Source organism: Musca domestica, unplaced genomic scaffold (assembly GCF_030504385.1).
Source record: "Musca domestica strain aabys unplaced genomic scaffold, Musca_domestica.polishedcontigs.V.1.1 8, whole genome shotgun sequence".
Classification (NCBI taxonomy): domain Eukaryota; kingdom Metazoa; phylum Arthropoda; class Insecta; order Diptera; family Muscidae; genus Musca; species Musca domestica.
In genome coordinates, this window is record NW_026712409.1 from 22,302,670 (window position 1) to 22,423,948 (window position 121,279).

Genomic DNA, 121,279 nt, shown 5'->3' on the forward strand with positions numbered 1-121,279 from the left:
TTAACACCAGACATATTCAAATTCAACATTAGCAACCCAAAGAATTCATCAACCAAAGTATAAGCGTGTCATTTTGCTGACACTGCAGTTCCCACCGAAACACTGACAACAACATCCAACAGGCAGACAGCAACATTCCATCGCCAACACGAGCAGGTGTCCAGTATCATCTGGGTGCATGAATCCAAAGTATAAGTTAGGGTAGTTTTATTTCATTATTTACTTTGTAGTCCGGAACCTTAACCAATAAAGACGTGATTGCTTGCAGTAAGCAGCAATCACAAATTTTTAAAAAAATAAATAAATTAACATTGAATTAATTGGCGCCCGAGAGCAGGGACCTGTTTTTAAACAGGTACTCGAAACCCGAAGAAAGGATTTCCGACAAAAGTCAAGCTTTCAGGTGGCGCCCCAGTAACTTAATTGTGAAAAGGACGTAACGTTATGTTACAGCCCCTAAAGCCCGCGACGCGGATCACTAGATTACGGTAGTTTACAAATAACAATTTTAAAAAAGTGAAAGTAAAATAAAAACATTGATACAAGAATTGTGAAAAATGAAAAACTATTAAAGAAAATAAAAAAAAAAAACTCCTGAAAAATTAAAAAACAAAGTAAATTAAATTAAATAAAAAGTGAGATTTAAAAAAAAAAAAAAAATAAAATAAAAAAAAAGTATCAAAATAAAGGAAATTTTAAAAAAGTGAAAGTAAAATAAAAACATTGATACAAGAATTGTGAAAAATGAAAAACTATTAAAGAAAATAAAAAAAACTCCTGAAAATAAAAACAAAGTAAATTAAATTAAATAAAAAGTGAGAATGTAAAAAAAAATAAAAAAAAGTATCAAATAAAGGAAATTAAAATGATAATTACAAAATGAAACTTAAAAAAAAAAAAAACTTGTGAAAACTTAAATGCAAAGTAAATTAAATGAAGTGAGAAATAAAAGAGAAACAATTGTGAGAAATTAAAAAAAAAAAAGAGATAAAAAATAAAGCAATTTAAATAAGTTTGAATGAATATAAATAAAAATAAAGTTAAGACAGAAATAAAAATTAAAATAAAAAAAAATTGTTTGAACAATATTAAATATTTTAACAATTTATAAATAAAAGTGAAAAAAATCGGACACAACAAAACTTTGAAAACTTTGAAAGGACTAAGAAAAACGATCATCTCATCTCATCTCATCTGTACTAGAAGGATGCTACTCCAGACTCTAATGATGCTGCTATTGTAAGAATAACTTTAAGAATTCAAATTAAGAACAAATTTAGTTCCTAACATTTTATAGTTATAGTTATTTGTTACCTATGAAATTTTTTTTTTTTTTTGTTCCCAATACTGATAAATAACGTAACTTCGATAGCTCCACCTTTCCTTTTGATAAAGAGAAAAAATGTTAGAATCAGTGGATGATATTGCCGCAAAATTAAATAGAATTACGATAAATCCATCTTCAAATAACATGGAGACTCAAACAAGGGCAAACACCCTTACATCAGGTAGTTCAGCACTCACGGACAGACAAAGAAATGAAATCACACGAATGATTACAAACCTTTTGGCCGGACGAGACGAAACGTTTGACGATGGTAGTGACATACCGGTAGGAACAGTCTCCTCGAGACTGGAAGAACTGGACAAAGTTCCAGATATAGTGAAATCCTTGAGGGAATTTTCGGGAAAACCCGGAGAATTCAGCTCTTGGAGGAAATCAGTCGAAAGGGTGATTGATTTATACTCATCACTTCGTGGTACCGGGAAATACTACGCAATTTTGCATACAATTCGTACGAAAATTATAGGTGAGGCCGATACTGCTTTAGAATCCTATAGGACTCCATTGGATTGGGCCAAAATACGCAAATGTCTGATGGTGCACTACGCGGATAAACGAGATATAGGTACACTAGAGTACCAAATGAATGTTTTGTGTCAGGGGCACAGAGGTGTCACAGAGTTCTATCAGGACGTCTATCAAACACTATCTCTAATTTTGGATAAGGTTTCCTGCCTGGAATTGGACGACGGTAGTCTCAGAGCCATGACGAATACATATCGAGAGAAGGCACTTGATACCTTCATAAGAGGCCTGAACGGCGACCTTCCTAGGCTGCTCAGTGTCAAGGGTCCTACATCTCTACCAGAGGCTCTACATCTTTGTTTGAAGCTAGACAATATGGCATTTCGGAGAGATTATGCCCAGAAGGGAGGCCATAGACAGGAACCATTGAGGATGTCAACTGGTTCGAAATTTTACCCAGAATTGGCAAATATTCCGACTCATAGGCCTAGAGTATCCCCAGCTTTTCCATTTCCGAACAATTTGAATATGCAGAATCAGCGTCCTCAGTTTGGGGGACAACCATTTGCTCATCGTCCTCAGCAATTCTTTCAACGAAATCAGATGGGAGGACACCAAATCACTCGTCCTTATACGGGAACCCAGAATTTTCCTCAGAACCAATTTAGGCAATTTCCCTCACAATTTTACAATAACCAGAGTAAGCCAGAACCCATGGATATTGACAGGTCAATACAAGTAAGACCCCAACAGAACCAGAATTTTAAAAGACCTGCCCAGTTTTCGGTACAGACTCCTATGAATAAGATTCAGCGTAATTTTCATGTAAACGTGGATAATCAATACCCAGATATTGAGAACCAATCCCCAAATATCGACGATTACCGAGACAACAGTGACTATCAGCCAGTAGACGAAAATGACACAGGGAATTACGGACAACAGGATATAATACCGGACGATTACCAGGAACGTAACCCCGATGACATTCCAGCCAACTTCATAGATATGAATTTTTTAGATTAAACTGTTCCTCGTTGCCATACTTTCAAGTCAAAACGAGGGACGGGAAGACATTAGACTTTTTATTGGATACAGGAAGCAGTAAAAATTATATAAGACCAACTTTGGTCCTGAGACCCAAGTTGAATGACAATAGGTTTAGCGTAAAATCTGTAGGCGGCGATGTGGAAGTTTCACACCACACTCTTCTTAACATGTTCGGCGTCAATGACGTCCCACTAAAATTCTTCCTTCTACCTGGTTTGGTATCTTTCGACGGGATTTTGGGGAATGACAGCTTGAAGGAATTATCGGCAGTAATTCATACTTCCGAAGATTATTTCCAAGTAAGAGGTGGCAAGAAAATTGCCATTAGACAGAGAATATCCCAGAATGTTAATAGTCTGGAGCTGGAGGCTGATCATCTATCATTAAGTCAGAGGAGTTCTCTCAATAATATTGCAAGGCAGCACCGGAACCTGTTCTCAGATCCGGATGAGAGATTAACATACACCTCTGTTGTGGTTGGAGAAATCCGAACTGAAAACGAATCTCCAATCTATACGCGAAGTTATCCTTACCCAATGGCATTAAAAGATGTCGTGGAGGAAGAGATTCGTCGTCTCCTTCGGGATGGCATCATAAGACCATCCAGATCCCCGTACAACTCCCCTATTTGGGTAGTGCCCAAAAAGGAGGACAGTTCTGGTCGAAAAAAATATCGTTTGGTCGTTGACTTTAGAAAGCTCAACGCCGTCACCATACCGGATAAATATCCGATTCCCGAGGTGACGGAAGTCCTATCTAACCTAGGGGGGAATCAATATTTTACGGTCATTGATCTTAAAGCGGTTTCCATCAAATACCCCTACGGGAGGAGGATAGACAGAAAACCGCATTCTCAATCAACAATGGCAAGTACGAGTTCACGAGACTGCCATTTGGCCTGAGGAACGCGCCAGCAATATTTCAGCGAACGCTGGACGATATACTCAGAGAATTGATTGGAAAAATCTGTTTTGTTTACATCGATGATATTATCATCTTTGGCAAGGACGAGAAGTCACACGCCGAGAACATAAAGAAAGTTTTCCAAACACTAGAGTCCGCTAATATGAAGATCCAGTTGGACAAGTGTTCATTCTTTAAACAAGAAGTGGCATTTTTGGGATTTATTGTGTCGAGGGATGGTATAAAAACCAACCCAAAGAAAGTGGAAGCCATTCTTAATTTCCCGATTCCTAAGACACTTAAGGAACTTCGTTCTTTCCTTGGCCTCTCGGGCTACTATCGAAGGTTCGTAAGGGGATATGCCGATGTAGCAAAGCCGCTGACATCGCTCCTCAGAGGGGAGGAAGGCAGAATTCCAAAGACAGCTTCCAGTCAAATTCCGGTGACATTAGATGTTTCCGCCGTAGAAGCTTTCAACGAGCTAAGAAATGCATTGGTTTCAAACGATGTGATACTTGCGTATCCAGATTTCAGAGAAGATTTTGACCTAACGACGGATGCCTCCAGTGTCGCTCTTGGAGCAGTGTTGAGTCAAAAGGGAAGACCAATTGCATTCATTTCAAGAACTCTGGATGAAACAGAGGAGCATTACGCCACAAATGAGAGGGAAATGTTGGCCATCATATGGGCCCTCACTACCTTGAGGAATTATCTATACGGATCGAAGAAAGTTATAATTTATACCGACCACCAACCCCTCACTTACGCCATTAGTAACAAAAATAGCAATATGAAGATGAAACGCTGGAAATGTACTCTGGAGGAATATAATTACGAATTGCGGTACAAACCCGGAAGACAGAATGTCGTAGCAGATGCTCTGTCTAGAACGGTACAGAAGGACAATAATGCTATTACTCCGATTAATTCACTGACTCCCACACAGCATAGTGCGGAGAGCTCACCAGAGACCCTTATACCCAGTGTTGAGTCACCCATTAATGTTTTCAAGAACCAGCTTCTCATAAGTGTGGATGACACATCAACGTACCAGTTCAATGTTGTTTTCCCAAGCATCCACCGACACACAATTACTGAACCACATTATGACGAACGAAAACTTCAAACAATCTTGAAGAGGTATTTGAACCCGTCTGTAATTAACGGAATCAAGGCACCCGAACAAATAATGGGAAAAATTCAGAACATTTATCCACTCCATTTTAGCCAGTACAAATGCAGGTTTACTCAGAAGGTAGTAGAAGATATATTATCAGAAAATGACCAGGAAAGAATAATTATTGATACCCACAATAGAGCCCATAGGAACGACAGAGAGAACAAAACACAGATTTTGGAAAATTATTATTTTCCGGGGATGTCGGGAAAAATAAAGCGAATTATAAAACTGTGCACGACGTGTAAGAAAAACAAATACGAGAGACATCCCAATGAACCTTACCTTTGTGAGACGCCTATTCCAAATTACCCAGGTCATACTATTCATATTGATATATTCTCTACAGATAGGAAATTAGTTCTGACCTCCATTGACAAATTCTCAAAGTACGTTAAAGTGAAAATACTAGACGGAAGATCTACTGAGGCTATTAGAAGACCACTGAGGGAATTATTATTCTCTTACGGAGTTCCGAAGAATGTGGTAATGGACAACGAACCGTCTTTAAATTCCAGTTCGATATTATTCATGATGAAGGACGAATTAGGAATAAATATTTTTACGACCCCATCCTACAGGAGCGAGGCTAACGGACAGATAGAACGCTTTCATTCTACCCTCGCTGAGATAATGAGATGTTTGAAAGGTGATGGAACATCCAGGAATTTTGAGGAATTACTGGAGAGGGCTGTTAATGAATACAATCACTCGATTCACTCCACGGTGAATAGAAGACCTGTTGATTTGTATTTTGGACGCACAATTGACTTTTCTCCACAAGACATAGAGACTACCAGACGGAATATTGTTGACAAACTCAGACAGAAACAGGCCAACGACTTGACGTATCATAACAAAAAGAAACGACCAGTTAAGGATTATATTCCCGGACAATTAATTTATGTAAGCAACAACAAAAGGTTAGGAACGAAACTAAGCGACCGTTACAAAGAGGAAATAGTTAAGGAAACCCGGAATACCACCGTTTTGACCGAAAGCGGAAGGGTTATTCACAAAAGCCATATTAGAAATTAATAAAATCCTAAATTCTACAGATTGTTTCCTGGAAACGCCCTGGCTGACTTCAGCATCCTCGACTACTCGAACGCAAGACTCATTTCAATTCATAATGGAATAGCAAGGAAACAGAACGGGACATTTAAAGTAATTCATTCAATAGATCTTGAACAGTATGAAAACCTCACTCGTGAAACCGAACACATTCTGGACAAATTCGTGAACCTAGACCATCCTCTCCGTCCATTTATGAAGCAACAATTAATTGACATCAATGGACTATTAGACCGTCTGATGCCGCACAGAGAGAAAAGATCGATAGACTTCATAGGAAGTGCTTGGAAGTGGATTGCAGGCAGTCCAGATAGTCATGATTTTCAGATCCTAGAACAGAAAATTGGCAATATTTTGGAAAATAACAATAGACAGCTGATAATAAACCAATTAATTTCGGAAAGAATAACCGAAATAACTAATAAGACGAATGAAATGATAAAAAGGGAAGGGTGGAACGATGAAGTAGTATTCAAAATCGAAAGAAAACTTAATTTTATTGAAAAAGAGTTACAAAACGTAGAGTTTGCAATACAGTGGGCTAAAGCTAATATCGTCAATTCATTTCTGCTTTCTAAAATCGAAATCGATCAAATAAACACTGTTTTTGAAAAATATAATATTCCTACTTATTCGATAGATGAACTATTAACTTTTGGATCCGTAAAAATTGTTACAAATAAACGAGAAATTTTGTACATCCTTAGTATCCCTGTAACTCAAGAAGAAGTTTGTAAAGTATATTTCATAAAACCTATAAAAACTGGAGATGTAATTGATAAAATTGAATACGAAAAAATTTTGGAATGTAATAAAGAATTATTTGGAATAAAAACAGAATGTAAAAGTAATTACGACATAACAATTTGTAATAGAGATAAGCTTATTTCATTAAGAAATGATAATTGTATAACTAATTTGTTCAAAAGTAGAGTAGGGAAATGCACCCAAATAAACAACGAACACATACCAACAATTGAAGAGATCGGATCGGACTTGCTCTTGCTGAACCAATATCAAGGCGCTATCAGTGAAGACAACGAGCAGATTTTTTTAAACGGGACTTATCTCATCAAACATTTCATCGTCACTATAAGAATCGATGGCCACAGTTACAGTTCAAGAGGAATAAGTGCCAATAAACCTCTTCCCGCCTTTTTGCAACCAAAAGGTCCAAAAGACAAATTAGAAGAAGTAATATCATTGGAGCTACTTAAACAGTTGAACGTAAAGAACATCGAACGAATACGATCTATGGAAACCAAAGGTACCTTAGCAGTCGGCATCGGTTGTGTTTCTGCAATAATCCTTACAACTATAACAATAATATCACTGAGAAGAAAATATGCAAAAAACTCCGAAAATAATAATCTGAAAATCGAAGATGCCCCAGGAGATGAAATAGAGATTGCGGAAGTAAATTTACCTACAACTTCGAAAGAAACTAAAACATCCAGCATTTACAATATTCATTCATTTTGAACAATCGGGACGATTGTATTTAAGAGGGGAGGAGTTAACACCAGACATATTCAAATTCAACATTAGCAACCCAAAGAATTCATCAACCAAAGTATAAGCGTGTCATTTTGCTGACACTGCAGTTCCCACCGAAACACTGACAACAACATCCAACAGGCAGACAGCAACATTCCATCGCCAACACGAGCAGGTGTCCAGTATCATCTGGGTGCATGAATCCAAAGTATAAGTTAGGGTAGTTTTATTTCATTATTTACTTTGTAGTCCGGAACCTTAACCAATAAAGACGTGATTGCTGGCAGTAAGCAGCAATCACAAATTTTTAAAAAAATAAATAAATTAACATTGAATTAATTTATATATATATATATATATATATATATATATATATATATATATATATATATATATATATATATATATATATATATATATATGATATATATATATATATATATATATATATATATATATATATATATATTCCATTGCAGACATGATATATCTAAAATATTTCCATCAACACAAGGTCTGTTATAAAAATGGTAGAGATCGGACCAATTCTTTTGCTACCTTCTCCACATAGTGTTCAAGTTTTTGAAAAACAAATCGCTCAAAGAAAGCGAAATAAGCAACCAACTCTCTTCAAATATCACACATACAAACATTTTTGCTAACACAAGATCTGTTGTGAAGATGCTGTATATCTGCAAACCCCTTCTGGTACCTCACCCACAAAGCGACACAATTTTAAGTACTTTTATCTGTCATAAATTGTGAAACAACTCAGTGATTCTTTACAACTTGCTATATCTATATATATGTCTCTCAACCAGAATCCTGATATGAATATGGAATTTAAGATTTCCAAAAAACTTATATAAATCTTCGATTTTCTAATATATTCATAATAATATTTATTTAGGTCAGATATGAAATGGACAATATTGACCCATTCTTTTAAAACCCACTCCATAGAGGGTCAAGAAAATTCATAACAGATGTCAAAATATTTTTGAATAATCGAACATTGGCTGAGGGTATATATCTGTCGGCATAATTGACCAATACTTTTTTACGTGTTTTAACTGTATTATATGAAGTATGAAAATGGAATACTTCGGCCGACTATATCATGTATCTCACACACATTTTAACATTTTCTAATAATTACCACATATCTCATACAAGGTGAAGAAAGTAACCAATCCTGATTTTGCAGTTGTTCTACAGGTCGCAATTATAGATTAATCAAAGCAGAAATTAGCATGGGGCTAGAGCTTAGGGCTTGGCAGAAGCCTTCCAATTTTGATGGTCATCGGGTAATATTTAGTGGGTGAAATAGGCCACAATATTTGTGTTAAATAAAACTCAAATTTTCCATTAAACCGCGAATATTTTTAACAGCGACGAAATCACAAATAGACGAACAACGTTACGTAGATGCCGATAGCAAATATGTCGGTTATATATAGCGAAATATATACAATGTGTATACACAAAGGAAAGGGATGTTAGTTCGAATGCTTATATCTCAAGAATGGCTGGACCGATTTTGACAAATTTTGTCAATTCAGAATGCCCTCTTGACATAAAAGTATAAGACCTGAAAATATTTTTTTTTTTTATATTTTTTATAGCATGCAATTATTTCAATTTGACTTATAATATTTTGTAATATTTTTTCACCTTACAACACAGGTTAGGGATATTATATGAGTATTGCAAATATCGTCCGATCCTCACGAAAATTTTCACAAGGGTAGGGTTGGGCTCAGAAGGGCTGGCCTATAGTTTTCAAAGATGCCCGCAATATATTAGGGGTTGAAATGGACCAACAACTAAAAATTTTCCTGATTTTGCAGTCGTTATAAAGGTCACAAATAAAATCCAAAGGACACGAAATCTCGCATAAAGTTAGAGTTTACTTACAGGCTATATCCGAAACACACAAAAGGCGAACTTCTGGCTTTTTATGCTGATTTTGTTGACGAATATAGCCAAATATCGTAGACAAGCAAATCGTATAGATGAGTATTAATTTGGAGATACAGAGGGGCTCTTTGCTTTTGGAGATGATTGCAAAATATTAAGGGGTTCAAATTAACTAAAAACAGAAATGTTTTTCCGATCACACAATTGAAGCCAATGAAGGGAGTTAGGGACAGGGAAGAATTCTAGCATTTTGGATTTTATTTAGCTGAAAAATGGACCACAACAACTAACAGCCCGACGGAGTGCATAAACATTGGGCAAATGTCCCTACTCAAAATCCTAATTTCAATTGTTCTACAGGTCGCATTGTTCTACAGGTCGCAATTATAGATTAATCAAAGCAGAAATTAGCATGGGGCTAGAGCTTAGGGCTTGGCAGAAGCCTTCCAATTTTGATGGTCATCGGGTAATATTTAGTGGGTGAAATAGGCCACAATATTTGTGTTAAATAAAACTCAAATTTTCCATTAAACCGCGAATATTTTTAACAGCGACGAAATCACAAATAGACGAACAACGTTACGTAGATGCCGATAGCAAATATGTCGGTTATATATAGCGAAATATATACAATGTGTATACACAAAGGAAAGGGATGTTAGTTCGAATGCTTATATCTCAAGAATGGCTGGACCGATTTTGACAAATTTTGTCAATTCAGAATGCCCTCTTGACATAAAAGTATAAGACCTGAAAATATTTTTTTTTTTATATTTTTTATAGCATGCAATTATTTCAATTTGACTTATAATATTTTGTAATATTTTTTCACCTTACAACACAGGTTAGGGATATTATATGAGTATTGCAAATATCGTCCGATCCTCACGAAAATTTTCACAAGGGTAGGGTTGGGCTCAGAAGGGCTGGCCTATAGTTTTCAAAGATGCCCGCAATATATTAGGGGTTGAAATGGACCAACAACTAAAAATTTTCCTGATTTTGCAGTCGTTATAAAGGTCACAAATAGAATCCAAAGGACACGAAATCTCGCATAAAGTTAGAGTTTACTTACAGGCTATATCCGAAACACACAAAAGGCGAACTTCTGGCTTTTTATGCTGATTTTGTTGACGAATATAGCCAAATATCGTAGACAAGCAAATCGTATAGATGAGTATTAATTTGGAGATACAGAGGGGCTCTTTGCTTTTGGAGATGATTGCAAAATATTAAGGGGTTCAAATTAACTAAAAACAGAAATGTTTTTCCGATCACACAATTGAAGCCAATGAAGGGAGTTAGGGACAGGGAAGAATTCTAGCATTTTGGATTTTATTTAGCTGAAAAATGGACCACAACAACTAACAGCCCGACGGAGTGCATAAACATTGGGCAAATGTCCCTACTCAAAATCCTAATTTCAATTGTTCTACAGGTCGCATTGTTCTACAGGTCGCAATTATAGATTAATCAAAGCAGAAATTAGCATGGGGCTAGAGCTTAGGGCTTGGCAGAAGCCTTCCAATTTTGATGGTCATCGGGTAATATTTAGTGGGTGAAATAGGCCACAATATTTGTGTTAAATAAAACTCAAATTTTCCATTAAACCGCGAATATTTTTAACAGCGACGAAATCACAAATAGACGAACAACGTTACGTAGATGCCGATAGCAAATATGTCGGTTATATATAGCGAAATATATACAATGTGTATACACAAAGGAAAGGGATGTTAGTTCGAATGCTTATATCTCAAGAATGGCTGGACCGATTTTGACAAATTTTGTCAATTCAGAATGCCCTCTTGACATAAAAGTATAAGACCTGAAAATATTTTTTTTTTTTATATTTTTTATAGCATGCAATTATTTCAATTTGACTTATAATATTTTGTAATATTTTTTCACCTTACAACACAGGTTAGGGATATTATATGAGTATTGCAAATATCGTCCGATCCTCACGAAAATTTTCACAAGGGTAGGGTTGGGCTCAGAAGGGCTGGCCTATAGTTTTCAAAGATGCCCGCAATATATTAGGGGTTGAAATGGACCAACAACTAAAAATTTTCCTGATTTTGCAGTCGTTATAAAGGTCACAAATAGAATCCAAAGGACACGAAATCTCGCATAAAGTTAGAGTTTACTTACAGGCTATATCCGAAACACACAAAAGGCGAACTTCTGGCTTTTTATGCTGATTTTGTTGACGAATATAGCCAAATATCGTAGACAAGCAAATCGTATAGATGAGTATTAATTTGGAGATACAGAGGGGCTCTTTGCTTTTGGAGATGATTGCAAAATATTAAGGGGTTCAAATTAACTAAAAACAGAAATGTTTTTCCGATCACACAATTGAAGCCAATGAAGGGAGTTAGGGACAGGGAAGAATTCTAGCATTTTGGATTTTATTTAGCTGAAAAATGGACCACAACAACTAACAGCCCGACGGAGTGCATAAACATTGGGCAAATGTCCCTACTCAAAATCCTAATTTCAAAAGCGAAATTTTCCAATATGGATTCTTACATATTGTAGTGTTGTAGGGTATAACATAGTCGACCCCGCACGACTATAGCCTTTGCTTACTTGTTTATTTATAATTTAATGAAAATTTTAAAAGATTATTAATGTAGAGCTAAAAATAGAAGACACATATATCGATATTTTTATATCGACCTTTGTGGTCCCCTTTGCTGATTGGTTTGAAGCTACAAATTTGCCAACCAAAATAATCATTGTTTTTTTTTTTTTTTTTTTTGTAATGATTTTGTTGAATACATTTTATATATTAAATTCATGGATTCCATAGAATCTTAATCGGAAAATGGAAAAGTTGGAACTTACCCCCTTTAATTTGGTTATTTTGCCATGTAAAATCCCATTTTCTATCTCTTACATTAATAATTTGCTTTCCCAAATTATCCATTTATTATTTCATCTATTAGTTTTCCCAAAAATCAGTATCAGAGTCTAAAGTTTTCCTTCTCATATCACACACATCCTTCACATGCACACCATTCAAAATGTTTTAAACTTTGTTCGCCATAATAGTGTCATTCAAATTCATCAACAAATGTGGCTGGTGAATGACTAACCTAATGAGTCACATCCATCAACAACAAAGATGCAACCATTTAAAATATTTTATTAATAAAGTTTTTATTTAACAGCAGTTTTTCGACTACATTCAACTACTCGAAAAGTTGTTTACTATTTCTTTGGGAGGAAAAAAAGTTATAAAAAAAGAAAACTTAATAAGTTTGAAAGAGCGTGCACTAGGTACTTCATCACTGCATGATGTGTTTTGGGGTATTATGAAAAATGTTGCAATGCAACATTTGTTGTTGGGAAAATATTCGTATGAGTTGTGTAAAAACTGGCAGGGTTTTTGTTTATTTAAGTCATATTAGCATCAACTGTAAAAACTGTAACAAAAAGTTGGTTAACTGTGTCTGTGGAACTGATCGAAAATACATGCGAACATAATTTTGAATGACGTCTTCTTTTTTTTTTTTTTTTGCTGAAAGTTCGTCTAATATTAGAAGAGATGGAACTTACCCTCTCTACTTTGGTTGGTTACATTGTGATGTAAAATCTCAAACACAGATATACGGTTCTTCTATTTTTAACTCTTTTTTCATAATCTACTCAGTGATTTCCATAATTATTAATTATTACTTCTTTTTGGGATGCCCAACAGCAAAGGATGTTGTAAGATTTTTTGAGGATATTTTTCCAAAGGCCAAGTGCCCAAACCGAGATTTTCTGGCAAAGAATCGTGGTTATTAAACCCAAAAAATAAAAACTATGTGTTGGGGTATTATAAGTTCGATTGGGCCAAAAATTATGTAATACCTCGAAATATTGGAAATATTGGTTTCCCACATAGGAAAATATATATGGATCTTCCTATCTCGCCGAGCTGAGCCAATTATTATATTAATTTATAATCACGCTACAGATCGTGATTATTGCCCGATTCTCACGAAATTTTGCATGGAGGTGATATTTAATATATCGGATATATATAGCGAAATATATACAATGTGTATATACAAAGGAAGGGGATGTTAGCTAGAATGCGTATATCTCAAGAATGGCTGGACTGATTTTGACAAATTTTAATAATACAGAATGCCCTCTTGGCTTCAAGGAATACAATTTAAAAAAATCGCATAAAAGATGCCAATAATGATAATAATATAATATGAAATTTTTAAACCCTACACTACAAGGTGGTGAGGGTATTATGTCTTTGTGCATTTGTTTGTAACAGGCAAAAGGAAACGAGATAGACCCATGGTTCCTTTTGATAATCTGCATAGAATCACTTTCTGAGTTGATTTATGCATGTCAGTCCGCCTGTCCGTCCGTCTGTCCATGTATTCTTGTGAACAAAATGCAGGTCGCATTTATTATCCGATTGAGATGAAATATTCCAAACAACATTTGTTTGGCCCTATTGAAATTGGATCGGTAAAATTTTAGATATAGCTCCCATATATATCTTCGTCCGATGTGACTTTTATTGTGCACCAAACGTGTAATATCAGCCCGAATAGTAAGGAATTTTGCACATACAACCAAATTAGGCCTGAAAATAAGTGTGCCAAATTTGATCGAAATCGGTTCAGATATAGCTATAGCTCCCATATATATTGTTCATCCGATTTGTTATTTTTGTCCTCCGCTGCCGTAATATGCACTCTGTAACAACAATATTTGGGGAAATATATCAAATGCAGCTCAGAAATACATTTGCTAAATTTTATCGAGATCGGTCCAGATTTGGATATAGCTCCCATATATAACTTCGTCCGATGTACCTTTTATTGTTCACCAAACGTCTAATATTTGCCCAAATGGGATGAAATTTGGCACATACGACCGAATTGAGTCTAGAAGGTAGTTTGCCAAATTTAGTGAAGATCGGTTCAGATATAGCTATAGCTCCCATATATACTGTTCATCCGATTTGTTGTATTTGTTACCTACAGCCGTAATATGCATTCCGTAACAACGATATTCAGGGAAATATATCAAATACAGCTCAAAAATATCTTTGCCAAATTTTATCGAGATCGGTTCAGATTTGGATATAGCTCCCATATATATCTTTATCTGATTTCAAATTAATTTTGCACCAAATGGGCAATACAAGTCCGAATTGAAAAGATACAAATGCTTCGGCATATTTAGTCCTTTGAATTTTAAATTATCATTATAATCATAGCGTGTATGATTGAATTCTCCCATAAAAACTTTTAATTTTTATGTGGAGCTCAACTAAATTAGCAAAGTGGTGTAGGGTATCATAAAATCGGCCCCGCCCGACTTTAGGACTTCCTTTACTCATTTTAATTTGACTTATAATATTGAAGTGTACATTTTGTATTATTTGTTCACCTGACAAAAAAGGTTGGAGCTATTATGTACAGATTGCAATTATCGTCCGATTCTCAGGAAACATTTCATAAGGGTAGAGTTAGCCTCAGAAGGGCTCGCAGCTATATATCTTCTTCACAACAGCTCTTGTGTTAGCTAAAATACTTGTATGTATGAAATTCAAAGAGAGTTGGATGTTTATTTTGCTTTTTTGCAGCGGTTTGTTTTTTTCAATCTTGAACCCTATGTGGGCGAGGTACCAGAAGAAATGGTGCGATCTATATCATCCTTATAATAGATCTTGTATTGATGAAAATATTGAGATATACCCAATCTGAATGTAATCAAATCTTAATTTCACTTTTTATGGGCTTTTTGGTTACTGAAAATTTTGACCCTTTTGTGGGGGAGGTACCAGAAGGAGTGGACCGAAATATTTCATCTTCTCAGCAGATTTTCTGTTAGTAAAAATAATGGGATACGTGAAATAAAAAGAGAACTAAATGCGTATTTTCGATTTTTAATCGTTTTGGTTATTTAATACTTTAAGCCTTCGTGGGGGAGGTACCAGGAGAAAGAAACCGATCTCTACAATCTTTATAACAGATCTTCTGTTGATGAAGATATAGATATGTACCAAGTCTGAATGTAATCGGATATATATTTCGCGTTTCATGAACTTCATGGATATTCAAAACTTAGACTCTTTTTGGGGGAGGAACCAGAATCGATATATTCCATCTTCACGGCAGATCTTGTATTAGTGGAAATAATGCGATGTGTGAATTATGAAGAGAACTGAATGCTTATTTCGGATTTTATAATAGTTTTGGTTATTCAAAACTTTGACCCTTTGTGGGGGAGGAACCAGAAGGAATGATTCCATCGCAACCATGTTTATGACATATCTTGTGCATGTCTGAATGGAATAGGATGTTAATTTCTCGTTTTATGAGCTTCATGGATATTCAAAATTTTGACCCTTTGTGGGGGAGGTGCCAGAAGGAGTTGACCTATATATTCCATCCAGATGCTTATTACGGACTTTATAATCGTTTTGAATATTCAAAACTTTGACCCTTTCTGGGGGAGGTACTAAAAGAAATAGTTGGATTAGGATTTACAAAGTTAGAGCAGTGCAGTAAAAAAACATATTGCTTATCTCCGAACTCAACCAAATCGAATATTAAATTGTGCAGCAGCCAGACAGACGGACAGACACCTCTAGATCGACTCCAAATATCCTAAAACGGGTTTGGTCCAAAGAGACCTTGAGTATCAACTTATATATACCCCGTATGGCCGTATCAAATGATATATACCCTCTCTAGCCATATGGCTCAGGGTATGGTGGATATTAATTTCGTATACTTACTGAAATGTATGAATTACATTAATAAGTATACGCTTCAAATCAAATAATTTGATATGTCTATTTCTTTTTCCGGACGAACTTAATGATCAAATATATTTGCAAAAGGGTCGTGCTTTTGGAAAATAGTATTTATTTCAAAAATACCAGAACAAACCAAATTAGACTCTCTTCCTAACAAAAGTAGTGTTTTGTCAATAATTTCCGCATACAACGAATGACAATAAAATCTTCTCCAAAATTAAAGCTCACCTTTAATTAAAGTTAAATACAATTTTTCTGGCACACAAATCAAATTTCACTTGACCTAACTACATTATTGCTAAATGCCCCACAGCCTCATAATAAACTATTTATGACCGGCTGCGAAACAAAACAACAAATCCGACCGTTCACGTACAAAAATAAAAACAAAAACACATTAAACAAAGATTCCAACTCATAAATGACTGACCTAAAAGCTAAACGACTCTGTGATTCCATAGCCATATTAAATGATTTATGCTTTTGTTTATTGCAATTCCCATCAGCCAGGGCTCAGCTAAGTCTGTAATGAAATAAAATGAAATAGAATGAAACTCGAAATGTTTGCTAATAAAAATGGACACCAAATGCCCACAGGTGTTTAAAGGCAGCCATTCGACGTGTTCATAAATAACAAAAATGAGGAGCAGCAGAACCCCCAGCAACAACTGCGGCGACTTTAACAACAAATATTAATATTTGCCATTGACCAAGAGAACGTTAATATAATATTTATCCCGCATTCTGCCAAAATAATACAATGTCACTTAAATTAATATTTAATTATTTATGAAATTTCAGACAGTTAATGACCGTTTTTTTGACTGGCAAGTTTTTCTATTCTCTCTCGAAGTAAATATTTTCATAGAATTCTGCAAAAAAAAAAACTCAAAAAATATATATTTTAGGGATTTAAGAAAAAATGTTAGATAGAAGTGTAAAAAAGATATTTAAGGATGTTAAGCAAAAGATTTTGATATAATTTATATATAATTGCTAACCCTCAGCCACATGGCTACGGAGGGTATACAGGGTGAGATAAAAACGGCAACAAAGTCAAACGCCACAATTTTTTCCTTTTTTTTTAAATTTTATCAAACTTATCAAACTTTAGAATAACTTTAGATTTGTCCGAATTGGTCACCTTTGGCACGAATTGTGGCCTTCAAACGGCCACCCGCTGCCCGACCAAGGAACCCACATACTGCACTCGAAACGCTTGCTTGAGGTGAACGACACTTTGGTATTTATTAGTGCCAACCTTGCTCTCCAAAATACTCCAGAGACAATAGTTCAACGGATTGGTATCCGGAGATTTTGGTGGCCATTGTGCGCTGGAAATGAAGCGAGGAACTTCATTTTGTAATAATTCCGGGATGGCGCGTGCTGAGTGCGATGGTGCTGAGTCCTGTTGAAATGTCCAAAGTCTGCGGCCAAAATGTTTGCGTGCTCAAAACTTTAATTCACACTCCAGAATATTTTCTTGATGATATTCGGCATTTATTCTGATGCCATGGTCGATTAATGCGAGCAGAGGGCGACCATTGGCTGTTATGGCGGCGCACACCATCACCTTGGCCGGCACTTGAGTTCTGGTGGCCAACCGAAGGTGCACATTTTCAGATCACCTCTTTGGCAATTAAACACGACCATTTTGTTTGTTTACAAATCGCTGGACAATGAATGTTCGCTCATCGGAGAAAGCCAAATTCTCAAAAGAGTATCCGATTTGGTCCAAACTTGGTGCATCGTAATATTATTATCAAACTTCGATCGAGTTCGGATATGACCAACATCGGACCACTCCTTCTGGTATCTTCCCAAAAAAGGTCCAAATTTTCAAAGAAAATAATTAACCTCAAAGAATGAGAATTGCAATTCCTAATACTTGCATCAGTGCAACATTTCGAATAATTATAAGTTTCACATAATTTGAAATTAAGAGTCCGATTGCCTTTAATTTTCTCACTTCCCGATATATATGTTCACAAAAGATCCGGTGGGAATATGCAATATATCGGTTCACTCCTTCTGCTACCACCTCCACAAGGGGCCAATATTTTGAATAACCTCAAAGAATGAAGATCATTAAATGAAAATTTACATCCGATTCCATTTCGACTTGGCCCATCTCAATATATCTATCAATACAAGATCTGTTATTAAGATATCCCTACTATCCTACCATTCCTTCTAGTACCTCCCCCATAAAGTGTCAAAGTTTTGACTAACCAAAACGATTATAAAATCTAAAATAAACATCCGGTTCTCTTCATATTTCACACATCCCATTATTTTTACTAACACAAGATCTGCTGTAAAGATGAGTTATTTTGGTTCACTTCTACTTCTACCTCCCCGACAAAGGGTCAAAATTTTGAATACCCATGAAGCTCATAAAACGAGAAATTAACATCTGATTCCATTAAGACTTACAACATCTCAATTTTTTCATCAACACAAGATCTATTATAAATGTGGTAGGGATCGGACCATTCCTTCTGGTACCTTCCCCAAAATGAGTCAAAGTTTTGACAAAGCAAGACAGTAATAAAATCCGAAATAAACATCCGGTACTCTTCATATTTCACACATCCCATTATTTTTACAAATACAAGATCTGCTGTAAAGATGGGATATATTGGTTCACTCCTTCTGGTACCTCGCCCACAAGTGGTCAAAATTTTGAATATTCATGAATCTCGAAAAACGGGAAATAAGCATTCTATTTTTTTCAAACTCGGCATATCTCAATGTTTCTATAAGGTCCGTTGCGAATAAGGTAGATATCGGCCCACACCTTCTGGTACCTTCCACACAATGGATCACTCCTTCTGGTACCTCCACCACAAGGGGTCAAAATTTTGAATATCCATGAAGCTCATAACACGAAAAATTAACGTTCAATTCCATTCTTGGTCTTAGAACATCTCAATATTACCATCAACACAAGGTCTGTAATAAAAATTATAGAGATCGGACAATTTCTTGTGGTACCTCCCCCACATAGGGTTCAAGATTCTGTAACACAAAACGCCCAAAGGAAGCGAAATAAGCACTCTCTTCAAATTTCACATATACAAACATTTTTGCTAACACACGATCTGGTGTGAAGATGATATATATCTGCGAACTCTTTCTAGTACCTCACCCACAAAGGGTCACAATTTCAATATTTTTATATGTCATGACTTGCGAAACAAAGCAGCGATTTTTTACAACTTGCTATATAGCTAAATATTTCTCTCAACCAGAAACCAAGATGAATATGGCATTTATGATTTCGCATAAAATTGGATATAAATGTTCGATTTTTCTTATAATTTTGCCCATACCTATATTTATACCCTAAAACACTATGTGTTGGGGGTATTATAAGTTTGATTGGGCCAGAATTTATGTAACAGCTCGAAATATTGGTTTCCCACATAGGAAAGTATATATGGATCTTCCTAGCTCGCCGAGCTGAGTCGATCTATCTATGTATGTCCGTCCGTGCGTCTGTCCGTCTGTCCATGTTAATTTGTATTAATTATGGTCCGATCCTCACGAAATTGAAAATGGAGGTGGGGTTAAGGTCAGAATAGAACCCTATTTCTTTTAGAGATGATCGCATAATATTTAGGGGTTGAAATGGACCAAATACTGAAAAAATTTCAATCGACGCGGAATTTCGGATGTAGCTAGAGTTTAGGGCGGGGAAGAAGCCTACCAATTTGGGTGGTCATCGGATAATATTTAGTGGGTAAAATAGACCATATATTTTGTGTTGAAAAAATTCATAAATTTTCATTAAACCACGTATATTTTTAATCCTGGCGAAATCAAGAAGCCATGACAAGGTTACCTCTGATCTTTACATTGATGTTAACATCCAACAAATCGGATATATAGCAAAATATGTCCGATATATATGTCTATCAGAGAAGATATGCTTGAAAGATCTCTTATATGTCGAGAACGGTTGAACTGATTTTGACAGTTCTCATTAATTCAGAAAGGCCTCTTGGCAGGAAAGAAACAACGTCTAAAAAATCGCATAAAAATATCTCTCTAAAGATGAAAATATTGATTTTGTAAAATTTTCTCATATTTTTTCAATTTTGTCATATTTTTGACATATTTTCATTTTGAATTAAACATTTGGTAATATTTCTACAGCTAACAAAACTAAGTAGTTAGGATTTCAGGATATCATATACAGATCGCATTTATGGCCCGATCCTTATGAAATTTCGCATGGGGATAAGATGAGGGCCAGAATTGTAGCCTACTCTTTTTGGAGATGCACGGGGTTGAAATGGACCAAAAAACTGCAAAATTGTCAGCAGGTCGTAACTATCGCCCGATCCACATCCAAAAATATTCAATGTGTGAAATAATTTGCCAACTTTTGTAGACAAAATACGAAAATGTTCATTCCAGTGACTTTTTGGAGAATTCACAAATACGAGAAAGACGCACTTCTGACTATTTCGTTAACGCTGATTTCGTTGAAGAATATAGTCAAATGTCTGTATCTCATATAGATGCGTTTCAGTCAAAAACCAATAATAAATGTTAATCTTTTGCCACTTCTGAGAGATTATAGGTCTTTGGGAAATATTGGTTCCAGATCTAGGAAGACCATTTAAGTGCAACATCTACCAATAAATTGAAAATGAGCAACTTAGTTCAAGTTGCTATTATTCGAAAATTAGAGAACGAAACCTGATGGTTTTCTTTTATTATTTGTCACAATATCTTGTGGAATTCTTTCGAGTATCTCGCCTATATAAACTGTATCGTTTATTATAGTGTTGTAGGGTATTCAATGGTCGGTCCCGCTCGACTGTTACCTTTGCTTACTTGTTTTATCTGTATTTTATAAAGTATGAAAATGGTATACCTCTGTCCACTATATATGGTACCTCACGTACATTTTAACATTTTTTAAAAATCTTCACATATATATAAATGAAGGAAGTAACCAATATTTGAACCATTTAAACGTCTGGCACGTCGGAATATTTATATCATATTTATTTAGGTCCGATACGAAATAGCCAATATTGGCACATTGCTTCGGAACCTTCTCCATAGAGGCTCAACAATATGAATAATCATAACAGATGTTCAATATATTTAAATAATCGAATATTGGCTGAGGGTATTAATCGTTCGGCAAAAGCGACTAATTCTCTTTGACTTGTTATACCTTACAACACTATGTGTTGGGGGTATTATAAGTTTGATTGGGCCACAAAATATGTAACACCTCGAAATATTGGTTTCCCACATAGGAAAGTATATATGGATCTTCCTATCTCGCCGAGCTGAGTCGATCTAGCTATGTATGTCCGTCCGTCCGTTTGTCCGTCTGTCCATGTTAATTTGTAATCACTCTACAGGTCGCAATTATGGCCCGATCCTCACGAAATTGAAAATGGAGGTGGGGTTTAGGTCAGAATAGAACCCTATTTCATTTGGAAATGATAGCATGGACCAAAAATTGAAAAATTTCCTGCTTTTGCAGTTACTCTACAGGACGCAATTATGGACCAATAGAACCGGAAGTTAGCATGGGGCTAGAGCTTCGGGCTGGGCAGAAGCCTTCCAATTTTGGTGGTCATTGGGTAATATTTAGTTCATGAAATAGACCGTAACATTTCTGTTAAATAAAAGTCAAATTTTCCATTAAACCGCGAATATTTTTAATAACGACGAAATCACAAATAGGCGGACAGGTCAATTCTGACCGATAGTAAATATATGCAATATATATATATATATATATATATATATATATATATATATATATATATATATATATATATATATACTAGCTGGCCCGGACCGCGTTGCCGGCCCGTAGTTTTAGTCTTTGATGCAAATTTTGTATATCATAATATTTCACAAATCTGGCTCATAAAGGTGAACAAATTTTAATATAAATATTGATCCGACTAATTAGCAATAAATACCTATGAAAGGAGGGTAAAATAATTTCTGAATAGTCAAAGTTAATTACGCTTTTACGCCTATTACCATAGCTCCTCAAATTACGCTTTAGAGTCTCCAAGAAGTCTATGTCCTTGTTCATAGTAAAATTCAATGACGAATCAACAATGCCCGTGTTGTTGTCCGTCAATCGGTAAAACTCACTGTAGGTCGGTGGCCCTGGGGACTATATGGGGACTGTACCAAAAAATAAGATGGTTCTCTACTCACAAATGGTTCTCTAAATACAGCAAAATCGATTGGAAAATGTGGTCAAGACCCTCGAAATAGAAAAGCCAAGATGCCAAATAAAGGCGAAATCAGTTGAAAAACGTGGCCAAGACCACGGTCATAGCTGAAATCAGGGATACATTCATATTAGGGTTATACCAAAACGTAGCCCAACCAATATTTTCTTGGGGGTTACAAATTCAATAGAATACAACATTTTCTTTTCTGGCCACACATAAGATGTGAAAGTGGACTTGGGGATACTCCAATGTGGGGACTTTACTTAAATAAATTCCGATGTGACAATTATCTGTATGATGGTTCCCTACCCCAGGATAGCATAAGTACAATTTTTAGCCAAATCATTTGATGAATGTGGTCAGGACCAAAATGAGCCCTACTCTGAAATTTTAAACAAACACAAATTTTTAGAAACAAAGAAGCCAAGTAAGGGTCAAAATATTAAAAAAGTCGCCAAGACCACAAAAATAGCTTAATTCATACGATGGTTATATAAATATGAAATCGGGCTGTACCCTTATCCGTGAGTTATGATCGATATCATGACCTGCAAAAGCGATTTAAGGTATTTTGAATGTTTGGGAAGAATTTCTGGAAGGATAGAAATCCTTTTCTTACTAAAAGTCCCATTCGCTCTACTATTTTGCACCCTTTAAATTTGGGAGTTTACTGATTTTACTTCCAAAGAATTTTGCATTTTGAGCTCTCATTGGACGGATTATTATCACATGAAAGAAGTAGGTCCACTCTTTTAAATGAGACCCATCAGGCTTTTTTGGTCATTTTTGTTTGTTTAAATGTGTTCGCATATTCCAGCAGGCCCTGGAGTTGAAAGGTAGATGTCAGTTAACATCCTATTTCGCACTTATTTCATTTTTAGCTTAAAAATTTTATATAGTGAAAAATTACTTTTATTTTGTTCACAAAAAATTCACTGATTTCAATATAATAATACAAATTGAAAAAAATTGACAAAAGAAGAAAAACAAATTGAAAAAATCTTCAACTTGCTCGCTGATTTTTTACAGCAAATGTTTAAAGATCCTTACAAAGTTTGTCAATAGAATGTACTATTATTTTAAAATTCGATTCCATTGAAAAATTTTTTCAATTTTTTCCTGATTTGAGAATTTTTGCAATGAGATCTATTTTTCGTGATTTTTTAGCGATTTTGAAAAAGTAATTACTTTTAACTTTGGTGTGACCGCGTTAAATTATTTCGATATCATCTATTCCGTTTCGCCACCACATAATTTAGTACTACACTTCCATGTAACCCGCCATCAATTTCAGTTCTCAAGAAATCAAGTCAATTAAATAAATTGGTATTAATATTCAAATTCAAAAATATAATAAACAAGTAAGCAAAGGCTACAGTCGAGCGGGACCGACCGTTGAATACCTTACAACACTATAATAAACCATACAGTTTATATAGGCGAAATACTCGAAAGAATTCCACAAGATATTGTGACAAATAATAAAAGAAAACCATCAGGTTTCCCTCTCTAATTTTCGAATAATAGCAACTTAAACTAATTTGCTCATTTCCAATTTATTGTCAGATGTTGCACTTAAATGGTCTTCCTAGATCTGGAACCAATATTTCCCAAAGACCTATAATCTCTCAGAAGTGGCAAAAGATTAACATTTATTATTGGTTTTTGACTGAAACGCATCTATATGAGATACAGCCATTAGACTATATTCTTCAACGAAATCAGCGTTAACGAAATAGTCAGAAGTGCGTCTTTCCTGTATTTGTGAATTCTCCCAAAAGTCACTGGAATGGACATTTTCGTATTTAGTCTACAAAAGTTGGCAAACTTGGTCATCCAAAACTGCTTGGCTTTTGCAATGTGCGGTAACCCCCATTCAAATGTGCGCGAGGATCGGGCGATAATTACGACCTACCGACAATTTTGCAGTTTTTTGGTCCATTTTAACCCCTAAATAAATGGCGATCATCTCCAAAAAGAGTAGGCTTCTATTCTGACCCTCATCTTATCCCCATGCAAAATTTCGTAAGGATCGGGCCATAAATGCGATCTGTATATGATATCCTGATATCCTAACTACTTAGTTTTGTTAGCTGTAGAAATATTACCAAATGTTTAATTCAAAATGAAAATATGCCAAAAATATGACAAAATTGAAAAAATATGAGAAAATGTTACAAAATCAATATTTTCATCTTTAGAGAGATATTTTTATGCGATTTTTTAGACGTTTTTTCTTTCCTGCCAAGAGGCCTTTCTGAATTAATGAGAACTGTCGAAATCAGTTCAGCCGTTCTCGACATATAAGAGATCTTTCAAGCATATCTTCTTCGATAGACATATATATCGCACATATTTTGCTATATATCCGATTTGTTGGATAATAACATCAATGTAAAGGTCAGAAGTAACCTTGTGATGGCTTTGTGATTTCGCCGGGATTTAAAATATTCACGGTTTAATGAAAAATTTTTATTTTTTTTCAACACAAAAGATATTAAATATTATCCGATGACCACCCAAATTAGTAGGCTTCTTCCCCGCCCTAAACTCTATCTACATGCGACCTGTATAGCTACTGCAAAATCCGAAATTTTTTCAGTATTTGGTCCATTTCAACCCCTAAACATTTGACGATCATCTCCAAAAGCAATAGGGTTCTATTCTGGTCCAAGCCCCACCTACATTCTGAATTTCGTGAAGATCGGGCCATAATTGCGACCTGTAGAGTGATTACAATTTAACATGGACAGACGGACAGACGGACGGACGGACATACATAGCTAGATCGACTCAGCTCGGCGAGCTAGGAAGATCCATATATACTTTCCTATGTGGGAAATCAATATTTCGAGGTGTTACATAATTTTTGGCCCAAATAAACTTATAATACCCCCAACACATAGTGTTGTAGTGTATAAAAACACTACAAATGTACATTAGAAAAAAGTAAGTCAAAATGTAAAAACATCATGCAAAATAAAACATTACTATTGTACATTTCAAAATTCAAAATGAAAATTTTAATATATCACATTTTTAACGATTTTTTTGGATATTATCCTTTTCGGAGAGGAGACAATTCCGAATTTGTATGAATCGTTAAAATCAGTCCAGCGGTTCTTAAGTTATAAGCGTAGTAACTAACACAACTTTCATTTATATATATAAGATATATAAATTCATGATTACACAATTGAAGCCAATCGACACGTCTGAGGAAAGAGTTAAGGACAGGGAAGAATACTAGCATTTTGGATGACCATTGGATTATATTTAGCTGTAGACCACACAACTAAAATCACGACGGTGTGCGTAAATATTGAGCAAATGTCCCTGGTGACATAATTTTAAAAGCAACATCTTTCAAAATGGATTTGGACATAAGGGGGCTTCTAACATATTGTAGTGTTGTAAGGTATCACATGGTCGGTCCCGCACGACTATAGACTTTGCTTACTTGTTTCTATTATTTTTGTGCACAATTTTCATACTCGTCGTTTACAAAAAAAAAATCATACTCGTCGTTTCTAGAAACCCCATGCCTACCAATCGTGACCCTTATGTAAAATTTCCAAATTCCCTGCTTAAGCCCTTGAAACCGGCACGTTAATTACTCCGATTTCATTCACTGCTGCCGTGGTCGTCATCATCATCACTCACCACTTTAACAGATGCAGATTACATGTATTAAATATTCATTTACAATAAAAAGTTGTAAATTTTTATTTATTTGATTTTTGAATCAAAAACAAAAACATATATATCCAATGGCAGCATTGGAAATTGGATTTTCAATTACATTTAAACGATTGCCCACTGGTGCCATTTTTTTTTTTTTCAACATATAAATCATTTATATGGGAATTTTTGTATTAATACAGGCGATTTTTTTCTCTCTTCTCTATTTATGAAAATCTGTAAATATCCATTCGCGGTGTTTGCCAATTTGATGAAATAAAGTGAAATTCATATTTCAGTAAATACATAAATGTTTTATGACAGAACAACAATTTTTGTTGTAGTTTAAATTGAGTGATTTATTGATGGGATTTTTCTTTTGAGTAATTTCGGAGTTTAATGCGGGAGGACCAATTGGATTTTTAACAAATAAATTGTTTTTTTTTTTTTTTTTTTCAAAATTTCTGTTATATATATTCACAATAAAAACGAATCAAATATTTACACAAAATATAATATTATCTGTAGATTAAAAAATGACAAGTTATGCAAATTTCTAATAACCTTTCTTTTTTTTTCTACCCTACACCACATAGTGGTAAGGGTATTATGTCCTTGTGCAATTGTTTGTTACATGGAGAAGGAAGCGAGCTAGACCATAATTACTTTTAAGGATATTCATCGAATCACATTCTAAATGCAGATCGCATTTATTATCCGATTAAGATGAAATTTTCCGAACACTGTTTGTTTGGTCCGATTCCGGGGGGGTTGAAAGTCCCTCACACGCGTAAAATGCACTCCACAAAAACGGTATTTGGTACCAGATAAATTATGGAGCTTAAAAATACCTCTGTCAGATTTTATCGAGATCGGATCAGATTAGGATATTGCTTACATATACAGGGTGAGATAAAAAAAAATGCAACAAAGCCAAACGCCATAATTTTCACATTTGTTTTTTAAATTTAATTGAATGAAAACACAAAATGTGGGAAATAGCATCAAATCAGTAGTGAAGTGATAGATTTGTCACCTTCGACACGAATTATGGACCTTCAAACGGCCAATGAAACCGACACACGCTGGCCGAATGTTGCTCTGCGGTATTTTGGTACATTCACGACGAAGCACTTACTTGAGTTGATCGACACTTTGGCATTTTTTGTGTCAACCTCCAGACACAATAGTCCAACGGATTGGCATACGGAGATTTTGGTGGCCATTGTGCGCTGGATATGAAGCGAGGAACCTCATTTTGTTTAATACACCCTCTAGAATATTTTCGCGATAATATTCGGCATTTGTTCTGCGGAGAGCGGAGGGGAGAGTGAACATCGGCTGTTTTGGTGGCCCACACCATCACCATGTCGGCGCTTGAGTTCTGGTGGCCAGCTGAAGGTGCACACCAGAACATAGCTGACCTCTTTGGCTAGTAAACACGATCATTTTGTTTGTTTACAAACTGCTGGACAACGAATGTTTCCTCATCGGAGAAAAGCAAATTCGGCAGTTCCCCACTTCCCCACAACTCTTTTAAGTCTATTTATACCCTACACCACAAGGTGGTCAGGGTATTATGTCTTTGTGCATTTATTTGTAACATGGAGAAGGAAGCGAGATAGACCCATAGTTACTTTTGCGGATCTCAATAGAAAAATTTAGATAAAGCTTCCATATATATCTTCGTTCGATTTGCCTTTTATTGTGCACCAAAGGTCTAATATTTGCCCAAATGGGATGGAGTTTGGCACATACGACCGAATTGAGTCTAGATGGTAGTATGCCAAATTTGGTGAAGATCGGTTCAGATATAGCTATAGCTCCCATATATATTGTGCTTCCGATTTGATATTTTTGTCCTTCGCAGCCGTAATATGCACTCTGTAACAATAATATTTGGGGAAATATATATTAAATACAGCTCAGCTCAGCTCGAGATCGGTTAAGATTAGGATATAGCTCCCATATATATGTTTATCTGATTTCAAATTAATTTTGCACCAAATGAGCAATACAAGTCCGAATTTAACAGATTCAAATGCCATTTTCGCACCTGACCTAGCACTGATGCAAATATTAGGATTTGTAAAGTTGGAGCAAAATCGGATTATCCTTTCTCTTTCTGTGCAGTAAATTATTTTCTTTGAAAATTTTAACATTTATAGGACGAGGTACCAGAAGGTGTGGAACGATACTGCGTTATAAAAAATCAATTTCGAAGTGACCCAAGAAAACCAAATGCATATTCGTCATCTATGGGCACCCATAAACCAAAATTAGGATAAAACCAGTAAAGAAAGTCTTAAGTCGGGCGGGGCCGACTTTGTGATACCCTACACCACTTTGCTAATTTAGTTAAGCTCCACATAACAATTTAAAGTTTTTTTTTGTGGGAGAATTCAATCATACACACTATGATTATAATGATAATTTAAAATTCAAAGGACTAAATATGCCGAAGCATTTGTATCTTTTAAATTCGGATGAATTGCCCATTTGGTGCAAAATTAATTTGAAATAAGATAAAGATATATATGGGATCTATATCCAAGTCTGAACCGATCTCGATAAAATTTGGCAAAGATATTTCTGAGCTGTATTTGATATATTTCCCTGAATATCGTTGTTACGGAGTGCATATTACGGCTGTGGGTAACAAATATAACAAATCGGATGAACAGTATATATGGGAGCTTAACTATATCTGAACCGATCTTCACCAAATTTGGCATACTACCTTCTAGACTCAATTCGGTCGTATGTGCCACCCCATTTGGGCAAATATTAGACGTTTGGTGCACAATAAAATGTAAATCGGATGAAGTTATATATGGGAGCTATATCCAAATCTGGACCGATCTCGATAAAATTTAGCAAATGTATTTCTGAGCTGCATTTGATATATTTCCCCAAATATTGTTGTTACAGAGTGCATATTACGGCAGCGGAGGACAAAAATAACAAATCGGATGAACAATATATATGGGAGCTATAGCTATATCTGAACCGTTTTCGATCAAATTTGGCACACTTATTTTCAGGCCTAATTTGGTTGTATGTGCAAAAAACCCTTACTATTCGTGCTGATATTACACGTTTGGTGCACAATAAAAGTCACATCGGGCGAAGATAGATATGGGAGCTATATCTAAAATTGTACCGATTATCTCCAATTTCAATAGGGTTCGTCCTTGGGCCAAGCAAATGATCGGGCAATGAATGCGACCTGTACTTTGTTTACAAAAATACATGGACAGACGGACGGACGGACGGACGTACGGACGGACATGCATAAATCGGCTCAGAATGTGATTCCATGCAGATCATCAAAAGGAACTATGGGTCTATCTCGTTTCCTTTTGCCTGTTACAAAGAAATACACAAAGACATAACACCCTGACCACCTTGTGGTGTAGGGTATAAAAATTGGGTTTTTTTGAAGAATTGTGTTACAGTATAATTTACCACTTCTTTGAAAAATCTGTTCTGGTTCCACTGTATTTGAATTTGCTTAGATTAAGCACAAAATCTAACGAATAACAATGACTTTTAAAAATTATCTCCGTTCCACAAGCAAATCCACAACTGGCCACAATCAATTGAAATATTTTGCATTGTTTTTACTTCCCACTTGCCATAGATTAGATATAAGCCTATGGGGAGGTATATTTAAGAGTTTGCAAATATTCGCCGCAGTAGTGAAGTGATCGTCATAGGGTAGTAGGCCCCCACGGACATATTATAAATATAAATACAAAATGGATTTTCTACAAGTCAACTACGATAAGTACAATAAAATATGGACGGGCCAGAAAATGTCATCACTCTACAATATGGAAGATAATTCGCTGGGTAGAATTTTGTTCACTCAAATGAAAATGCATCCGAGTAAGGTGATACAGGTAAGTTAGAAAGAAAATAAACGTTGAAAATTATAAAAATCTTTTGTGGATTTATATATAGACAATTTTCTGTCACAGACTGTAGTTCGCATTACGAACTCCAAATACATAATCGCTAAAATCGTCAAAATACCGAATATAGGGAGGTTCCTTTATATGGGGGCTATATGAAGACGTGGACCTGCACAGACAATTTTGTGATATAGGCTGTAGTATCCATTACTAACTACAAATACCAAATTTGAAACAATTCCGTTGAATAATGTCGCTAAAATCGTCAAAATGCGGAATATAGGGAGGTACCGTTATACAGGGGCTGGACCTGCACAGACAATTTTCTGATATAGGCTGTAGCATCAATTACGAACTTCAAATACCAAATTTAGCACAATTCCGGTGAATAATGTCGCTAAAATCGTCAAAATACCGAATATGGGGGGGGGGGGTGTACTGATATATGGAGGCTATACGAAGACATGGACCTGCATAGACAATTTTCTGTCACAGGCTGTAGCATCAATTACGAACTTCAAATACCAACCTTGAAACCATTCCGGTGAATAATGACCCTAAAATCATCAAAATACAGAATATTGGGAGGTGCCGTTATATGGGGGCTATATGAAAACGTGGACCTGCGCAGACAATTTTCTCTCCTAGGCTGTAGTATCCATGTCGAACTTCAAATACGTAAGTTGAAATAATTCCGGTGAATAATGTCGCCAAAATCATCAAAATATCGAATATCGGGAGGTACCGTTATATATGGGCTATATGTAAACGTGGACCTATATGACCCATTTACGAACTTTACCTGCCTACTGGCAAAATAAACATGTGTGCAAGATTTTAGCATTCTATCTCAATTCGTTCCAAATATAGCGTGATTAAAACACAGACAGGAGGACATCGCGACAGACAGGAGGACATCGCTATATCGACTTAGAATTTTATGCTGATCAAGAATATATATACTTTGCGCGGTCTAAAATATATATTTCGTGGAGTTACAAGCGGAATGTCGGAGTTAATGTACCCTCCATAGTATGGTGGAGGGTATAAAAATGAATGTTCTAGAGTGCCTAAAACACACAAACATTAGCTACTTTCGTTAAAAAAAGAAGAGCAATCGATAAACAATTAAAAAAATGTTTATAACTATGACACTCAAGAAATCACAAACTCAGATAAGAGACTCCGTAGTGTTATTAGTGACGTTGTTTTCAAGATTATTATCAAAATCAAAGAAAATGTGAATAATACTAGCTATCATCTATAATAAAGGTGTTCAAAATAATAACACAACAAGTTTAAAAGCAGTAAGTTCGGCCGGGCCGAACTTTGAATACCCACCAAATCACACACATCACAATATTTTTATTAACCTAAGGTCTGGAGAGAAGATGGAATATATCGGTTCACTCCTTCTGGAGTGAAACCCACGTCGCAGTGGCCTAAAAATAGCTCGTGAGCTGAAGATATCGCAATATTCCATTCGGCAAATATTGAACAATGAGCTCGGGGAAAAGCCATTGAAATTCCAAAAAGTGCAAGAACTTACACCTCAACGGAAAGAAAATAGACTCGAAAGAGCTAAAGAGTTGCCGAAAGTGGTGAACTGCCCAATTTGGTTTTCTCCGATGAGAAAACATTCGTTGTCCAGCCAAAGAGATTAGCTGAAAATGTTCACCTTCGTAAACCTTCGTAAACTGTGACATAGCATTATGTTATAATTTAACATAGCTGACACTTTTTAAGGGTTGTTGTTGATTTTTATCGTTACAAGGAAATGCTGTGGAATAGATTGTTGAGAGCATATCTATCATAGCTGATATTTTTTACGCGTATTTCCGATATTTTTTGTCGATATAGGAATAACATATTTTTCTAAAATTTTGTAATGCATTTCTGTTATGTCGCCTGCCATCTATTACCTGATTCAAAAATTAAAGCCCATATGCATTTTGTCCAGTCCTTATAGTTTTATGTATTTGATGCAAGTTGCATATATTATTGATTTTTCTTCAATTTCAGATCGATGACATTGATGGCAAGGTCTCCACCAATCAGGAAATGTTGTCATTGGCCATACGCTTTGCACTTTATTTAAAAGGCCGCCGAATGGCAAGTGAAGATATCATTGGCATTGCTGCACGTAACACCACCTATTTGACTCCGGTGGTATTGGGTTGTCTCTTCAACGGGACACCATTTCATGCCGTCAATCCCAACTTTCAGGAAGGTAAGTAAATGAAAATCTACAGGGTGAGATGAAAAAATTGCAACCAACTTCTGACTGCTGTCATTTATAAGACATTCGTCCGACAGCTGTTAAAATTATTCCAGTGACAGCTCATTATATTGCTAACAAGCGTACAAAAGCATTTTGGTGAGAGTTTTCCAAAAAAAAAAAAAAGTTATTCGTGATGGAATTCAGGCATGATAGTGTGATTTCTTTATATTTGGCTGGGAAACCACAAGTGCCCATCGTTAGAGCACTGCAGCGTTTAAATGTGAATAAATCTAAATTGTGTCCCGTACCATCGCCCGTTACGGTGATACTAATAGCGTAGCCCGATGTCAAGGAAGTGGACGGAAGAAAACAGCAACATCAGCAGAAATGGTTCGAAAAGTAAAGAAGTGACTTGATCGAAATCCACATCGCATTAGCCGAAAAAATTGCTCAAGAGCTGAATATATAGCACTATTCCATTCGGCAAATATTAAAGAATGAGCTCGGGGTAAAGCCATTGAAATTCCAAAAAGGGCAAGAACTTACACCGCAACAGAAAGAAAATAGACTCAAAAGAGCTAAAGAGTTGCTTCGCTTGGCCGAAAGTGGTGAACTGCCGAAAGTTGGTCTTCTCCGATGAGAAAATATTCGTTGTCCAGCAGTTTATTTACCAAAGAGTTCAGCTGAAAATGTTCACCTTCGGTTGGCCACCAGAACTCAAGCGCCGGCCATGGGATGAGGTAGACCGTCATAACAGCCGATGGTCGCTTTGCGCTCGTATTAATCGACCTTGACATCAGAATAAATGCCGAATATTATCGCTATAATATTCTGGAGGGTGTATTATATACTTGGCACGCAAACATTTTTTCCGCAGACCTTGGGCATTCCAACTGAACTCAGCACCATCGCACGCCCCACCCAAGAATAGTTACAAAATGAGGTTCCTCGCTCCATTTCCAGCGCACAATGACTACCAAAATCTCCGGATACCAATCCGTTGGACTATTGTGTCTGGAGTATTTTGGAAAGCAAGGTTGGCACTAAAAAATACCAAAGTGTCGATCACCTCAAGCAAGCGCTTCGCCGGGAATGGGCACAAAATACCGCAGAGCAACATTCGGGCAGCGTGTGACGGTTTCGCATTGGCCGTTTAAAGGTCATAATTCGTTCCAAAGATGACCAATTCGAACAAATCTAAACTTATTCTAATATTTGATGCTACTTCCGACATTTTTTTGCATTGAATTTGTTGCAGTTTTTTTTGTATCTCACCCTGTTTCTATGGACTTGGAGTAATTTAAGTTGCAATGATGTTTTCGATTTTTCGACATTTGTCAATTTTTTTTCCTTATTTTCCCCACTTCAGCTTCCATTGCCCACTGCTTTGCCATAACTAAACCGCCAATTATCTTCTGTGATGGCAGGGATTATAAAAAGATACACACAACAACAAAATCGTTTAAACCCGAAATATATACCATAAGTGAACATGTCGAGGGTGTACCCACTGTAATGGATCTCTTCGTGCCGAACCAAATGGAATATTTTTATGCGTAAGTGAAACAATGAACAATGAACTAATAAAAGATGAGGTTTTAATTTACTTACTTTTAGACCACAAAGTCCCACAATGGGGGCTGAACAAACCGTTGCCATTTTGTGCTCCTCCGGAACAACTGGTCTACCCAAGGCCGTTACAGTGGCCGGTCCCAAACTATCACTTGAATATCCGTGAGTTCCAATAATAAAATACGGAAAACAATTTGTTCAAGTCTTCTCTTCTTTTTGACAGTTTATTAAATTCCGATGATGTCTTCTATGCCGCCAGTGGCGTGGATTGGATGAGTGGCCTATCTTGTCTGTTGTGGAATTGCTATACAGGCTGTACCCGTATTCTGACTAGTAAACCCTTCTCTGCTTGCTATTTTGTGGAGCTGGTTAAAAAATACAAAATATCTTCGATTTTCTTGGCACCCATGCATGTGGTGGCCCTAAATGAATGTCCCGATTTCAGGGCAGAAAATGTATCAACCATTCGTGCCGTCCAAGCTGGCGGTGGTTATGTTTCAGAGGAAAATTTTAGAAAATTACAAAAAATCATACCTAAAGCGGTGATTGGCTTCGGCTATGGTCTCACCGAAGTTGGTGGCATTGCTGGCAAATATGGTATCGTACACGGCAAGGCAGTGGGAAAAATAATACCCAATGTCCAGGTGCAAATCGTCGATGATGACGGCAAACGTTTGGGACCCAATGAAGTGGGCGAAGTGGTGGCCAAGGTACCCTGCCGTTGGGCCGGTTATTATGGCAATCCCATTGAAACTCAGCGTGTCATGGACTCCTTGGGTTGGATTCGAACCGGTGATCTGGGTTATGTTGACGATGAGGGCTATATGTTCATAGTGGATCGCAAAAAAGATATTTTGAAATATCGCAGTCTTCACTATTGGCCGGGTGAAATTGAGAATGCCATACGGGAATTGCCCGAGGTGGCGGATTGTTGTGTGGTTGGCATCTTCGATGATAGGGTCGGCGATGTACCCGGTGCCCTGGTGATCAGGAGGAAGGGCAGCAAATTGACCGAACAACAAATTATCGATCATGTTAAGACGCGATTGGTGGAACCCGAGAAGCAGCTGCATAATGGAGTATATTTCGTGGATGATCTGCCCCAAAACAGCAATGGAAAGGTGGTGAAACGTGAAGTCAGAGAAATATTTAAATCATTAATGGCTCAAAATTTAGATCGTTGAGCAATTAAAAAAAATTGTACTATTTTAGTTAAGTAAATTATTTAATTATTTCATAACAAAAATATAAAAAATAAAATTTAGAAAAATTAAATGATCATTGACTTTTTAATCTAGAATTTCCCACCAACATCTCATAGACTCACAGGCTTTATAATTCCATGTAGTAACTTAGACCTACATATATAGTAAATGTGTATATGTTTGAGCCTTAAATGTTAACATTTATTTAAAAATAAGAAAGTAGCAGTATATATCGTTGACATAAAAGACGATTTATTTGAAATCCTTTTACGAGAATTGTTTTAAAAGGCCATGACAACACAAGAAAAAAACGATACGAAAAAAAAAACTTTTGGAAATAAACAGGAAACAAATAATGCAATTTACTTAAGAACACCCATACATCTTTGCATTACAAAAGAATACGCAGGATACTCTCGAATGAAGACAATAATATTTTCAGGTTTTGAACATATTTTTAAAAGGGCTTTCTGACGTTTTTTAAATATTTTCAAAAAAAATGTTCAAGAGAGATATCAACGCGAATTTTTTATGAGAGCCAACAGAGCTACAAAGTTGGATATTTTCAACATATTTTTAAAGGACCAACATAGCTATAAACTTGGATTTTTGGGAACATATTTTTTAAAGGACCAACTGAACTATAAACGTGGATTTTTCAGAACATATTTTCTAAAGGACCAATTGAGCTATAAACGTGGATTTTTTAAACATATTTTCTAAAGGACCAAAAGAGCCATAAACGTGGATTTTTTAAACATATTTTCTAAAGGACCAAAAGAGCAATAAACGTGGATTTTTTAAACATATTTTCTAAAGGACCAAAAGAGCCATAAACGTGGATTTTTTAAACATATTTTCTAAAGGACCAAAAGAGCCATAAACGTGGATTTTTTAAACATATTTTCTAAAGGACCAAAAGAGCCATAAACGTGGATTTTTTAAACATATTTTCTAAAGGACCTAAAGAGCCATAAACGTGGATTTTTTAAACATATTTTCTAAAGGACCAAAAGAGCCATAAACGTGGATTTTTTAAACATATTTTCTAAAGGACCAAAAGAGCCATACACGTGGATTTTTTAAACATATTTTCTAAAGGACCAAAAGAGCCATACACGTGGATTTTTTAAACATATTTTCTAAAGGACCAAAAGAGCCATAAACGTGGATTTTTTAAACATATTTTCTAAAGGACCAAAAGAGCCATAAACGTGGATTTTTTAAACATATTTTCTAAAGGACCAAAAGAGCCATAAACGTGGATTTTTTAAACATATTTTCTAAAGGACCAAAAGAGCCATAAACGTGGATTTTTTAAACATATTTTCTAAAGGACCAAAAGAGCCATAAACGTGGATTTTTAAACATATTTTCTAAAGGACCTAAAGAGCCATAAACGTGGATTTTTTAAACATATTTTCTAAAGGACCAAAAGAGCCATAAACGTGGATTTTTTAAACATATTTTCTAAAGGACCAAAAGAGCCATAAACGTGGATTTTTTAAACATATTTTCTAAAGGACCAAAAGAGCCATAAACGTGGATTTTTTAAACATATTTTCTAAAGGACCAAAAGAGCCATAAACGTGGATTTTTTAAACATATTTTCTAAAGGACCAAAAGAGCCATAAACGTGGATTTTTTAACATATTTTCTAAAGGACCAAAAGAGCCATAAACGTGGATTTTTTAAACATATTTTCTAAAGGACCAAAAGAGCCATAAACGTGGATTTTTTAAACATATTTTCTAAAGGACCAAAAGAGCCATAAACGTGGATTTTTTAAACATATTTTCTAAAGGACCAAAAGAGCCATAAACGTGGATTTTTTAAACATATTTTCTAAAGGACCAAAAGAGCCATAAACGTGGATTTTTTAAACATATTTTCTAAAGGACCAAAAGAGCCATAAACGTGGATTTTTTAAACATATTTTCTAAAGGACCAAAAGAGCCATAAACGTGGATTTTTTAAACATATTTTCTAAAGGACCAAAAGAGCCATAAACGTGGATTTTTTAAACATATTTTCTAAAGGACCAAAAGAGCCATAAACGTGGATTTTTTAAACATATTTTCTAAAGGACCAAAAGAGCCATAAACGTGGATTTTTTAAACATATTTTCTAAAGGACCAAAAGAGCCATAAACGTGGATTTTTAAACATATTTTCTAAAGGACCAAAAGAGCCATAAACGTGGATTTTTTAAACATATTTTCTAAAGGACCAAAGAGCCATAAACGTGGATTTTTTAAACATATTTTCTAAAGGACCAAAAGAGCCATAAACGTGGATTTTTTAAACATATTTTCTAAAGGACCAAAAGAGCCATAAACGTGGATTTTTTAAACATATTTTCTAAAGGACCAAAAGAGCCATAAACGTGGATTTTTTAAACATATTTTCTAAAGGACCAAAAGAGCCATAAACGTGGATTTTTTAAACATATTTTCTAAAGGACCAAAAGAGCCATAAACGTGGATTTTTTAAACATATTTTCTAAAGGACCAAAAGAGCCATAAACGTGGATTTTTAAACATATTTTCTAAAGGACCAAAAGAGCCATAAACGTGGATTTTTTAAACATATTTTCTAAAGGACCAAAAGAGCCATAAACGTGGATTTTTTAAACATATTTTCTAAAGGACCAAAAGAGCCATAAACGTGGATTTTTTAAACATATTTTCTAAAGGACCAAAAGAGCCATAAACGTGGATTTTTTAAACATATTTTCTAAAGGACCAAAAGAGCCATAAACGTGGATTTTTTAAACATATTTTCTAAAGGACCAAAAGAGCCATAAACGTGGATTTTTTAAACATATTTTCTAAAGGACCAAAAGAGCCATAAACGTGGATTTTTTAAACATATTTTCTAAAGGACCAAAAGAGCCATAAACGTGGATTTTTTAAACATATTTTCTAAAGGACCAAAAGAGCCATAAACGTGGATTTTTTAAACATATTTTCTAAAGGACCAAAAGAGCCATAAACGTGGATTTTTTAAACATATTTTCTAAAGGACCAAAGAGCCATAAACGTGGATTTTTTAAACATATTTTCTAAAGGACCAAAAGAGCCATAAACGTGGATTTTTTAAACATATTTTCTAAAGGACCAAAAGAGCCATAAACGTGGATTTTTTAAACATATTTTCTAAAGGACCAAAAGAGCCATAAACGTGGATTTTTTAAACATATTTTCTAAAGGACCAAAAGAGCCATAAACGTGGATTTTTTAAACATATTTTCTAAAGGACCTAAAGAGCCATAAACGTGGATTTTTTTAAACATATTTTCTAAAGGACCAAAAGAGCCATAAACGTGGATTTTTTAAACATATTTTCTAAAGGACCAAAAGAGCCATAAACGTGGATTTTTTAAACATATTTTCTAAAGGACCAAAAGAGCCATAAACGTGGATTTTTTAAACATATTTTCTAAAGGACCAAAAGAGCCATAAACGTGGATTTTTTAAACATATTTTCTAAAGGACCAAAAGAGCCATAAACGTGGATTTTTTAAACATATTTTCTAAAGGACCAAAAGAACCATAAACGTGGATTTTTTAAACATATTTTCTAAAGGACCAAAAGAGCCATAAACGTGGATTTTTTAAACATATTTTCTAAAGGACCAAAAGAACCATAAACGTGGATTTTTTAAACATATTTTCTAAAGGACCAAAAGAGCCATAAACGTGGATTTTTTAAACATATTTTTTATGAAGATAATAATATTTTGCTTATTTTGCTCAGGCTTTGAACATATTTTAAAAAGGGCTTTCTGATGGTTTTTAAATATTTTCAAAAAAAATTCAAGAGAGATATCAACGCGAATTCTTGCTAAGAGCCAACAGAGCTATAAACGTGGATTTTTCAGAACATATTTTCTAAAGGACCAATTGAGCTATAAACTTGGATTTTTGGGGACATATTTTCTAAAAGACCAATTGAGCTATAAACGTGGATTTTTAAACATATTTTCTAAAGGAACAAAAGAGCCAAAAACTTGGATTTTTTAAACATATTTTCTGAAGGACCAAAAGAGCCATAAGAGCAAAATAAGCACCCAACTTTCTTCAAATTTCACACATCCAAACATTTTTGCTAACGCAAGATCTGTTGTGCACAATATTGGTCAAATGCTTCGGAACCACCCACATAAAGGATCAACCGTTTGAATAATCATAACTGAAAGCTGGGGTCTAAATCTGTCGGCAATGCCGACTTATACTAACCGAATATATTTGCTAAAGGACCAACTGAGCAATAAAATACGATTTTTTAAATATATTTTCCAAAAGGACCAACAGAGTTATAAACTTGGATATTTTAAACATATTTTCGAAAGGACCATTCTTAAAGCGTGGATTATAAAAAAATTGTAAAATCTAGTTTAAGTTTTTTTTTTCTAAAAAATATACAACAATTAAACAACAAAATGCTAAATATGTCCTATTAAATGGAATCATATTTTGTGGTTCCACTGTATACAATCGCCAACGGTAAGATAAAGACAAATCTAACAAATGACAACGGCATTCAACAAAATTATCTCAATTTAGAATTATCTCAAATTTAAAAGTGGCCACTACCAATCGATACCGTCAGCATTGTTTAGATAGATAAGACACATGCTTAGATAGATAAGACATAACCCTCAGACTTTGCAACTATTTTTGGCAGTAGTAAAGTGATCGTCAAAGAATATAGCCCCACGGAAAATTTTAAAACATCGAAAACATAAAATTATGGATTTTCTCCAAGTCAACTACGACAAGTACAATAAAATATGGACTGGCCGGAAAACGCCATCGCTGTACAATATGGAAGATAATTCGCTGGGTAAAATTTTGTTCGCTCAAATGAAAATGCATCCGAGTAAAGTGATACAGGTGAGTTTGTTGGAAAAAAAACAAGTAAAAAAGCTATAAGTTCGGCCGGGCTGAACTTTGAATACCTTCCACCATTTGGCACAAAGTTGGCAATTAAAAAAAAATAATAATAATAAAATCCGTTAAAAATTCTGTTAAAATTTTAAAAATACCGAATGTAGCCGTATATTAGGGTCTATACGACCACGTGGACCTTTATAAAACGTGGACCTGCACAGACAATTTTCTGGCATAGGTTGTAGTATCCATAACGAACTTCAAATAGAAAATGTGAAATACTTTCGGTAAATCATGTCGCTAAAATCATCAAAATACCGAATATGGGGGTTCCGTTATATGGGGCCTATACGAAGACATGAATCCGCATAGACAATTTTCTGTCATAGGCTGTAGAATCCATTACTATAAATTTAAAATAGTTCCGGTGAATAAGGTCGCTAAAATCATCAAAATACCGAATATGGGGGTTCCGTTATATGGGGCCTATACGAAGACGTGAACCCGCACAGACAATTTTCTGTCATAGGCTGTAGAATCCATTACGAACTTCAAGCTCTAAATTTAAAATAGTTCCGGTGAATAAGGTCGCTAAAATCATCAAAATACCGAATATGGGGGGTTCCGTTATATGGGGCCTATACGAAGACATGAATCCGCACAGACAATATTCTGTCATAGGCTGTAGTATCCATTACGAACTTCAAACACTAAATTTGAAATTGTTCCGGTAAGTAATGTCTTTAAAATGATCAAAATACCCAATATCGGGAGGTACGGTTTTATGGGGGCTATACGAAGACATGGGTCTACATGGCTCATTTTCTGTCTTGGGATGTAGTATCTATTACGAACTTCAAATGCCAAATTTAAAGCAATTATGGTAAAAAATGTCGCTAAAATTATCAAAATACCGAATATCGGGAGGTACTGTTATATGGGAGCTATACGAAGACGTGGACCCGCACAGACAATTTTCTGTCATAGACTGTATTATCCATTACGAACTTCAAGTGCCAAATTTGAAATAATTCCGGTAAATAATATCGCTAAAATCATAAAAATACCGAATATCGGGAGGTACCGTTATATGGAAGCTATACGAAGACGTGGACCTACATGGCCCATTTTCTGTCCTAGGCCGTAGTATATATTACGAACTTTAAATACCAGTGATTTCCACAGACGGACGAACATTGCTAAATCGACATAGAATTTTATGCTGATCAAGAATATATATACCTGGTGGGGTCTAAAATGTATATTTCGAGGTGTTACAACCGGAATGACAAACTTAATATACCCTCCATACTATGGTTGAGGGTAAAAACTGAACCAAATCTATCGAAAATTAAGGAGAATAAAGTGAGAGTGTTTTATTTAAAACATTTGGAAGGTAATACCCCTTGTGTTATGCTTCAATATTTGATAGGTTATACCCCTGTGTTATGCTTCACCAGAAGTGATATGGTATTTCTGCTTATTTTGTTCTTGCAAATTAGTTAAGCTTCCGTAAAAGTTGTCTTTATAAAAAAAAGTTTATTTCTTTGTGGAGAAAGATGGTAATATAAAGAGCCACCAATCCTCATCCGTTCCCTTGGTTTTTGTTTTGGGAATATTCTCCCCAGGAGTTATTAAACAATAACTCCTATGACAAAAACAATTTTCAACCCAATACAATTAAATTAAAACCAAAATTCTGTTGGCATTTCTTCTAAATCTAGCCACTCCATTACAACATCTAATTTCTGTAAAATTTGAAACTACGAACTTTCAATCTCAAAAATGTAAGTAACTCTTTTGTGAAACGAATGGACTTTATTTCGTAATCTTTTTAAGTAATTATATTATATTCTATATCTATAAAAGAGGAAAATGTTTGTATGTTTGTTTGTTTGTTTGTTTGTTTGTTTGTAATTTATGGACTCGAGAACTGCTGAATAGATTTTCCTGAAAATTTCCATATATACTGCAACATCGCCTGAAAGTAACATAGGCTATATACATTTTTGAATTTCCACTTGGAACTGGAGATATAGCATCCGAATCGGAGGTACCTCCCAAAAATTTAGATTTTATATGCACATATCTATTGATTGGCAGTCTCCAAATTTGGAATACGTAACGGAATTTGGAACAAAAATAAGTTTGCCAAATTATATTGTAATCGGTTCAGATTTAGATATAGCTCCCATATATATTTTCGACCGATTTCGTTCATTTGATGCCTCAAACACAATATGAATGTTCGATTCCAATGAAATTTGGAATGTGTGACGGGATTTAATCCGAAAATAAATTTGTCAAATTATATTGAAATCGGTTCAGATTTGGATATAGCTCCCATATACATTTTCGGCCGATTTCAAGCATTTGATGCACCAAACACGCTATGTATCCCCAATTTCAATGAAATTTGAAACGTGTGGTAGATTTTATCTAAAAAATTGATTTCCCAAATTATATTGAAATTGGTTCAGATTTGGATATAGCTCCCATATACATTTTCGGCCGATTTCATGTATTTGGTGGACCAAACACGACATGTATTTCCAATTGTAATGAAATTTAAAATAAGTAACGGAATTGGGAGCCAAAATGAATTTCTCAAATTAAATATATGGATATGGATGGATATAGCTCCCATATATATTTTCGACCGATTTCATGTATTTGATGCACAAAACACGCTATGTATCTCTAATTTCAATGAAATTTGGAATGTGTAGCGGAAATTAAAACAAATATACTTTTGTCAAATTATATTAAAATCGTTTCAGATTTGGATATAGCTCTCATATATATTTTCGACCGATTTCATGTATTTTATGCACCATATACGATATGTATGTTTGATTCCAAAGAAATTTGGAATATGTAACGGGATTTTGATTAGAAAATAAATTAGTCAAATTATATTAAAATCGGTTCAGATTTGGATATAGCTCCCATATATATTTTCCGCCGATTTCACATATTTGATGCACAAAACACGATAAGTATTTCCGATTCCAACGAAATTCGGCATGAGTGGCTAAAATTGGTACAAAAATAAATTTGACAAATTATATTCAAATACGCTCAGATGTGATAATAGCTCCCATTTATATACTCAGCCGATTTCACATATTTTATGCACCCAAAGCGAAAGACAAAGAGACAAAATCTGGCACCAGAAAAAATTGCCAAATTATATTGAAATCAGTTGAGGTTTGGATATAGCTAACATATATATTTCGGGCGATTTCATACATATTATGCACCAAACACGATATATATGACCGATTCCAATGAAATTCAGAATGTGTGGCGGAATTTGGTTATAATAATAAATGTGATAAATTAATTGGAAATTAGTGAAGATTTGGATATAGCTCCCATATATATATTCTCGGCCGATTTCACATATTTGACGCACCAGTTTCAATGAAATATGAAAGGTGTGGCGGAGTTTGGTGTAAAAATAATTTTTGTAAAATTGTATTTAAATCGGATCAGATTGGGATATGATTTTAATAAGATCCATTGACCCACAACGCCTTAGGCTAACACTAAAAAACAACACAACAATTTATTTGAAATACGTTTATTACGGGGAAGTATGTTGCTATCTCGAATTCACTAATTGCAATAGAAATGCCACTCTACTTAAAAAAATTGCAGTTTCCTGCACGCTTGGTATTTGCTATGAAATAAATAAATCCAAAGGACAAATCCTTCGTGTATGCATGTATTAACGCATTAAATTAGTGCAATATTTATTTTTTTAATTTTTAAATTTGTTTTTCTTTATCCAACATATGTTCGTAAATAAAATTTTGAATGCATATAAAATCAACAGGGGTAGTGAAGCGCACCGGGTTCAGCTAGTATACTATATATATACTATATATATATATATATATATATATATATATATATATATATATATATATATATATATATATATTATATTATATTATATTACACTATACTTTCTTCTTTAATATTCATTAGATAACAAAGTAAAAAACAACGATCACTGAGGACTTAGACCCCCCGAAATCAAACAGCCTAAAATAAATCTCTTACTTGTTTATGAGTACGACACTCAAGAAATCATAAAATCCGATAAGAAACGTTATAAAGCCATTAGTGAAAGACAATTTTAAAAGTTTATTATCAAATTTCTTGAATATTTCCCAAATAATAATGATTTATTGTCTTTACGGAAAAATTGACAAAGAAATTCGAAGTCGTTTGAAGAATTATTGCTAATAAAATTGAAATGTAACAAGCAAAGGCTATAGTCGTGCGGGGCCGACCACTACAAATTGTAGAAATCCCCTCATATCCAAATTCATTTTGGAAGATTTCGCTTTTGAAATTATGTGATAGAGCACTGTCCTGAAATTACCCTGAGCTTTTTGACCAGGGATATTTGGCCAATATTTACGCACTCCATCGGGCTGTTAGTTACAGCTAAATATAATCTCATGGTCATCCAAAATGCTAGACTTCTTCCCTGTTCTTATCTCTCTTCTCAGGCAAAATCGTGTCGATTGGTTTCAATTTTGGATCATGGAAATATTTCTGTTTTTGGTTTATTTGAACCCCTAAATAATTTGCGATCATCTCCAAATGCAAGAGGTCCCTCTGTATCTCCAAATGTAGACTCGTCAACGAAACGAGGGAATTCAAAATTCGACCCGAACTTACTGCCTTTTAACTTGCTACTACTTTTTATACCCTTCTGGTACCTCCCCCACAAAAGGTAGAAATTTTCAACGAAAATATTTTACTGCAGAGAGAGAAAGGATAATCCGATTTTGCTCCAACTTTACAAATCGTAATATTTGCATCAGTGCTAGGTTAGGTGCGAAAATGGATAATAGCGGTCCACTCCATCAAGTACCTCCCCCACAAAGGATCAAAATTTTGTATAATTATAATAACTCTTATAAAATATGAAGTAAGAATCCGATTGTCTTCAAATTACACACATCGCAATATTTTGTATTAACCCAAGGTGTAGTGTGAAGATGGAATATATCGGTCTACTCCTTTTAGGACCTTCCTCACAATGGGTCAAAATTTTGAATATCCGTGAAGCTCATAAAACGTGAAATTAACAGCGGGTTTCATTCAGACCTAACAAATCTCAATATTTATATCAACACAAGATCCGCTATATAGATGCTAGAGATCGGACCATTTTTTCTGGTACCTTCCCCACAAAGGGTCAAAGTTTTAAATAACTTAAACGATTATAAAATCCAAAATAAGCGCACGGATCTCTTTATATTTCACACAAACCACAATATTTTTACTAACCCAAGTTCTGATGTAAAGATGGGATATATCGGTCCACTGCTTCCGGTACCTCAACCACTAAAGGTTAAAATTTTGAATATCCATGAAGCTCATAAAACGCGAAATTAACATCCGATTCCATCCACACTTGATACATCTCAATATTTTTATCAAAAAAAAGATCAGTTATATAGAGACACTAGAGATCGGACCATTTCTTCTGGTACCCACATAGGGTTCAAGACTTTGAAAAAGAAAACGCTCAAATGAAGCGAAATAAACATCCAACTATATTCATACATAGATACATTTTTGCTAACACAAGATCTGTTGTGAAGATATATATCTACGAACTCCTTCTGGTACCTCACCATTTTCAATACTATTACCTGCCATAACTTGCGAAACAAGTCAGCGATTTCTCTTAACCAAAAAACTGATTTCGGATTAAATTTGATATAAATGTTCGAATTTTTTCCGTACCATTATTTTATCTGTAGTAGATTAAGTATGAAAATGGAATACTCTGGTCGACTACAACTGGCACCATTTCCTAACATTTTCTAAAAATTATTACATAGCTCATGTAAAGTGAAGCAAGTAACCAATATATTTATTCATGTTCGATACGGAATGGACAATATTGGCTCATACCTTCGGGACCAACTCCATAGAGGGTGAACAATTTGAATAATTGTAACAGGTGTCAAAATATATTTAATTAATCAAACATTGGCTGAGGGTATACATATGTCTGCAAAACCGACTGATTCTTTTAAATTGTTTTTCTCTAATTTCAGATCGATGACATCGATGGCAAGGTCTCCACCAATCAGGAAATGTTATCATTGGCCATACGCTTTGCTCTTTATTTGAAAGGACGACGAATGACAAGTGAAGATATTATTGGCATTGCAGCACGTAACACCACCTATTTGACTCCGGTGGTATTGGGTTGTCTCTTCAACGGGACACCATTTCATGCCGTCAATCCCAACTTTCACGAAGGTACATATATACAATAAAGAAACCAGTAAGGAAAGCTCAAAAGTCGGGCGGGGCCGACTATATGATACCCTACACCACTATGCATATTTAGTAGAGCTCTCGTAAAAAGGTTTATACAGGGCATTTCAGAGCTCTATGAAATATTTGGTACAAAATCAAAATCTATCTAATTCTATCGTGCATTTTACGAACTATAACTATCTGTGAACCGGGTTTCTCCAAATTTGACGTATTAGCTTCTAGACTGAATTCGGTCTTATGTACGAAAATTCGGGCCATTTAGGCTGATATTGGCCATTTGGTGGTCAATTAACCCGAAATCGGATGAAGATATATATGGGAGCTATATCCAAATCTAAACCGATTTCGATAAAATTTAAAACAGCTATTTCTGTGCTCCATCTAATACCTGGTACCAAATATCACGGTTGTGGAGTGCATAGTAGGAATGTGAGGGCCTTCAAGATCAAATCGGACGAAAGATATATATGGGAGCTATAGCTATATCTGAACCGATTTTCTCCAAATTTGATATACTTGCTTCTAGGCCGAACTCGGTTGGGTGTGCCAAAATTCGGGTAATTTGGACTGATAGTGGACATTTGGTGCACATTTAACCCGAAATCGGATGAAGATATATATGGGAGCTATATCTAGATTTGATCCGATTCTCACCAAATTCAATAGGGTTCGTCCTTGGGCCAAAAAAATATTGTTTGGAAAATTTCATCTCAATCGGATAATAAATGCGACCTGCATTTTGTTCACAAGAATACATGGACAGACGGACGGACAGACGGACTGACATGCATAAATCGACTCAGAAAGTGATTCTATGAAGGTTCTCAAAAGTAACTATGGGTCTATCTCGTTTCCTTCTCCATGTTACAAACAAATGCACAAAGACACAATACCCTTACCACTATGTGGTGTAGGATATAAAAATAACCAGTAAGGAAAGCTCAAAAGTCGGGCGGGGCCGACTATATGATACCCTACACCACTATGCATATTTAGTAGAGCTCTCGTAAAAAGGTTTATACAGGGCATTTCAGAGCTCTATGAGATATTTGGTACAAAATCAAAATCTATCTAATTCTATCGTGCATTTTACGAACTGTAGCTATCTCTGAACCGGGTTTCTCCAAATTTTACGTATTAGCTTCTAGACTTTTGATTTGGGCTGATATTGACCATTTAGTGCACATTTAACCCGAAATCGGATGAAGATATATATGAGAGCTATATCCAAATCTGAACCGATTTCGATAAAATTTAAAACTGCTATTCCTGTGCTCCATCTAATACCTGGTACCAAATATCACGGTTGTGGAGTGAATATTACGAATGTATGGTACTAAAACTCTAAATCAGATGAAACATATATATGGTTGCTATATCTATAGTCAGTCCATTTGGACTTATATCGGCCATTTGGTGCACAATTAACCCGAAATCGGATGAAGATATATATGGGAGCTATATCCAAATCTGAACCGATTTCGATAAAATGACAAACAGCTATTTCTGGTCTGTATCTTATATCTGGTACCAAATATCATTTATGTGGAGTGCATATTACGAATGTGAGAGGCTTAAACACCAAATCGGATGAAAGATATGTATGGGAGCTATAGCTATATCTGAACCGATTTTCTCCAAATTTGATATACTTGCTTCTAGGCCGAACTCGGTTGGGTGTGCATAAATTCAGGTAATTTGGACTGATAGTGGACATTTGGTGCACATTTAACCCGAAATCGGATGAAGATATATATGGGAGCTATAGCTGTTTCTGAACCGATTTTCTCCAAATTTGTTGTATTTGCTTTAAGGCTAATCTCGGTCACATGTGCCAAAATTCGGGCCATTTGGGCTGATATTGGCCATTTGGTGGTCAATTAACCCGAAATCGGATGAAGATATATATGGGAGCTATATCTAAATTTGATCCGATTCTCACCAATTTCAATAGGGTTCGTCCTTGGGCCAAAAAAATATTGTTTGGAAAATTTAATCTCAATCGGATAATAAATGCGACCTGCATTTTGTTCACAAGAATACATGGACAGACGGACGGACGGACGGACGGACGGACAGACGGACTGACATGCATAAATCGACTCAGAAAGTGATTCTATGAAGGTTCTCAAAAGTAACTATGGGTCTATCTCGTTTCCTTCTCCATGTTACAAACAAATGCACAAAGACATAATACCCTTACCACTATGTGGTGTAGGGTATAAAAATTCGCTTTATTTTTTTCATATTTCAAGTCCTTAGCCGCATTATTTGATGGGCTTTTGTGTATATCCTCCATGGAGTTCGAAGTTTTAAAAATTTTAAACTAATTTCCATATCTTCTCCCCTACAGCTTCCATTGCCCACTGTTTTGCCATAACAAAACCGCCGATTATCTTCTGTGATGGCAGAGATTATAAGAAGATACACACAACCACAAAATCGTTTAAGCCCGAAATTTATACCACAAGTGAGCATATCGAGGGTGTTCCCACTGTAATGGATCTCTTCGTGCCGAACCAAATGGAATATTTTTATACGTAAGTGAAGCAATGAATATATATTTGAAAAAATCAGATTTCTTTCTTTCCTTCAGACCCGAAAACCCCACATTGGGTTCCGAACAAACCATTGCCATTTTGTGCTCCTCTGGAACAACTGGTCTGCCAAAGGCCGTGACATTGCCTGGGGGAAAACTAATGCCCGACCATCAGTAGGTTGCAATATAAAACAATTTTAGAAAATGTTTTTTTTTTTAACGTGTTCTTCATTTCTGCAGTTTTTTAAATGCCGACGATGTTGTTTTTGTATCCAGTGGCATAGATTGGGTGAGTGGCCTTTCATGCCTTGTGTCCAACTGTTATGCTGGCTTTACCCGCATTATTTCCAGTAAACCTTTCTCTGCTTCCTATTTTGTGGAGCTGGTCAAAAAATACAAAATATCTATGACTTTTTTGGCACCCATGCATGTAGTGGCCCTAAATGAATGTACCGATTTTAGGGCAGAAAATGTATCAACCATTCGAGAGGTTCAAGTTGGTGGAGGTTATGTTTCGGAGGAAAATTTTAAAAAGCTACAAAAAGTCATGCCCAAAGCCATAATTGTTTTCATCTATGGTATCACGGAAGTTGGTGTGATTGCGGGAAAATTTGGCATTGTGCACGGCAAGGCGGTGGGAAAGATAATACCCAATGTCCAGGTGCAAATTATCGATGATGACGGTAAACGTTTGGGACCCAATGAAGTGGGCGAAATAGTGGCTAAGATGCCCTGCCGTTGGAGCGGTTATTATGGCAATCCCATTGAAACTCAGCGTATTATGGATTCCATGGGTTGGATACGAACCGGTGATTTTGGTTATATCGACGATGAGGGCTATATGTTCATTGTGGATCGCAAAAAAGATATTTTGAAATATCGCAGTCTTCACTACTGGCCGGGAGAAATTGAGAATGCCATACGGGAATTGCCCGAGGTGGCGGATTGTTGTGTGGTTGGTATTTTCGATGATAGGGTCGGCGATGTACCCGGTGCCCTGGTGATTAGAAGGAAGGGCAGCAAATTGACCGAACAACAAATTATCGATCATGTTAAGACGAGATTGGTCGAACCCGAGAAGCAGCTGCATAATGGTGTCTACTTCGTTGAGGATCTGCCTCAGAACAATAATGGAAAGGTGGTGAAACGTGAGGTCAGGGAATTGTTCAAAACGCTAATGGCTCAGAATTTAGACCGTTAAAAATTGTTTTGAAAAAACTATTATTTATTTAGGTTAAGTAAATGATTAAATTTCCTGATGAAGAAAATAAATATAACAAAAATAAAATTAGAAATATCCAAAAATAATCATTAGCCTAACGATAGCTATTTTCGTCCATGATTTTTCAGCCAGACCCCTATTTCAGCCTATATAATTTCATATAAAACCAAAAATATACGATTATGTAAGTGTGTGCATGTAAATGTTAACATTTATTTAAAAGCAAGACAGCAGCAGCGGTATATCGCCAACACAAAAGCCGATTTATTTGAAATCCTTTTTAGAGAGTTGTTTTAAAAGGCCACGACACAACAAAGAAAACTATTCGAAAAAAACTGTTTAAAATAAAAAAATGAAAGGAATAATGCTGTTTACTTACATACACCCATGCATCTTGCATTACAACAGGATTAGATTTGTGGGAAAGGATACTCAGGATACCCTACTATGACAAAATCAATATCATTGGTTTTATAACAAATGTAAATTTTCAAAATACTTTTTACTTGACCTGAATTTTTCAAACATATCTTCTAAAGGACCAAAAGAATTTGGATTTCTATAAGGATTCTCAGAGCCATAAATGTGGATATTTTTAACAAATATTCTACAAATCCAACAGACCTAAAAACGTGAATTTTTCAAAACATATTTTCTGGACCACACGAGCTATAAACGTGGACTTCAAAAAATACATTTTCTAAAGGACCAACTGGTCTATAAATGGGATTTTTATACCTTCCACCTTGGAAAGGAGGGTATATTAACTTTGTCATTCCGTTTGTAACATCCTTAAATATTCGTCTTAGACCCCATAAATATATATATATTCATAATCAGCATAAAATTCTTAGTCGATTTAACGATGTCCGCCTGTCTGTCTGTCTGTCTGTCTGTCCGTCTGTCTGTCTGTCCGTCTGTCTGTATGCAGCCCACATTATTTGACGTAGAGTGCCAAAATTTAGCAGAGCAATTTGCATTGTGTCTAGTTCTTGTATAGTCCCTATATAACGGTACCTCCCGATATTCGGTATTTTGATGATTTATGCCACATTTTTTCACGGATTTGTCTGAAAATGGGTATTTGTAGGTCATAACGGATCCCTGAGCGTGTGGAAAAACATTGCATTTATACGTCCACGTTGTGGTATAGCCCCCATGTAACGGTACCTCCTGATATTCGATAATTTGATGATTTTTGCCATATTTTTTCACGGATTTGTCTGAAATTTGGTATTTGTTGGTCATAATGGGTTCCAGCTCCGGTGGCGAAGGATTACATGCATGGGTCCATGATTAGATATAGCCTCCATATAACGGTACCTCCCGATATTCGGTATTTTGATGGTTTTTGCCACATTTTTTCACTGAATTTTCTAAAAATTGGTATTTGTGGGTCATAATGGGTCCTAGTTCGTATGGCGAAACATTGTAATTACAGGTCCACGTTTTGGTGTAGCCCCCATGGTTGGTATTGAAAATGAGATATATCGGGCCACGTTCTGGTATAGTCCCCATATAACGGTGCCTCCCGATATTCGGCATTTTAATGGTTTATGCCACATTTCTTCTAATGTTTCGTTTACCCTAAGGTGGAGGGTATAAAAGTTTGGCCCGGCCGAACTTAATGTTTTTTTACTTGTTTAAACATATTTTCTAATGGACCACATGAGCTGTAGGCGTAAATTTTTAAAAATATTTTCTGAAGGACCAACTGTTATAGCTCAGTTGGTCCTTTAGAAAATATAAATGGGATTTTTTAAACAAATTTTCTAAAGGATCGACAAAGCTATAAAGGTGGGTTTTATAACCATATTTTCCTAAAAGCCAACAGAGCTATAGACGTGGACCAACAGAGCTATAAACGTGGATTTTTTAAACTTTTTTTCTAAAGGACTAACGGAGCTATAAACGTGGATTTTTTAAATAGATTTTCTAAAGGACCAACAGGGATTTTTTAAAAAGATTTGCTTAAGGATCTACAAAGCGATAAACGTGGATTTTTCAAAACATATTTTCTAAAGGACCAACTGAGCTATAAGCATGGCTTTTTAAACATATTTTCTTAAGGACCTTCTTAGAAGGCTTCTTTAAATAAAATTTCTAAAGGATCAACTGAACTATAAACTTGGATTTTTATACCCTCTAACATATGACTAGAGATGGTATATATTATTTGATACGGCCAAAAATATCGGTTGTATACCCTAGGTCCTTTTTGACCAAATCCGTTTCAAGACATTTGGAGTTGATCTAGCGGTGTCCGTCCGTCTGTTTGGCTGGTGCGCACGATAACTCTCAAAGGGAGTATCCGATTTGGTTCAAACTTGGCATATTGTAATATTATTGTCAAACTTAGATCGACTTCGGATATGGACAAATTCGGTCCACTCCTTCTGATACCTCGACCTCAAAAGGTAGAAATTTCCCAAAAATAAATATTTCACTGCACAGAAAGAGAAAGGATAACCCAATTTGGCTCCAACTTTGCAAATCTTAGTATTTGCATCGATGCTACATCAGATGCAGAAATGAAGAATATCGGTCCACTCCTGGTGTGAGTATGGAATACATATATTCTGCACAGAAAGACAAAAGGTAATCCGATTTTGCTCCAACTTTGCAAATCCTAATATTTGCGTCAGCGATAGGTCAGGTGCGAAAATGGACAATATAGGTCCTCTCCATCAAGTACCTCCCCCACAAAGGGTCAAAATTTTGAATACTTACAACTCTTATAAAGTGTGATATAAGAGTCCGATTGTCTTCAAATTTCACACATCCCAATATTATCATTAACCCAAGGTCTGGTGTTAAGATGGAATACATCGGTCCACTCCCTGTGGTACCTCCCCCATAAAAGGTAGAAATTTTGAATATCCATTAAGCTCATAAAACGCGAAGTTAACATACTTGGCACATCTGAATATTTCTATCAACACTGGATCTGTTATAAACACGGTAGAGATCGGACTATTCCTTCAGGTACCTCCTCCGCAAATGTTCAAACTCTTGAATAACCAAAACATTTATAAAATTCGAAATAAACATCGGGTTCTCTTTATATTTCACACATGCCATTATTTTTACTAACACAATTTCTGCTGTGAAGATAAAAGAAGGGATATATTGGTCTACTCCTTCTGTTACCTCCCCTATAAGGGGTCAAAATTTTAAATATCCATGAAGCTCAAAGTGAAATTAATATCCGATTCCATTCTAGACTTGATACATTTCAATATTTCCATAATACAAAATCTATTATAAAGATGGTAGAGATTGGTAAATTTCTTCTGATACCTGCCCACATGATCTGTCATAACTTGCGAAATAAGTCAGCGATTCTTTATAACTTGCTGTATCTAAATATATCTCTCTTAACCAGAAACTTGAGATAAATATGGAATTTATGATTTCCCATAAATTGGATATAAATGTTCGATTTTCTTGTAATTTTGACCATTCCAATAATTTTATTTGCATTAGATGAAGTATGAAAATGGAATGCTTCGATCGAATATATCTGGTACCTCACGCACATTTTAAGATTTTTTTAAAAATTTGCATTAATTTCATATAAAGTATAGGAAGTAGTCGATAAAGTCTAAGCCTGGCTCCTTGTAATATTTATATCATATTTATTTAGGTTCGATACGAATTGGACACTATTGGCCCATTCTTTCGGAACCTACTCCATAGAGGATCAACAATTTGAATAATCATAACGAAAGTCATAATATATGTAAATAATCAAACATTGGCTGTCGGCAAAACCCTGCTGTTGAATATATTTCGTGGAGAACCAAAAGAGCTATAAATATAAATTTTTCAATTATGTTTTCTTTAAAAAAAAAGATCTAAAATAGAGCTATCTTTCCCCTTTAAAACCATTAACTTTTAGGAATATTTTCTAAAGGCTGATTTAAGCTAAAAACATAGATTTCATCTAGGGTACCTTCAAACCACCATATCCCTCCCTTACAAAATATCCCACAAACAATAACATTTTTGGTACATCTACTTTTCAAAATTGTGTTAAATCGAAATAGTACAAAAAAACAAGTAAAAAACATTAAGTTCGGCCGGGCCAAACTTTTAATACCCTCCACCTTAGGGTAAAAGAAACATTAGAAGAAATGTGGCAAAAACCAATAAATTACCGAATATCGGGAGGTACCGTTATATGGGGGCTATACCAAAACGTGGACCTATAATTACAATGTTTCGCTACACGAACTAGGACCCATTATGACCCACAAATACCAATTTTTAGACAAATCAGTGAAAAAATGTGGCAAAAACCATAAAAATACCGAATATCGGGATGTACCGTTATATGGGGGCTATATCAAATCATGGACCCATGCATGCAATGTTCCGCCACCGGAGCTGGAATCCATTATGACCAACAAATACCAATTTTCAGACAAATCCGTGAAAAAAGGTTGCAAAAATCATCAAATTACCGAATATCGGGAGGTACCGTTATATGGGGGCTATACCAAATCATGGACCCATACATGCAATGTTTCGCCAACGGAGCTGGAAACCATTATGACCCACAAATACCAATTTTTAGACAAATCCGTGAAAAAATGTGGCAAAAAAAACTAAAATACCGAATATCGGGAGGTACCTTTATATGGGGGCTATACCACAACGTGGACCTATACATGCAATGTTTTGCCACACGCTCAGGGACCCGTTATGACCTACAAATACCAATTTCCAGACAAATCCGTGAAAAAATGTGGCATAAATCATCAAAATACCGAATATCGGGAGGTACCGTTATATGGGGACTATACCAGAACGTGGAAAAAAAAAACAAAAACAAAAATAAATGCATTGCCTACTACCATTCACAAGACATTTCAAAAGTTAAATCTAAGAATAAGAAATGTAACACCAACAACAACAAACAGTCTGCAAACAAACTGAGCAACGTCTCAAGGATTAGAGAGTAGTTCTTTCCCATTCGCTGTGGCTACTGTGCAAAGGGCTTCCGGGGAATACAAATGTTTTCCATCCATTTCAGTTTGTTAAGGCTTTTGCATTTTGAGATGCCAGCCATGCCTGACATATTTACCAAGCAGCCCAGTTCTAAGCAGTCAGAAGTCAGACGGGATATTTGAAAGCAAAACAAATTCTGTTCTCCTTAGAAGTAAGAAACCAAATGCATTTATATACAAAGTACACACATGGAGCAGACAGTTATGACATAACACTTGTCGAGATGAGTGCGGGCGGTAAATGGCGTTTTTGTATGTAATACTATTTTGTAAGCTGTTGAAATGTAATCCAAGTCATTGGTGTCTTTCTTTCATATAAAGGCTTTATAATGTAGTGGGACAACCTACGGATCCAGGGGAAAACTATATGTGGTATCCCCTTTAAGATCATGTACAAATTGAAGTCTATTTTTATCTATGTAAGACCTCCTATATGTTGTCACACTATATAAGACCTCAATTTTGCTCTTGAAGTTAACTTAAATATCCACAAAATTTTTGTGGAAGGACTATAGCAAAAAAATGCCAGAGAAGGCGAAATTTCATGAAAGGCGTTTTTTTAATCTCTTGAATGACTTTTTAGAAAACATTTCTTCTACTCATCGAAGAATATCGAACATATTAAATATACAGGGTTATATGAAAAAACTGCAACCAACTTCAGACTGCTGTAATTTCTAAGCCAGTCATCTGACAGCTTTTAACATTATTCCAGTGACAGCTCATTATATTGTTTTCAAGCGTACAAAAGCATTTTGGTGAGAATTTTCCAAAAAAAAAGTTATTCGTGATGGAATTCAAGCGTGATAGTGTGATTTCTTTATATTTGGCTGGAAAATCACAAGTGGCTATCGTTAGAGCACTCCAGCATTTAAATGTGAATAAATCTTTTGTGTCTCGTACCATCGCTCGATACTGTGATACTGGAAGCGTAGCCCGACGTCAAGAAAGTGGACGGAATAAAAAAGCAACATCAACAGAAATAGTTCGAAAAGTAAAGAAGCGACTTTATCGAAACCCGCGTCGCAGTGGCCGAAAAATGGCTCGTGAGCTAAACATTTCGCAATATTCCATTCGGCAAATATTAAAAAATGAGCTCGGAGTAAAGCTATTGAGATTCCAAAAAGTGCAAGAATTTACACCGCAACAGAAAGAAAATAGACTCAAAAGAGCCAAAGAGTTGCTTCGCTTGGACGAAAGTGGGGAACTTCCGAATTTGGGTTTCTCCTTTCTCTGTAAACAAACAAAATGATCGTGTTTACTTGCCAAAGAGGTCAGCTGAAAATGTGCACCTTCGGTTGGCCACCAGAACTCAAGCGCTGGCCATGGTGATGGCCGCCATAACAGCCGTTGGTCGCTCTCCGCTCGTATTAATCGATCATGGCATCAGAATAAATGCCGAATATTATCTCGAAAATATCCTAGAGGGTGTATTAAAGCCTCGGGCACGCAAACATTTTGGCCGCAGACCTTGGACATTCCAACAGGACTCAGTACTCGCCACCCAAGAATGGTTACAAATTGAGGTTACTCGCTTCATTTGCAGCGCACAAGGACCACCACCACCACCACCGGACATTTTCTCCGAATACCAATCCGTTGGTCTATTGTGTCTGAAGTATTTTCGAAAGCAAGGTTGGCACTAAAAAATGTCGATCACCTCAAGCAAGCGCTTCGCCGATACTGAGCCAAAATACCGCGAGCAACATTCGGATAGCGTGTGACGGTTTCATTGGCCGTTTCAAGGCCATAATTCATGCGGTGGCTGTGGGTAACAAATATAACAAATCGGATGAACAGTATATATGGGAGCTATAACTATATCTGAACCGATCTTCACCAAATTTGACATACTAGCTTCTAGACTCAATTCGGTCGTAAGTGCCAAAATTCCATCCCATTTGGACAAATATTAGTTGTTTGGTGCACAATAAAACGTAAATCGGTCGAAGTTTTATATGGGAGCTATATCCAAATCTGAACCGATATCGATCAAATTTGGCATACTTACTTTCAGGCCTAATTTGGGTGTATATGCGAAATTCCATACAATTCGGACCGATATTACACGTTTGGTGCACAAAAAAAGCAAATCGGACGAAGATATATATGGGAGCTATAACTAAATTTTGACCGATTATCTCCAATTTCAATAGTTTTCGTCCTTGGGCCAAACAAATGAAATCTGGATAGGGCAATAAATGCGAACTGTACTTTGTTTACAAAAATACATGGACAGACGGACGGACGGACATGCATAAATCGACTCAGAATGTGATTCTATGCAGATCATCAAAAGGAACTATGGGTCTATCTCGTTTCCTTTTGCCTGTTACAAACAAATGCACTAAGACATAATACCCTGACCACCTTGTGGTGTAGAGTATTAAAAAATGCGAGTAGCGCCTATACGTATGCAATAAAATAGTTAAAAATTAAATTTGAAATACGTCCGTTTCCATATGACTTACATCATGCGTAAACTAGCCAGCCTTACTTCTCGTGTCCCCCTTGACCTAAATATCCGCATACATATGCATGTGCCTATATGTATGTTTATAGCGATTGAATGTAATTTTGATTTTGCCCAATTGATTTGTAGATAATTAAACACAATTCTATTCATTTTACAATTCTAATTAAGGTTGCAATCGCATACTAATTGAATTTGTTGGAAATTTATAAAATAATTTTCGAATCGTTTTGAAAATGAAACATTTAATTTAAAATATTGCTAACAGAATTAGATTATTGTGCTAACATAATTGGCAATAGCCTAAATTCTTAGGTTTGATTTTAGATCAAACTAAATTACGGGACCAAACTTTTCATATCCTCCATCATGAACTTTCGAGAAAAAAATGCACATCCGGGATATAGGACGGGACAAGGGAACTATATTAAAAGGTAGATATGTATTGATCCTTAATTATGAGAAGTGAAGTGTATCAGGAGAGTTTCCGCAGCCGTTGCCTCAGCAAGTGCTACAACTTAGGTACTTTACTCTCTTATTTTGATAGCAAAACTTTTTCACTATAGGCCTAAATTTCACTATAGACCCTTATATTGAAGATCCACACTGATTGTAGTGAATACAAGGGCTCTTGCATGTTTATAATCGACGTGGATTTGATGGGGTCTATTAGGCATAGAAACATTTTTCGTAATGCATATCAATTCTAGTACCGTTTCTAGCGAAATTGAATGTAAAACGAATGAAACAGATAATAGATAAAGCAGCAGACCGGGACGAACGTTTAATACCCTCAACCATTTTTAAGGAATTCGAAAAATTTCCAACAAAATCCGTCGAAAAAGTCGAAAAATACCGATCACAGGGAAACCACTATTTAGTGGCTTTACGATTTATTATTTTGTCAAAGGCTGTAGTACCCATTACGAACTTTAAATACTTTAAATAATTTTGTGGGCTATATAAAGACGGTGACCTACACAGATAATTTTTCGTCATAGGTTACAATGCCCATTACGACCTTCAAATAAGAAATGTGTAGATTTTCAAACAATTTCATTGAAAAATGTGGCTCAAACCATCAAAATACCATCTTCGAGTTTGATCTGTTTCACATAGAACAGTTTGAGGCTCAAACATGTTCGTATAAAACATTTTATGGCTCAAACATGTTCGTATAGAACATTTTGAGGCTCAAACATGTTCGTATAGAACATTTTGAGGCTCAAACATGTTCGTATACAACATTTTGAGGCTCAAACATGTTCGTATAGAACATTTTGAGGCTCAAACATGTTCGTATAGAACATTTTGAGGCTCAAACATGTTCGTATAGAACATTTTGAGGCTCAAACATGTTCGTATAGAACATTTTGAGGCTCAAACATGTTCGTATAGAACATTTTGAGGCTCAAACATGTTCGTATAGAACATTTTAAGGCTCAACCTTGTTCGTGTAGAACATTTTAAGGCTCAACCTTGTTCGCATATATCATTTTGAGGCTCAAACATGTTCGCGTCGATTATTTTGAAGCTCAAATTTGTTCGTATAGAACATTTTGAAGCTCAAATATGTTCGCATAGAACATTTTTATGCTCAAATATGTTCGACTAGAACATTTTGATGCTCAAATATGTTCGACTAGAACATTTTGATGATGCTCAAATATGTTCGACTAGGACATTTTGAGGTTCAAATATGTTCGACTAGAACATTTTAAGGCTCAAACATGTTTGCGTAGAACATTTTGAGGCTCAAACTTGTTCGTATTGAACATTTTGAAGCTCAAATATGTTCGCATAGAACATTATGAGGCACAAATATGTTCGACTAGAACAGTTTGAGTATCAAATATGTTCGACTAGAACAGTTAAAATGTTCAACGCGAACATGTTTGAGCCTCAAAATATTCTATGCGAACATGTTTGAGCCTCAAAATGTTCTATACGAACATGTTTGAGCCTCAAAATATTCTATGCGAACATGTTTGAGCCTCAAATTGTTCTATGCGAACATGCCTGAGCCTCAAATTGTTCTATGCGAACATGTTTGAGCCTCAAATTGTTCTATGCGAACATGTTTGAGCCTCAAATTGTTCTATGCGAACATGTTTGAGCCTCAACTTGTTCTATGCGAACATGTTTGAGCCTCAAACTGTTCTATGCGAACATGTTTGAGCCTCAAACTGTTCTATGCGAACATGTTTGAGCCTCAAACTGTTCTATGCGAACATGTTTGAGCCTCAAACTGTTCTATGCGAACATGTTTGAGCCTCAAACTGTTCTATGCGAACATGTTTGAGCCTCAAACTGTTCTATGCGAACATGTTTGAGCCTCAAACTGTTCTATGCGAACATGTTTGAGCCTCAAATTGTTCTATGCGAAGATGTTTGAGCCTCAAATTGTTCTATGCGAAGATGTTTGAGCCTCAAATTGTTCTATGCGAACATGTTTGAACCTCAAACTGTTCTATGCGAAACAGATCACACTCGAAGATTGTATTTTGATGGTTTGACCACATTTCTGAATGAAAATGTTTGAAAATTTACACAAGGAGTTTATTTTGTGTACTTTACCCCCTGGAAGAGATTTGTCTATATAGGCCCACGATATCGTATATCCCCCATGTGACGGTACCTAACGATATTCGGTATTTTCATGATTTGAGCCACATTTTTCAATGGAATTGTTTGAAAATCCACAAAAGAAGTTCGTTTTGTGTACTTTACCCCTTGGAAGAGAATTGTCTACGTTTTTTTTCCGACTTTTTCGACGGATTTTTTGGATTTTTTTTTCAAATTCTGATGCTTTTTTAAGCTCTTCTATTCAAATTTGTTTTTGTTTGAGCCTCAAACATTTTCGCATAGAACAGTTTGAGGCTCAAACATGTTCGCATAGAACAGTTTGAGGCTCAAACTTGTTCGCATAGAACAGTTTGAGGCTCAAACATGTTCGCATAGAACAGTTTAAGGCTCAAACATGTTCGCATAGAACAGTTTGAGGCTCAAACATGTTCGCATAGAACAGTTTGAGGCTCAAACATGTTCGCATAGAACAGTTTGAGGCTCAAACATGTTCGCATAGAACAGTTTGAGGCTCAAACATGTTCGCATAGAACAGTTTGACGCTCAAACATGTTCGCATAGAACAGTTTGACGCTCTAACATGTTCGCATAGAACAGTTTGACGCTCAAACATGTTCGCATAGAACAGTTTGACGCTCAAACATGTTCGCATAGAACAGTTTGACGCTCAAACACGTTCGAATAGAACAGTTTTAGGCTCAAACACGTTCGCATAGAACAGTTTGAGGCTCAAACATGTTCGCATAGAACAGTTTGAGGCTCAAACATGTTCGCATAGAAAAGTTTGAGGCTCAAACATGTTCGCATAGAACCGTTTGAGGCTCAAACATGTTCGCATAGAACAGTTTGAGGCTCAAACATGTTCGCATAGAAAAGTTTGAGGCTCAAACATGTTCGCATAGAACCGTTTGAGGCTCAAACATTTTCGCATAGAACTGTTTGAGGCTCAAACATGTTCGCATAGAACAGTTTGTTCGCATAGAACAGTTTGACGCTCAAACATGTTCGCATAGAACAGTTTGACGCTCAAACATGTTCGCATAGAACAGTTTGACGCTCAAACATTTTCGCATAGAACAGTTTGACGCTCAAACATGTTCGCATAGAACAGTTTGACGCTCAAACATGTTCACATATAACAGTTTGAGGCTCAAACACGTTCGCATAGAACAGTTTTAGGCTCAAACACGTTCGCATAGAACAGTTTGAGGCTCAAACATGTTCGCATAGAACAGTTTGAGGCTCAAACATGTTCGCATAGAACAGTTTGAGGCTCAAACATGTTCGCATAGAACAGTTTGAGGCTCAAACATTTTCGCATAGAACCGTTTGAGGCTCAAACATGTTCGCATAGAACCGTTTGAGGCTCAAACATTTTCGCATAGAACTGTTTGAGGCTCAAACATGTTCGCATAGAACAGTTTGTTCGCATAGAACAGTTTGACGCTCAAACATGTTCGCATAGAACAGTTTGACGCTCAAACATGTTCGCATAGAACAGTTTGACGCTCAAACATGTTCGCATAGAACAGTTTGACGCTCAAACATGTTCGCATAGAACAGTTTGACGCTCAAACATTTTCGCATAGAACAGTTTGACGCTCAAACATGTTCGCATAGAACAGTTTGACGCTCAAACATGTTCACATATAACAGTTTGAGGCTCAAACACGTTCGCATAGAACAGTTTTAGGCTCAAACACGTTCGCATAGAACAGTTTGAGGCTCAAACATGTTCGCATAGAACAGTTTGAGGCTCAAACATGTTCGCATAGAACAGTTTGAGGCTCAAACATGTTCGCATAGAACAGTTTGAGGCTCAAACATTTTCGCATAGAACCGTTTGAGGCTCAAACATGTTCGCATTTAACCATTTGAGGCTCAAACATGTTCGCATAGAACCGTTTGAGGCTGAAACATGTTCGCATAGAACCGTTTGAGGCTCAAACATGTTCGCATAGGACAGTTTGAGGCTCAAACATGTTCGTGTAGAACAGTTTGAGGCTCAAACATGTTCGTGTAGATCATTTTGAGGCTCAAACATGTTCGTGTAGAACAGTTTGAGGCTCAAACATGTTCGTGTAGAACAGTTTGAGGCTCAAACATGTTCGTGTAGAACTGTTGTAGGCTCAAACATGTTCGTGTAGAACAGTTGTAGGCTCAAACATGTTCGTGTAGAACAGTTAGGGGCCCAAGCATGTTCGCATAGAACAGTTTGGGGCTCAAGCATGTTCTTGTAGAACTGTTTCAGGCTCAAACATGTTCGTGTAGAACTGTTGTAGGCTCAAACATGTTCGTGTAGAACAGTTTGAGGCTCAAACATGTTTGTGTAGAACAGTTTGTGGCTCAAGCATGTTCGTGTAGAACAGTTTGGGGCTCAAGCATGTTCGTGTAGAACAGTTTGGGGCTCAAGCATGTTCGCATAGAACAAAATCTGATGTGTGCAAAATTAAAGCTTCCAATTTTAATTCGTTTCGTTTTGACTCTAGCGGATGGACGGACTGGCCTATATCGTCTTAGAATTTTACGCGAATCAAGAATATATATACTTTGTTAGGCCTAAAATTATTATTTCAATAAGTTACAAACGGGATGGCGAAGTGGAGGGAATAATAAGACTATGTTATAAAAAATAATAAATCGGGATTTACCCTTATACCAAATAATGGACCAGCAGGACTCATTTTTGAAACCAATGATTACCAAACAACGAATATTATCAAATCCACCTAGAGTTGTCCACAACCCATACTGACTATTTTTCGGTAAATAAAAACTACACCAGATTCGGAAAAAGGTAAGTTCATTGAAAATTAAACGGGTTTTTTAAAACCAAAACTGGAGATATTTTTCATGATGAATATGAAGTATATATCAATTCGTTGGCATATATACATGGTGAGATAAAAAAAAAACTGCAACAAAGTCAAACGACACAATTTTTGCATTTTTTTTTTTAATATTTTTAGTGAAAACAAAAAAGTAGAAAATAGCATCAAATTTTAGAATAAGTTTAGATTTGTTCGAATTGGTCACCTTTGGCACGAATTGTGGCCTTCAAACGGCCAATGAAACCGTCACACGCTGCCCGAATGTTGCTTTGCGGCATTTTGGCCCATTCCGGCGAAGCGCTTGCCTGAGGTAATCAACACTTTGTTATTTTTTAGTGCCAACCTTGCTTTCCAAAATACTCTAGACACAATAGTCCAACGGATTGGTATCCGGAGATTTTGGTGGACATTGTTCACTGCAAATAAAGCGAGGAACCTCATTTTGTAACCATTCTTGGGTAGCGCGTGCTAAGTGCTAAGTGCGATGGTGCTGAGTCCTGTTGGAATGTCCAAAGTCTGCGGCCAAAATGCCAAAAATTCGGCAGTTCACCACTTTCGGCCAAGCGAAGCAACTCTTTAGCTCTATTAAGTCGATTTTCTTTTTTTGCGGTGTAAGTTCTTGCACTTTTTATAATTTCAATGGTTTTACCCCAAGCCCATTTTTCAATATTTGCCGAATGGAATATTGCGATACGTTCCGCTCACGAGCCATATTTTTGACTTGTTACGATTCCTTTTAAAGATATTTGTTAGATATATTAAGAAAAAACGACTAAAAGGACCCCCTTGATGACTTCTTAGAGGGTTTCTTTTTTTTACCAAGATATTCATCGTATTGTTAAAGACACAATATCTTAATCCGAAAATTTCTCCCATCTTCCACACTTTTGGCCATTAATTACATGTTTGTTTTATGAAATTTGTTTCCCAAAGAATTGCAAAGAAAAGCAAATGGTTGACAAAAAACTTTCTGAATTAAGAGCAAATTTAATCAACAAAATAACTATCTTAATAGAAAAACTCTCCTGAAAAGGTAGGCGAATGCATGCCACCGCACAAAGACAAATTGAAATTATGACTATAAGAAAACCAATAAAGAAAAAATTCCTATCCAACCAACCAGCCAAAGTTAGTGAGGCCGAGCGAATAGTTAACATGGAAACCTGGCAAACATTGACAATAACAGAACAAATAATTTATATATTTATGTATGTGTGTGTGGTGTCCTATATTAAATGTCATCTACTTGAGAAAAATTTTTATTGAAAAAGTTCCTAGTCCAACAACAATGTTTTCTCATCCTACCACTGCACCCACATTGTAAGCAGTTGGTGTTCATTGGTGGGTTAAATTTTTGCAATGAGATAAATTGGGGAAAGATACCTACCCCGGATATTGTCTGTGTGGAAGGTGCTCTGTTTTAAATAAATAAATTAAATTAAGAATAAGGTGGAATTAAGAAGGTAGCCTCATTTCGCATTTCTATTATTAACATCGTCAAATTTGACTCCAACTCAGTTCCCATATCTAAAGACCGGGGTCAAATTCTCTTATTCGATATCGAAAATTAATTTTAATATGTTTGTTTTGTGCAGAAACGCGGAAACCATGGTAGAATTAAGAAGGTAAAGTCTTATGTTTAAAATTTTTTAATATCCTACACCACATAGGAATCCTATTGAAATTGGTCAGAATCGTTTCAAATTTAGATATAGTTACCACATATATCTTCAACAGTTTTCGAGTTAATTGTGCACAACTGGCCAATATCAGTTCAAATTACCTGGATTTTTGGGAAATCCGACCGATTTCAGTCTAGAAGCAAGTACAACAAATTTTTGTAAAAATCGGTTCATGTATTGCTATAGCTCCAATATATATGTTTCATCAAATTTCACAGCAAATACCAGTCCAAATAGACTGAATTTTGGTATTTACAACTGAATTTATCCTAGAAACAAGTACTTCAAATTTAGTGAAAATCGGTTCAGATATAGCTGAAGCTCCCCTATATGCGTTCAATTCGAAAATCTGTTCAGATATATCTATAGCTCCCATATATGCGTTTCATCCGATTTGCGGTTTTAAGTCCCTCACATACATAATATGCACTCCACAAAGATCGGTTCAGATTTCGATATAGCTCCCACACATATCATTATCCGATTTCAGGTTTATTGTGCACCAAATGGCTAATATCAGCCCAAATTGTCTGAATTTTGGCACTTCCGACGGAATTCAGCCCAGAAGCAAGTCTTTGAAATTTTGGTAAAAATCGGTTCAGATATACCAATAGCCGTCATATAAATGTTTTATCCGATTTGGTTTTAAAGTCTCTCACGTATATGCACTCCACAACAATAATATTTGATACCAGACATCAGATACAGCTCAAAAATACCTCTGCCAAATTTTATCGAGATTGTTTCATACTTTTATATACATTCGACATACATCTTCATAGATTATACGGTATTGTCCACCATAAATGAATATTAACCAAAATTGGATCGATTTTTGTATTTTCTACCGAACTTTTCCTTTTAGTTAAACTGGGTCCGGTATATCTATTGCTCCAATAAATATTATTTAATATAAATCTTATCGAAGTCATATCATGCACTGTACTTTGGTATTAGAGGTATAAAGCCTCCGTCAAATTTGTTGAAAATCGATTTAGAATTAGATATAGTTCCCTAGTTGTGATTACCCTAAAGCCATACCTCACATAAATTTCCCATATATATATATATATATATTTTTTTTTTTTTTTTTTGTTATTGGAGCTCTACTCAATACGCGTAATTGTCGGCCTCGCCCGACTTGAGACCTTCCCTTACTGGTTAGATCTAATTTCATTATTAGCTGGGTTTTTCCTGTAATTTTTGGAAAAAAAAAAATAATTTTGTAGCATAGTGTAAAATTTCCAGTAAAAATTACTCACTAACTTGTATTGAGATTCAATTTTCTCTAAATACATCGAAGCAAAACTACGTCCTGATATTCGGTATTTTGATGATTTTAGCCACATTATTTTTTTTTTTTTCAAGTTTCGCATTTGAATATTGTAATGGCTTATGACAAAAGTTTCCTATGCAGGTCCATGCCGTTGTATAGACCCTAATATAACGGCTACATTTGGTATTTTTAAGATTGCAACAGAATTTTCAAGAGATTTTATTTTTTTGAAAGTTCCCAATTCGTTCGAAACGGTGGAGGGTATTCAAAGTTCTTCTCTGATTTTTTACTTGTTTTTATTGGATTATTGTTGTTGCATTGCTTTTTAAACAAATGAACTCAAAACTTATAACATTTATTTCTACTAACCAGTCCACTAGAAGATCTTCAGAAAAATCCTAGTTATCAAAACAAAACCTGACCTATAATCCCCATCTATATTATTTGGCTTACTATCCCCTATTAAAGGATTATCCTTCTTAAAAAAAAAAAAATATTGCAATATTTTACCTCCACCTCCAAACATCAGCAAAACACACGGCCATTGCAGTTAGCAGCAGCAGCAACAGCTAAGGAAAAGTGAAATGAAAAGTTCAAGAATGGCACAAAAATAATAAAGAAAAACAACAACAGCAAAATTAAAGAAATTTCCCAGCACTTGTGGTTCGACTATAATACGTTTATTGCCACTCTAGTTAAGATGTCTTTTCATTTTGTTAAGTCCTTTTTGTGTGCAAACTTTTTCCTACCTTTTTAACCTCAAGTTTCATTGGGTTTTTGTTGCTTCTTGATATTGTGCAGCGGTAGCAGTAGTATTATTGCGGTTGTTGGGCTTGCTGGTTGATATTGCTTTTATGTTATTATTGTTGTTGTTGCTAACTCTGGTATTTGTCTCCTTTGGGATCTGGGCCGGCACGACGCGCAGTTAGCATCAGGTGTATAAAATTGTTATCTTAATAAATTGTCTTTAAAAGTGTTATACAGGTTTTAAAACGCTTAAAAAGTGTGGTGTTTTTTGTTTTATATAAAGACATCAAGATGATTACAGGCATTGGTGTCAACAAACATTGTGGAATGGTGTGCAATTCGGCTAAAATACTTAGACTTACATACATTTATTTATTTATAATCTTAAATTATTTTAATACTGCCCTTGCAAACAAACCCCATATTTCTAATTCTTCAAATACGTTATCAACGAACTCATCGATGGACATTTAGTATCGTCGGGTAATTGTATTTCATAGAAATATCGCTGGATAAATGTCCAAACATAATCATTTGAGGCTGGGAATGGTAAGTTCAATACCCGATAGATTTTCATGCAGCAATCGAGGGCGGTTAGGAAATCGGGCATTTCATATAGGGCAACGTGAAAGTGCACATAAATTTCATGTATATTTATATTATTATCGCCCACAACAACAATGAGCGGTGTAAACTCGGTGTGAATTTCACCAAACTTGATGCAAAATTCTTCACGTTTTTGATCCAATTCCTCCAAATGATTGACACGCACCGCAAATAGATCAACGGCCTCAACAATGGATACCTTACGACGATTACCGGCAGCATCTCGATAGCGTGCCATTGGTATGATAATGGAATTGAGTAGAACAATGAGTATGTAATCTTCGGTGTCTGTAACAGAGAAACGAGAATTGTTATTGTAATGATTTTTGAATTGTTTTCATGATATACCTTTTCCTGGTTTGGTTTTCCACAGAGCAAACAATCCCTTGCACATTTCATCCTTAATGTTGCTCTGATAGTAATAGCAGATTTTCTGTACAAACCGCGACCACTTGCGTTGCAATAAGTTCTCCTTGTTCCGTGAGAATTTCAGGCGAAAATCAATGTCGAACTGAAAAAAGGGAAGTACAAAATGTCTATTATTTGAAAAAAAAAAAAACTTTATTCTAAAGTCATAAGGAATGTAATTCACATCCACCGCAACCAATAGAAATTAAAATATGATACCCTTCACCACTACAGGTATTTAGTAGAGCTCCCGTAAAAAAATGCTAATATTGGGAATTTATGTGAAGTAGATCATACCAACCATGAACCTTATTTGAATGCGTATTATAACTTCAGAGTAGTCACAAGTTGGGTACTAATTCCAACTCTGAATCGATTTTCAACAATTTTGAGAAAGGCTTTTGTTCCAGTAGTACCAAATAACATTGCTGTATAGTGCATGATATGACATCGAGTTTTATATTTAAAAATTTCCATTGCTCGATATTTAGGTTGAATATGAACAAAACGGTATATATGGGAGCTATATCCAAATCTGATCAGATCTCGATAAAATTGACATAAGTATTTGTGGGCTGTATCTGATATCTGGTTATCTTATTTTATTATTTTTGTCCAAACCGGATGAAACACATATATGGGAGCTATAGCTATATCTGAATTTTCAAATTTGATGTACTTGCTTCTAGACTTAGTTAATTCATCAGGTCATTTGGACTGATCATTTGGTGCACAATTAAGCCGAAATCGGATGAAGATATGTATGGGAGCTATATCTGAATTTGAGCCGATTCTCACCAATTTTAATAGGGTTCGTCCTTGAGCCAAACAAATATTGTTTGGAAAATTTTATCTCAATCGGATAATAAATGCGATCTGCATTTTGTTCACAAAAATACATGGACAGACGGACTGACATGCATAAATCGACTCTGATTCTATGAATATCCTAAAAGAAACTAAAGGTCTCCCTTCCTTCTGCATGTTACACACACAAATGCAAAAAGACATAATACCCTTACCACTATGTGGTGTAGGGTGTAAAAAAGCAGTTAAGTTTGGCCAGGCCGAACTTTTAACACTTTCTACTATTTGGAAGGAGCTTGAAAATTTTCCAAAAAAAAAATCGACTAATACCACTTAAACGAAACTCGTTATATGGGTGCTATACCAAGACGTGGACTTGCATAAGTAATTTTAGTTATAAGCTGAGTTACCGATTCCAGACTTCAAATACGAAATTTGAAAGAATTCCGGTGAATAATGTCGCTAAAATTATCAAAATACCGAATATCGGAAGGTATCGTTACATGGGAGATGTGGACCTGCATAAGTAATTTTTATTTAATAGCCTGTAGTACCCATTACGAACTTTAAATACGGAATATGTTATAATTCCGGTCTATAATGCTCAAAATCATAAAAATACCGAATATTGGGAGGTTCCGTTAAATGGGGCTATACGAAGGCCTGGACCTGAATATGTAATTTTTTGTCATAGCCTGTAGTACGAATTCTAAATATGAAATTTTTTAAGAAACCCCTTAACAGATCATTTATTTATAGAAAACCTTGTGATGGCCCTCAACCCCTAAAGGAGTTTAACAAGGTCTCCCACATGTTGAAGATCTTCCGAAGACAGACTTCTTATGTTGATGACCTTGAGAAATTGTTGCTTTTATAGAAGGTTTTATTTATAAGGAATCTTCAGATGATTTTATATTAAAGAATACCTTTGAAAAGTCTTTCATCTAAAGGAAGCCATTAAAGGGGGCTATACGAAGGCATGGACCTGAATATGTATTTTTTTTGTCATAGACTGTAATACGAATTCTAAATAAGAAATTTGAATTTTTTTAAGAAACCCCTTAACAGATCACTTATTTATAGAAAACCTTGTGATGTTACTTTCAATCCCTAAAGAATACCTTTAAAAAGTCTTTCATCTAAAGGAAGCCTTTAAAGGGTATCCAATATGCATAGAAAATCTAAGAAGACGTTCTACCAATAGATTACAAATAAAAAGATCTTGAGCACCTATCTTAGATCATTTTGGAAGCACTATCTTTTTCGTGGACTTAGATTAACTGAAGATTTCAACTACATTGAGAAAATGCCTTTACACCCATACAAACATACCAATTCCATTCCTCTGGCATTTAAATACTTTGGCCATTGCTGGATGACATCTTTGACTGTTGAATGCTCAATGTCCTCTTGGCGTATCAGATGAGTTTGCGACCATAATGTCTTAACATTATCCCAATTTAATCCTTGACAACGAAGTACATCCTTTGCAGTACTTGATGAAGTATCATTCGATTCGAGGAGTTCTTCAAAATCATCTGCAATAAATTCTATTTGTGTGTTGGAGTTGTTGTTTGAGTTTTTGTTGTCATCCGTAGTATTAATGCTGTTTGTTTGATTAGCACTTGCAGATGTTGTTGCTTCGTTGGTCAAAACTGCTGTCGATGCTTTCTTCGTCTTGCTTGTGTCGTCCTTCAATGATCCAGTTTGCAAAAATGAACACATAGATTCATTTGTAAACTCTTGATGTATGTCACGAACTCGTATTCGTTTCAAAGTATTGTAATATTTTGTATATAGACGCCCCATGGGATTACGTTTGCCTTTGCGATTAATAAAATAATAGTCCCTGGCCTCTTCCTCAGCGGGAAATAAGTTGACAATCATATCGACAATTTTACCAAAATCCGATGAGTGTAGCTTGATTTCCTTCGTGACCACATAATCGACAATAGTGTTGATTATCTCGTCACGATGTTTTCTCTCCAGATAGCCGTGTCGGTTATAGAATACTTTGATAATGGTACCAAAAACAGATTCTTCGATAAGTTCTTCAAGATTCTAGAATTTTGAAACCAGTTTAATTTAATAATATACTCAGGTATGTAATTTGATCCGACCCTTACCAACAATGCACCCAATCTGGTCTCTCGTAGATTAACAATTGTTTCCGTTCTGGGTCTTTTGGATGCTGGTGCACCTCCGCCTGCTTCCACTTCCATTTCCAGTGGTAATTCATTCATCATTTCTTGCAGAGATGATGTATCATTGGCGCCATCAACTATTTCCTCATTTGTTTCCATAATCATTATTGGATTGGATTTATTTGATTTATTGCTTTTATTATCTGCCGATTGACTGGATCTTGGTATTTCTTCTGAGGTGACGGTTTGATAAGATTTCTCGAATTCAATTATTTGGGTATTGTTGGTGCGGTACTAAAGATAATGAAACAAAATATCAATTATTGCCTTCTAGGTTCCCTTTCGTAAACTTAAGATTACTTAGAGGACTCTTGCCATGTTAAGCTTAGCTTAGCGTGAAAAACTTACCCTTTTTCTACGCCATGCAAAGAGTTTTTCGCGGAATTCAGCCCGATGACCCACACTACGTATAACTGTGTTAATATCATCCACGGAGAGGTAGCGTAAACTACGATATGTAATGTCATAAGCTGAAAAGGTTTTAAAAAGATAACAGTTAATAAACTATACCATTTTCGTATGGCAATATCCTGCTATCGAATACAAACACTACTAATATAACGTCGATATGTATATTTTATTTGCAAAAACAAACTACTGGAGGCGCCATCTATATGTCACACGTACTCATAGTGGAGGTGAAATGGAAATTGTATTGGACTGTGTTCAAAAACAGATGGCGCTCTTTGCCATGACTTAGTACTCATACAACTTGTCATCAACCATCAGTGAGTGCCGCCTGATTCATCTCCATTTTTCCAAACAAAACCAAAACAAACATTTCCACTCACCTTTAAAAAATGGGTACAAAAAAATCATTTGGAACTTTTTCAACAACTTCCGCAACATTGCATCATCGGAGTGACAATCAAAATCGATGGGATGCAGCGGAGGAAAGTATTCCTCAAATGTAAGTTTCTCATCGGCCGTGGTGCTTGTCTCCTCCTGCTTGACCGCTTCATCCGCTTGTGTCACCAGGTTTTGATAATTTTCATATTCTTCAGTTTCCAAATATTCTTCTCTCATGTTTTGTTCTTTCTTTTCAGCAACCGGTGTTGTATTTGCTTTGAAAATATTTTTAAAAAATATTTGCAATTCGCAAGGTAAATTTACCACTTTACTTGGCTACCACGAAATTTACTTCGGAACCTATTTTCGGGTGAATAACATAATGGACTTCGTCGAATAAGGTGAACGGGGGATGATGAAAATTTGTTGTTGGTTTTGTTATTTTGCAAAACAGAGAATACGTAGAATGGAAATTTATGCGAATGAGGAAATGGAGGATTGTGAGAATTAAAAGAGGGTGATTCATTTTAAAACACAGGGTGTACCACAGCTTATATTAAAATTTGGAATACGGCTGGTAATTTTTGAAAATTTTTACAGTTACAAAGAAAAATATTTAAATATGCCTAATTGAGGATTTTTAGAAAACGAAGTACCTTTCCGTTATAAGGAACACCTGATTTTAATTGTAAGTCACACGATAACACCCAGTTTTTTTCCGAACTTCTTAACCTATTTCATTTCGGTGTTTATAGGTGCGTCGAACAATTGCATATAGACGAGGAAGGAATCTACATTATAGCCTGCTGAAGGAGAAACTTTAGCTCTGTTCCAGAACCCACAAGAATGTGAAATTATGCTAACTAAATAACCTACTTTCCTTGCAGAAAACGACTTCGAGGCTAGATTTTATATAGAGAGGAAAGATATTGTACATGGTCAGATTGTTATAGTAAGTCACACTACGATTGTATCATGAGCCACGAGCTAACACACATTTTTTCTAACTTTTTGACCTATATCATTTCTATGTTTACAAATCCATAGATGAGTGAAACATATACATATAGACGAGATAAAGGATTGAATCTATACTTTATCCTGTTGAAGAATACAATCTATTTATGGACGAGATTTGTTGAAATTTGCACAAGACCATTTTAATTTCGGGCCCTGGCCACGAAGTTTCATACATTGCCCTTATTGCCTTCCATTTTATAATACACTTTAAAAAGTTTAAATGTAGAAGCCAAAGAGACAGACTTTAAAGACTATAATGGGCTGAAAAAACCTCGACTTTATTTAAACCAACTGAAACATGGAAACCTTTTAGGCGAGCTAATGCACAGAGATTTTGTATAGATAAGCTGAAACTGGAAGTATGCAGATAAATAGATCCTTTGGGTTTAATTCAAAGGAGGAGATGATGAAAAAGTTACTTTTAGTGTAATGATATACAGACAAACGATGATTGCCTTTAGAATGGTTTTACTAGGTCTACCATGTATAGAAGGCTTTTAATTGGCATTCGACAATTTATACCTTTTTATATCTCCTAGATTTACTTTAGAAAATCTCACATACATAGAACAACTTTATTTTTAATTTTATTAGAATATCTCACATAAAAGAGCAACAAGGGATACAGGAACACCTATTAAAAATACCATCAAAGGGCCTTTTGCCTATAAAAGAAATTTAGAATGTAATCTGAGGAATTTTAAAGGTCTTGTGTTTTCTTCCTTTTTGATGGTCTTGATTCCGTTTTTTCGTCGAAGAAACTGAAAAAGCTCGGCTTTACTTAAACCACCTGAAACATGGAAACCTTTTAGACGAGCTAATGCATAGAGATTTTGTATAGATAAGCTGAAACTGGAAGTATGCAGATAAACAGATCCTTTGTGTTTAATTCAAAGGAGGAGCTGATGAAAAAGCTCCTTTTAGTGTAATGATATATAGACAAACGATGGTACAGAAAATTCTCTACGAGCGGATAAATATATTTCATATGGGGATTTCCTATCATTAAACATTATGAAATTTGTTAAAACTTTAAATTTAAGTAAAGAGATATATTAATTCATAAGTATTTTAAAATTGGTCGATTCTTCATGACTATAGTCTAAGCAGCTATCTTGCCCTGAAACATATCTGATTTAGAAATGTGTTTTTTTTATGGGGGACTATCTGATTTAGACGTGTGGATATTTTCTGATGGATTATCTGATGAGTTTTTTAAGATATTTTTGAAGACTATCTGATTAATAAAGGTGGATTTTTTAAGATATATTCTGAGGGGCTATCTGTATCAGAAAAGAGAATTTTCAAAGATATTTCTGAGAGACTATCTGATTCAGAGACGTGGATTTTTAAGAATATTTTTGAGGACTATCTGATTAATAAACGTGGATTTTTTAAGATATATTCTGAGGAAGATAGTCCCTCAGAAAAGAGGATTCTTTTAAGAAATTTCTGAGGGACTATATGATTTAGAAACGTGGATTTTTAAGAATATTTTCGGCTAGACTATCTGATTCAGAAACTTGGACTTTCAAGAATTTTTTCGGGGAGACTACCTGATTCAGAAACGTGGATTCTTAAGAATACTTTCTGAGGGACTATCTGATTCAGAGACGTGGATTTTTAAGATCTGTTAAGGCTCCTTTTTTACAGTGACCCATAAAGATATCTACTATAAGTTTTAGATCAAAATTCATTAGGGAACGTTTTTGAATTGTTGGTCTTTTGGAAGAGGTTGGTCATACTGAGATCTTGTATATAATGAAATGACCCGGAGATGCTTCGACTAAGCGTACAAATTCCATTTCATTAATATTTTATTTGTATTGCGGCAGTTCATCAGTCGCTTGGTTTCCGTTGACATGGCATCCAGTCAATTAAAAAAAAAAAATCCTGCACATTTTTCATCTGTCTGTAGGGATGGAAAATCATAAACCAATTTCATAAAACCAATAAGTTTCGGAGGTTTCTCAAATGGAAGTTCACTAAATGTTTGTGTTAAAATATTTTTATTAATTTTAATTAACTTAAAACTTTTTCTTAATATTATCTATAAATAATGATGATTAACGATCCAAAGTTTGTTTTTCTTTCATTAGTTTTTTGAAAATGTCTCTCGCTTCGCGTTTCAGAATTTTACCATTATTATTGTGAGGCAATGAATCAACAAAATACACACCATTGTGCAATTGCTTCTGTTGTTCCGGCAAACGTGTCTTCACATGGTTAACAATATGCTCTGCCGTAACATTACCGCCCTTCTTCTTGACCACCAAAGCGCCAGGGACTTCTCCAAATCGCTCATCATAGATACCCACAACGCAACAATCCAATACCTCGGTTAATTCTCGTACAACATTTTCAATTTCTCCCGGCCAAAAATGCAGTCCTTGATATTTTAAAATATCCTTTTTACGATCTTTGACATAAAGGAAACCATCTTCATCCATGTAACCCAAATCACCGGTATGGAACCAACCCAAGGAATCGTAAATTCGTTGTGTTTCAATGGGATTGCCATAATAGCCAGCCCAGTGATAAGGATAATTTACCCAAATCTCTCCCGATTCATTGGGTCCCAGATTTCTACCGCTATCATCGACAATACGTAAACGTATGTTGGGTACAAGTTTACCCACTGAATTGCCACGTTCCAAACCAAAATACCCCGAAACGCCACCAGCTTCAGTGAGACCATAACCGAAACATATCATTGATCGCGGTAGGGTATTTTGAATTTGAGCCAGTGTTTGTTTGGAAATATAACCACCACCGCAATTTAAAAGTTTTATTGTCGAGACATTCTCGGTTGTGAATAGGGGACATTCGCGTAGGGCTACAGCTTGCACTGGCGAAATGGTGACATTTGTTATCTTATATTTCTTCACCAATTCAATGAAATGTTCCGGTGTAAAGGGCTGGCGTGTTATAACGCGGGTGCAACACATGTAGATGTTGAACAGTGTGATCATCAGACCGCTCATCCAATCCAGGGCGGTGGAGGTGTAAATAATGTCTTCACTGGTCAGGACGCTACAAATAGAAGAGAGAAAAAAACATGTGTTTTTAAGAAGAATATTTTCTGGAGTGATTTTGGAAACGTGATTTTTTAAGAAAAATTATTGAGGGACTATCCGAGCTATAAAAGAATATCTTTAAGAGACTATCTGACCTTTAAAAGTCAATTTTTCGAAACTATTTTCTGATGGAAATTTTGCCATAGAAACGTTGATTTTTAACAAATATCTTTTGGGGGACTTTTTGGGGGATTTTTAAAGAATATTTTCTAAGGTTCTACATATTTTAGAATTTGTGGATTTTCAAAGAATATTTTCTGAGGGATTAACCAAACTATAACTGTGGATTTTTAAGTAATACTTTTTAATGCAATATCTGATCTCCTAACGTGGATTTTTAAATGATATTTTCTCAGAAACTATCCGAGACGGCAAAATGGCTTTTTAAAGAATATTTTCTGATGTAAAATCCCAGCGGGAACCGTTGCTTTTTAACGAATACTTTTTGAGCCGAGCTGAAAATTTCCCAGCTAGAAACGTGGCCTTCAAAAATATATTTTTTGAGGGACTATACAAAATGTGACGGTGGATTTTTAGAGACTATTTTGAAACATAGATTTTTAAATGAGAGAGTATCTGAGTTGGAAATACAACTTTTTGCAGAATACTTTCTGAGGGAATTTTAGAAACGTGATTTTTTAAGAATATTTTCTGAAGTATTATCGGAGATAAAGACGTGGATTTTTAAAGGATATTTTCGAGCGAATTTTCTTTGAGAATTTTTTCTGATAGGCTTTTTGCCATAGAAACGTCGATTTTTAAAGAATGTCTTTTAGGGACTTTTTAACGTGGATTTGAGAGAATATTTTCCAAGGGTCTATCCGACCTAGAAACGTGGATTTTAAAAATTTTTTCCAAGGGCTTACGTACCTAGAAACGTGGAGTTTAAAAGAATTTCTTTTGAGGGGCTTTTTGACGTGGATTTTAAAGAATATTCTATAAGAAGGTTCTATCTGACCTAGAAACGTGAATTTTAAAAAAATATTTTCTGATGGAATATCTGGGTTTTTAAGCGAATTTTTAAGTGATATTCTCAGAGGAACTATCCATGCTTAAAATATGGCAGTTTCAAAAATATTTTTGATGGACGGTCTGACCTTAAAAATTGAATTTTTCGTGAGAGTATTTTCTTTGGGACTTTTTAAGCTAGAATTTTGGGGGACTTATTGACATAGACACTTGGATTTTTTAAGGATTCCTTGGAGATACCTTAAGAATATCCAAGTTATGAACGTAGATTCTATAAAAATATTTCGAGCTTTAAACGTGGAATTAAAAAGGGATCATTTAACCTCCATGCGTGGAATTAAAATATGGATCATCTGGTCTCTAAACGTGTTTTTTAAGAATATTTTCTAAGAGAATATCCATACTTTAAATGTGCAATTTAAGTAGGGATCACCTGACCTTTTTTCGGGAAATTAAAATAGGGATCATTTGACCTCTTAAGGTGGATTTTTTAAGAATATTTCATAAGGGTCCATAAGAGCTTTAAACGTGGATTTAAAAGAGGAATCATTTGACCTCCATACGCGGAAATAACAAAGGGATCATCTGGCCTCTTAGCGTGGATTATTAAAAATATTTTCTCAGAGTCGATAAGTGTTTTTAAAGTATAATTAAAAGAGGGATCATCTGACCTCTGAACGTGGATGTTTTAAAAATATTTTCTACGGACCCAAAAGAGCTTTAAATGTGTAATGAAAAGATGGATCATCTGACTTCTAAACCTGCATTTTTAAGAATATTTTTTTGATGCCATTTGAACTTAAAAATAAACATTTTTTAGGGACTTTGGAAGAATGTGTGTATTTAGAGGACATTTTTAAGGAACTATCTAACAAATAAATATTGATTTTAGAAGAATTATTTCTAAGGAACGATCTGAATAGATATATACTAAAACAAGTAAAAAAGCAGTAAGCTCTAAATACCCTCCAACATTTGGATCGAACTTGGAATTTTTCAAAAAAAAAAAAAAAAAAAAAAAAAAATCCGTTAAAAATTCTTTTAAAATTCTAAAAATATCGAATACAGCCGTATGGTGGGGAGGCACTGATATATAGGGATAAAGAGCTAGGCCTATTGCTTTCAAAGATGTCCGCAATATATTTAGGGTTTGAAATGGATGAACAACTTGAAATGTTCCTGATTTTACAGACGTTATTAAGATCTCAAATACAAACCAAAGGACACGAAATCTCACATGAAGTTAGAAACAGCGGGTAGAATGGATTACTACTTTTGTGTGAAAAAATACCAACATTACTTACAGGTGATATCCAAAATACACAAACGCGAACTTTTGGCATTTTATGCTGATTTCGTTAACGAATATAGCCAAATATCGTAAACAAGCAAATCATATATTTGAGTCTAACTTTGGAGATACAAAGGGGCCTCTTGCTTTTGAAGATAATCGCAAAATATTTCGGGTTTCAAATGATCATACAATTGAAGCCAATCGACACGCCGGGGAAGAAAGTTAAGGACAGGGAAGAATTCTAGTATTTTGGATGACCATTGGATTATATTTAACTGTAAAATGGACCACAACAACTTACAGCACGACGGAGTGCGATAATATTGGTCAAATGCCTCTGGCCAAATGCTAAGAGTAATATCTGGGCAGTGCTTTATGACATAATTTGAAAAGCGAAATCTTCCAAAATGGATTTGGACATAAATGAGCTCCCAACATATTGTAGTGTTGTAGGGTATCACATGATCGGCCCCGCACGACTATAGTCTTAGGGAGGTACCTTTATGTGGGGGATATACGATATCGTGGAACTATATAGATAATAATTTTCCAGGGGGTAGAGTACTCAGAAAGATTTTTTTTCCGGATTTTCAGACAATTTCATTGAAAACAAGTACGCAAAGGCTACATTCGAGCGGGGCCGACCGTTGAATACCCTACAACACTATAATAAACGATACAGTTTATATAGGGGAATACTCGAAAGAATTCCACAAGATATTGTGACAAATAATAAAAGAAAACCATCAGGTTCCGTTCTCTAATTTTCGAATAATAGCAACTTAAACTAATTTGCTCATTTCCACTTTATTGGTAGATGTTGCACGTAAATGGTCTTCCTGGATCTGGAACCAATATTTCCCAAAGACCTATAATCTATCAGAAGTGGCAAAAGATCAACATTTATTATTGGTTTTTGACTTAAACGCATCTATGTGAGATACAGAGATTTGACTATATTCTTCAACGAAATCAGCCTTAACGAAATAGTCAGAAGTGCGTCTTTCCTGTATTTGTGAATTCTCCAAAAAGTCACTGGAGTGGACATTTTCGTATTTTGTCTACAAAAGTTGACAAACTCCTTTACACTTTGAATATTTTTGGATGGCCATCCAAAACTGCTTGGCTTTTGCAATGTCCGGTAACCCCCGTTCAAATGTGCCGAAGGATCGGACGATAATTACGAACTGCTGACAATTTTGCAGTTTTTTCGTCCATTTCAACCCCTACATATATGGCGACCATCTCTAAAAAGAGTAGGCTTCTATTCTGACCCTCATCTTATCCCCATGCAAAATTTCGTGAGGATCGGGCCATAAATGCGATCTGTATATGATATCCTGATACCCTAACTACTTAGTTTTGTTAGCTGTAGAAATATTACCAAATTTTTAATTCAAAATGAAAATATGCCAAAAATATGACAAAATTGAAAAAATATGAGAAAATTTTACCAAACCATATATTTTCATCTTTAGAGAGATAATTTTATGCTATTTTTTAGACGTTTTTTCTTTCCTGCCAAGGTGCCATTCCGAATTAATGAGAACTGTCGAAATCAGTTCAGCCGTTCTCGACATATAAGAGATTTTTCAAGCATATCTTCTTTGATAAACATATATATCGCACATATTTTGCTATAAATCCGTTTTGTTGGATGTTAACATCAATGTAAAGATCAGAAGTAACCTTGTCATGGCTTTGTGATTTCGCCGGGATTTAAAATATTCGCGGTTTAATGAAAGATTTTGAATTTTTTCAACACAAAAGATATGATCTATTTTACCCGCAAAATATTATCCGATGACCAAATTGGTAGGCTTCTTCCCCGCCCTAAACTCTAGCAACATGCGAAATTCCTCGTCGATTGGTCTATAATTGCGACCTGTATAGCTACTGCAAAATCCGATTTTTTTTTCAGTATTTGGTCCATTTCAACCACTAAACATTTGGCGATCATCTCCAAAAGAAATAGGCTTCTATTTTGACCCTAACCCCACCTTCGTGCAAAATTTCGTAAAGATCGGGCCATAATTGCGACCTGTAGAGTGATTACAAATTAACATGGACAGACGGACGGACGGACGGACGGACATACATAGCTAGATCGACTCAGCTCGGCGAGCTAGGAAGATCGATATATACTTTCCTATATGGGAAACCAATATTTCGAGGTGTTACATAAATTCTGGCTCAATCAAACTTATAATACCCCCAACACATAGTGTTGTAGGGTATAAAAATTGGCTACAATCATTAAAATACAGAATATTTGGGGGAGCGTTACATGGCTTAGAACTTGACCTGTCTGCAAACAAAGACTGATCCGTGCAAAATTTTAGCTTACTATCTTTATTCGTTTTGCATGATTAGAACAAACGAACGGTCAGATAGGATTTTACGCTGATCAAGAATTTATATACTTTGTTATGTCTAAAATTATTATTTCGATGAGTTACGAAAAGAGGTATAAAAGTATTTTCTGAGGGACTATATTAGCCTTGAAAATGGAGTTCTAAAACATATTTTCTATGTTTACTTACGGATTTTCAAACATTAATTTATGTGCTGAAATGGTAACAGCCTTGGGCAATCCCGTGGTACCCGAAGAACACATTATGCACACAGTCTGATCTGCACCCAATGTAAGTTTTTCAGGTCTATAAGAAATGTATTCAAAAAATAATTGTTTCTTTTTATTCCGAAAAACCGAAAATTATTCCGAAAATTATAACTCACTGGTAAAAATGTTCCTTGGGATTTGGTTCCAGTAACTCCAAAATTGAGGGCACACCTTCAATGTGTTCACTTATGGTATAAATATCGGCCTTAAAGGATTTTGTGGCATTTCTTATCTTCTCATAATCATGGCCATCACAAAAAATCACAGAGGGTTTGGTAATGCGAAAACAGTGACTGAGGGCATCTAAATTATTATGTAAGTTATGTAATTAATTTAGGGTAAAATCTTCAATTTATTGTGGACCAAACCTTCTTGATAGCAGGGATTGACTCCATGAAATGGTGTACAATTAAAGAAACAACCCAGGGCCACCGATGTCAGATAGGTGGTGTTACGTGCTGCTATTCCCACAATATCGTCATGACGCATTCGTCGACCTTTTAAAAAGAGAGCAATGCGAATGCCCCACGTTAAGGCTTCCTGATTGGTCACCGTTCTGTCATCATCATCGTCTATCTGCAAAGGAAGAAAACACAACGAAAGTACGTTCAATTTAAGAATTCCAGAAAATTTAGGATTTTCGATTCTGGTAAAAATACTCCTTTTATCATTATTGATATTATTGATCAATATTTAAAATAATTATGAGTATTATTTGCTATTCTCAACTCACCAATAAAATGTTCTTTGGATGTGTTCGCATTTGCCCATACAATATCCTGCCCACCGAATGATGTTCAATGTTATGCAGCGGTGCTATCTTAGGACCACTCCATATTTTATTATGTTTGTCGTAGTTCGCAGCAACAATATCCATATTTTGTATTTACTATTCAAATCCAATGTTGGCTTCTGGAATGTCTTCGCTAGACTAATTCCCCTACAATGCAAACGAATTACAAGTAGCTACTTTCTTTTTCAAATCAATTTTATATCTTATCAATATAGACTGTCTTCAATTAGTAATAGCCCCGGGCACACGTTTATTGATTTGTAGATATTGCGAATCTGACTATATTTTCGATGTCAGTGGCTGCATGTTTCATTGCCAACAGATCAGGAGTTCATAAATCGAAAATAAAAAACGTGACAATTACCCTGATTAATTGGTCAGCTTAATAAAAATGTAGACATAAAAGATAAAGAAAATGAGGAAAGCCAATAGTAAAGAAATGGGTTTTTAATTTTTAAGGTAACGAGGAACTAAAAATACTAAAAAAGCAATATAAAGGAGTTATGACCAAAATAAGAAAGTAAAATTGTCACACTAAATACGACGATTCAAAACATTCTAAAAATGCTAAAAATTCAAGAATAAAGTAGTTATAATCAAAATAATAATCAACAAGTAAGCAAAGGCTACAGTCGAGCGGGGCCGACCGTTGAATACCCTACAACACTATAATAAACGATACAGTTTATATAGGCGAGATACTCGAAAGAATTCCACAAGATATTGTGACAAATTATAAAAGAAAACCATCAGGTTTCGTTCTCTAATTTTCGAATAATAGCAACTTAAACTAATTTGCTCATTTCCAATTTATTGGTAGATGTTGCACTTAAATGGTCTTCCTAGATCTGGAACCAATATTTCCCAAAGACTTATAATTTCTTAGAAGTGGCAAAAGATTAACATTTATTATTGGTTTTTGACTGAAACGCATCTATATGAGATACAGACATTTGACTATATTCGTTAACGAAATAGTCAGAAGTGCGTCTTTCCTGTATTTGTGAATTCTCCAAAAAGTCACTGGAATGGACATTTTCGTATTTTGTCTACAAAAGTTGGCAAACTATTTCACACATTGAATAATTTTGGATGGCCATCCGAAACTTCTTGGCTTTTGCAATGTGCGGTAACCCCCTTTCAAATGTGCGTGAGGATCGGGCGATATTACGACCTGCAGACAATTTTGCAGTTTTTTGGTCCATTTCAACCCCTAAATATATGGCGATCATCTCCAAAAAGAGTAGGCTTCTATTCTGACCCTCATCTTATCCCCATGCAAAATTTCGTAAGGATCGGGCCATTAATGCGATCTGTATATGATATCCTGCTATCCTAACTATTTAGTTTTGTTAGCTGTAGAAATATTACCAAATGTTTAATTCAAAATGAAAATATGCCAAAAATATGACAAAATTGAAAAAATATGAGAAAATTTTACAAAATCAATATTTTCATCTTTAGAGAGATATTTTTATGCGATTTTTTTAGACGTTTTTTCTTTCCTGCCAAGAGGCCATTCTGAATTAATGAGAACTGTCGAAATCAGTTCAGCCGTTCTCGACATATAAGAGATCTTTCAAGCATATCTTCTTTGATAAACATATACATCGCACATATTTTGCTATATATCCGATTTGTTGGATGTTAACATCAATGTAAAGGTCAGAAGTAACCTTCTCATGGCTTTGTGATTTCGCCGGGATTTAAAATATTCGCAGTTTAATGAAAAATATATGGTCTGTTTTAGCCGCTAAATTTTATCCGATGACCACCTAAATTGGTAGGCTTCTTCCCTGTTCTAAACTCTAGATTGGTCTATAATTGCGACCTGTATAGCTACTGCAAAATCCGACATTTTTTCAGCATTTGGTCCATTTAAACCCCTAAACATTTGGCGATCATCTCAAAAAGGAATAGGGTTCTATTCTGGCCCGACCCCGACCTCCATTCCAAATTTCGTGAAGATCGGGTCATAATTGCGACCTGTAGAGTGATTACAATTTAACATGGACAGACGGCCAGACGGACGGACGGACATACATAGCTAGATCGACTCAGCTCGGCGAGCTAGGATGATCCATATATACTTTCCTATGTGGGAAACCAATATTTCGTGGTGTTACATAATTTTTGGCCCAATCAAACTTATAATACCCCCAACACATAGTGTTGTAGGGTATAAAAACGAAGTTTTAAAACACCCCAAAAATTGTGGAAATCTCAATAAAAAAGGAGTTATGGTCAAAATTAGAAAAAAAAAAAATGCGAAAATCTTAATAATAAAGGATTTATGGCCAAAATAAGAAAAACAATCCTAAAAATGCGAAAAACTCAATAATAAAAGTGTTATGTCCAAAATAAGAAAATCAAATGGTTACATTTAAGAAGCGATGATTTAAGGCACCCTAAAAATGCGAAAACCCCAATTGTAAAGGAGTTATGACCAAAAATTAGTTATTAAAATATTCACACTTAAGGAAACGACGATTTAAAACACCCTAAAAATGCGAGAAGAACTCAATAATAAAGGTGTTATGGCCAAAATAAAGAAATTGAAATAATTTTACTCAAACAACGAAGATTTAAAGCAACCTAAAAATGTGAAAAACACAAAAAATAAAGAAGTTATGGCCAAAATAAGCAAATTAAATGTTGTAGCAGATTGAGAAAAAAATATGAATGTAATCTTTGTAATTTGGGTATATATCCCCAACTCTATAAAATAAACTCTCTCCCTCTCTTTGGTCTCTCATAAGTCTAGTAATAAAGAATGAAGTAAATTAGTACACTCCGCTCAGTAGGCGGTAACAATTTAAAAGTGTTATACTAATCGTTCATGTATCACTCTTCTGCCCTAATACCTTGCGAACATTACATTCCAAACTACATTTAATGGTGACTTTGCGTTAGAGACCCAGATAGATAGTATTGTTGTTGCACAGGTCGATTTCAAAGTGACTGTTGCTAGGTTGTAAATATTAATATTGAGATCGATCTATTCTGTTCTGACCACCAAACCATCAATTTTAAAAACTTTACAATAAAAAGTGCTCACTGCAATGTGATTTTTTTCTAAAAAGTAGAAGTTTGCACATGGAATTTATCCAAACCCAAATTATATTTTTAACGTATTAACAGACAATATGCAAATAAAATATCTAAACAAAATTTAAATCAAGTTAAAAATTTTTACCACGTCATAATGGAGAAAGATGTTATAGCCTTAAGCCTGGATTTCCTATGAGGAGAAGTGGGGCATGGCCAATGCTGAGGTCCGATTTATGAATCTTTTAAAATTTTTTCTGTTTACCGCAGAAGAAGAAATTATTAAGTATATTTTTAAATATTTCCACCCATTAATAATTTACTCACATTTGGAACTTACATATTCACACAATAACAGAATAAATAAATTTAAATTTATCATTATGTTTGTCAATAAAATTTTATAATAACGTATCCATTGTTAAAATATGAAAACCAAAATTTTTATGAAGTTATTATTAAAAAGAAAAATGTACAAAAGTTAAAGTATATTACCAGAAATAATCAAAAAGCTTAATTCGTTAAACCTCAAAACTGTAAATCTTATAAAATATAAGTTTATATGTTTTTTTGTTAACCTTTAAAATTTTCTTAATATAAATTGCATGTGTGAGTTTATACGAGTAAATTCCCTACATTGCACGGTAGAACCCGGGGGCTATAAATAATGTAATGAATTTACAGACAGCCATTTTCATTGAAATATTATTCTTTTGAACATTTTACAGAAGTTCTTCGAATCCAATTGAATTGAGCTCAATCCATACGAAACATCGAAGGTAAACTCTTCTATCGAACATTTAATAATATTACATCGATCCAACTGTAAGTAAATAAACCATGCAACTTATATAAAATTACATAAAATATTCATTTGAGAAGACATTAATTTGTTAGGAACTCTAAAGAGCATTCGATTTTAACGAATGTTTATATTATTTTTAATAAATGAATTGTAAAGATTTGAAAATGTACTAGATTAATTTCATTGGAATAGTTGGTTGTGATTGTCTGAAGGATTCATGGACCTATATTCGGGAAAGCAATTCAAAGAACACAAGGGCATGGTTTGCATTTGGTTTTTTTTTAAAGGTGTCCCAGCGAACAACATCATTCGTTTACTTTGATTTTCACTCTATGACCTAATAAGTTCAAATATCGATTTTTTATTAAGTCTTGGAACGGTTTAAACTTTTTTTCTCTCTGCACAGTTTTTTTTTTGTTATGAGTTTGGTAAAGAACCCTCCCCAATCCGGCGAGCTCAGCCCTTCCTAATACCGTCCAATAACTCCTTGTGTAGAATTTCAGACAATTCCATTGACAATTTTAGATACGATCATCAAAATACCGAATATCAGGAGATACCTTTATATAGAGAATATACGATATCGTGGACTTATATAGACAATATTCTTCCAGGAGGTAAAGTACTCAGAAGAAACTCCTTTTGTAAATTTTCAGACAATTTCATTGACAAATTTGGCTACAATCATCAAAATACCGAATATCGGGGGGTACCATCTTCGAACTTGACATGCCTGAAGACAAAAGACTGATCTGTGCAAAATTTTAGCTATCTATCTTAATTTGTTGTGACTCGAGCGTCACTACAACAGACACACAGACGGACGGGTGGACAGGACTAAATCGTTTTAGAATTTTACGCTGATCAAGAATATATAAAATTTATGGGATCTAAAATTATTTCTTCGATGAGTTACAGACGGAATGATGAACTTAATATACCCTCCATACTACGTATAGTGGAGGGTATAAAAACAACACTTAAGCACGATAGACTCAATTACAATTGTCTTATCAAAATATATCTCAGAACACATTTGATTACTCTAAATACTTTTTTATATCGTATCATTGTCTGATTACCTCTCTTATTTTGATTTATATTGCTCTCTTCTTATCTATTGAACAAACGTTTACTTATCAGCTTACCGTGTCGGAGACAAGTGTTTGGCGATTGTTTGACCAAGACATGTGGATTCATTCATGAATGTGGTCAGTGTCCATTGATAACTCTCACCAACATTGTTTACAATCGTACAAAAGCATTTTGATGGGAGTTTTCCAGAATTCGTGATGGAATAGTGTGACTTCTTTATACTTGTCTAGAAAATCACAAGTGGCTATCGCTTGCATATAAATGTGAATAAATCTTTTGTATCTCGTACCATCGCTTGTTGCCGTGATACTGGTAGCATAGCCCGACGTCAAGGAAGTGGACGGAAGAAAGCCGCAACATCAGCAGAAATGGTTTGAAAAGTAAAGAAGCGACTTGATCGAAACCCGCATCGCAGTGGCCAAAAAAGGCTTGTGAGCTGAACATATCGCAATATTCCATTCGGCAAATATTAAAAACTGAGCTCGGGGTAAAGCCATTGACATTCCAAAAAGTGCAGGAACTTACACCGCAACAGAAAGAAAATAGACTCAAAAGAGCTAAAGAGTTGCTTCGCTTGGCCGAAAGTGGAAAGAATTTGGTTTTGGAAGTGGAAAGAATTTGGTGATCGTGTTTACTTACCAAAGAGGTCAGCTGAAAATGTGCACCTTCGGTTGGCCACCAGAACTCAAGCGGCGGTCGTGGTGATGGTGGGGGCCGTCATAACAACCGATGGTCGCTCTCCGCTCGTATTAATCCACCATGGCATCAGAATAAATGCCGAATATTATCGCGTAAACATTCTGGAGGGTGTATTAAAGCCTTGGGCACGCAAACATTTTGACCGCAGACCTTGGACATTCTAACAGGACCCAGCACCATCGCACTCAGCACGCGCCATCCGAGAATGGTTACAAAATGAGGTTCCTCGCTTCATTTCCAGAGCATAATGGCCACCAACATCTCCGGATAACAATCCGTTGGACTATTGTGTCTGAAGAATTTTGGAAAGCAAGGTTGGCACTAAAAAATACCAAAGTTTCGATCACCTCAAGGAAGCGCTTCGTCGGGAATGGACCAAAATATCGCAGAGCAACATTCGAGCAGCGTGTGACGGTTTCATTGGCCGTTTGAAAGCCACAATTTGTGCCGAAGGTGACCAATTCGAACAATTCTAAACTTGTTCTAAAATTCTATTTCCGACATTTTTGCTTTCATTCAATAAATTTTTAAAAAATATTGTATAAGCAAGTAAGCAAAGGCTATAGGCGTGCGGGGCCGGCTATGTGATACCCTACAACACTACAATATGTTAGAAGCCCCCTTATATCCAGATCGATTTTGGAAGGTTTCGCTTCTGAAATTATGTCTCGAGACATTGACCACAGACATTTGCCCAATATTTAAGCACTCCGTCATACTGTTAGTTGTTGTGATCCATTTTCCATTCAAAATGGTAGAATCCTGTCCTGTCCTTAACTCTCTTCTCAGGCGTGTCGATTGGCTTCAATTGTGTGATCAGGAATTTTTTTTCTGTTTTTGGTTCATTTGAACCCCTAAATATTTTGCGATCATCTCCAAAAGCAACAGGCCCCTTTGTATCTCTAAATTTAGACTCATCTTTATGATTTGCTTGTCTACGATATTTGGCTATATATGTCAACGAAATCAGCATAAAAAAAAACCAGAAGTTCGGCTTTTGTGTGTTTCGGATATCGCCTGTAAGTAGTGCTGGTATTTTTTCATACTAAATTTAGTAGTCCATTGTACCCGCTGTCCTAAAATCTAACTTTATGCGAGATTTCGTGTCCTTTGGTTTCTATTTGTGACCTTTACAAAGGCTGCAAAATCAGGATAATTTTTAGTTGTTGGTCCAGTTCAACCCCTAAATATATTGCGGACATCTTTGAAAACAATAGGCCTGGCCCTTCTGAGCCCAACCCTACCCTTGTGAACATTTTCGTGATGATCGGAAGATATTTGCAATCCATATATAATAACGCCAACCTGTGTTGTAAGGTGAAAAAATATTACAAAATATTATAAATCAAATTGAAAACATTGCATGCGATAAAAAATATGAAAAAATAAAACATGTCACAAAATACTACAATATCTATATAACAATATTATTGGTATATTTTCCAGCGATTTTTTTAGATTTTATACTTTTATGTCAAGAGGGCGTTCTGAATTGAAAAAAATTGTCAAAATCCGTCCAGCTATTCTTGAGATATAAGCATTCTAGCTAACATCCCCTTCCTTTTGCATATATACATTGTATATATTTCGCTATATATATCCAATATGCTTACTATCGGCATCTACGTAACGGTCAGAATTGACCTGTTCGTCTATTCGTGATTTCGCCGGGATTTAAAATATTCGCGGTTTAATGTAAAATTTAACTTTTATTTAACACAAATGTTACGGTCTATTTCACCCACTAAATATTACCTGATAACCATCAAAATTGGAAGGCTTCTGCCCAGTCCTAAGCTCTAGCGCCATGCTAACTTCCGCTTTGATTGGTCTATAATTGCAACCTGTAGAGCAACTGCAAAATCAGGATTTTTTTCAGTTTTTGGGCCATTTCAACCCCTAATAATTATGCGATCATCTCCAAAAGAAATATGGTTCTATTCTGACCCTAGCCCCACCTCCATTCTAAATTTCGTGAAGATCGGGCCATAATTGCGACCTGTAGAGTGATTACAAATTAACATGGACAGACGGACGGACATACATAGCTAGATCGACTCAGCTCGGTGAGATAGGAAGATCCATATATACTTTCCTATGTGGGAAACCAATATTTCGAGGTGTTACATGATTTTTGGCCCAATCAAACTTATAATACCCCCAACACATAGTGTTGTAGGGTATAATTATGGCGTTTGACTATGTTGCAATTTTTTTATCTCACTTTATTTAAAAGTTGGTCTGAGTTTTTAACGTCATACCAATAGGCCCTCCCAGATATTAATCACCTCCCTCACCTTTAACTGTCGAGGAGAAATTTTGGGACGTATCTTATGATATGTGGTGGTAAATGTTACCCCTCTTCAATTTACAAAAAGAAAGTTTATTTAAAAATATTTCTTGATAATTATTTTATTATAAGTAGTAGCTTGTATACTATAAATAAAAATAAGTAAAAAACAGCTTTTATTCATTTAAATAAAACATGTACTTTAATTCTTTCCCATCGAAGCGAGAATTTCAACAAAATGTGATGGGAGGATAAAAATTTCCAACTCCCCATTAGTTAAAGATTTACTCACGTGGGTGGGGATACAATGCATCAATCCAATAAAACTCACAGCCCATTTAGACATCATCATAAAAACAATATTTTATTTTCAGTCCATCTTCATACACCTATATATCGAACATTAATGGTCTAATGACTGCTCCATGTGGGATTTAAATACGTCTTTAGCTTCACGCTTCAGAACTTTGCCATTACAATTTTGAGGTAACTTGTCCACAAAGTATACACCATTATGTAGCTGTTTATGGGGTTCGACCAAACGACTTCTTACATACTGCACAATTTGTTGGGTGGACAATTGACTACCGCTCTTTTTCAAGACTAAGGCACCAGCAACATCACCTTAGCGTTCATTGAAAATACCCACCACACAACAATCGATCACATCGGTCAGCTCTCGTATGGCATTCTCTATCTCACCCGGCCAATATTGGAAACCATTATATTTCATAATATCCTTTTTACGATCAACAATATAGAGGAAATTCTCTCCATCCATATAACCCAAATCTCCGGTGTGATACCAACCCAAAGAATCCATGACACGTTGCGTCTCCTCGGGATTTCCATAATATCCAGCCCATGGGTATGGACAATGTACCAATATCTCACCAATTTCATTTGAATTCAAGTTACGACCCTGCTCATCGACAATACGCAGCTGCACGTTGGGCGCCATCTTTCCAACCGAGCCACTGCGTTTCAGACCAATGTCAATGGAAATCATTCCCACCTCGGTAATGGCATAGCTAATGCCAATAAAACACTGCGGCATAATGAGCTTAAGATTTTCAAAAACTTGCTGGGATATATAACCGCCACCAGTTTGAAGTATTTTAAAGCTCGTCATATTTTCTTTTGTAAAAATGGGACAATCTAAAAGTTCGACCAATTGGACGGGAGCAAAAATGGCCGATTGGATTTGATATTTTTTCACCATCTCTACAAATTCATTGGCCCTGAATGGTTTGCGATTTAGAATGCGCGTAAACCCGGTGTAGCAGTTGTGTATAAAAGTTCCAAGTCCGCTTATCCAATCTATTCCGCTGGATGTATAGATGACGGTGTCGATATTAACAAATCTAGAGAATTGGGAAAAATGAAAATAAAGAAAGTTTAATGAGTAAAATGTCTCTTGGATTTAGGGCTAAAATGGAGACATCTATAATTCCTGGCAGTTTGAACAATATTATAGCTGTTTAAGAATATTGGATTAACTCTACTTTTGTAAAAAGTCTGGGATTTTTTTTTTTTTTTTTTTTTTGAAAACTTTCCTTGACCAAAGTTTCATCCGAACTTACTAAATCGATATCATGTTAAAATACCTAGCCAACAAGTCGCCACATTATGGGGCTATTAAAAACGATTCGGAATTATTTATTTATTGTTAATATGTTGGACTCGAATTTTTCATAAAACATCCAAAGAGTCGAAAAAGAGCCCATTATAGGAGTCCATAAAAAATATACCACAAGTTATAACTTACAATCCAATCTCTCCAAAATGCTACAAGATATGCTCCTATATTTTCTGGATCCAGAGATATGGGTTTTTGGAACCCAGAACAACCCGTTTCTGTTCCGTATATCGAACTCCAGTTTTCTGAATTTGATATTGGTAGGGCTTGAGATTTTCTCCTCAGGGTATTTTCAACACCGGCTACGCGAACTAAAGTTTTTATACCCTCAGTCATATGGCTGCAGAGGATATATATAATTTTATACGTCCAAAGCTTTCCTTATCGAAGTAACGATAGGTCTAAAATCGTTACTTCGATAAGGAATGTTTTGGACGTATAAAGTTATATATTTTTTTTGACCAAATCCATTTCAGGATATTTGGAGTCGATCTACGGTTGTCGACCCGTTCGTCCGTATGTCTTTCTGCCTGGCTGGCTGGTATGCATGATAACTTTTGAAGGGAGTGTCCGATTTGATCCAAACTTTGTACACCGTAATAGTACTGTCAAACTTAGATTGAGTTCGGTGATGGACAACTTTGGACCACTCCTTCTGGTTTTCACAATTCAAATATTTTTATTGGGGCTAGGACATGTGCGAAAATAGACAATATCTCCTCACAACATCAAGTACCCCCACCACCATAAAGGGTCGAAATTTGAAATGAATATAACTCTTATCAGATGTGAAATAAGACCTTCAAATTTCACACATCCCAATATTTTTATTAACACAAGATCTGGTGTGAAGATGGGATATATCGGTCCACTCCTTCTGGTACCTCCCTCAGAACGTATCAAAATTTTGACTAGCCACCAGGCTCGTTAAACACGAAATTACCATCCAATTCCTTTCAAACTCGCCACATCTAAATATTTCTATCAACTCAAGATCTTTTGTGAAAAAGTTAGATATCGGCACACTCCATCTGGTACCTCCCCAACAAAGGGTCAAAATTTTGAATAAACATGAAGATCGTAAAACATGAAGTGGTCATCAAACTCCTTTCAAACTTAGCACTTCTCAATTTTTCTATCAATGCGAGATCTATTGTGAAGGTGGTAGATATCAGCCCACTACTTCCGGTACCTCCACCACAAAGGGTCAAAATTTTGAACAAGCAAGACGATCATAAAATGGGACTTCTCCTAAAATTTCACACATTATTATATTTCTACTAAAGCAATATCTATTGTAAAGATGGAATATATAGGACCACTATTTCTGGTAACTCCCTCACATGCGAAATCAGCATCCGATTCATTCTAAGCTTCACATATTCCAATATTGCAACTAATACAAGATCTGGTGTTAAGATGGAATATGTTGGATCACTTCTTCTGGTACCTCCCCCACAGAGCATCAACATTTTGTAGGAAGTAGTCGATATAGTTCAAATTTGACAAGTTTGTATATTTATATCAGAATTAAACCAGATCACAATGGGCGATATTGGCCCAGTCCTTAAGAATCCCCCGAGATATTGAAACAATTCCGGTCAATAATGTCCTTAAAATCATCAACATACCAAATATCGGGGGGCATATGCAATTTTTGTCATGGGCTGAAGTACCCATTACGAACTTCAAATACGATATTTAAAAGAATTCCGACGAATAAAGTCGCGAAAATCAACAAAATAACGAATATCGAGGGATACCGTTATATGGGGGCTATACGATATCGTGAACCTATATGGACAATTCTCTTCAAGGGGGTAAAGTCCTCAGAAAGAACTCCTTGTGTGGACTTTAAGACAATTTCATTGAAAAATGTAGCTAAAATAATCGCCGAATATAGGGAGGTACCATTATATGGGGGATATATGATATCGTAGACTGCCTATATAGGTCCACTTTCACTTTCAGGAAGTAAAGTACTCACAAAGAACTCCTTGTGTAGAATTTCACACGATTTCGTTAAAAAATGTGGCAAAAAATTAAAATACCGAATATTGGGGGTACCGTTATATGGGGGCCATACGATATCGTGGACCGATGTAGCAAATCTTCGAACTTGATCTGCCTGCAAGAAAAGACTGATCTGTGCAGAATTTAAGCTATACTTTGTTAGGTCTAAATTTATTATTCCGTTACAAGCGGAAGGACGAACTTATTATAACCTCCATACTATGTATGGAAGAGGGTATGAAAAAAGAAATTATAATAACTTTCAAAAGATCTCAAATTGAAATCCATATCTTCTGGTATCCCTTCCACAAATAGTCAAAACTTGCAAGTATGCTTTGCTCGATTTCGAGTGAGAGGAAAAAAAAATTGAGCAGATTCCACTAAGCTCTGATACATACATGTATAAATGGCCACAAACAGGGGAGTGGTGTATGTTTTTCGGGAAACCGACTGAAACTTTCTAACTTGTTCAAACTCAAAGATTGTTTAGAATTGAATATAACCTGCCAAGGTGAATAATGGTAATACTCTTTTAATTCCCCAAAAATCGGCTATTATATGGGAGGGTGACACCTAAACCATTCCCCAACAACTTCAACAATCAGATAAAAAGGGTTAATCAACATTTTTCTTACGGATGTTCAATAATTATCTTATGAGCCGAAATGGTTACAGCTTTGGGTAGTCCCGTCGTTCCCGAAGAACAAAGAATGGCAATGGTTTGATCTGCTCCCAGAGTAAGCTTCTCGGGCCTGTAACAAAAGACATATAATTGTCAAGAACTTAAAAAATATTTTTTAAATATGAGAATAACACTTACTGATACGATCCTTCCAACGGATTGGGTAGCAGTAAATCCAAAACCGATGGTACACCCTCAATGTGATCGATTAGGGTGTAAATTATGGGCTCAAACGATTTGGTAACCACATGAATTTTTTCATAATCGCTGCCATCACAGAAAATTACTCGTGGCCTGGTTAGGCTAAAGCAATGTGCAATAGCCCCTACATTTCCAGATAATCGAGGGTAATTGGATGTACTCTAAATTTGTATTGCACTTACCTTCATGAAAATTTGGATTAACAGCATGAAAGGGATTACAATTGAAGAGACAACCCAAAACAACCGATGATAAGTGGATGGTGTTTCTGGCCGCTATGCCAACAATATCCTCATGAGTCAATTTCAAAGATTTCAAATGTAAGGCGATGCGAGTTCCCCATGTTAGGAGCTCGCCGCTGGTTGCTGATGTTCCATCGATATCGTCAATCTGAAATCAATGAAAATCTTTAGAAGCTATATACGTCTAAAAGACGTACAGCAGGTAGCCCATCTACTGAATATCTTCTGTAAAAAAACTGCCGAATATCCATCCAGAAAAGACCTTTAGAAAGCAAGCTTTACCTGTATCACATTTCTTGGATTTATCCTCATTTGACCAAATAGTATTCTACCAATCGAATGATGTTCAATATTGTGTATGGGAAAGACTTTCGGGCCACTCCATATCTTATTTTCTCTATCAAAACTGGTATTGAGACTATCCATTCTGCCTGGGTCGCAACAGTATTTTTTCTTCGATGGTGGTCTTAAAACTGAACGAAATTTTTTATTTTTTTAACAACCGTCCATATCTAATCGTTTCAACTTATCAAGGCAATGTGAAATTTTGGGCAATAATTTCAGTTTTTCGGATTTTTATTTACACAATTAACGACACCTGTTACACTGTGCTACACAAATGGAAAACCCCTTTTTGAGTCAGTTGTATCTTGAGAGTAGAAGTCGAGTTCAGAACGTTTGCTCTCAAGAAAAATTCCACTTTTTTCTAATCGCAAATACTTTTCTGTGCATGGCTGACGATAGGTGTTAGATTTGACAAATGCTATTTCAATATATCAAAAATTTAAAGTGCGGCATACCTTTGGGCTGTTATAAAATGAGTAAAAAAGAAGTAAAATAGTATCAGTCAGTTTTGCCGACAAATTTAAGCAATGAGTTTATGGGGGAGGTTCCGAGGCAGTTGTCCAATATTGACCAATTCGTATCTGATCTAAGATTGATATAAGTATTACATCTTTACTATAGTTTATATGAGATATGTGCACATTTTTGGAAAATGTGGAAATATACGTGAGGTAACACAAATAGTCGACCAAAGTATTCCATTTTCATACTTCATCTGCCGACATATTCTATCTTCACACCAGACCTTGGGTTAATGCAAATATTGTGATGTGTGTAATTTGAAGACAATCGGGCTCTTACATCATAATTTATAAGAGTTATAACTATTCAAAATTTTGGCCGTTTGTGGAATTGAATCGATATTGTCCATTTTCGCACCTGATATAGCATTGATGCAAATATTAGGATTTGCAAAGTTTGGAGCAAAATCGAATCATCTTTTCTCTTTCTGTGCAGCAAAATAGTTTTCTTGAAAATTTCGACATTTTGTGGGGGAGGTACTTGAAGGAGTGGACCGATATTGTTAATTTTCGCACCTGTCATAACACTGATGCAAATATTAGGATTTGAAAAGTTGGAGCAAAATTAAATCATTTTTTCTCTTTCTGTGCAAATTTTGTCGATATTGTTTTTTGAAAATTTCGACGTTTTGTGGGGATGTACTAGAAGGAGTAGACCGATTTTTCCCATCTCCAAACTCGATCTAAGTTTGACAATAATATAACGATGTACCAAGAATGGACCAAATCGGATACTCCCTTCAAGAGTTATCGTGCACATCAACCAGCAAGCCTGAGAGACGTACGGTCGGGCATCGCTAGATCGATTCCAAATGTTCTGAAACGGATCTTGTCTAAAGAGAACAAGGGTCTAAAACCGTTATTTGTGATGTATACCCTATCTAGCCATATGGCTGAGGGTATGAAAAATGATCAAAAATCTATAAGAGAAATCGATTCCATACGATATTTAATCGAAATGTTGTAACGACACTAAGTCCTCCGTTTGCCAGGGCATGCCCACGGTGGACAGAGTCTGTTTCAGAAATTTGATTGTGTCAGTGGCCAGAGTAAGAAAGTGAAGGGTTTTGTAGCTGCTTCTGGCCTTATTGGATGTTTCGATATTAACTAAATTAATAATTCAGGAAAAAGGAGCTGCAAGTCCACCTCTGGGGAGTCGTCTATTTCCGAAGAAAGCATTATGAGGTGTTTTGTCCTGAAGACCTAATACGGTTATCCGATGTCCACTTTTGTTCCACTTGACCGAATGGTCAATATATTTTTCAGAATTGGAACGGTTTTCGAAGGGTGTGAAGAATTTTTCGGAACGCTACTAGACGATGACATGCCCTATGACTCTTCGGTAGATCCCTCGTCGGACGACCAAATTCTTTTCCCTGAAACCGTTTGTTAGTTTCCTAAACGGTGGATAGTTTGCAAAGCTAGTCCTCCCTGCGGTGTCGTAGACAGCTTAGGAAACTAGTTATTGTAGATCTTTTCTGCGTAGACGTAGACGCCTTACCAAAAAACTCGTCTTCGCAACACTTCGCGAAATAGTAGACGGGCTATCAAAAAACACGTCTTCACAAAAAATTGGGAGCGGAAACGCACACGGCTTACGAAAACTCATCTTCGTATCGTTTCGGATGCGAAGTCGTAGATGAATCTCGTTTTCGTATCACTTACGAAAACTCGTCTATACAGCACTTCGGCCACGGAACCGTAGGCGGCTTTCAAAAACTCGTCTCACCAAAGTTCGGACGCGGCTATTTATACCCTCCACCATAGTATGGAGGGCATATTAAGTTTATATCTATATATATAAATGTAAGTTGTGTTAGTTACTACGCTTATAACTTAAGAACCGCTGGATTAATTTTAACGATTCACACAAATTCGGAGTTGTCTACTCTCCGAAAAGGATAATATCCAAAAAAATCGCGTAAAAATGTGATATATTAACATTTTCATTTTGACTTTTGAAATGTACAATAGTAATGTTTTATTTTGCATGATTTTTTTTCCATTTTGACTTACTTTTTTCTAATGTACATTTGTAGTGTTTTTTTATATTTTATTTTTGAATTCGAATATTTATACCAATTTATTTAATTGACTTGATTTCTTGAGAACTGAAATTGATGGCGGGTTACATGGAAGTGTAGTAGCGAATTATGTGGTGGCGAAACGGAATAGATGATATCGAAATAATTTAACGCGGTCACACCAAAGTTAAAAGATAATTACTTTTTCTAAATCGCTGAAAAATCATGAAAAAGAGATCTCATTGCAAAAATCAAAAAAACATTTTCAATGGAATCGAATTTTAAAGTAATAGTACATTCTATTGACAAACTTTGTAAGGAAGGATCTTAAAACATTTGCTGTAAAAAATCAGCGAAAAAGTTGAAGACTTTTTCAATTTGTTATTCTTTTTTTTTGTCAATTTTTTTTTTTTCAATTTGTATTATCATATTGAATTCAGTGGATTTTTTGTGAACAAAATAAAGAATAATTTTTCACTAAAAAAATTAAATAAGTGCGAAATAGGATGTTAACTGACATCTACCTTTCAACTCCAGGGCCTACATCGTTGGTTAGCTGGAAGATGCGAACACATTTAAACAAACAAAAATGACCGAAAAAGCTTAATGGGGCTCATTTCAAAGCGTGGCAATGATCCGTCCAATGAGAGCTCAAAATGCAAAATTCTTTGGGAGAATAATAAGTAATATACCAATATTGAAATAAAAGGTGCAAAATAGTAGAGCGAATGGGACTTTTAGTAGGAAAAGGTTTTATATCCTTCCAGAAATTCTTCCCAAACATTCAAAATACCTAAAATCACTTTTGCAGGTCTTTATATCGATCATAACTCACAGATAAGGGAACAACCCGATTTCATATTTATATAACCATCTATGATTTAAGTTATTTTTGGGGTCTTGGCCGGCCACTTTTTTCATTTTTTGGCCCTTATTTGACATTTTTGTTTCTATGGGGGTAGATAACCTCTTCGCATAAAATTTGAAATTTTCAGAGTAGGGCACATATTGGTATTGATCACATTCATCAATTGATTTGGCTAAAAAAATTTATTTATGCCACCCTGGGGTAGGGAACCATCATACAGATAATTGCCACATAGCAATTTATTTAAGTAAAGTCCCCACATTGGAGTATCCCCAAGTCCACTTTCACATCTAATGTGTGGTCAGAAAAGAAAATTTTGTATTCTATTGAATTTTTAACCCCCAAGAGAATATTGGTTGGGAACGTAGATTTGGGATGTGCATCCATATGAAATAAATTGTGGAAACATGAACAAATTACAAATATAAGAAAGTAGCACGGGACCGAATATTTGTTTAATCATCATTGAATTATCCTATGATGAAAATATGGACTTTAAGGGGTCTCCAACTTACAATTTAAATGGCAAATAAAATTAATTCCCATCTTATCATTCTGCCCTCAATTATGAGGTGGATAAAACTATTTTTACTTATTTAAATCACGCGAAATGCTATGACATGCTATATTGTTCTGCTATATTTTTGATTTGGCCTCTATTTGTCATCTTGGATTATAAGGGGTAGAAGAAAGTTTTCAATGTAGGTCGATTTTTCGGAGTAGTGCCCATATAAAGAAGGTACCTCCTAATTTAACCACATTTCAAAGAATTTGGCTAATAATGCGTATTAGGGGAGTGAAAATCTTACACTAAAATTTCAACATATCTACAAATTTTAGAATTTTTATCCATGTTATAATACCCTCTCAAGTCCACCTTTTGGCGGACAAACAGACTGACATGGTTAGGGGGACTTATGAGCACTCTAATGCACAATCTAAGTTGCTAATGGGTTTAAAAAAGTAATTAACTTTGGCTATTCTTAAATCATTCAGCCCTCAATTATGTAGTATACAAAATACAGCAAATTCCAAATTACTGCTCATTTGACTGGAAGATTTTGCTACGATTTTTACCATATTAAAAATTAATTTGATCCCTTATATGGCGATAAGATTGATATATACTTTTTAATAGATTTGTATAGCACATCCACACAGTTGAAGCCCACGGTTTAAATATTGAAGCCCACTGGTTAAAAATGGGTACAGGTATTTTAAAACACTTTAAATCGTATATCTGTGAATAATTATGCCTTGGAATATATGCATAATAGACAAAAACTACGGGCCGGCAACGCGGACCGGGCCAGCTAGTATATATATATATATATATACTAGCTGGCCCGGTCCGCGTTGCCGGCCCGTAGTTTCAGTCTTTAATGCAAATTTTGCATAGCATAATATTTTACAAACCTAGCTCATAAAGGTGAACAAATTTTAATGGTTATATTGATTCGACTAAATAGAAATAAATAACTATGGAAGGAGGGCAAAATAATTTACACCCATTACTATAGCACCTCAAATTGCGCATTAGAGTCCCCAAAAAGTCTATGTTCTTGTTCATAGTAAAATTCAATGACGATTAAACAATACCCACGTTGTTGTCCGCCAATCGGTAAACATCACTATAGATCGGCGGGCCTGGGGACTATATGGGGACTGTACCAAAATATTTACGTATGTTGTCATTTTTCTGTAAGATGGTTCTCTACTCACAAAGTAGCCTAAATACAGCAAATAATGGCCAAATCAGTTGAAAAACGTGGCCAAGATCACGGTCACAGCTGAAATCAGGAGTACATTTATATGAGGGTTATACCAAAACGTGGCACAACCAATATTCTCTTGGGGGTTACAAATTCAATAGAAAACAAAATTTTCTTTTCTGACCACACATTAGATGTGAAAGTGGACTTGGGGATACTCCAATATGGGGACTTTACTTAAATAAATTCCTATGTGGCACTCTGTATGATGGTTCCCCACCCCAGAGTAGCATAAATACAATTTTTTAGCCAAATCAATTGATGAATGTGGTCAAGACAAATATGGGCCTTATTCTGAAAATTTCAAATTTTATGCGAAGAGGTTCTCTACCCCCTTAGAAACAAAAAGTGCCAAATAAGGACCAAACAAAGAAAAAAGTGGCCAAGACCGCAAAAATATCTTAAATCATACGGAGGTTATATAAATATGGGTTAAATAGGGTTGTACCCTTATCAGAGAATTATGATCGATATCATGACCTGCAAAAGCGATTTAAAGTATCTTGAATGTTTGGAAAGGATAGAAATCCTTTTCTTACTAAAAGTCCCATTCGCTCTACTATTTTGCACCCTTTATATTTGGTATTTTACTGATTGCACTCCCAAAGAATTTTGCATTTTGAGCTCTCATTGGACGGATTATTGTCACATGAAAGAAGTAGGTTCAGGCTTTGAAATGAGCCCCATTAGGTTTTTTCGGTCTTTTTTGTTTGTTTAAATGTGTTCGCATCTTCCAGCTGAAAAAAGGTGTAGGCCCTGGAGTTGAAAGGTAGATGTCAGTTTACATAGTATTTCGCACGTATTTCATTTTTTTGGTAAAAATTATATATATTGAAAAATTATTCTTTATTTTGTTCACAAAAAATTCCATTGAATTCAATATGATAATACAAATTGAAAAAAATCTTCAACCTGTTCGCTGATTTTTTACAGTAAATGTTTAAAGATCCTTGCAAAGTTTGTCAATAGAATGTACTATTATTTTTAAATTCGATTCCATTGATTTTTTTTAGATTTTTTCCCAATTTGAGAATTTTTGCAATGATATCTCTTTTTTTGTGATTTTTTTGCGATTTTGAAAAAGTAATTATCTTTTAAATTTGGTGTGACCGCGTTAAATTATTTCGATATTCCATTTCGCCACCACATAATTCGGTACTACACTTCCATGTAACCCGCCATCAATATCAGTTCTCAAGAAATCAAGTCAATTAAATAAATTGGTATGAATATTCGAATTCAAAAATAAAATATAAAAAACACTACAAATGTACATCAGAAAAAATAAGTCAAAATGGAAAAAAATAATGCAAAATAAAACATTACTATTGTACATTTGAAAAGTCAAAATTAACATGTTAATATATCACATTTTTACGCGATTTTTTTGGATATTATCCTTTTCGGAGAGGAGACAACTCCGAATTTGTGTGAATCGTTAAAATCAGTCCAGCGGTTCTTAAGTTATAAGCGTAGTAACTAACACAACTTTCTTTTATATATATAGATATATATATATATATATATATATATATATATATATATATATATATATATATATATATATATTTGATAAGCATAAATTCTATGTCGATTAAGCGATGTCAGTCCGTCCGTCTGTCAGTCTATCCGTCTTTCCGTCTGTGGAAATCACTTTAGCTTCCGAACGAAATGGAGTATTCATATCTACAACGAATTTGGGTAAATTGTGCACCAAATGGCCGATATCAGTCCAAATGACCTGAATTTTGGTAGCTTCCACCGAATTCAGTCTAGAAGCAAGTGTATCGTATTTTCAAAAGGACCAGCAGAGCTATACATTTGGATTTTTAAACATTATTTCAACAGGCAAATAGATTTACAAACGAGGAATTTTTTATCATACCATCTAAAGGACCAGCAGAGCTGCAAACGAGTATTTTTAAACATATTAAACATTTAAGGGTATTTTCCAAAGGACAAGGCTATAAACGACATTTTTCAAAATATGTTCTAAAGGGCCAACTAAGCTATAAGAACTAAGAGAAATATAATCGCGGTTTTAAAAATATTTTCATTTAGAGATAGCTTATATGTTATCTATGTAAGGATATATATATCTGCCATCAGTAATAATAATCCTGGCATTCGTTGAAAATATCGAATTTCGACAAAGATACGTCCTCAAAACTTAAATATATGTATATTTCCAATGAGGCATTATTAATTCAAATTAATAAAAAACCGCCATCAATACTTCTTTTCACTACATAGTGTTGTAGATCGTTGTGTCAGATCGCAACGTTTAAAACAAACAAAAAATCATAACAAAAGTCACCTGTAATCAGTCCCTGACGTCATTATCATTTAAATACATCTTGACCAATTATGACACGCACTGAGTCATAAACGTTGATATGGCCTCATATCTGGCACGTTTTTCGAGAAACCCCCACTGATAACACCAAGTGTTTGACAAAAAAAAAAATTTTATTGTGTTTGGGATTTCCGAATGACATGGCAATTTTGGAGGTGTCTATGTCAGAAATTCGATTAGATGCATATAGTGTGATGTAGGGAAGTTTGCATGTCTTCGAGTTACTTATGGGGAATCAGTTTTTAAGAAACTACACTGAAAAAATTGTTAAAAAAAAATAAATAAATAAATAAAATAAAATAAAATAAACCAGTAAAAACAGTCTTAAAGTCGGGCGGGCCGACTTTATGATACCTACACCACTTTGCTAATTTAGTAGAGCTGCGCATAAAAATTTAAAGTTTTTATGGGAGAATTCAATCATACACTCTATGATTATAATTATAATTTAAAGTTTAAAGGACTAAATATGCCGTAGCATTTGTATGTTTTAAATTCGGAGCTTTATTGCCCATTTGGTGCACAATTAATTTGAAATCGGAAAAAATATATATGGGAGCTATATCCAAATCGGAACCGAATTCGATAAAATTTGGCAAAGATATTTCTGAGCTGTATTTGATATATTTCCCTGAATATCGTTGTTACGGAGTGCATATTATGGCTGTGAATAACAAATGTGACAAATCGGATGAACGGTATATATGGGAGCTATAGCTATATCTGAACCGATTTCGATGAAATTTGGCATACTAGCTTCTAGACTCAATTCGGCCAATTTGGGCAAATATTAGACGTTTGGTGCACAATCAAATTTAAATCGGACGAAGTTATGTATGGAGCTATATCCAAATCTGAACCGAACTCGATAAAAATTAGCAAATGTATTTCTGAGCTGTATTTGATATATTTCCCTGAATATTGTTGTTACAGAGTGCATATTACGGCTGCGGAAGACAAAAATAACAAATCGGATGAACAATATATATGGGAGCTATAACTATATCTAAACCAAATTTGGCATACTTATTTTCAGGTCCATTCTGATCGTACGTGCAAAATTCAATACTCTTAGGACTGATATTACATGTTTGGTGCACAATAAAAGGCAAATCGGACGAAGATATATATGGGAGCTATATCTAAATTTTGACCGATTATCTCCAATTTCAATGGGGCTCGTCCTTGGGCCAAACAAATGATTTGTGCAAAATTTCATCTGGATAGGGCAATAAATGCGAACTGTACTTTGTTTACAAAAATGCATGGACAGACGGACGGACATGTATAAATCGACTCAGAATGTGATTCTATGCAGATCATCAAAAGGAACTATGGGTCTATCTCGTTTCCTTTTGCCTGTTACAAACAAATGCACAAAGACATAACACCCTGACCACCTTGTGGTGTAGGGTATAAATACTGTCTTCTAGCTCTATTAGTCTTTAAAAAAAAATATTAAAAAAGAGTTTTTTAGCTCTCTTGGTCCTTCACACATTTTTATACCCTACACCACATAGTGGGTATTATGTCTTTGTACATTTGCTTGTAACATGGAGAAGGAAGTGAGATAGATACACCCATAGTTACATTTGAGGATTTCCATAGAATCACTTTCTGAGTCGATTTATGCATGTCAGTTCGTCTAACCGTCCGTCCATGTATTCTTGTGAACAACATTTGTTTGGCCCAAGGACGAACCCTCTTTAAATTGGTGATAGTCGGATCAGATTTAGATAAAGCTCCCATATATCTTCAACCGATTTCGGGTTAATGACTAATATAAGTGACCTGTACTTTGGTACATCCGACCGGATGAATTATGCTTTCCAAAATACTCCAGACACAATAGTCCAACGGATTGGTATCGCGAGATTTTGATGGCATTCGGAGGAACCTCATTTTATAGCCATTTTTGGTTGGCACGTGCTGAGTCCTGTTGGAATGTCCAAGGTATGCGGCCAAAATGCTTGCGTGACCAAGGCTTTAATACACCCTCCAGAATATTTCGCGTTAATTTTCGGCATTTATTCCTATGCCACGGTCCATTAATACGAGCGGAGAGCGACCATCCATGGCGGCCCACACCACACCATAACCGGCGCTTGAGTTTTGGAAAATAAATTCACAAATCCACGTTTATAATTCTGATAATACTGCAAAAATGTGTATTTTTCTAAATCCATGTGCTTGGTAAAGAATATTTAAAAAGTTAAGGTCTTCCTAAAAAGCGGTTTGAAAAAAAATCCAAGTCCTTCAAAAAGTTATAAATTAAATTGAAACAGCTCTTGAGAGAGTTCTTGAAGATTAATATATTTTTATTTTACTTTCTCATAAATTATTCTTGGTAATAACAAGTTAACGATCCAATCGCGACGACATTTTTTCCACAAATGATTTTAACAATTCCTTTGCCTCCCGCTTCAGAATTTTCCCATTCACATTTTGTGGCAATTTCTCCACAAAATATACTCCATTGTGCAGCTGTTTTTGTGGTTCATCCAACCGATTTCTTACATGCTCCACAATTTGCTGAACTGACAGTTCACTTCCACTCTTCTTTAAGACCAATGCGCCGGCAACATCACCATACCGTTCATTGAAAATACCCACCACACAAGAATCCACCACATCGGTTAATTCTCGTATGGTGCTCTCTATCTCATCGGGCCAATAGTGGAATCCTTTGTATTTCAAAATATCCTTTTTACGATCGACAATATAGAGATTACCACCCTCAATATAGAGATTACCACCCCTGTGAGTCAAACATGCTAAGTGTCTCCTGGGGGTTACCATAATAACCTGCCCAAGAGTATGGTAAGTGTACCAAAATTTCACCAGTTTCACTGGGCCCCAATTGGATATTGGGGAACAGTTGCCCCACAGAATCGTTGTGCCGACAACCAATATTAATGGCGATGCCACCCGTCTCCGTAAGGGCAGACACAACACATATTGTACATTGGGGCATAACCTTTTGCAACTTGCCCACAAGTTGCTTCGACACATAGCCTCCACCACAATTCAGAAATTTAAAACTGGCCATATTTTCGTCGGTAAATGTTGGACAGTCAAGAAGTTCAACCAATTGAACCGGAGCTAAGATAGCTGAGGATATTTTATATTTTTTCGTCATTTCAATAAATTCGATGGCATTGAATGGTTTGCGGCTAACAATTCGTGTGGCACCACTGTAGGAGTTTTGTAAAATCGACAAGAGTCCACTTGCCCAGTCCATACCACTGGAGGTGTAGAAAACCTCGTCGACATTCGAAAATCTGAAAGGGACCAAAAAGAAAAGTAATAGATATTAATATATTGGCAACATATAATCTAGTCGGCTTCCTCAACGGTATATGAAAAATCCTATTGAGGCAACGATACATTGAAATCTATATATATAAATGTAAGTTGTGTTAGTTACTACGCTTATAACTTAAGAACCGCTGGATTAATTTTAACGATTCACACAAATTCGGAGTTGTCTACTCTCCGAAAAGGATAATATCCAAAAAAATCGCGTAAAAATGTGATATATTAACATTTTCATTTTGACTTTTGAAATGTACAATAGTAATGTTTTATTTTGCATGATTTTTTTCCATTTTGACTTACTTTTTTCTAATGTACATTTGTAGTGTTTTTTTATATTTTATTTTTGAATTCGAATATTTATACCAATTTATTTAATTGACTTGATTTCTTGAGAACTGAAATTGATGGCGGGTTACATGGAAGTGTAGTAGCGAATTATGTGGTGGCGAAACGGAATAGATGATATCGAAATAATTTAACGCGGTCACACCAAAGTTAAAAGATAATTACTTTTTCTAAATCGCTGAAAAATCATGAAAAAGAGATCTCATTGCAAAAATCAAAAAAACATTTTCAATGGAATCGAATTTTAAAGTAATAGTACATTCTATTGACAAACTTTGTAAGGAAGGATCTTAAAACATTTGCTGTAAAAAATCAGCGAAAAAGTTGAAGACTTTTTCAATTTGTTATTCTTTTTTTTTGTCAATTTTTTTTTTTCAATTTGTATTATCATATTGAATTCAGTGGATTTTTTGTGAACAAAATAAAGAATAATTTTTCACTAAAAAAATTAAATAAGTGCGAAATAGGATGTTAACTGACATCTACCTTTCAACTCCAGGGCCTACATCGTTGGTTAGCTGGAAGATGCGAACACATTTAAACAAACAAAAATGACCGAAAAAGCTTAATGGGGCTCATTTCAAAGCGTGGCAATGATCCGTCCAATGAGAGCTCAAAATGCAAAATTCTTTGGGAGAATAATAAGTAATATACCAATATTGAAATAAAAGGTGCAAAATAGTAGAGCGAATGGGACTTTTAGTAGGAAAAGGTTTTATATCCTTCCAGAAATTCTTCCCAAACATTCAAAATACCTAAAATCACTTTTGCAGGTCTTTATATCGATCATAACTCACAGATAAGGGAACAACCCGATTTCATATTTATATAACCATCTATGATTTAAGTTATTTTTGGGGTCTTGGCCGGCCACTTTTTTCATTTTTTGGCCCTTATTTGACATTTTTGTTTCTATGGGGGTAGATAACCTCTTCGCATAAAATTTGAAATTTTCAGAGTAGGGCACATATTGGTATTGATCACATTCATCAATTGATTTGGCTAAAAAAATTTATTTATGCCACCCTGGGGTAGGGAACCATCATACAGATAATTGCCACATAGCAATTTATTTAAGTAAAGTCCCCACATTGGAGTATCCCCAAGTCCACTTTCACATCTAATGTGTGGTCAGAAAAGAAAATTTTGTATTCTATTGAATTTTTAACCCCCAAGAGAATATTGGTTGGGAACGTAGATTTGGGATGTGCATCCATATGAAATAAATTGTGGAAACATGAACAAATTACAAATATAAGAAAGTAGCACGGGACCGAATATTTGTTTAATCATCATTGAATTATCCTATGATGAAAATATGGACTTTAAGGGGTCTCCAACTTACAATTTAAATGGCAAATAAAATTAATTCCCATCTTATCATTCTGCCCTCAATTATGAGGTGGATAAAACTATTTTTACTTATTTAAATCACGCGAAATGCTATGACATGCTATATTGTTCTGCTATATTTTTGATTTGGCCTCTATTTGTCATCTTGGATTATAAGGGGTAGAAGAAAGTTTTCAATGTAGGTCGATTTTTCGGAGTAGTGCCCATATAAAGAAGGTACCTCCTAATTTAACCACATTTCAAAGAATTTGGCTAATAATGCGTATTAGGGGAGTGAAAATCTTACACTAAAATTTCAACATATCTACAAATTTTAGAATTTTTATCCATGTTATAATACCCTCTCAAGTCCACCTTTTGGCGGACAAACAGACTGACATGGTTAGGGGGACTTATGAGCACTCTAATGCACAATCTAATTTGCTAATGGGTTTAAAAAAGTAATTAACTTTGGCTATTCTTAAATCATTCAGCCCTCAATTATGTAGTATACAAAATACAGCAAATTCCAAATTACTGCTCATTTGACTGGAAGATTTTGCTACGATTTTTACCATATTAAAAATTAATTTGATCCCTTATATGGCGATAAGATTGATATATACTTTTTAATAGATTTGTATAGCACATCCACACAGTTGAAGCCCACGGTTTAAATATTGAAGCCCACTGGTTAAAAATGGGTACAGGTATTTTAAAACACTTTAAATCGTATATCTGTGAATAATTATGCCTTGGAATATATGCATAATAGACAAAAACTACGGGCCGGCAACGCGGACCGGGCCAGCTAGTAAATAAATAAAGATAAGGCTGTACATTTTCATCTAAGCTCAAAAATCTTTTAAAACCCACATGGCCCAGATTTTCCTTAAGAAACGAATACAAGTAGCCCAGATGGACCTTTAAGAAATGCTAACAAGTTAAAAAGCAGTAAGTTCGGTCGGGCCGAACTTTTAATACCCTCCACCATTGCAACAAATTTGGGAATTTTTAAAAAATAAAATCCTTAAAAAATTCTTTTAAAATTTTAAAAATACCGAATATAGCCGTTATATTGGGGCCTATACGACGTGGACATACATAGGCATTGTTTGTCACAAGCCATTACATATTCAAATTTGAAACTTGAAATAAACAGTGAATAATGTAGCTAAAATCATCAAAATATCGTATATAAGGAGGTGCCGTTATATCGGAGCTGTGCGAAGACCTGGACCAGCATAGACAATTTTTTGTAACAGGCTGTAGCATCCATTACGAACTTCAAATACCACATCTCAAACAATTTCGGTGGGTATTGTACCTAAAATCGTCAAAATACCGAATATATGGAGGTACTGATATATGGGGCCTATACGAAGACCTGGACCCGCACAAACAATTTTCTGTCACAGACTGTAGTTCCCATAACGAACTTCAAATACCAATTTTGAAATAATTCCGGTAAATAATGTCGCCAAAATATGAAAACGTGGACCTACATGGCCCATTTAGGAACTTAACCTGCCTACTGGAAAAATAAACATGTGTGCAAAATTTTAGCCATCTATCTCAATTCATTCGAAAGATAGCTTGATTACAACAGACAGACAGACGGACATCGCTAAATCGACTTAGAATTTTACGCTGATCAAGAATATATATACTTTGTTGGGTCTGATATGAGTATTTCGAGGAGTTACAAACGGAATGACAAAGTTAATATACCCTCCATAGTATGGTGAAGGGTATAAAAAAGCTACAAATTTGTCTGGGCCGAACTTTGAATACCCTCCACCATTTGAAACGAATTTGGCAATTCTCAAAAACAATAAAACCCATTAAAAATTCTGTTAAAATCTTAGGAATACCGAATGTAGCTGTTATATTAGAGTCTATACGATGACATGGACCTGCATAGGTAACTTTTGTCATGAGCCTTTACAATTTTCAAATGCAATCTTAAAAAAAATCGGTGAATAATGTCGCTAAAATCATCAAAATACCGAGTATCGGGAGGTACCGTTATATGGGGGCTATACGAAGACGTGGACCTGCACAGACAATTTTCTGCCTTCGGCTGTAGTATCTAATTCGAACTACAAATTCCAAATTTGAAACAATTCCGGTGAATAATGTCGCTAAAATCATCAAAATACCGAGTATCGGGAGGTACCGTTATGTGGACCTACAAGCCATAGAAAATATGAAAAAATAAAAATGTCACAAAATACTACAAAATCTATATTAATATTATTATTGGCACCATTTTTATGCGTTTTTTAGATTTTATCCTTTTATGCCGAGAGGGCATTCCGAATTGACAAAATTTGTCAAAATCGGTTCAGCCATTCTTGAGATATAAGCATTCTAACTAACATACCCTTCCTTTGTATATACACATTGTATATATTTCACTACATGTATCCGATATATTTACTATCGGCATCTTCGTAATGGTCAGATTTGACCTGTCTATTTGTGATTTCGCCAGGGATTAAAAATATTCGTGGTTTGAGGGAAAATTTGACTTTTATTTAACACAAATGTTATGGTCTATTTCACCCAGTAAATATTATCCGATGACCATCAACATTGAAAAGCTTCTGTCCAGGCCTAGCCCCATGCTAACTTCCGCTTAGATTGGTCTATAATTGCGATCTGTAGAGCAACTCCGAGATCAGGAAATTTTGGCAAAAGTTTGTGTATGCAGGTTCAAGTGTTCGTATAGCCCCCATATAACGGTACCTCCCGATATTCGATATTTTGATGATTTCAGCAACATTATTCAACGGAATAGTTTAAAAATTCGTACTGGAAGATCTTAATGGGTACTACAACTTATGGACGTATAGCCCTCATATAACGGTACCTCCCGATATTCGGTATTTTCATGATTTTAACGACATCATTTACCAGAATTATTTTAAATTTCGTATTTGAAGTTGGTAGTGGGTACTATAGCCTATGAAAAAATTATGTTTATGCAGGTCCAACTCTTCGTATAGCCCCCATATAACGGTACCTCCCGATAGTCGGTATTTTGGCGATTTCGGCGACGTTATTTAGCGAAATCGCTTCAAATTTCGTATTTGAAGTTGGTAATGGGTACTACAGTCTATGACAAAACGCCTTCGTATAGCGCCCACATGACAGTTTTCATTTAAGTGATAGTTCTCGATTTTTTTTTAAATTCTTCAAGTTCCTTCGAAATGGTGGAGCGTATTAAAAGTTCGGCCCGGTTGAACTTATCTGCTTTTTTACTTGTTTGCTTTGAACAACATATCTATAAATTGATAATGCCCCAATGAAAAGATTCGTATATCAATGTTGAGGCCTCATCTGTATATTTTATTATTATTAAAGAGGACAGAGATATCTCCTTTCATGGTGAGCATCTATGAACAAAAGATAGCTTAAAGGCCTTACATATGCCTCCATAGGTACAAATATTTGTAAAAAATATTCGTTTATAGTTTATATAACTGAAAATAAATTTTCAGATCCATCAGAAAATTTTTTAAAATTAGACATTTACAGAAATCTTTCGGAAAGTATTCTTAAAAATCGAATCTGCTTAATTCCTTGAAAGACTATTATATAAGAAAATGTTTTGTAGCTAAAATAGTTCTCCAGGAAATACTCTTAAAAAAAACTAATTTAAAATTGTTTGGGATCTTCAGAGATGGAATTTTCCAAACAGTATTTGTTTGACCCAAGAACAAACCCTATTGAAATCGGTGGGAATCGGTTCAAATTTAGATATAGCTCTTATATATATCTTCAACCAATTTTGGCTTAATTGTGCACCAAATGACCAATATCAGTCCAAATTACCTGAATTTTGGTACATCCGACTGAATTCATCCTAGAAACAAGTTGTTTAAATTTGGTAAAAATCGGTTCATATAGCTCCCATATATATGTTTCATCCGATTTGTGGTTTTAAGTCTCTCACATTCGTAATGTGCACTCCACAACATTGATCTTTGATATCAGATACAGCCAAGAAATACCTCCGTCAAATTTTATCGAGATCGGATCTGATTTGGATATAGTTCCCATATATATCTTTGTCCGATATTAAGGATATTGTGCACCAAAATAGCTAATATCAGCCCAAATGGGCTGAATATTGGAAATTCCGACTGAATTGATCCTAGAAAAAGATACTTCAAATTTTGTGAAAATCAGATATAGCTATATATATATATGTTTCATCCGATTTTGTATTTAAGTCCCTCACACCCGTAAAATCCTCTCGACAACAACGATATTTGGTCCCAGCTATCATATACAGCATTAAAATAACTCTGATAAATTTTATAGAGATCGGTTCAGATTCATTCATTCATCCAATTTTACGTTTATTAAGCCTAAAAAGTGTAATATCAGCTGAGATTTTGATGAAATCAGTCTGTCAAATTCAGAGGAAATGGAAAAAGTAAACAGATTACTTCGGGCCAAACGCTACCAAAAAAAAAAAAAAAAAAAAAAAACAAAAACAGGTTAAAAAGCAGTAAGTTCGGCCCCGCGAACTTTGAATACCCTCCACCATTTGGAACGAATTTGGTAATTTTCAAAAATAAAAATAGCCATTATATTGGGATCTATTTTTTTTTTCAAAAAAAATAAAAATAATATTGGGGCCTATACGACGTGGACCTACATAGGCATTGTCTGTTATAAGCCATTACCATATTATAAACGGGTATAATGTAGCATCTTCAAAATACCATATAAAGGGAGGTACCGTTATATCTGAGCTATACGAAGACCTGGACCTGCATAGACAATTTTCTGTCACAGGCTGTAGCATTCATTACGAACTTCAAATACGACATCTCAAACCATTTCGGTGAGTATTGTAGCTAAAATCGTCAAAATACCAAATATAGGGAGACACTGATATATGGGGCCTATACGAAGACCTGGAGCTGCATAAAACATTTTGTGTCACAGACTGTAGTTCCCATTACGAATTCTAAATACGTAATTTGAAACCTCTAAATACGTAATTTGACGCTAAATTCATAAAAGTACCGAATATTGGGAGGTGCCGTTATAGGGGGCTATACGAAGATTGTGTAGGTAGTGGTGGGCTAGTCCTGCTTTACATAAGTATCGAAAACTTTTAAATGCCTGCTTTCTTGGCATCACCCTTATTTATTGTGTTCATATTTTTCCTCAATGGAACATAAATTCGGATACTGCGGATTCACGCCCGTCACACACAGACTTCCCGCCGGACCCTTTTGATAGACCGCTCGATTATAGAAATTATTTCGGGCATAATTACACACCAGCAATAGGGTTTTTGTGGCGCCCGCCTCCGTGAGGACCGCACCACAACCCATATGGCTATTGCACTCATTGACCATGGCCGTAAAGTGGCCAATAACTTTTTCCCCATTTCCCGCAAATGTATCCAAATCCTCTTGTTGCGTATGCTGCACTTCGTCATACCAATCGTTGACTAGTCCCCGCACAATCGGCTCCAGTTTACCAGAGTGCCAACGAGCAGGCCATTTCATCCATGCCAAATTCTGTCCAGGATGACGGAATTCTTTGGTGGTATGACAATGGTCATGTTGCATTTTACATCTCATCGCATTGAGCAGAGCATATTCGGCCAGTTCGGCATGCCATTGCACTGTGGCCATCCGGGAAGCTGCTGCACATTTGGTTAGATTGCCGGCAACTCGGTTGCGTATGTCGTTGTGTAGATCCAGCAAAAACTGCTGTTGTTCTGTTGTAAATCTCAGCGGTTTGGTGCCCGGTTTGCATTGCGGCGAAAGGGTCTTCGAGGGGGGATAAGAAGTTATTATATCAGATAGAATATCTGAAAGTATTCGGTTTTATTACCTGATTATTGCCACAAGCAATGTGAGGCTCCTTTTTACAGTTTCGCTGACATGCATCGCCAAAATTGATGGCAGTTGTGTTTTGTTCATCAGTTTCCTTTGTTTGATTTTTTCCTGAATTTTGGGAATTTAAATTATCCTCAGTTATTGCTCCTCTAGTATCAGGTTGTTGTAATTTTCCGCTGTCCATATTCTCCAAGTTAGCATTTAATGGCATCAACCTGGGACGTTTTTTGGATCTTCTACGGCCTCTCTTGACCTTAACTTCCTCGGCGTGCTTCTGGTGTTCACCATCGTTGAGGGGATCCCCAGCTCCAATTATTTCCAATTGCTGTGTGTTTCTTTTAAAACGAAATTGCAAAAGAATTTCATTGTAACTATCTGTCCAAAAATCGATTAGTTCACTCCCATTTCGGCCGTCCTCCTTGGAACACCACGTTGCGGGGATGTTGTTGCAAAACCCCACTAATAAAATAAATAAAAGATTGATGCGCATTGTCTACCGGATTTGAAGTGACTAAAAGACGATGATATTTGTCAGTGCCTCATAAGCATTTCATTTCATATTTGTTGTTATATATTTTTCGCTGAGTTTGCTATTTCATTTAAACATTTTGCTGATCCCGACACGGTTGTATGTGAGAAAATGTTATTTGTTTTTTTTTTCTTCGATGAGTATAACAAAGGGATGTCAAAAACGAAATTGTTTCACAATGATTAATATCCTGTATTCTAATTAAAGCTGGTTCGATCATGCCGAACTTTTAATACCCTGCACCATTTGGAAGGTTTTTTGCAAAATTTCAAAAAAATTGTTGATAAATGCCATTAGCATTATTAAAATACTGAATATCGGGTGTTAGAGTTCTAGGGGGTCTCTATATGAAAAAATGGGCCTGTATAGACAAGTATTTGTCAGAGAAACCGGTTATTATTGCGAACTTCAAATATCAATTTTTTACATGGTCATGTGATTGTTTGTTTCCCAAAATAGAAGGGATAGATACCAGGGAGGCGCTGGAGTCCAGCAAGTCTTTTTAGACGGGGTGGAAACCAGGGAGTCTCTGTAGACGAGTTGGAGGCCAGGGAGTCTCTATAGACGACCTGAAGGCCTGGGAATCTCCATAGACGTGCTGAAGGGCCAGGGAGTCCCTATAGGCGAGCTGAAGGGCCTGGGAATATCTATAGACGAGCTGAAGGGCCTGGGAATATCTATAGACGAGCTGAAGGGCCAGGGAGTCTCCATAGGCGAGTCGAAGGGCCTGGGAATATCTGTAGACGAGCCGAAAGGTTAGGGAGTCTCTATAGACAAGCCGAAGGGTCAGGGAGTCTATATAGACGAGCTGGAGGGCCAGGGAGTCCCTATAGACGAGTGGAAGGGCCAGGGAGTCCCTATAGACGAGCTGAAGCTCAGGGAGTCTCTATAGACGAGCTGAAGGGCCAGGGAGTCTCTATAGACGAGCTGAAGGGCCAGGGAGTCTCTATAGACGAGCTGAAGGGCCAGGGAGTCTCTATAGACGAGCTGAAGGGTCAGGGAGTCTCTATAAACGAGCTGAAGGGCCAGGGAGTCTCTATAGACGAGCTGAAGGGTCAGGGAGTCCCTATAGACGAGCTGAAGGGCCAGCGAGTCTCTATAGACGAGCTGAAGGGCCAGCGAGTCTCTATAGACGAGCTGAAGGGCCAGCGAGTCTCTATAAACGAGCTGAAGGGCCAGGGAGTCTCTATATAGACGAGCTGAAGGGCCAGGGAGTCTCTATATAGACGAGCTGAAGGGCCAGGGAGTCTCTATATAGACGAGCTGAAGGGCCAGGGAGTCTCTATATAGACGAGCTGAAGGGCCAGGGAGTCTCTATATAGACGAGCTGAAGGGCCAGGGAGTCTCTATATAGACGAGCTGAAGGGCCAGGGAATCTCTATATAGACGAGCTGAAGGGCCATGGAGTCTCTATATAGACGAGTTGAAGGGCCAGGGAGTCTCTATATAGACGAGCTGAAGGGCCAGCGAGTCTCTATAGACGAGCTGAAGGGCCAGCGAGTCTCTATAGACGAGCTGAAGGGCCAGCGAGTCTCTATAGACGAGCTGAAGGGCCAGCGAGTCTCTATAGACGAGCTGAAGGGCCAGGGAGTCTCTATAGACGAGCTGAAGGCCAATGAGTCTCTATAGACGAGCTGAAGTCCAGGTAGTCTCTGTGGACGAGCAGCGAGCCGCTATTGACGAGCTGAAGTAAACCTGTGCATTGATGCAAATTCTCTACATTGTCCCGTTTTTGACTCCAGTTCTCAGCTCCCTAGGCTTTTGACTCCAATTCCATTAAAAATCCTTTTTTTGTCCTGTTGGTTTATAAGGAATTCCATTATGTCATCTGTCTGTTAACCCATATATGATATATTTCTTTATAAACTATACTTTTCTCATCAATTGTATTTTCCCAGTTAAAGTGTTCCTTGATTTCTCATAAATCCGAGTGTAAATTTAAGATGAAAAATAATCATCGGAGAGCAAGCAACCTTTTAATCTCCTTTTTCCAAAAAACGATTACATTATGAACATTAATTTTATTAAAGCCATTTGGATAATGGAAGGGTTATAGTAACCATGACACACTTTTGACTATAGCTTACGGCGAACAACAACAAGTGAAAGGGATGAAAAACAGGAAACAACAAAACTGTAAACAAAAATCGTAAAAAAATATTCAATATCTCTAAGTGACGGTGGCAATGATGCAAAAGTTAAAGAGATTCAAGAGTAGAAAACAGAAAGCTATATTATTTTTAGTTTGGAAATAATATTTTAAAGATTGGTATGTGGAAAATATAAAAAAAATAAAATTTCTCAGAAATGATTGACATTGGAAGATTTAATTGAATTCGCCTGCGGATCTATAGTTTAGGGAAAGCATTTTTTTTAATTTTAATACTTTAATTAAAATTTACCTTAAATAGCTTGCCATAACAATTATAAATTATGTTATGTCAATTATGCTTTCTCAACGAATGCATTTTGCTGACATCTACACAAAACAATTAAAATTTAAATTGCGGCTATTTAAAACTTTTAAACATAAACATGTATAAACATATTGTAAATTAGAGTGGGTCGGTAATGTTTGTGAAATAACAAGGAAAATGATTTAGGAAAAAAGGCGAGCTTAAGACCAGTGAATTGTGTGACAGGGAGTCTCTTAAGACGATCCCAATGCCAGTGAACCTATTTGAGCTGGAGGTCAAGAAGTCTATTAAGATGACCTGAGTAGGAATTGATCCAACAGAACTGAAAGATCACCAAGTCAATTTAGACGAGCTAAAGCTTATGGGCGACCCGAAGGCCAGGTAGTAGATTTAGGCGACCTTAAGGCCAGGTCGGAGTTCATTTATACGAACTAAAGGCCAGATCTAGACGAACTGAAGGGTCAGGGAATTTATTTAGAGGAACTAACGACTGGGGAGTCAACAAAAACGAGCTGAAGGACAGGAAGTATATTTCGATGATATAAAAGAGAGTCTAGAGAGTCTATTTATACGACCTGAAAGTCAGGGAGTCTTTAGGCTAGCTGATGGCCACGGCGTCTATTTAGACGAGCTGAAGGCCAGGCTGTCTATTTTGACGAGCAGAAGTCATGGGAGTACATTTAGACGAGCTGAAGGCCTGGGAGACTAGTTGAAGACCAGAGAGTGTCTCTAGACGAATTGGAGGTCAGGGAGTCTATTTATACGAGCGGAAGGTTAGGGAGTCTATTAAGACGAGCTTAAGCCCAGAGAATTTATTTAGACGAGTTAAAGGCCAATGAATCTATTTTGAAGAGCTGAACGCCTGGGAGTCTATATAGACGAGGTGAAGGCCAGGGAGTCTATTTTGACGAGCTGACGTCCATGAAGTTTATTTAGACGAACAGAAGGTCAGGGAGTCTATAGAGAAGTGTTGACGGTTAAGGAGTCCATATCGACGAGCTGAAAGGCAGAAAGTATTATTCTGCGAGCTGAAGGAAAGGGAGTCTTTTTAGATGAGCTGAAGGGCAGGGTGTTTTTTAGACGAACTGAAGGGCAGGGTGTCTTTTTAGACGAACTGAAGGCCAAGGAGTCTATTTAGACGAAATGAAGGCCAGGGAGTCTATATATAAGTGTTGGTTAAGGAAAAGTGGAGGTTAAGGAGTCCATATCGAAGAGCTGAAAGTCAGAGAAGATTTTTCCGCGAGCTGAAGGCCAGGAAGTCTATTTAGATGAACTAACGGCCAGGGAGTCTCTTTTAACGAGCTGAATGGCAATGAGTCCATTTAGATGAGCTCAAGGCCAGGGTGTCTATTTAGACGAGCTAAAGGCCAATGATTCTATTTTTGCTTTTACAGCCAGGTGTTCTATTTATATAGGATTGGAATAAGAGAGAGTATCTTAGAAAAGAAGAGAGAGAGAGCCTATATAGTGAATTTAAAAAGCGAATACTTCCAAATTTTAAGTTTTAAAAATATCCCCGCAACGACCCCATCTTATATTCAAAAAGGAAAAAATCCATGCACTCTTAAATATAGCAAAATGATGAGCTTTTCATTGTTTTAAAATCCCTCCTACCCTCACGTGAGCTGCTAGAGCATTGTGCTAATGGAATGTGCATGTAGTATGACGCACATGTTGTACACACATATGTACATATGTACTAAAATCATTGAAAAATGTTAACGCTCTTCTGCTTGTGCTGCTGCCGTTGCTGACGACGATGATAATGCTGATGACAGCCGGTATAGAATTTCATCTATGAGTGTGTGCAGATTGTACATACATACGTATATCCATCACATTTGACGAGATGACGAACAACTAGCTAATGATGAACGATTATATCAGCACGCAATACATACTCATTAATATTTTAAAAGCAGATGACAAATTACGAATGAAATACGAAGCAAGATATGAAATAGTGGTCCATGCGAATGGAGGAGACCAGAGAGGAAAGTGCTGGGAACTAGGAAAACACATTAGCCTGCAGTTAGATAGAGAGAGTGGCAGGGAAATAAGTGATAGGATATCCAAACAGATTTTTACAGCTTTTTTTATAGAACGTATATCCAAAATATTTATGTTAGATTGGTCTTTAAAGTCTCATAATGGCAACAATATTTCCCCTTCTCTGGTGAAATGTAATTCCCATTCTTAAAATCTGCACGCATATATTAAACCCACCCCACTGTGTTTTTGGGCCATCGTTAATAGCCATTGTAAATTTTGAAATCGATATGGAAAATTTTAATTAAAATTGATGTGTGTCATTGCACTTTTGTTATTGCATTTTTCACGCCTCATCAATTCCATTTAATATTCAGAGAAATCCCTTTTTCGAATATTTATGACGATTGATAATTAACTTCAAATATCTAAATGAGCGAACATTTATTCGACTGAATGCCAGAATTTTAAATATTTTATGCAGCAGCCAAATTTCGAATGAATGGTGTAATTTGCTTTGTATTATTTTACAGCAAATTGATTGAATGAATGCATAATATTAATAGACAGATGTAATTTTTGAATACAAAACACACACACACACACATACACATACATACATACATACATATATATGCATGCAAGTATGAGATGGTATTATTCATTTTCAATTTCTGTCATAGACAAGATATTTGTTTTTCGGTGGGGGTAATTAAATTATTTTCGAAGCAACGACAATAAGGCATCAGCATGGGATTTGAAAAATGTGAAATAATTTAATAGAAATGAGACATTTTAAAGCTTTCTATCGAAAATAAGTGATTACGGTCTTCGATGTATTAAAGGGCTCCCTAAAAGTTATTTATGAAACCACCTTTTCATAGAAAACTTAAAAAAAATACTTCCGTACCAAGCTATTAAGAGGCCAAGGAGTCTCTGTAGACGAGTTGGATACCAAGAAGTCTCTATGGACGAGTTGGAGGCTAAGAAGTCTCTATAGACGAGTTGGAGGCCAAGGAGATCCTATAGACAAGTTAAAGACCAAAGAGTCCTTATAGACGAGTTGGGGCCAAGGAGTCTCTATAGACGAGTTGGAGGCCAATGAGTCTCTATAGACGAGTTGGAGCCCAAGGAGTCTCTATAGACGAGTTGGAGCCCAAGGAGTATCAATACAGACGAGTTGGAGGCCAAGGAGTCTCTATACAGACGAGTTGGAGGCCAAGGAGTCTCCACAGACGAGTTGGAGGCCAAGGAGTCTCCACAGACGAGTTGGAGGCCAAGGAGTCTCTATAGAGACGAGTTGGAGACAAAGAGTCTCTATAGACGACTTGGAGTCTCTATAGAGACGACTTGGAGGCCAAAGAGTCTCTATAGACGAGTTGGAGATCAGCAAATCTCTATTGGAGGCAAGATAAAGGCAATATGAAATACTTGTAGTCCTATAACCTTTGACGAGTTGGTGACCAGAAAGTCTATTTAGATGACCTGGGACTCAGCTGACGAATAGCCAAGGGTGTTAAATTGATAAGCTATTAGCTAAATATAGGAGCTCCACAAGCTAGAAAATCTTAGTAAAGGACTGCTTACAGACCTTCTTCTCATTGAAACCCTTTAATAGTTATTTGTCCATAGAAGTGCATGGAAGACCTTCAAAATAACTTCTGTTCACAGACCTTTAAGAACAGACCTTTAAGAAGACCCTCAAGGATTCATATCTTCATAAATAACAATAAAAGGATATTTTCTTTATAAACAAGTAAAAAAACATTAAGTTCGGCCGGGCCAAACTTTTAATACCCTCCACCTTAGGGTAAAAGAAACATTAGAAGAAATGTGGCAACAACCATTAAATGCCGAATACCGGAAGGTACCGTTATATGGGGGCTACACCAAAACGTGGACCTATAATTACAATGTTCCGCCACACGAACTAGGATCCATTATGACCCACAAATACCAATTTTTAGACAAATCAGTGAAAAATTGTGGCAAAAACCATCAAAATACCGAATATCGGGAGGTACCGTTATATGGGGGCTATACCAAATCATGGACCCATACATGCAATGTTTCGCCACCGGAGCTGGAACCCATTATGACCAACAAATACAAATTTTCAGACAAATCCGTGAAAAAATGTGGCAAAAACCATCAAAATACCGAATATCGGGAGGTACCGTTATATGGGGGCTATACCAAATCATGGACTCATACATGCAATGTTTCGCCACCGGAGCTGGAACCCATTATGACCCACAAATACCAATTTTTAGACAAATCCGTGAATTAATGTGGCAAAAAAACTAAAATACCGAATATCGGAAGGTACCGTTATATGGGGGCTATACCACAACGTGGACCTATACATGCAATGTTTTGCCACACGCTCAGGGACCCGCTATGACCTACAAATACCAATTTTAAGACAAATCCGTGAAAAAATGTGGCATAAATCATCAAAATACCGAATATCGGGAGGTACCGTTATATGGGGACTATACCAGAACGTGGACCGATATATCTCATTTTCAATACCAACCATCCTAGACACAATGCAAATAGCTCTGCTAAATTTTGGCGCTCTACGTCAGATAATGTGGGCTGTATCGTGATTTCAACAGACAGACAGACAGACGGACAGACGGACATCGTTAAATCGACTTAGAATTTTATGCTGATTATGAATATATATACTTTATGGGGTCTAAGACGAATATTTAAGGATGTTACAAACGGAATGACAAAGTTAATATACCCTCCTTTCCAAGGTGGAGGGTATAAAAATAATACTTTTAATAGAAGATCTATAAATAAAAAGACGCTCCAGAGACGACCTGAAATGGACTTCTCTCCATAAAAGACTTTCAATGACATTTCTGCTCCACAGACAATCTGTAATAGACTTCTCTCAATAGAAGACCGTAAAAACGTCCTTGAAAAGGACTTATATTCAATAAAGGCGTAAAAATCACTGGGGTATAAAAACACTTTTCCTAGACCTTTAATAGTTTTCTCTCCCTTGAAGTCAGTATTCTCTTTTGATAGAATATCTTTCCAAAGTATATTCGTTTTTTTCCAAGGGAAACCCCTCTTCCCAGAATCTCTTGGAAAAGTAACATTTTCCTTATTGTTCGTTCTCGTATGGTCTTTTACACCTACCACAACACTCTTAACTGCTCAATTTACATTATTTGTTTTTTTATTTGGTTTAGTATAATTTTCTATACTCCTTCACTCAAACTTTTATTTATAAAATTTCAAACAATTTCCGGAATTTCAACCACAAACTAAGGCAGATGAAAAGAACAAAGAAGTCTTATGACCACATAGCTATGAACTACGTCATGTCAGAGCAGCATTTGTCTGCATATGAGATATGAAAGCTCATACATGCTCTCAAGTTGATATGTGGGAGTGTGTTTTTTTATTTCATTTACATATTTTGGTATTAAAATAATGAAATGCTTGAAATGTTAATCGTATAAATGCATAATACTAATGAAGAGTTTATGGGAATTTTTCTACACAAATTTAGAAGAATATATGCGGGAGAACATGAGGATGTAAACTATTATATGTGTTCGCTGTAAATTAATATTTAGTAATTGTTACTTCTAGTTTACATTTCAAATACAAAAATTTTAATTTGTTACGAT

General features: G+C 35.7%; 7 protein-coding genes across 7 annotated transcripts; 2 read left to right on the forward strand and 5 right to left on the reverse strand.

Annotated features, from left to right (window-relative positions):
- Positions 1–29,840: 29,840 nt before the first annotated feature.
- On the forward strand, positions 29,841–35,117 carry LOC101896542 (uncharacterized). Its single transcript, XM_005189217.4, has 5 exons — positions 29,841–30,037; positions 32,072–32,279; positions 33,640–33,826; positions 33,888–34,004; positions 34,066–35,117. Exons 1-5 carry the CDS (start codon positions 29,894–29,896, stop codon positions 35,024–35,026), a joined length of 1,617 nt encoding a protein of 538 aa, XP_005189274.1. The 5' UTR covers positions 29,841–29,893; the 3' UTR covers positions 35,027–35,117.
- Positions 35,118–39,725: 4,608 nt separating this feature from the next.
- On the forward strand, positions 39,726–50,112 carry LOC109611602 (uncharacterized). Its single transcript, XM_005189216.4, has 5 exons — positions 39,726–39,944; positions 46,034–46,241; positions 48,616–48,802; positions 48,859–48,975; positions 49,042–50,112. Exons 1-5 carry the CDS (start codon positions 39,801–39,803, stop codon positions 50,000–50,002), a joined length of 1,617 nt encoding a protein of 538 aa, XP_005189273.1. The 5' UTR covers positions 39,726–39,800; the 3' UTR covers positions 50,003–50,112.
- Positions 50,113–66,541: 16,429 nt separating this feature from the next.
- Positions 66,542–71,791, reverse strand: LOC101897248 (uncharacterized). Its single transcript, XM_011296586.3, has 6 exons — positions 71,447–71,791; positions 71,004–71,125; positions 70,578–70,889; positions 69,784–70,512; positions 67,585–67,747; positions 66,542–67,524 (listed from the first exon to the last, which is right to left on the reverse strand). The coding sequence occupies exons 1-6, from the start codon at positions 71,679–71,681 to the stop codon at positions 67,058–67,060; spliced, it is 2,028 nt and encodes a 675-aa protein (XP_011294888.1). The 5' UTR covers positions 71,682–71,791; the 3' UTR covers positions 66,542–67,057.
- Positions 71,792–74,456: 2,665 nt separating this feature from the next.
- LOC101897070 (uncharacterized) lies at positions 74,457–81,320 on the reverse strand. The gene is made up of 5 exons (XM_059131088.1): positions 81,161–81,320; positions 80,796–81,003; positions 80,544–80,730; positions 80,348–80,464; positions 74,457–75,497 (listed from the first exon to the last, which is right to left on the reverse strand). The coding sequence occupies exons 1-5, from the start codon at positions 81,302–81,304 to the stop codon at positions 74,531–74,533; spliced, it is 1,623 nt and encodes a 540-aa protein (XP_058987071.1). The 5' UTR covers positions 81,305–81,320; the 3' UTR covers positions 74,457–74,530.
- An 8,176-nt stretch (positions 81,321–89,496) lies between these two features.
- On the reverse strand, positions 89,497–94,483 carry LOC101896899 (probable 4-coumarate--CoA ligase 1). The gene is made up of 5 exons (XM_011296585.3): positions 94,217–94,483; positions 93,875–94,082; positions 93,630–93,816; positions 93,445–93,561; positions 89,497–90,521 (listed from the first exon to the last, which is right to left on the reverse strand). The coding sequence occupies exons 1-5, from the start codon at positions 94,358–94,360 to the stop codon at positions 89,783–89,785; spliced, it is 1,395 nt and encodes a 464-aa protein (XP_011294887.2). The 5' UTR covers positions 94,361–94,483; the 3' UTR covers positions 89,497–89,782.
- A 9,686-nt stretch (positions 94,484–104,169) lies between these two features.
- Positions 104,170–110,102, reverse strand: LOC105262192 (uncharacterized). Its single transcript, XM_059130832.1, is given in 3 exon segments — positions 104,170–104,572; positions 104,574–105,101; positions 110,083–110,102. Coding segments are annotated over 3 exon segments (942 nt in total). The 3' UTR covers positions 104,170–104,178.
- A 1,793-nt stretch (positions 110,103–111,895) lies between these two features.
- Positions 111,896–113,216, reverse strand: LOC101896723 (venom allergen 5). The gene is made up of 2 exons (XM_011296583.3): positions 112,684–113,216; positions 111,896–112,619 (listed from the first exon to the last, which is right to left on the reverse strand). Exons 1-2 carry the CDS (start codon positions 113,176–113,178, stop codon positions 111,981–111,983), a joined length of 1,134 nt encoding a protein of 377 aa, XP_011294885.1. The 5' UTR covers positions 113,179–113,216; the 3' UTR covers positions 111,896–111,980.
- Positions 113,217–121,279: the final 8,063 nt, after the last annotated feature.

Excerpts from the sequence above, each read along its gene's own strand:
- LOC101896542 (XM_005189217.4), top strand. The coding sequence starts at position 29,894 with ATGGATTTTCTACAAGTCAACTACGATAAGTACAATAAAATATGGACG. Across the intron at positions 30,038-32,071 it reads ATCCGAGTAAGGTGATACAG|ATCGATGACATTGATGGCAA; the intron begins GTAAGTTAGAAA and ends CTTCAATTTCAG. Across the intron at positions 34,005-34,065 it reads AAACTATCACTTGAATATCC|TTTATTAAATTCCGATGATG; the intron begins GTGAGTTCCAAT and ends TCTTTTTGACAG.
- LOC109611602 (XM_005189216.4), top strand. The coding sequence starts at position 39,801 with ATGGATTTTCTCCAAGTCAACTACGACAAGTACAATAAAATATGGACT. Across the intron at positions 39,945-46,033 it reads ATCCGAGTAAAGTGATACAG|ATCGATGACATCGATGGCAA; the intron begins GTGAGTTTGTTG and ends CTCTAATTTCAG. Across the intron at positions 48,976-49,041 it reads AAACTAATGCCCGACCATCA|TTTTTTAAATGCCGACGATG; the intron begins GTAGGTTGCAAT and ends TCATTTCTGCAG.
- LOC101897248 (XM_011296586.3), bottom strand. The coding sequence starts at position 71,681 with ATGAGAGAAGAATATTTGGAAACTGAAGAATATGAAAATTATCAAAAC. Across the intron at positions 70,513-70,577 it reads CCAGATTGGGTGCATTGTTG|AATCTTGAAGAACTTATCGA; the intron begins GTAAGGGTCGGA and ends TCAAAATTCTAG. Across the intron at positions 67,748-69,783 it reads ATGCCAGAGGAATGGAATTG|TTCGACATTGATTTTCGCCT; the intron begins GTATGTTTGTAT and ends CCCTTTTTTCAG.
- LOC101897070 (XM_059131088.1), bottom strand. The coding sequence starts at position 81,304 with ATGGATATTGTTGCTGCGAACTACGACAAACATAATAAAATATGGAGT. Across the intron at positions 80,465-80,543 it reads CCCAAGGAACATTTTTACCA|ACCTGAAAAACTTACATTGG; the intron begins GTGAGTTATAAT and ends CATTTCTTATAG. Across the intron at positions 75,498-80,347 it reads AAATTAATGTTTGAAAATCC|CGTCCTGACCAGTGAAGACA; the intron begins GTAAGTAAACAT and ends TTCTATTTGTAG.
- LOC101896899 (XM_011296585.3), bottom strand. The coding sequence starts at position 94,360 with ATGGATAGTCTCAATACCAGTTTTGATAGAGAAAATAAGATATGGAGT. Across the intron at positions 93,817-93,874 it reads TAATCCAAATTTTCATGAAG|GGGCTATTGCACATTGCTTT; the intron begins GTAAGTGCAATA and ends CTGGAAATGTAG. Across the intron at positions 90,522-93,444 it reads AAGATAATTATTGAACATCC|ATTTGTTAATATCGACACCG; the intron begins GTAAGAAAAATG and ends CCAATTCTCTAG.
- LOC101896723 (XM_011296583.3), bottom strand. The coding sequence starts at position 113,178 with ATGCGCATCAATCTTTTATTTATTTTATTAGTGGGGTTTTGCAACAAC. Across the intron at positions 112,620-112,683 it reads TTGCTTGTGGCAATAATCAG|ACCCTTTCGCCGCAATGCAA; the intron begins GTAATAAAACCG and ends CCCCCCTCGAAG.